The sequence below is a fragment of the Corvus moneduloides genome, chromosome 2, assembly GCF_009650955.1.
Source record: "Corvus moneduloides isolate bCorMon1 chromosome 2, bCorMon1.pri, whole genome shotgun sequence".
Taxonomy (NCBI): domain Eukaryota; kingdom Metazoa; phylum Chordata; class Aves; order Passeriformes; family Corvidae; genus Corvus; species Corvus moneduloides.
In genome coordinates this window covers 53,082,777-53,225,835 of record NC_045477.1, presented here as the reverse complement: position 1 = coordinate 53,225,835, position 143,059 = coordinate 53,082,777, and the positions used below count along the sequence as shown (strand labels likewise).

At 42.4% G+C, this 143,059-nt stretch overlaps 4 protein-coding genes and 1 long non-coding RNA gene across 10 annotated transcripts; 2 read left to right on the top strand and 3 right to left on the bottom strand.

Moving 5' to 3' along the window:
• Positions 1-2,790: 2,790 nt before the first annotated feature.
• On the bottom strand, positions 2,791-6,804 carry LOC116439719. 2 transcript variants are annotated; one of them, XR_004238249.1, is made up of 2 exons: positions 6,769-6,804; positions 2,791-3,845 (listed from the first exon to the last, which is right to left on the bottom strand). It is a non-coding gene; the product is annotated as an uncharacterized LOC116439719 (long non-coding RNA). The 2 variants fall into 2 exon arrangements; XR_004238248.1 differs by lacking the exon at positions 6,769-6,804 and adding an exon at positions 3,935-4,536.
• A 39,772-nt stretch (positions 6,805-46,576) lies between these two features.
• Positions 46,577-55,982, bottom strand: NHLRC3 (NHL repeat containing 3). Its single transcript, XM_032099656.1, has 7 exons — positions 55,877-55,982; positions 54,652-54,801; positions 53,613-53,760; positions 52,928-53,128; positions 51,697-51,788; positions 49,726-49,838; positions 46,577-49,247 (listed from the first exon to the last, which is right to left on the bottom strand). Exons 1-7 carry the CDS (start codon positions 55,922-55,924, stop codon positions 49,019-49,021), a joined length of 981 nt encoding a protein of 326 aa, XP_031955547.1. The 5' UTR covers positions 55,925-55,982; the 3' UTR covers positions 46,577-49,018.
• Positions 55,983-56,520: 538 nt separating this feature from the next.
• PROSER1 (proline and serine rich 1) lies at positions 56,521-75,981 on the top strand. 3 transcript variants are annotated; one of them, XM_032099652.1, is made up of 13 exons: positions 56,521-56,825; positions 59,928-59,993; positions 60,721-60,789; positions 61,244-61,338; positions 61,860-61,953; positions 62,426-62,536; positions 63,257-63,340; positions 64,247-64,325; positions 66,557-66,652; positions 66,778-66,822; positions 69,095-70,856; positions 71,509-71,656; positions 75,689-75,981. In XM_032099652.1, the coding sequence occupies exons 1-13, from the start codon at positions 56,781-56,783 to the stop codon at positions 75,719-75,721; spliced, it is 2,727 nt and encodes a 908-aa protein (XP_031955543.1). In that variant the 5' UTR covers positions 56,521-56,780; the 3' UTR covers positions 75,722-75,981. The 3 variants fall into 3 exon arrangements, with proteins under 3 accessions (XP_031955543.1, XP_031955544.1, XP_031955542.1); XM_032099653.1 differs by having other exon boundaries at positions 75,662-75,981; XM_032099651.1 differs by lacking the exon at positions 75,689-75,981 and adding an exon at positions 72,985-74,645.
• Positions 75,982-76,073: 92 nt separating this feature from the next.
• Positions 76,074-87,930, top strand: STOML3 (stomatin like 3). 2 transcript variants are annotated; one of them, XM_032099655.1, is made up of 7 exons: positions 76,074-79,079; positions 81,756-81,859; positions 82,483-82,555; positions 83,802-83,884; positions 84,959-85,162; positions 86,124-86,258; positions 86,655-87,930. In XM_032099655.1, exons 1-7 carry the CDS (start codon positions 79,028-79,030, stop codon positions 86,853-86,855), a joined length of 852 nt encoding a protein of 283 aa, XP_031955546.1. In that variant the 5' UTR covers positions 76,074-79,027; the 3' UTR covers positions 86,856-87,930. The 2 variants fall into 2 exon arrangements, with proteins under 2 accessions (XP_031955546.1, XP_031955545.1); XM_032099654.1 differs by having other exon boundaries at positions 86,124-86,325; positions 86,584-87,930.
• A 763-nt stretch (positions 87,931-88,693) lies between these two features.
• LOC116439715 (complement C4-like) lies at positions 88,694-142,003 on the bottom strand. Of its 2 annotated transcripts, XM_032099650.1 has the most exons (42): positions 141,925-142,003; positions 130,543-130,625; positions 128,905-129,097; positions 127,685-127,865; positions 126,967-127,037; positions 126,566-126,651; positions 125,819-125,901; positions 124,601-124,688; positions 122,532-122,637; positions 122,224-122,347; positions 121,414-121,529; positions 120,500-120,667; positions 119,562-119,759; positions 117,769-117,960; positions 116,309-116,458; positions 115,780-115,906; positions 115,339-115,410; positions 114,272-114,472; positions 113,253-113,364; positions 112,963-113,033; positions 111,890-112,029; positions 110,871-111,083; positions 109,959-110,010; positions 109,441-109,521; positions 108,186-108,389; positions 106,613-106,688; positions 106,035-106,191; positions 104,624-104,719; positions 104,138-104,306; positions 102,535-102,701; positions 101,932-102,090; positions 101,232-101,291; positions 100,669-100,762; positions 99,782-99,950; positions 98,058-98,145; positions 97,342-97,416; positions 96,622-96,730; positions 95,554-95,643; positions 95,094-95,186; positions 94,309-94,392; positions 90,211-90,343; positions 88,694-89,023 (listed from the first exon to the last, which is right to left on the bottom strand). In XM_032099650.1, exons 2-42 carry the CDS (start codon positions 130,605-130,607, stop codon positions 88,885-88,887), a joined length of 5,052 nt encoding a protein of 1,683 aa, XP_031955541.1. In that variant the 5' UTR covers positions 130,608-130,625; positions 141,925-142,003; the 3' UTR covers positions 88,694-88,884. The 2 variants fall into 2 exon arrangements, with proteins under 2 accessions (XP_031955541.1, XP_031955540.1); XM_032099649.1 differs by lacking the exon at positions 141,925-142,003 and having other exon boundaries at positions 130,543-130,685.
• Positions 142,004-143,059: the final 1,056 nt, after the last annotated feature.

Here is a 143,059-nt window from a genome sequence, read left to right as displayed (position 1 = left end):
AGATAGGAAGAGGTACACAATTTGATTCCATAATCATATGAAATCCTTTGTGAGCTCCCAAAACTAAATTGAAGGAGGAATCTTTCCCACCCACTGTGACAACCAGAGAAAAAAATACAAACATGTTAAAACATTGCTGGTGACAAACCAGCCATATATGAACATATAAGCCATATATGAACATAAATATAAAAACATGTAATCACTCAAAGCAGTGAAGAATGGCACCTTTTCAGTCCTGTTGTCACTTCACCCTCTCATGGAGCACTTCTAGAAGGAGAAAACTTGGTCCCACTTGGACCTACTTCAAAGGAGGAACTATCCACCTGCTATTCTTTTGTGTTCTCTGCCCTAGAAAGTTTCAGAGAATCTTTAATCAAACTAGCAAAAACAATCTGTGAAAACAAGCTTAGAAGACTTCAAAAATGCAACAATCACTAATAAAACTTATTTGGTAAAACTTATTTAAATTATTTACTACCTTAACAATACTGATGAGGATTTTTAGCACCATGTAGGCAAACTTGAGTTAGAGTAGCCAGCCATCTGTTTGAGAACTTTTGAATTTTAGATCAAATGGTTTTTGTCTGATCTATACATTCTGTCCTATTTTGCAAATTTGGACTCTATTCATGTAAAATTTATTCTTTGTGTGTGATGTTAGAGTGGTCCTCAAGGAAAAGGATACCACTCTCCTTTCTTGCTCACTTATCCCGCTGGCATTTGAAGCCATAGTTGCTATTACAATCGTTAGGTACAAGGTCCTGCTAGGATGGTTGACTAATCCAGGACCAAACGACCATGCTCCCATACTGGGGACGCTGTTCTGAAAATACAAAAAATATAAACCATTTAATACTTTTCATTTTGGAGTTTCATGTTTTGTTGCAGCTTCATCTGTGACGGATTTTCTGCTTACTGTATTGTCCAATAGTTCTCCATGTTCCTCTTTGTCCAGAGCTAATTTTATTCACATAATTTAGAAGTCTCTAGTAGTAGATCTCACACCTTTGTGAGTAGTCAAAAGTCCTTTCCACTTCTGCTTAAGGAGCTCTTTGTTCCACGTCCGGACATACACCCAGTCTTCTGGCTGGTGAGGATATACTTGAACATTCAGGTGATACTAATTAATACTCATTATTAGTGAGACTAAAACAACAAACCTGCCAGCCAACCCAAAGGGCTGGAAGGAGGATCCAGGAAACTACAGGCCTGGCAGCCTGACCTAAGTGCCCAGCAAGGTTATGGAATAGGTCATCTTAAGTGTGATCACATGGCACCTACAGGATGGCCAAGGGCTCAGGCCCAGCCAGCATGGATTTAAGAGGGGCAGGTCCGGCCTGGCCAACCTGATCTCCTTTTATGACCAGGTGACCTGTCTGGTGGATGCAGGAAAGGCTGTGGATGTAGTCCACCTGGACTTCAGCAAAGCCTTTGAGACTGTCTTAGGTTGCAATGTAAGATCTAACCAAAAGTATGTATTCTATCACCATCTGTTAAAACCAGGTGGGGCAGTGTTCTTTATCTCTTCCCTGACACATCCCTGATAACTCTCTCTGGAGAGGTATTTTTCTGTTAATGGGCTATCAAGCCTTACTGCATGACGCATAAAATTACATCATCCCGTTGTGAGATGCTTCACCGAGGGGAAGGAACCAAGCATTCCTACCTGGATATAAGCTGAGATTGTGAGGAACATCACACTCAGCCCTTACCTACTGGATTCCCAGAGGACAAGAGCTACATAACTACCAGTGGACCTTCAGAGGAAGATCAGACCCTTCTACAGGATCACTGCTTCAACAGAACCATATCTATCAGCTCGAGAGGACTGCAGCCACTATTTAATCAGACTGCTACCACCACCCTGACTGACAGGATGTCAGGTTGTATACTGACTCCGTCAGTGTTTTTGTACTATTGCATTTATTTTTAATTTTTCTATTAAATTGTGGTTCTTATTTCGAGCCTCTCACTTGTTTGCTCTCAAACTAGTATATCTTTTGGCGCCCATTGTGGGGCCAGTTCTGAGAGAAGTCAGAATTACAATTTTGTGTTACAGAAACCACCTATTCACCATGATGCTCAACATGCTCTCTATATTTTTCCACACGTGGGGAACTACCTTGTCTTGGGGCGACTTTATGATGTGTATCCCCTATTGCTGCTCTATGCCCAGAAATTAATTTTGTGCCTTTCTGTGCCTTTAAACTGAGCCTGAGAGAGGGAAGACAAAAAAACCAAGCGAACTTTTCAAAGCAGTTTGCTCAAGGGCACAGGTACACACTTCTCTGCTTCTAACAGCAGCAAGAGGGGAGGAAGCACCCTGCTTGCTTTTCAACCAGCTTTCGGCTCCTTTTCTCCAGAGGGAGATGGTGAGTTGAACTTTGTTTTCCTGGGACTTCGGGTTTTTTTCCTTCTTCTCTTCTGGACTGTTTCAACATCAGAACACATTGGGAGAATTTTCCACCAAGGCCCCGGAGGTGGGCCCACACCGACCCAGCTCTGAGGAGGAGGAGAGAGACTACACCTACAGAAGGACTCTGAAATCTTCCCAGGTTTCTCTCCACAGCAAGAGGTTTTATTATTTAGCATTATTACCCTTTTCCAGTGTGTTTGTTAAATAAATAGTTTTTATCTCTTTCACTTTCCTCCAAGGAAAATTTTTTTTTCCCAAACCTGGTGGGGGAGGGTTGGTTGTAATCTCCCTTCTATCAGAGGATATTTTCCTCCAAATTTGTCCAAATGGGCACAAACCGGCATGTTGTAATGCTTCTGTTGAGACCAAGATATGGTATAAAAATTGCTTTATTGATTTATTATGTCTATTGGATGATAACCTCCGAGGCAATGGACATCATTCTGAATATATACTCAACTTTATTTAACTGTCCTAGTCTGGGCTGCTATGTCTGTGGGCCTCCTCAACAATCACACCCAGCCCCTGGGGGTAAGAGTAGAGAATGGTTTTTCCCAGCCTTTCAGACCTGACACAGCAGTTTTTGAAAATATTGAATTCCCTCTGCATGTCAAGGATGGCATAATCTTCTTGTCAGTTCTGTTTTCTTTTTTCTCTATGACCTGCACCATGTATACCATGCTTAGAGTCAGAACAATGCTTGGTGTGGCACTGCATCCTCAGGATGAGAAGAAATGCAGCAAAGCAACAGGCACCATGTCTACACAAACTGTCACAGAGAGGAAAAAGAACCAAAAGAACAGTCAGTGTCTTCACACAAACCATAACCGAGCCATGACAGCCTAAGCTGGTAGCAGCTGCCCCCGTCTAGAAGAAGAAATCAAAAAGCAAATCAATCTGCATAGTGACTGATGACAAGACAGCTCAACCTTCGCACCCAGCAGAAGACACAGAGCCGGAGATCATCACCTGCTCTCTATCCCTGGGTGAGCTGCGTGACCTGCGGAGAGAGTTCACCCGCCAGACGAATGAGTCCATCCTGATCTGGCTGCTCCACATCTGGGACACTGCAGCCAATGACACCATTCTGGACAAAAGTGAGGCCAGGCAGCTGGGATCTCTGTCCTGGGATGTGGTCATTGACCAGGGGATCGGGAGAATCCAAGAAACTCTCAGCATCTAGCGGCAACTGCTGACAAGTGTAAGGGACAGGTACCTTTGTAAAGAAGACCTCCAGGTGCACCAAGGAAAATGGAGCACAATGGAACAAGGTATCCGGTGCCTGAGGGAATTGACTGTACTGGAGATAATTTTCTCAGAAGACGAGAGATTTCCTAGGAGCCCAGATGCTGCGCAGTGCACGTCACAGATGTGGTTGAGATTTGCACATCTTGGACCAGAGATATAATCCCATTACCTAGTGATGCTGCAATGGAGGGAAGGAGAAGACAAGGTGGGAATGTTGGTCAACAAACTAAAAATTTATGAGGACACTGTCACCACCCCATTACGTACCCATGTCTCATCTGTGGAAACAAAGCTGGCTGACCATGTCCGGAGCTTGGAAGAGAAAACTGAAGAGGGCCATCAGAAACTGAGAAAGGAGCTTAAGAAAGGAATTTACCACACCTCCCCAGAACCAACAAGAGACTCCGCCATTAGGAGTGGTCATCCCCCAGCCAGGGAGAGAGGATACACTCCATGAGGTAACCTGTTTTTTTCTTCAGGAGCATGGAGAAGACAACAAAGGACATTTGACCTATCAGGCTTATAGAATGGGTAGACTGGGTGAGGAATTCCATGCTTGTAAACCTCTTTTGGAATGTGTGCATGTGGCTATCTAACTATCACAGCCTAAGTTCATACCCTTGGGGTTTTACTAATAATGGTACCTATTGTAGGGGAGGAAAACAGGGGTGTGTTTTCTCCCAACCCTTCAGCCACTTCTTCAGGCCTACCACAACAGTTTTTGAAGGGTTTAAATTTCCCCTAGATGCTAAAGATACTGTACTCTTGCTGATGTTTTTGCTAAGTTTATTCAATGTCTTGGTTTTGAAAGACAGGTGTCTGCTAAGGAAGGCAGAAGCCTCCCTTGAAATGGCAGATGTAGCCCCTTTCCCTCCGAGTTATTATAATTTTGAAATCAAGGGCCTTTAGGCAAAGATGTGGGAAATAGGAATAACAGTTCTTTACTATTATATATCTATATGTGTATAACCAGTCAAACAAACAGCAATAACTATGGCAGTAAGAGCAAACAATCACAAACCCAGTCCCAGCCTTCTCGGCTGTCGGGCCCTTTCCCCTCAGGTGCAGTTCCGCTCGCAGCCGGCAGGGGCGCTGGCGGCTCCCGGTGAGCAGGGCAGGTGCGATGGTTCCCCCGCGGCTGCAGGGGGCGCTCCGGAGCGAGCTCGGGGAGCACGCAGCACTGGTGGCCTGGGATCCCGGGGAAGGATGGAACAAAGGCTTCACAAACCCCAGACGGCTGGCCCTGGTGTCCGGCTGGAGCGTCGGGAACAGCAGGCTGGAGCGGCAGGGATGAGCACAAATCCTGGAGGACAGACGAGATGTATCCAAACGGGGAACCCCCCAGAGGTCCAGGCAGGCAGGACGAGCACAGCTACAACGCAGCGAAAGCTCGAAGCAGCAGCGGGGCAGGGCAGCCACAGCCCGGCCCCCAGCAGGGCAGGGAAAGAGGCTTTGGGATCCCGGTGTTATTTCCAGCAGAAAGAAAAATGGCCGAAAAAAAAGAACCAGCAGCTCCTTTCTCTGCAGCTTCTCTCTCCGGACGCTGAGAGCGAACTGACCCCCCCACCCAGGTGAAACAAAGGAGTAGACAGGCCCACCCCACCCCCAATGGGCAGCTCTTTTGTCTTCCTGAAGTACAGCCATTTGTCCCCTGGCAACATGCATATGGGAAAAAATTCCTTTAACAGAAAAAAAACCCCCTAGGACTAAACTAAAACCCCAACATTATCCACCCCGAATTTTTCCCATACTAACATGTTACATGAAACTTAACCTTTTTAACCATATAAATACATGCATCACCCGAATTATATACATATATACATGCTGATACTGATACAAGTACAGAGCCATGGGTAGTTCACCCTAAAACAAGGTCCCCTTGAGGTAAGCATCGGGTCTCTCCATCCCTTTCGCCAGTACCCCCACCCAGTTCGGGTAGTCCATTTCTGAGGTGGGCTGTTGGGCGGTATCAGGCTGTGGGGCAGGGTCTCTAGTGTCTGGGGCCGTGTCAGGTTCTGGGGCAGGATCAGGCTCTGGGGTAGGAACTCTACTCTCTGGGGCCATGTCAGGTTCTGGGGCAGGATCAGGCTCTGGGGTAGGATCTCTAGTCTCTGGGGCTGGTGTCTGGGTAGTTATCCAAGCCAGTCTCAACTTATCCTTGAGTGCTAAATAGAGTAGGCCTACCAGCAGCAGTTGGTTAGTATTCAGAGGGAATCTAAACCCTTCGAAAATTGATGGGGTGGACCCAAAGAACTGGTTGAGGGGTTGGGGGGAAACTTCCCCTGGTGTCATTTCCTCACAGAAGGTACCATTTTTAACATAACACCAAAAACATGTGCTCAGTGTGTGATAGCCGTTTATCCATGTGCCCACATTCCAGAGGAAGTTAAAAACCCATGAATTCCTCACCTTCTCGACCCATAGCGCAAGCTGGATAACAGCAACGGTAGCCTTAGTCAGAGGACCCATATTCAAGTAAGGAGCTGCAAAGGGGAAGAATATAGCCATGGCCACATGCCACCCGAACCAGGGTAAAGTAGACCACATATTGCTGCCTAACAAGGTTCCTATATCCAGCACACAAAATGAAGTTATCCAGGAATTGTTATTCCCTTTTCACCTCTCTCTCTTAATGCCCTCAGGCCCCACATTGGGCGCCAAGATCTGTCTTGGTTTTGAAAGACAGGTGTCTGCTAAGGAAAGCGGAAGCCTCCCTTGAAATGGCAGATGTAGCCCCTTTCCCTCCGAGTTATTATAATTTTGAAATCAAGGGCCTTTAGGCAAAGATGTGGGAAATAGGAATAACAGTTCTTTACTATTATATATCTATATGTGTATAACCAGTCAAACAAACAGCAATAACTATGGCAGTAAGAGCAAACAATCACAAACCCAGTCCCAGCCTTCTCGGCTGTCGGGCCCTTTCCCCTCGGGTGCAGTTCCGCTCACAGCCGGCAGGGGCGCTGGCGGCTCCCGGTGAGCAGGGCAGGTGCGATGGTTCCCCCGCGGCTGCAGGGGGCACTCCGGAGCGAGCTCGGGGAGCACGCGGCACTGGTGCCCTGGGATCCCGGGGGGGATGGAACAAAGGCTTCACAAACCCCAGACGGCTGGCCCCGGTGTCCGGCTGGAGCGTCGGGAACAGCAGGCTGGAATGGCAGGCTGGAACGGCAGGCTGGAGCAGCAGGCTGGAGCGGCAGGGATGAGCACAAATCCCGGGTGGCAGACGAGATGTATCCAAACGGGAAACCCCCCGGAGGTCCAGGCAGGCAGGACGAGCACAGCTACAATGCAGCGAAGGCTTGAATCTGCGGTGGGGCAGGGCAGCCACAGCCCGGCCTCCAGCGGGGCAGGGAAGGTGGGCCGGGGATCCTGGGATCTTTCTCCGCAGAAAGAAATATGGCCGAAAAGAACCAGGCTCCTCTCCCCGAGAACGCCAAGAGCCAACTGACTCCACACCCACGTGAAACAAAGGCCCACCCCACCCCCAATGGGCAGCTCTTTTGTCTTTCGTAAGTACAGCCATTTGTCCCCTAGCAACATGCATATGGGAAAAAATTCCTTTAACAGGAAAAAAAACTAGGACTAAACTAAAACTCCAACAGCTCGTCAAGTAGAAGAGGCAATGAATCAAATGAAACAGCATTTTGATTGTGCTCTGTCTTCTATGGAAGAAAAGCTCCATCAGAAGCACAAGCCACAACAGGGTCCCACTGAGTCCCGAAAGGGTGTGGCCCAGACGGCCCTGCAACTACAGGAATGGGCTCGAGTCGAGCCCTCTGCTCCACCTCCCAACTGAGCCAGGACGTAGCACGTACAGTGGATGTTCCCAACCTTTGGGAAGTGAACCTTCACTTGGAGGCTGACGACCTCACATTTGGACAACCACTCGGATTCTGGGAACAGTCACCGAGTGTGCATGCTAATCGCCGCAGAAATTGTTTACGCTGTTATAATAGCTTGTGATTGCGCTTATGCTGTGGGGGCTGTGGGGAAGAGCTTACTAGGGGAACTTGGAATGTAGATGAGCGAGGTAGTTTATGCCGAGAATGTTATCAAGTGCCTGGGACAAGAAGTTTTAGGCAGTGTGCGTCTATCGTGCTCGGAATTCCACCACAACAGATTAGAGTTAGCTCATTTAGGGATCCACACAAGTTTTTACTAAGCTTGGAAGTGTGGGCAGGGAAGGAAGCCATCAGACGTCTGCAAGTGAGTAAAAAAGACCACTGCAACCCAGGCATGGTGCCCTACATGTGGCTCCTCCTCTCAAGTACTTTCACCCTGAGTAAAGCTGTGATAACTTCAGTGTCAGAAAGAGAAAACGTGTGGGTAACATGGGTTCACCAGGCGAACCAGACAGATTTCTGTCTGGCCATGGGGTCGGCAGCAGATCCATTTCGCACATGTCTAATTGGCGTGCCATGGATCTCACTCGAAGACACGTTTCAAAAATGGGTGACAGATATAGGGAAAATCAATGAGGAAGTGGAACAACAAATGCAAAGCAAAAGAAACCAGGGCGAGTGCTTAGGTTGTTGGTCTAGCTATCGGCACTCCTTGCAGCAAACCCGTATTGTTGCCAATTTAACAAAAAATGCAACCTTGCCTCTTCAAGAGCTACAGCTTTATGGGTCCCTCTTTCCCAGTACGCTTGTTAACGTAACGCCATGGACCAACTGTTCCAATGTGGTGCCTCCAATGCAATATGCCAGTGGGTCTGGGGTTTTCTTCTTTGGAGATCCTTGGGAGGACTATCAGGCAAGACAGGGCATGGCCTCCTTTCCATGGAAACAGAACGTATCAGGACACTCCATTGGAGGCTGGAACGTGCCGGCCACGTTGGGAGGAGCTGAGTCTATTGACACAACCGGAGGAAAGGTTTTACCTCCTGGAGTGTTTTTGATATGCAGAGATAGAGCATGGAATGGGATTCCGCATAGTCCAATTGGGGGTCCTTGCTACCTGGGAAAGCTAACTATGTTTGCCCCTTCTATACGAGCATGGAAAAACATTACGGCATCAGAAAGTTGGAAAAATAGGATGCGAAATAGATACCAGCGTAATGTTTCCACGTTTGATAAAGATTGTAATGATAAGGTAAACATTATGAGTTTGAGTGCATTTATACCATTGGCTATTTTTAACCCAGGGGGTGCTGCAGCTCATGGCTATAACAATATGAAAAAGTTGGCCCGTTGGTCAGAAAAGGAATTTAATAGGACTTCCCATATATTAAATGAGCTTTTAACTGATGTAGATAGCATTAGGCATGCTGTACTACAAAATCAAGCTGCGATTGATTTTTTATTGCTAGCTCATGGCCATGGTTGCAAAGTTTGAAGGTATGTGTTGTATGAACCTGTCAGACCATTCCCAGAGTATCCATCGACAGCTCTCAGAACTGCAAGATGCTTTTCAAAGGATACAGATCCATACAGACAGCTTCTCTGAGTGGCTGTCCTCACTTGGTCTGACAGGGTGGTTAGGAAACCTGGTTCAAGAAGGATTATGTCTGCTAGCTACACTAGTAATTGTAGCAGTAATAATTTGTTGTGTTTTTGGGTGCATACGGAAAGCTTTAGAGAAAGTTGTTCATCGGGCTTGGCTTGTGCAAGAAGAAAAAGGGGGAATTGTAGAGAAATGGCTGAGTGAACAGGGACATGTATACATGCACAATCCAAGCTATATTAGTGAACTGTCCTTGACTAGGGAAAAAAGAGAAGAGCAATGCTGATGTGGCAAGCAACATGATGTTGGGGAGGGGGATGCTGACCATAGAAAGAGAAAGACTTATGTTAGTTAGTCGCGTGCATATTAATCTGTAACCAATCGCTTGCTATTAAAGGCCGCGTGAACAGTAGCTGTAACCCAATAGTATGGAGCTTGCTTACGTGTGCTTGAGGAATTAGAGTATAACTATGGGTCTGACAATAGAATAAACGGAGTTCCATCATATCTCTATGAGAAGCGTGGTTCATCCCGGCAGATCTCTGGCTATTGAAACCTACCTGTGTCCTGGCAGCCTGAGTACAAGAACTGAAGGAGAAAGAAAAAGGGAAGTCGGTGAAAGTGAGTGCAGTTTCCCATAGGCAAGGATCTGACCCACTGGAAGGTACCTTCCATATGTATTCACAAGACCACTGTTAGAAGGGCCCTGCCTATAGTCAGGCAGAGGCACAGGACAACCGTGTCTACTGGACCATGTGGATTTGATGGCCTGTCATGTCAGACCCACAAGAATACAAGGCTTTGGTTGACACTGGTGCACAATGTACTCTAATGCCATCAGGATATGTGGGGCCAGAAACTGTCTCCATTTCTGGGGTTCTCAAGAACTGACAGTGTTAGAAGCTGAAATGAGCTTGACCTGGAAGGACTGGCAGAAAAAACCCATTGTAACTGGCCCAAATGCCCCGTGTATCCTGGGCATTAACTACCTTAGGAAAGTATACTTCAAAGACCCAAAGGGACAGTGATGGGCTGTTGGAATTGCTGCTGTAGAGACTGAAGGAATTAAGCAACCTTGGCTGAAAATCCTTTGTTGGGGTCACTGAGCCAGCAGCTGTGATGGCCAAGGGGCCAGGGAGCCCCAAAATAGCAAAGGCCTGCTGGTGGAAAAACTCAGAGGTTTGAAAACATCCTTCTTACCACGTGTAAAGAAAGGAAAAGCCCCTCCTACAATGCCTTGTGAATGAATTGTAACCCTACCCACCTCCTGACCTTCCCTATTAGTTCCCTTACCCTAGTCCTGCCTTTGTACCGCCCCCGTGCCCTCAGATCATTGGCTCTGTAACACTATGTAAGCCTGCTTCTGAGCAGGCCACTTCTCTCGTATCCGTTCACCCTTTGCGGTGAGACTGAAATAAACCTCATCCATGGAATTACCATGCGGGAGAGCCCTCCTGACTACTTATCTCTGGTAATATTGAGCTATCTGGCTTGAGTGTGTGTGTGTGTGAGATCTGCGTCTAAACAGCTGTGCAGGGATGAAGGAGTAAGGTCTCTAGGTGCTATATGGCATCATGCTAAGCGATCTCTTGCCAGGGATGCTTCAGGGGAAAACACAGTGAACTCCCCTCCACCCGAACACCACCACATGGCAAAGTGGCCACCCAAACTTGGACTTTTGCTAAAAAAGTCCCTGGAAATGTCCCTGGGGCCTCTGGCCTATCAGGAGTCATGTTTTGGTGCTGCTGCTCCCGAGGGGCAGATTTGAGTTTTATTAGACCTGCTTCGAAGGGTGGCTGCGACCCTTCCAGACACAAGAGGAACAGCCAAACACCAGAGGACCACGCTGTGAGTTTTATTTGACCCCCAGAGCACCAGGCTTGTGTAAGTGGTATTCTGTTTGGGTGCCTTTTTGCACTCTTTTGTTTTACCTTTTCCTCTCAGTGTTGGGAAGAGTGTTCTGGGGAAGGATAGGTGGGAAAGTAGCCCTTCCCCAAAAGGAGGTATATACCCAAGTTAAGATTTATCTTAAGGCGGGAAAATTCCCCTTTTCTAAGAGAAGCCTGAAAAGTATTGTCCGGTGGCTGTTTGAATATTTCCCAGGTGTGTCTAAGGTTTCTGTTCAGTCTCTGGGGTTCTGGGATAAAGTTGGGGAGAAGCTAACTCTACTCAGACAAAGCAGAGATACCTGAGTTGCAAGGTTTTTCCCTTTGTTAGTTGTTATTTTTAAATCAGTTAAAAATTCAGAGACTGAATCAGCAGCGCTGGGAAATCTGGGTCCCTTTGGTGGTGGTGCTCCTTTGTTCCTTCCCTCTTCCTGTGTTCCCCACACCCCTGACCCTCGGGGGACACCAGAAAATAAAAGCCACCACACGCTATAAGGGAGCCACCAGCCCCCTGATCTTTCCGGATCCCCCCTAGTCTCTCCTCAGGTCGGGATTGATCACCCCACCTTGGAGAAACCCCTAACCCTCCTTCTGACCCCCCAAAGTCCTACGGTGTCGACCTTAGTTAGTTCACAAGATGGCGGCTGCTGTGTGTTTGGCTCCGCCATGTTGCCTTCTTCTTCGAATTTGCTGCGGGAACCCCTGGCCCCTCCCTAACCCTGCCCACTGCATTGCTGTGTGCCCCTGCATTGGTCCACTGCTCTGGGATGGGGTGCGCCTTTGTGTCGGGCCCCTTTCCCGTGGCAGTGCGTGTGCCCATGGCGGCCCCTCCCCTCGCCACCAGGTGTCCCCTTCCGGCTGCGGGCCCCTCCCCCAGGGCCATGTGGGTGCCCATGGCAGCCCCTCCCCTCCTGGCTGTGAGTCCTGCCCATATTCACACCCCCTCCACCAGTGGTCCTGCCCCGCGCCAATCCATCCCCACTGCCACCCCTGGCTAGCTGCTCCCTGCTGTCTCCCTTGCTCCTGAATATAAACCTGGCCCTGCCATATTCTTTGTCTTTGTCCCTGGACCCCTTCACATGTGTGGCTGCATTAAACTCCTCCTGTGGAATGCCATACAAAGACCCTTCCCGTCTCTTTGTCATCAACCCATGTTCTGGAGCTATCCGTGCATGTGTGCTGTGTGTCTGCACCACCGAGCAGCTTCGTACTGAAGACGCTTCCAGAAGGTCGCGGCACCTCATCATCCGTCCAGCTGCTGTGACACTTAAGACCACCCTGACTAACAGGGTGTCAGGTTGTATCCTGACTCTGTCAGTGTTTTTGTACTATTGCATTTATTTTAGTTTTCCCGTTAAATTATAATTCTGACTTGTGATCTCCCACTGGTTTGTTTTCAAACTAATACACCCCGGTACTTGGCACTGGTGAAGCCATACCTTGAGTACTGTGTCCAGTTCTGGGCCCCTCAATTTAGGAAGGACATTGAGATGCTCGAATATCTCCAGAGGAGGGCAACAAGACTGGTGAACGGCCTGGAACACAAGCCATAATGAAGAATGGCTGAGGGAGCTGGGATTGTTTAGCCTGGAAAAAAGGAGGCTCAGGGGAGACCTTATCACTCTCTACAACTACCTGAAAGCAGGCTGTATTCAGGTGGGGGTCAGTCTCTTCTCCCAGGCAACAACTGACAGAACAAGAGGACACAGTCTTAAGCTGTGCCAAGGGAAGTTTAGGTTGGACATTAAGAAAAAATTCTTCACTGAAAGAGTGATTGGGCACTGGAATTGTCTGCCCAAGGAGGTGGTGGAGTCACCGTCCCTGGATGTGTTTAAAAAAAGACTGCATGTGGCACTCAGTGCCATGGTTTAGTTGATGAGGAAGTATTAGGTCATAGGATGGACTTGATGATCTTAAAGGTCTTTTCCAACCTAGTTCATTCTGTGATTCTTTACCATGACTCAACCATGATTACACCCTCTGGGTGAAGCAGCAGTACCACCCACCCTGAGGGTGTCATCTCTGCTAAAGGGCCATCATGAACTCAATGGCTCCAGCAGAATAGACCACTGGAACAACCATCAGGGACTCCAAAAATATCCTATGACTCATAGGATAACATCACTCCATTTTGAAACTCCCTGCCCTGGGGGAGATACTGAACATTCCTGCATGGACTTTGAGGGTATATGATCTTGAGGTGTAGGGAGTGAAACCACCACTGCAAGGATTCAGAGGGGGGCCAGAACTCTTCTGCAGGACCACCGCTTTCAGCCATCACTTCAACAGCATGGCTACCACTGCTTAACTGGACTGCGACTAACACCGTGACCAACAGGGTGTCAGGTTGTACTCTGTGATTTTAAGCCAGTCTTTCTGTATTCATTGCATTTATTGTAACCTTGCTAGTAAATTGTAACTGCGACTTAAAATCTCTCACAAGGTATTTGTACGGGGTTAATTTCTCCTGCTGGTTTACCTTCAAACTAGCACACATTTTGGTGCCCAATGTAGGGCTTGTACTCATGACCCTGAGATTAAGGGTCTCATGCTCTACTGACTGAGCCAGCTGGGGAGAACATTCCTTTCTGGAGCCTGCAGCAGAAGGGATCTGGGCAGGCCCTGACTACCAGTGCTGGACTGGATGTTCAAAGGAAGAGTTCCTGCTACAAATCATGACACCAATGCCATGTGGAGCAAGTGGATTGCTCTAATCACACAGTGAGCCTGGATAGGAAATCCTGATTGCCCTGGAATTCTGGAGATCATAACAAACTGGCCCAAAGGTGAGAGTTATGGACTACCTTCTGAAGAAGAAAAGGAGCAGGTGACACATGCCAAGGTAGCCCCACCATATAACCAACTACCAGAGAATGAGAAGCGGTATGTCTTCTTCACTGATGGTTCCTGCCAAATTGTAGGTGCTAACCTGAAATGGAAAGCTGCTGTATGGAGCCTCACATGGCGAGTTGTAGAAGCTACCAAGGGACAAAGCGGATCAAGTCAGTTTGCAGAGCCTAAAGCTGTCCAGCTGGCTTTGGATATCACTGAATGAGAGAAGTTGTCGAGACTCCATCTCTACAATGACTCGTGGATGGTAGCTAATGCTCTGTGGGGATGCCTGGATTGGTGGAGAAAGGCCAGCTGGCAGCACAGAGGGAAACCCATCTGGGCCGCTGAGATTTGGTAGGACATCGCTGCCTGGGCGGAGAGGCTGATTGTGAAGGTCTGACATGTAGATGCACATGTACCCAAGAGCTGGGCTAATGAAGAACGTCATAAACAAGCAGGTGGATCAAGCTGCCAAGGTGAAAGTATCACAGGTGGATCTGGAGTGGCAGCACAAGGGAACATTACTTCTAGCTGTGTTGGTTTTGCACGGCCTGTTTTTTGGTAGTGGGGGGGCCACAGAGGTGGCTTCTCTGAGAAGCTGCTAGAAGTTTCCACCATGTCTAGCAGAGCCAATTCCTGATGGCTCTGAAGACGGACATGCTGCTGGCCAATTAGAGAGGTTGGTAATGCCTCTGTGGTAACATATTTAAGAAGATCAAAATGAAGTGTGTACATGCAGTTTTTTCTACCCCTAGAGATTGCTGAGCAAGAAAAGTGGCCCATACTTTATACCGACTCCTGGATGGTAGCTAATGCCCTATGGGGGTGGCTGCAGCAGTGAAGGAAGAGCAATTGGAAATGCAGGGGTAAACCCATCTGGGCCGCTGCATTATGGCAGGACATTGCTGCATGGGTAGAGAACATGACTCTGAAAGTACGTCATGTAGATGCACACATGCCCAGAAGTTGTGCCACTGAGGAACATCAAAACAATGAATGGATAGATAAGGCCGCCAAAATTGGAATAGCTCAGGTGGACCTAGATCGTGAAAGAAAGAGTGAACTACTTATAGGCCAATGGGCCCATGAAACATCAGGGCATCTTGGAAGGGATGCAGCATACACATGGGCTCATGATCAAGGGGTGGACCTGACTATGGAGGCCATCACACAGGTTATCCATCAGTGTGAAACATAGGCCACCATCAAGTGAGCCACATGAGTGAAGTCTCTGTGGAATAGAGGGTGGTGGCTGGGTTTCCAGTATGGTGAAACCTGGCAGACTGATTACCTTGAGCCATTGCCACAAACGTGCCAAGGCAAGAGTTATATCCTCATCATGGTAGAGGGAACAACTGGCTGGCTGGAAACGTACCCAGTAAACCATGCCACTGCCCAGAACACAATTTCAGGTCTTGAAAGACACATTTTGTGGTGACATGGAATACCAGATAGAATTGAGTCAGACCATGGGACTCATTTTCGAAATAATCTTGTAAACTCCTGGGCAAAGAGACATGGCATTAAGTGGATGTATCACATTCCCTATTGTCCACAGGTCTCTGGGAAGATTGAAAGAGATAATGGGCTGCTGAAAACTATGTTAAGAGCACTAGGTAATGGGACATGGAAGCACTGGGATGCAAATGTGGCAGAAGCCACTTGGCTAGTCAGCACTAGGGGATCTGCTAACCGCCCAGGTCCTGCCCAAACTAAGACACTGTGGAAGGAGACAAGGTCCCTGCATTACACATAGGGAAGTGGCTGGGGAAGACAGTGTGGATTTCTTCCCCCGTGGGAAAAGACAAACCCATTTGTGGGATTGTCTTTGCCCAAGGACCAGGGTGTACTTGGTGGGTGATGCAGGAGGATGGGGAGACCTGGTGTGTACCTCAAGGAGATTCAACCTTGAGGTAAGAATAATCTATAGTGTAAGTTATATGTTGCAGGAGGTAAAGTAGCAGGGTGACATGAACTGAAGAATGAATTTTGCGAGGAGCAAGAAGGATGTGATGATGAACTGGGACAGTGTCGTTGCCCAACAATCAAGTTTACTGTTTCTCCTGTCCTGACCCCACATCCTGCTGGAATGGAGACTACCTGGAGGCATGTGAAAAGACAGGCGATAGCAGTTAATAAAAATGTATATTTGGTATAGAGATGGTTTAAGGACATAGTTTAAGCTGTATGTATGGGTAAGAAAGGATTCTAGTAATGAGAATATATAGATTATATGGGATCCGAGCATGACGCAAATGGTATGGAATAAGGGGTGGAGATTGTATTGGGTCTGACTGAGGTAAAGTTCACAGCCTTTACAGTGCTGTGCTTTACATTGGTAGCTGGAAGGGCGTTCATAACATACCAGTGCTTTGGCTACTGCCGAGCAGCGCTGTCCCTCTGACATTCCTTCCCCCCATCAAAGGGGATGGGAGGGGGCAAGATCCTGGGAGGGGACACAACCAGGCCAGCTGACCCAAATTAGCCAAAGGGATATTCCATACTATATGACATTAGCTCAGATATAAAGTTGGGATCCATCCTAGGGTGATGAGGGAGCTGGCAGATGAGCTTGTGAAGCTGCTCTCCATCATTTACCATCAGTCCTGGCTCATTGAGGAGGTCCCAGATGACTGGAAGCTGGCCCATGTGACACCCATCCACAAGAAAGGCCGGAAGGAGGATCTGGGAAACTACTGGCCTGGAAGCCTGATCTTGGTACCTGGCAAGGTTATGGAACAGATCATCTTGAGTGTAATCACATGGCACCTACAGGATGGCCAGGGTATCAGACCCAGTCAGCATGGGTTTAGAAGGAGCAGGTCATACTTGACTGTTGGAAAAGTTCGACGAACTCAGTGGGGGGAGACATTTGCAGACAACCAATATGATTGATAGAAGCAAGCTCCGTTTATTAGCAATCCAGAGGCACTTATATAGTATACAAGCTTGTTAACTCTTAGTCGGCTTAAACCTATCAAAGCGCAGTTCTGCTTCTACATAATTAGACTACATTGGCAAGCTTCTACTAGTTATGTTATGATTAAAGAATTCAGAGTTCACCCTCCCTTCTCCTGGTCAGTACATCTTATCTGCACAGCTGCACATCCTCAAAACACCCTTTTTCTTTTCAGGCTTGTTTCTCACACCGGTGCTTTCTCATGCAGGCAGTTTCTCTCACAAACCTTTGCTTGCAGGCCTTTTGCTTGTACAGTTCTTTTATTGATCCCATAATGCTATCAATGACCCATGCCCCTGATCCTCTAACCATTCTTCAACAATTCCCCCTATTTCTTTTTTTACAAGCAACACTTGATTGGTTACAGACGTAGTGACTTTGTATATCATCTTCTGCAAGCATTGGCATAGGCAAGGTAAGCACACTATTATTAATAAGATTACCAGTCCTACAGTAATCAAATGCTGCACGAGTGAGACTAGCCATGGTCCTAATCCAAGTGACTCTAGCCATCCTTCTAAGCCGAGACCGTTTTCTTTCTGCAATTGTGTGGTTAATCGATGTAACTCACTTATCTGCTTGTGAATCGATTGGGAGTGATCAGACAAATTCATACAACACATTCCATCAAAATCTTCTCAACCATGTCCGTGAGCTAGCAACAGAAAGTCGATCGCAGCTCGGTTTTGCAAGGTAGCATGCCTCACTGAATCTACATCTACTAAGAGCTCTGATAATGCTTTTGAAGTGGCATTAGTTTGCTTAGCAAGCCAGCAGCCTAGCTTGTTTAATAAGCCAAGGGCTTCGGCAGATGCAATTCCAGGGGCTAAAAAGGATGCACTTATTATGGCTGCGGGGGGACCAAAATTTTACATTACTTGACCAACCTGATCTCCTTTTATGACCAGGTGACCCACCCGGTGGATGCCGGAAAGGCTGTGGATGTTGTCTATCTGGACTTCAGCAAGGCCTTTGACACTGTCTCCCACAGTAAACTCCTGGAAAACCTGGTAGCCCACGGCTTGGACAGGTGCACTGTTTCCTGGGTTAAGAACTGGCTGGATGGCCGGGCCCAGAGAGTGATGGTGAACGGTGCTGCATCCGCTTGGTGGCCAGTCACTAGAGGTGTCCTCCAGGGATCTGTGCTGGGCCCTGTCCTGTTTAATATCTTTACTGATGATCTGGATGAGGAGATTGAGTCTACCATCAGTAAATTTGCAGATGACACTAAGCTGGCAGCATGTGTCGATCCGTTGGAAGGTAGGAGAACTCTGCAAAGGGACCTGGACAGGCTGGATAGATGGGCTGAGCCCAACAGGATGAAGTTTAACAAGTCCAAGTGCCGAGTCCTGCATTTTGGCCACAACAACCCCCTGCAGCGCTGCAGGCTGGGGACAGTGTGGCTGGACAGTGCCCAGGTAAAAAGGGAGCTGGGAGTGCTGGTCGACAGCCACCTGAACATGAGTCATTAGTGTGCCCAGGTGGCCAAGAAGGCCAATGGCATCCTGGACTGTATCAGGAGTAGTGTGGCCAGCAGGAGCAGGGAAGTCATTCTTCCCCTGTGCTCGGCACTGGTGAAGCCACACCTTGGGTACTGTGTCCAGTTCTGGGCCCCTCAATTTAGGAAGGACATTGAGATGCTCGAATGTGTCCAGAGGAGGGCAACAAGGGTGGAGAAGGGCTTGGAACACAAGCCATAATGAAGAACAGCTGAGAGAGCTGGGGTTGTTTAGCCTGGAAAAAAGGAAGACTTAGGGTGACCTTATCACTCTCTACAACTACCTGAAAGCAGGCTGTATTCAGGTGGGGGTCAGTCTCTTCTCCCAGGCAGCCAGTGACAGGACAAGAGGACACAGTCTTAAGCTGTACCAAGGGAAGTTTAGGTTGGACATTAAGAAAATGTTCTTCACAGAAAGAATGATTAGGCATCGGTATGGGCTGCCCAGGGAGATGGTGGAGTCACCATCCCTGGAGGTGTTTAAGAAAAGAGTGGATGTGGCACTCAGTGCCATGGTTTAGTTGATAAGGTGGTATTGGGTCATAGGTTGTCTCGATGATCTCAGAGGTCTTTTCCAGCCTAGTTAATTCTGTGATTGTGTGATTGTAATCTCTTTAATAAATCGTAACTCTCACCTGAAATCTCTCTTGAGGCAGTTGACGGATCACCACCTCTAACATTAAAAAGAAAAGAAGGGTAGTCATAGTAGGGGACTCGCTTCTGAGGGGAACAGAGAGTCCCATATGCTGACCAGACCCAACCCACAGGGAGGTCTGCTGCCTCCCTGGGGGCTGGATACGGGATATCACTGAGAGACTTCCTGGGCTGATTCAGCCCTCTGACTATTACCCATTGCTGGTATTCCAGGATGGCAGTGATGAGATTGAAAAGAGGCGTGTCAGAGCAATTAAAAGGGACTTTAGGGCACTGGGTCAGGTGATTGATAGGGCGGGGGCACAAGTAGTTTTTTCCTCAGTCCCTTTGGTGGTAGAAAAATACAGTAAAAGAAAGAGGAGAGCCCACATTATCAACAAGTAGCTCAAGGGTTGGTGTCACTGGCAGTAATTCAGGTTCTTTGACCATGAGGCAACCCTTACGGCACCTGGCCTGCTGGAACTGGATGGGCTGCATCTCTCTGTTAAGGGCAGAAGAATTTTAGCTCATGAACTGGCAGAACTCATTGAGAGGGCTTTAAACTAGGTTTGAAGGGGGAAGGGTGTGGGATATGCCCAGCCACTGCCCTGGAGGGATGTCTGCTGAGATAAAAGATTTCACAATCGCCCAGCAGGACTCCCTGGAAAGGAAACGACTTTTGGGTCATGGCGAGGAAAGGTAGACCCACAATCCTTTGGGATACCCTATGCAGATCATTCTGTAACCCATTGGTCTGTCCCAGACCCTCTGTAATCCATTGGTCCCCTTGCTGATCCCCTGTATCCCTATAAAGGCAAGCTCCCTCGAGAGAGAGCTCGTCCCTGGCCTCCCTTCGCCGGAGGGGACCCATAATAAAGCTACCTCTGTGCGGAACCAGCCACACGGGCCTTCTCGTCTCTCTCTCTGGTCTGGTTTGGCCTGGAGGCAGCCCTGCAGAGCTGAGCTGAAACCACGAGCTGATATCACTAAAGAGCTGACAGCTTCTGCAAGGGCTCCTCTGCCAGCAGCTGAGGGAAGACACCGGACCCCGGGAAGGCGATTCCTTTCGGGACCATCTCCCCAGACCGGTCATCTCTTCCTGGGTCACAGCCTCGGACCCCACCACCAGCTGTAATAGAAGGGGATGAAGCAGGGCTATCTGGAAGCAGGCCTAAGGGTGGCAAGCCTGAGTTAGGGTTGAAATCATAGATGCAGGAAAGGCTGTGGATGTTGTCTACTTGGACTTCAGCAAGGACTGACACTGTCTCCCACAGCATACTCCTGGAAAACCTGGTAGCCCATGGCTTGGACAGGAGCACTGTTTGCTGGGTTAAGAACTGGCTGGATGGCCGGGCCCAGAGAGTGATGGTGAACGGTGCCGCATCCAGCTGGCGACCAGTCACTAGAGGTGTCCTCCAGGGATCTGTGCTGGGCCCTGTCCTGTTTAATATCTTTACTGATGATCTGGATGAGGAGATTGAGTCTACCATCAGTAAATTTGCAGATGACACTAAGCTGGGAGCTTGTGTCGATCCGTTGGAAGGTAGGAGGGCTCTGCAGAGAGACTTGGATTGGTTGGATGGATGGGCAGAGTCCAACAGGATGAAGTTTAATAAGTCCAAGTGCCGAGTTCTACATTTTGGCCACAAAAATCCCCAACAACATTACAATCTGGGGACAGTGTGGCTGGACAGTGCCCAGGCGGAAAGGGACATGGGGGTACTGGTCGATAGCCGGCTGAGCATGAGCCAGCAGTGTGCCTTGGTGGCCAAGAAGGCCAATGGCATCGTGGCCTGTATTAGGAATTGTGTGGCCAGCAGGAGCAGGGAGGTCATTCTTCCCCTGTACTCGGCACTGGTAAGGACACATCTTGAGTACTGTGTCCAGTTCTGAGCCCCTCAGTTAAGGAAGGACGTTGAGATGCTTGAGTGTATCCAGAGGAGGGCAACAAGGTTGGTGAGGGGCTTGGAACACAAGCCCTATGAGGAACGATTGAGGGAACTGGGATTGTTTAGCATGGAGAAAAGGAGACTTAGAGATGACCTTATCGCTCTCTACAACTTCCTGAAAGGAGATTGTAGACAGGCGGGGGTTGGTCTCTTCCACTAGGCAGCAACTGACAGAACAAGAGGACACTGTCTCAAGCTGCATCAAGGAAGGTATAGACTGGATATTAGGAAAAAGTTTTTCACAGAAAGAATAATAAAGTACTGGAATGGTCTACCCAGGGAGGTGGTAGAGTCACCATCTCTGGATGTGTTTAAAAAAAGACTGGACATGGCACTTGGTGCCACAGTCTAGTTGAGGTGTTAAGACATGGGTTGGACTTGATGATCTTGGTCTCTTCCAACCGTCTTATTCTGTGATTCTGAGTGGGGTTTATTTTTCCCACTGGTTTACTTTTAAACCAGCACATCTTTTGGTGTCCAATGTAGGGCACAAGAGAGTAGTTGGAATTATAATTTTGTTCTAAACTTTTGTGTATTGGGGTACAGAAGCTCCCTGATAGTCATGTTTCTTGGTGTATTTATATGGATGTTTTACCTAACCCTGTATATATATTTCCGCATATGGGGAACTATTTGCCCATCATGACATTCTTTTTAAGATCAGGGAGAAAAGTATAAATTGCTTTGTTGTGTCAGAAGAGATGGGATGGAATTGAGCTGTGGGCTGTGGGACGCACCTGCAGAAGCACATGGCAGCGCAAAGGAGCACATGGCAGCACACAGAGGCTTGTCTCCACTGGACCCTGGGGGGAGGAGGTGTCACACGGCAGAGCCCTAGAGAGGGGAGCCTGCCAGGAGCTGACAGACGGGTGAACAGCGAGTGATCATCCCATAGAGGGACATTTAGAAAGTGTGCTGCTGACGTGGCAACACGGGTCACGTAGTGAGAAATACTGTGCCTTGAAAAAGTGTATAAAACCAGCTTGTTTCTTTGAATAAATGATTCAGATTCCCTGCTGGTCTGGGTCTGTATCTTGGTCACTCACATTGCTGATACACTGTGTTTAAGGGACGGTAACATCACAGCCAATGAGTTTCATTTGGAAGGTATATTCAGTCTTGTTTGCCTGTCCTGGTCTGAGCTGTCACCTCTGGGGCCTCACTAATAATTGCACCCATCCTGTGGGGGGAAGAGGAGAGAGTTTTCTTCCATCCCTTCAGGCCTGATACAGCAGTTTTTGAAAATACTTAGTTTCCTCTAGATGTTAAGGACAGCATAATCTTGTTGTTAGTTCTGCTGTGTTTTCTCTGTACGGCCTGCACTGTCTACACCATGCTTGGAGTCAGGACAGAGGCTTCCAGGGAAGTTCTCTGGAGGCCTGCTCTGGAAGTGGATAATCCTGAGTGGCACAGTATGTGGAAGGATATGGGGCAGTACTTGGAAAAATTTTCTCCTCCAGTGATCTGGAAGTTCACCCCTGAACAACTGCAGGACCCTGCTAAAGTAATAAGGTACGTGAAGTGTAGGAGAACAAGGCAGCAGGTAGGCAGCCTCGACCTTGAAGAGTTACAGCTGTGCTGAACCAGGTGTTTCTGCTAAAGACCAGAGACCAGCTGACCCTCTGGCAGGTAACTCATGAGAGAGAGGAGAGGATTCCAGATGAGGACTACTAAGAAAGCAAGCAGGACTGAAGCACCTTTAGGTGATAGCAGCCTCCTTTGTAGCTCTGGACTGAGAGTTGGGTTTTTTTGTTTACCACCAGTGAAGGGAAAATGTTCTGACAGGTCCAGAGATGGACAGCTCACTGCAACTGCTGGGCCCTGGCCACTACCTACTGGACACTGATATGGTACAGCACCTTCAGGAGGAGGAGAAAAGAAACAAATCAATGAGCACTATGTCAACACAAACCGTCACTGGGCCAGGGGGAAAAGGAACCAAAACAACAGTCACTGTGTCCACACAAATTGTCACTGAGCCATGACAGCCTAAGCTGGTAGCAGTTGCCCCCATTCAGAAAAAGAAATCTAAGAGCAAATCAGTCCACGTAGTGACTGATGAAGAGGTAGCTGGACCTTCACACTCAGCAGAAGAGACAGAGCCGGAGATCATCACCCACTCTCTATCCCTGAGTGAGCTGTGTGATCTGCGGAGAGACAGACAAGTCCATCCTGACCTGGCTGCTCCGCATCTGGGACACTGCAGCCAGTGACACCATTCTGGACAAAAGTGAGGTCAAGCAAATGGTATCCCTGTCCTGGGATGTAGTCATTGACCAGGGGATCAGGAAAAAATGGGAAACTCTCAGCCTCTGGCAGTAACTGCTGGCAAGTGTGAGAGAAAGATGCCTTTGTAAGGAGGACTTCCATGTGCAGCAAGGACACTGGAACACTATGGAGCAAGGTATCCGATGCCTGAGGGAATTAGCTATGCTAGAGATCATTTTTTCAGAGGATAAGAGATTCCCTGAAAGTCCAGACAGTGTCCAGTGCACATCACAGGTATGGCTGAAATTTGCACAGCTAGGGCCAGAAACATATTCCCATTATTTAGCAACTGAAGTACTAAGGCCTGAATAACAGGCCCTGAGCCAAAGCTGACCTATAGATGAACCTTCCAACCAAATGTTGTATATATATTCATTCATTAACAAAGTCATTTTATAGGTGTCCATTTATTGGCAAAATATGTATTTACCTTTCCATATCTAGGAAATAACCAGATAAGGCCACTTCTGGCCTAATTAGGGGGGTATAGGATCAAAGACAACTCCCTTAGTTTCTCCTTGAGCCCTGGCCAGGCTTTGGGAGAAAGCCAGCAGGAGAATGATATTAGAAATTTAGTCAGCCTGTTTGTTTAACAGTATAAAAGCTGGGCTACTGTCACAGCAAAGTTGGGGGAGCCTCATGGCCTGCAAAGGTGGATGCACGTCTTGAGTTTCCAGTTACGCATCCAGTTGTTGGCCAGTCATTGGTGTTTCCCAGGGATCAGTGTTGGGCCATGTCCTGTTCAATATCTTTATTGATGATCTAGATGAGGGGATTGAGTCCACCATTAGCAAATTTGCTGATGACACCAAGCTAGGGGGGAGTGATGATCTACTGGAGGGTAGGAGGGATCTGCAGAGAGACCTGGACAGGATGGATCGATGGGATGAATCCAAGGATATAATTATGCCTTAGGTTTTAACTTTTATATTTTTCAGATTCTGTACTGCTTAGTGTGTAACTGAAGTTTCTTGTAGCCTGTTTATTTCTGCTCTCTCAGGCTAGGTAGACATAACAAAGCCTCTCCAGGCCTGCTCTCCAAGGACACTCAGATCATCCTAGGCCCAAAAAGTATAAACCAAAGAGCCTCTAAGGGGGGCAAGCAGAGGGGAATTACATCATTAACTGAAGCTTTAATTGGAGAATTAACCCTGATATGCAAATGAACCAAACCTATAAAAGTGTGAAGAACTCGTGACCTGTCGTCCATCTTGGGGTCCATCTTGGCAATAGCCTCTGGCTCCCCAGGGGGTATCTTTGAAGGCTTTTCAAATAAATACCTACTTTTATTGCCTTACTCCTCTCTAGTCTCTGTTTCTAGGAGGCCTCTTAGGCCATCAATAAGGTTCAGCAAGACCGGGTGCCAGGTCCTGCACTTTGGCCACAACAACCCCATGAAGCACTACAGGTTGGGGACAGAGTGGCTGGACAGTGGCCAGGCAGAAAGGGACCTGGGGGTGCTGATTGACATCAGGCTGAACATGAGCCAGCAGTGTGCCAATAGGCCATGCTTCATGGGCAGAAAACATGATTCTGAAGGTACCCCATGTAAATGCTCACGTGCCTAAAGGCATGCCACTGAAAAACATCAGAACAAGGAATGGGTAGATAAGGCTGCCAAAACTGAATTAACTCAGGTAGACTTAGACTGGGAAGGAAAGGGTGAGCTATTTATAGCCCATGAAACATCAGGGCATCTAGGAAAGGATACAACAGACAGATGGACTCATGATCAATGGGTGGACCTGACCACAGAGGCCATCACACAGGTGTTTCACAAATGTGAAACCTGTGCTGCAATCAAGGGAGCCACATGAGGGAAACCTCCTTGGAATAGAGGGCTGCGTCTGGGTTTCCAGTATGGTGATGCCTGGCAAACTGACTGCACTGGATCACTGCCATGGGCACACCAAGACAAGCATTACATACCCACCATGGTAGAGGCAGCAACTGGCTGGCTGGCAACATACCCTGTAAACCATTGCCACTGCTTGAGACACCATCTCAGGTCTTGGAGACACATTTTGTGGCAACAGGGTACCCCAGAGAGAATGGAGTCAGACAATGGGACTAATTTTTGAAACAACCTTATAAACCCTTGGGTGAAGAAACATGGCACTGAGTGGATACATCACATCCCTTATCACCCATAAGCCTCTGGAAAGACTGAGAGGTATAATGGACTGCTGAAGACTATGTTAAGTGTTTGGTAATGGGGCATGGAAGGATTGGGATGCAAATTGAGCAGAAGCCACTAGGCTGGTTAACACTAGGGGATCTGTGAACCTCCCTGGTCCTGCCCAAATAAAACCCCTACATACAGGGGGAGGAGATAAGGTCATATGGAAAGCATCTGGGGAAGTCAGTGTGTATCAGCACATAGTGTGGCCAGTAGGACTAGGGAAGTGATTCTTCCCCTGTACTTGGCAATGGTGAAGCTGCACCTTGAGTATCGTGTCCAGTTCTGGGCCCCCAATTTAGGAAGGATGTTGAGATGCTGGAGTGTGTCCAGAGAAGGGCAACAGAGCTGGTGAAGGGTTTGGAGCACAAGTCCTATGAAGAGTGGCTAAGGGAGTGGGGGTTATTTAGCCTGGAGAGGAGAGAGCTCAGGGGAGACGCTTATCACTCTACAACTGCCTGAAAGGAGGGTGGAGCCAGGAGGGGGTTGGTCTTTTCTCCCAAGCAACCAGTGACCGGACAAGAGGACACAGTCTTAAGCTGTGCCAGGGGAGGCGGTTTAGGCTGGACTTTAGGAAGAAGTTCTTCACAGAAAGGGGGCATTGGAATATGCTGCCTAGAGAGGTGTTGGAGTCACTGTCCCTGGAGGTGTTTAAGAAATTACTGGATGTGGCACTTAGTGCCGTGGTCTGGTTGAGAAGGCAGTGTTAGGTCATGGGTTGAACGTGGTGTTCTCAGAGGTCTTTGCCAGCCTCGTTGATTCTGTGATTCTGAATGAAGTCACACCATCACTGAGTGCTGCCATGACAGACATGCTGGAACTTCAGCATGAACTGGAGTCCAAGGCAGCAAAATGGGACTCCACTCTTGACAGTGCAAATGTGTTTTTCGCTATTCTAGCAGCAGAATGCGGGCCACAGTTTGCTGTCACCTGGATGGACGTGCACTATACTTGGAATTGACTGCATCGGGGTGGAAGTACAGTCCCACCATTTTCTGCATTTTCTGTGGACTGATCCCGACTGCACTGAAAAGGGCGAGGTTCCAGAACACTTGCAGTTTATCAATGACTCATTGTATGGGGCAACACAACAGAAGATGTTTTTGAGAAAGGGGAGAAAATAATTGAGATTCTCCTGAAAGCTGTTTTTGTCATTAAACAAAATAGCGTCAAGGGACCTGCCCAGGAAATTCAGTTCCTAGGAGTAAAGTGGCAAGACAGCTGTCAACAGATTCCAACAGAGGTGATTAATAAGATAGCTACCATGTCCTCACTGACCAGCAAGAAAAAAACACAGGCTTTCCTAGGCACCATGGGTTTTTGGAGGATGCACATCTCAGAATACAACAAGACTGTAAGCCCTCTCTACCTTGTGACATGGAAGAAAAACAGCAAGCCTTTGAACAGATCAAACAAGAAACTGCTCATCAGTAGCCCTAGGGCCAGGCAGGACAGGATGTGAATAACGTGCTGTGCACCACAACTTGGAGCCTCTGGCAGAAGGTACCTGGAGAGACTCAAGGATGACCTCTTTGGTTTTGGAGTCAGGTATACAGAGTGATGCCTTAGGTTTTAACTTTTATATTTTTCAAATCCTGTACTGCCTAGTGTGTAACTCCGAAGTTTCTTGTAGCCTGTTTATTTCTGCTCTCTCAGGCTAGGTAGACATAACAAAGCCTCTCCAGGCCTGCTCTCCAAGGACACCCAGACCATCCTAGACCCAAAAAGTATAAACCAAAGAGCCTCTGAGAGGGGGGCAAGCTGAGGGGAAATGACATCATTAAACTGAAGCTTTAATTGGAGAATTAACCCTGATATGCAAATGAACCAAACCTATAAAAGTGTGAAGAACTCGTGACCTGTCGTCCATCTTGGGGTCCATCTTGGCAATAGCCTATGGCTCCCCAGGGGGTATCTTTGAATAAATATCTTTCAAATAAATACCTACTTTTATTGCCTTACTCCTATCTAGTCTCTGTGTCTAGGAGGCCTCTTAAGGTATCAAGAGGATCTGAGGCCAGCTACACTCCAACTGCGAAAGAGAGTCTTGCAGCCTATGAAGGGGTTCAAGCTGCCTCAGAGGTGATTGGCACTGAAGCACAGCTGCTTCTGGCACCCTGACTACCAGTGCTGGGCTGGATGTTTAAAGGAAAGGTCCCTGCAACCCATCATGCCACCAATGCTACCTAGAGTACATGGATTGCCCCCATTACACAAAGAGCTCGAATAGGAAATGCAAATTGCCCTGGGATCTTGGAAGTCATCACCAACTAGCCTGAAGGTGACAACAACCAGCCCACCTTTCCCACAGGTGAATGCAATTCAGATATGTTTATATATATTCTGCTATGAAGAGAGACAATTCATTACAGAGGGTGCTCGTTTAAATTGTCTGAAACCAAGACACCAATGACTGGGAAAAGGGAAATAGACCCCCATTTTTAAAATGGGAAAGCCGAAGACCCAGGGAACTACAGACCAGTCAGTCTCACCTCTGTGCCAGGCAAGATCATAGAGCAGATTCTCCTGGAAATGATCCTAGGGCACATGGAAAACAAAGAGGCGATTGGTAACAGCGGCCATGGCTTTACTAGGGTCAAATCATGCCTCTCAGATTTGGTGACCCTCTGTGCCGGGGCTGCAGCGTTGGCGGGCGGGGCAGAGAAAATTACATCGTCTGCCCGGATTTATGCAAATCGTTTGACAGTGTCCCGCATGACATCCTTGCCTACGACTCTCCCACCCTGCCCGCCCCAACAAGTTCGTATTTGTCCGCTCATTCTTGGGGTAGTGGGGTGGGGTTCCACGAACTGGGGTTCCCTTTGCCCCGCCGCCTGGCACAGCAATAACCCGTCGCATATCCTGCCATCCCCAGCGTACCACGAGCGGAGCGGAGCCCGTGAGCGCCGGTGCCTTCGCCGCGCCCCTCCCGTGCACCGAGCGGGCGGGGGTCGCCCCGGCCCGACCCGGCCGGGGGCAGAGGCGGTGCCGGGGCAGGAGCATCTTCCCGGCGTGACCAGCGGCTGCACGCCCCCGCCTCCTCCTCACCCCCCAGAGCCGCCGCCGTGCCCGGGCCGGCCCGGACCGCCCCGCTTGCTGCCCGCCGGCAAACGCAGGGCAAGCGTCCCCCGGCTCTCCCTTCCCCTGCCCCTTCCGTACTGGGGCACCCCAGCACTTCCGCCGCGGGAGGCGTCCAGACAGCCCCTCCGTGCTCTCCCTGGCCACCGCGGGAGCCACCGGGGCGACTCGCCTTGCAGCCCGCCCGCTGCTGCACCCTGGGCAGTCACCCATGCACCCTCCCGGGCTCCCCTTTCCTCAGGATCCTTTCTCCAGAGAGGCTTTTCTAAGTGGGACCTGCCGGCTGCAACAAGGGGTTTGCACACGGCGGTTACGATCCCAGTAAGAAAAGCATCTGCATTCTGTAAAGCATCGTTTAAAATAAAACTTACAAAAGTTAACAGTATAAAGAAGGAGAACAGTAGAGTTAAACTTACGTCCCTTTAGATGCTGGAAACCCCGTGTTGTGCAGCACTGGAGAGTAGCAGCATGCTCTGCAGACCCCATCAGAAGGAAGGATTAGTCCATTCTGGTGATTCAAGCTTTTATAAGATTTTCTTAGAAGAAAACAACTCCATTCATCATTCCTATTGTCAAACAGAGAGATGTTCACATGAGAACTTCTTGGTGCACTGTGAGATAAAGGCAAGGCCACGCAGGTGTGTAATCACTGGTATGAAGTGGGAGCTCCTCTGTTACCATCACACGACTGAATCTGCCCTGCACCGAGGCAGAAGTGCAACATGGCCCAGGCCTGAAGGTGATGCTGTTGGTGCACAGCACAGCACGGCCTTGTGCCTTCTCAGATGCACTGTTACATGGATCACTAATCCTCACTGTGCAATGGTCTTTAAGTCAGAATCACTGCAGGAGCCCACAGAAGTAGTTTGATATCTCCATCAGTCTAGATACAGTTTGGAAGGTCCTGAATTTAAAATCAATTGTTCTCTGTACCAGGGGATTTAGGATATTGGTGTGGAGTGTGTTGCTTATGCTGATAAGGTAGCAGTCTGTACAGAGTCCCTACACTGACGTTTTGACAGTATAATTTGTTATTTAAGAAAAAAGGATTGTACAGAGATAGGCTGAGTAAAAACCAGACAGCAAGTTTTGATATTCAGAATGTTAGCTGGAGTTCAGCTGGAACATGATCAATAGTTTTCATGAAGAAGACTTTGGCCTAGCAGGCTGCATCCAGCTTCAAAATGAAAGAACCAGAGAGATTTATCTGTCACACATGGTATCTTCTCCCAGAGGTTTTTAGTTACAAGACATCCTTTGATTTGATTGCTGTAGTCTGACTACTAATTCCACTAAAGTCTGTTATAAACTCCAGAATGATACTGAAATTTATTGAAATTCTCCGCTGGCTACATAATAATTTTCTTTATATTTTGACAGCAAATATGTCTCCATCTCTGTCTTTTAGTTTCTCTTCCATGGATATTCCTCATTTTATTTTCCTTGCCATTTCACTAGTTGCTTTGTAAAAGTTAATTTCTCTAATGAATGGAACTACAGCAAAGAGTCACTTGTGTAATGTTTGGACTAACTTAAAGCTCCACTGATGTGGCTAGGGGTCATCTCACAGGCCTTGCTGCAGAGCAGACCTCTCTGAGCAGCACTCAATATCCTCCACCTCCTCCTGTTCCACAGTACCTTGGGATTGGTGCTTATTTGTCTTACACAAAGTTCTTCTGCAAACACAGCAAGCAAGCTAATGTCTTTACCAAATAGCAGAAGCAAATGAGGAAAGCCAAGCAAACTTTCCATGTGAAGTTCCTGAACCATCCTTACTTCACATAGCAACACTTAAAGCCATTTCTTTCTGAGGACAGCAAACATAACCTTTTACATCATCAGTGTTGTAGTCTGAGAAGGATCTTTTTGGCTGTTCTGCTGCCCTTGAAGTAAACATGACAGAGATTGTCATTCCCCTTGTAAGTCAGAAGGACCATCTGGTACTATATTAGAACAGTATTCTATTAAATTCATCAGCATGCTAATTATAGGATACCTAGTGAATGGTTAAACTGCCAGATGCTATGAAGATATATCACTGTCTGTTTCCGTAGTTAGGCAAACGTTTAATTAATCCTCCAGCTGCTGTGTCTGCTTTACCTATGAACATATCTAAATTGCATTCACCTGTGGAAAAGGCGGGCCAGTCATTGCCTTTCAATAAGAAAAGAAGCTTAAACAACTTCGGTGAAACATACAGCATGTACGTGTATGATTTAACTGTGCATGCTGGTAATTGCATCAAAACCAGTTACAGACTCTTCCACTTCAGTTCCTGGATTGTGCTTTCTGATCCTTGAATAATCTTTTAGTGGTCTTGCAAGTTTTGAAAGCTGTTTTAGAAACTTCAGCAATGCCATGTTAGAAATCTCAAGATAACAGCCTCAGTTAATAGGATGTCTACAAGTGATCCTACAGCCTTTTACTCTTCCCCATTCTAAGGAGTCTTTCATTCAGAAAATACTGAAGAGGGTAAGTGACCTTCCATTATCACACAATATTTAATATTGGTCCCAGGGTGTTTAGCCTTCCCATGAGGCTGCTTCTTTACTGAAACACTGAAAAACAGAACCCATTTGGGGTGTGGCCTTGGCTAAGGATGATTTGCAGAGTATTACTCTTTTGCAATTGAAAATGTTTCTACTTGGCTTGTGCTTGGCTCTATTTGGTATTCTAAGGTCTAGAGATGAGATCTGGAAAAATTGGACTTAGTGATCTAGCTAAAGTCTAGCCTCCATTCACTCAAGTTTCCATTACACTTCCCTTTTTTGTGTTTAGGAACCAGATTTCAGAAAAGGTGCTTTATTTCCACTTAGTATTGGGCCCACAGTCAGCCTGAACTTTTCTTAGAATCCATTCCAAGGCACAGGCATTGTGCAGACCAGAGATACATATGGACAACAGGCTGAGACTCAGCTGCAGATCTCGAGTCCCCTGAGTCAAGAGCTTTTTTTGGATGGGCAGCATCCTTGGCTGCACACAGTTTGTTGACCTCTGTTGATTGCCAAAGGTGCATCATGCAACCGAAATTGCCAGAATTGTTTTTCATTTTTGCAAAAAGTCATTGGCATGGTTTTGGAACGGGCCCACAAGCATTTTTCCAGACAATTCATGAGCACAGGAGTTACTGCATAACAAAGAGCAGTGCCAACAGGCAGACGAGACGCAGCCAAGCGTTTTGAAGGCTAAAGGAATTTAATAGCATTTTGTGACCTTTTTTGCCACAGTACTGACAAGAGTAGGAAGAAATAGGATATACTGGGAAGTTATTCAGGAGATACCAGGGACATAGGCTTTAGGGGAAAAAAAGTGCAGAGTTTAGAGCTTCTACACTGAAAGTAATAGTTTAAATAATTTCACTATTTTAAGCCTACTTTATTTATCATTTTCTTCTTCCTTTGCTAGCATTCTTCTTAGCCAGTTTTCGTAATATGTGTCTCATGAGACACACACAGCCTTCCCTCTTGGGCACAAACACTGACAACATGATCCACGTGATGGCTACCTCAGGGTTAGATGCTGGTAAACATGCCTCATGCAGCTCAACAATAGAAATCCAGGCAGAATATTTGGGAGTATATGGTGGGCTAACCCTGGCTGGGTGCCAGGTGCCCACCAAAACTGCTCAGTCACTCCCCTACTGAGCTGGGCAGGGGAGAGAAACTAAAAAAAAAAGGCTTGTGGGTCGAGATAAGGGCAGAGAGAGTTACCAATTACCATAGTGGGCGAAAACGACTCGACTTGGGGGAATTCGTTCAGTTTATTGACAATTAAATCCAGGTATGACAATGAGAAATAGAACCAAATCTTACAACAACTTCCCCCCACCCCTCCCTTCTTTCTGGGTTTAATTTCCCTCCTGAATTCTCTACCGTCTCCCCCCCAGCAGTGCAGGAAGACAGGGAATGGTGGTTGCAGACAGTTCATCACACATCTCTATGGGCTGCAGGGGGATACCTGCTCCACTATGGACCTCTGTGGGTTGCAGGGCCACAGCTACCTCACCATGGTCTTCATCACAGGCTGCAGGGGAATCTGCTCTGGCACCTGGAGCACCTTTTCCCCCTCCTTCTCCACTGACCTTGGTGTCTGCAGGGCTGTTTCTCTCCCATATTCTCACTCCTCTCTCCGGCCGCAGTTGCCGTGTTTTTTCCTCCTTCTTAACTCTGTTTTTCCAGAGGCACTATCTGATGGCCTTGGCCTTGGCCAGCAGCGGGTCTGCCTTGGAGCCAGCTGGCATCGGCTCTGTTGAATATGGGGAAGCTTCTGGCAGCTTCTCACAGTTGCCACCTGTGTAGCACCCCCCACCACCAAAACCTTGCCACACAGACCCAGTACAGAGATAAGATATTGATGTCTCAGGAGCTATGTTCAGTGCTTCAGAGCTGTGTTTAGTGCTTCTTGGAGTTTATGGTGTTTTCCTGGGAAAGCAGAAATAATATATCTCTGTTCATCCCTTGCAGTTTTCCTTACTCTCTGTGTTTGGATTAAGAGTGTCTTGTCCTGTCACACACTCAGTTTTTTTGTGCTCTGTAAAGTCCTCTGTGGATTGGGCCTGCAGCACCAAGAAATGGCCTTTCCTCAGAAGCTCCCAGTAACTGGAAAAAGCACAGCACTTTCAAAGTGTTACATTTGATGGTTCTGGAGGTTTTTCCACTGTTTCTTTTAAAGATACCAAAGTTGCTGACTTTCCAGGCACACTGCAAAAGACATTTATGTAAGAGGGTTTTCAGAGGAGGCAGAGATGTGCATTCCAGCTGACAGTGGAGGTAGATAGTTGGCTGAACTGCTGAGGCTTAACTTGACAGTATTTTTGCATAATTTATTATGGCAATTCCATAGGGCCTTGGGAACCGATCTTGATTTTTTAGATTTAAATAAATAAATGATGGATCGTGGGACAAACTGGCACTCCATTCCAGGAGATGAACCTGAGACACATCAAAGGCAGGCTCCCAGTGCCAGACTCAACTGCAGTTTTACAACTATGCTAAGCTATGCAATTATCTTAAACCACAATGATCCTGTTGGATTTGCAGGGGGAAATTTAGCATCAATCTCCGTACACAAAACAAATAAACAAAATCAGCACTGCCTTTTCATATTAACACAGCACAGCACAGTGCCAGAATGAATTATCATCTACGTTCAGAAGCGCTGCTGCTGTGCTGGTTGCCTCACAGATAAATTAAAATTTATAACTCTTTGTCTGAGAAGCTTGTGACTACAGAGCACAGCAATGACCTGTAGAGATTGTGACCAGTAAGGTAACTGGGAAGAAACTGTGATTGTCCAAAGCACTGCTGGTTAAGTCAGCATTTTACCCTGCTGGGGTATGCAGCCGTGCTGCTTTCATTCATTGTTGTCTCCATTTCTGTCCATTCCCTCACCTCGCGAAAAAGGACTGCAAGAGTTAACCCTAAGACAGATAAAGGATGATTATGGCAGAAAAGTATCCCCAGGGCTAGAAGAGAGGAGACAACTGCCACCAAGAGATTGGGTGGCTAAAGTACTGTGAGGGAAAAAACAACCCAGGGTGCAATGCTCATTTTAAACCAATGGGGAGAGACAGCAGGCAGCAAGGCAACAGAGATTAACTATGGCAAGTCAGTAAGCAAGCAAATAAATAAATAAATAACTAACCATTACACATCACTTAACAGCATGATCACTGTCAGAGAGAACAGAAATTCTCTGGAGTTTCCTTCTCTGTCAACTGGGCTGGAATCCAGCAGGAGAACAAACTCAGAGGCAGCTTTCATTTAAAAGACAATTTGCTTATTAGCCAGGCAGAAAATCCCATTAAAAAGAGAGGAATTTCCATGACTGTGCTGCAGTATTAATTTTCAAATATTCTGCCAAAAACTTTGGGTATTTTGCATAAGATGAAACCATAATTCTGGATGGGACCTTGAGTGGGAGGTGGGGCATGAGCTGACTTTCTCAGGAGAAGTCCCAGGAGGCAGTTTGACTTGAGAGACTTAAGATTCCTTCTCTGCCAGATGTATATATATATATATTTCTAATCTGGATTAAACTGTTTGATGGGAATGTTTGCTTCCTGGCAGGGAGTGGGTATGTGCAATGTTGAATTTGACTCATGTCATTCCTTTTCTGCTCATTTGGTAATACTGTTTTGGCAAAAATAAGGTGCTGACTCCTGGTATGTTAGTACTGCTAAACAAATGTGGGGCAGGGGGTGGGGCTGAGCACTGGTCCCAACTCATCTCTGCTGAATTTTTAGTTTGCTCAAGGGCTGACCTGACCACTCCAATGAATGTTTTCCAAGAGAGAGCCCAGGAGTGCTTCTGGGGAGAGTCTTTTCTCAGCAGCTCCTGCCAGAAGGCACCATGAATGAACCTGACCCTCCATCATTGGTGTATGTGCTCGTGCCACACACTGGTGTGAATAAAACATCCACTTACAGGTTCTTGAAGTTCAGAGTTGCAGAGCAAACCCTGGATTATTTCAGAAAAAGAAAACAAGGTAAAGTTCCCCAGCCCTCTAAATCATAATTTTGTTGCTGAAGGGGCACCAACTGGGTACCAGAGGACATCCAGAGAGAGGATAGGGTGGGAGTGCTACACGAGGAGCGTGTCCTGGGCTGTGTGGATGTGAGAGAGTCCATGTCACTTAGGGATAGGAACCAAACTCTCTGTTTTGTTAGTTTTAATAGAATGGACATAGTCTTTGCCATCCAACCTTTCAACCTGAGATACTGGAGTTCAGACCCTCCTCCAGCTGCCCAGGGAAAAGAACAAACACTTTTTCCCATCGAGAGGATCAGGCAGGTGTAAATCAGGGCTGTGGCCAGAAGCTGCACATCTCATCTCAGCACCAGCTCACAGGTGGGTTTTGCAAGGAAAACACAGCTAATAGATCTAATTAGACCCTTGCCTTCACAACGTGGTGGATGAGAGATCTCATCTGGAAACTCTCCCGCAGAGAAGTTTTTTCTATGTTGTCAGATTCAACATTCACCCTAGCTGAAGGAGGGATCAGTTTTGCAACGTTAATGGATCAAAACTTTTTCCCCTTTAGCACCATGCATGGTGCCACAGCACGGCAGAACCCCTAAAAATGCATACCTACACAAGCTTTTAGCATCTCCAGTTAAAATTTGTCCCTTCCTTTGCTCCAGGCATATTGTCAGTTACTGCATCTCAGCTGCAGGGTGGAAAATTCTAGCCAAAGGGAATCTTCTATAAATTGCTGAATTAAATCATAAAGCACTCATATGACCATTTCACAAGATACTTTAACTGGAACAAACCCAGCAAGAATAGTCATGTGGAGATGATGAGGCTTTAACTCTGCAGTGCCATGACCTTTTGCTGATGGGAAAGTGCCCAGAAGGATTTTCTTGGGAATTGATTTTCCTCTTTAATGCTGCTAATAAGAGATGTTGATAATAAAGATTAACCTAGGTATCTCTAAATAAAAATGGCATGCCTCTGCTGTGGTTCACCTGCAGGAAAATGGGTCCAAATCCCTTTCTAGATCTAAGGACTAAAAGAGAAGTACAATATGCAAAACAATTATTATAATCCATCATTTTCACTGAAACAAAGCAGAACAACAAACAATTATGATAGTAGACTGAATCATAAAATGGCAGTATGGCAAGGTGTATCAGCTGAGTCTTCTTACTTGGCAAAATAAAGAGGATTAGGGGAATGACTCATGTGTTGATTGGAAAATCTACTTTAAAGTTGCAAAGAAATTCAAGCAACAACATTTAATAAGCAATAACTTGCTGAGCAAAAAGCTTCTGTTCACTTACAGCTGCACTCCCCAGCTTGTAAACTGTGGATGCTCTGGAGCAGCAGAACCAACCCAACTCTGATGTCAGTCCCTCATCACGAGTTTGCATCTTCTTGTGTTTGCTATGGTCCTAGTGAGTGGGGTCATATTAGCAACAACAAAATATGTGATGTATTTGCATAGGGGGAAATGCTGTTTTTGCTGTAGCTGTCAGTGACAATTTTATTCCTGGTTGCAGTGCAGTCAGTGTTTTAACCTTTCCTACAAGTTTTGTCTCCTCCTATATAAAGTCTGGATTCCTCCTACACCAAGCTTAGATTCATAATGCAACTGAAGTTGTGAGTTTAAAACTATTTGTGGCCACCAAAGCGATGCCTGAGCTGTTGTAAAATAGAAAAAACCATGCTGTTCAAGCTCAGACTTCAACCCTCCCCTCATGCCCTGTTATCAGAGCAGCCAGCAGCTCCCTGCCCTGCAGGCGCTGGTGGGGGTTCCAAACAGTGCAGCAGCTCTGGGCAAAGCCACCCCTGCTGGGGAGGTCCTGGCGAACTGCCCGTCCATCATCTTGTGTGAAGCCTGGGCTCATTCAGCCCAAGCTGCTGCTTTGTCTTCATCTCACAAAACCCCGATGTCACCAGACACCTCAGCAAAACTCAGGCTTCACTCTGCTCAGCAGCCTGGTGAGGATCTAGGTAACAGGTTTGTGTAAGTGCTATGTGGCTGTGCCTCCACTATGCATAACTGCACTGTGTTGGTGTTTGGCAAGTGCCATCTGGTTTTCATTTTCTTTCACAGTGTAATTCATCACCTCCACCCCCACAGATTCACAGTGCAACTGCCTTTCTGCTTTCAAGACAATTTCAGCTACATTGAGTATGTTTTGATTTACTTTAGCTAAAACCCAGCAGACACTACCATCAAATCATTATCCTTTAAGTTAAGTTGATTTGCAAATTTTAGCAAGATAGGACTACTCATAAAATCTTAATTGATAAGGTAATAAGATGCTCAGAAGATGAAAGGACCAACCATATAATAACTCTGCTCACTATAATATAGGAAAATACTTTGGAGAAGCATCTTAAGCATATTAAAACCCATCAGGATATATAAGCAGTAAGAATAATAGTGAATAATTAGAAGAGGTGTAGAGATGAAAACACCTATTGTAGCTCAGTACAGGAAATTGTCTAATAGTCCTTGTTGTGACTCAAATTACTATTTCTTTTAAAAAGACTGGAAGCATCTTTCATTAAAAACTAATTTTTGAATCTTACACTGTGAGAGGGGAGACTGGCTTGTTCTATTTGTGGATCTGTGTACAGGCAAGGTCAGCTAAATAAAATTAAAAGCTAGAAAGGAGTAAAAGAGCTGATTACAGAATTACAAAAACAAGTAACTGACAAACCAAGAAGAATGTTTTTGTTGTGGATTCTTGAGGCTTCTGGTGAGCAGTTTTCTCCCCTCCACTTAAACAGATACATTGTAAACACCATTGGACATAGCTGTAAGGAAAACTGTAAAGAGAGAATAAGCTCCAAAGCAGCAGCCCACCTCTGGTGACATGGATTATTTTCTTTCTCAGTAACTCTGGAAGCCCACTTTGCACTGTAATTTTACTTTCTCCTCAGCTGTGTCTTAGGGATCACTTTACACAACAGTTATTTTCATTGAGTGGCATTGCGTGTCAAGGTATTGTGAATTGCAAACTGGTTTTTCAGGTTAAAGGGACATTGTCAGAAAACAATACTGTACATGCACATATGCACATTTAATACCTTATAAAATCTATTAACTTAAGCAGGCAAAAGCCTAGGAAGTGTCAGAGTTAATGCCATCTGTGCAACTCTAAATCTGCTCTTTCCCCACATGCATCATGGCTGCAATCTTTAATGACATGATCACCAATTTATTTTCTCCCCAGGGGCTCCTGTCTCATTTAGTGTCCTCTGCTGGGTGGTCCTCCTTCAGCTTCCTGTTCCTTGGAGATCTCCAGGCTCACTGCACAGCCAAACATCCACATATTTTCCACAGGAATAACAAGTGGAAATTATCTCATGCAGAGTACGTGACCTTTGCTGAATTTAAAGCCATATTTAGTAGGAAGGCATTAGAGCTTCTGCCTGTTTTAAAATTCTTCGAAATAAGTGGAAAACGATATACTTTCTTAGGAGTCACTGATTTAAGCAGAAGATAAAGCAAATCCATTGCATGGATGACTTCAGCCTGGATAGTTAACTTCAGAGGTGAAAAGTAAACAAACCCAATGTCTAATAAAGGTGAATGTTGGAAGGTTCTGGCTGGGTGACATGACTGGCTTTATCGATCACTCAGTTTGTATTTTGATAAGCCCACTGCAGTCCTGGGAGTTTCCTCAAGAGCCTTGTTGAAGAAGAGGAATAGGACACCAGAGGCTGGGGTCTAGGTCTGGGCTCCAAGTAAAACAGCTGCAAAAAAAATGGGAGGAGAAGTGTCCAGGGCTGGTTCTGTTCTCTTGTCCCTTCTATCCCCTCAGCGTGGTCTGTGGGTGAGGGTGTTGCTGCAAAGCAAAAGCCACCATTGTTGGGCACCTGGAGACCTGGAGGAGGAGTAGTCAGCTTCCCTTTTGGTTTCATTCCCTTCCTTTGTGGAGCAAGCAAGACAGCAAAAAATAAGTGACCAACACAAGGCTCCAGGTTTGCTTTCACCCACTTAAAAAACTAAGGCCAGGCAATTAAACCAACTACAGCAGCTAAAATAGTCTTACCCCAGAACAGGAATGAAGCCACCCAATCCCATTTGTCCCACCGTTTCTGGGTTGCCAGTATTGCTTCAATTTTGCCGTTCATCCCTCCCCCACTGCATCTGATTATCTGTATAAAAGGCTAATAAATTCTCTGCTGAATTTTAAAAAGTAGCATTATTTGCATTTTGAACACCCAGCTGTGCAGGATTCAGCCCATTTAATTATTACGCTTCAGAGGATGTACCCGGTTTTGTCACTCACCCTCACCAAGGAGGCACAGGCTAGCAAGGGATGAGCAGTGGGATTATCAGTCACTTGGCCTGCTGGTGTTTATTTAGATGTTACCAATTGCCACTCCTGATTTGGAGCCTAATTTAAACTTCAGATTCAAGACTGCTATCCTAGGGATGGATCCATGCTGGTACTAGCTCTTTAAGTGTGTGCACCAGGAACCACATTCAATTTGACTAGGCTTGCATAAATCTTTGCCGAATGAAAAGGATGAATTTCCAGCCTGTGTCATGGACTTGTACTTCCATTAAATGCCACTGTGTTCCGCTTAATTTTTGAATGTTTTGTTTACTTGGATTCACCTCTAACCACATTGCAGTGAAAAAGAAATTCTTCCAAGGGCTAACAAGTATGTTTATAGTAAAACTTTTTAGAAGGTGCTCATAATTTCCTCTCTATTAATTTTCCCACTGTTTCATTATCTGCAATGTGCTTATGTCAAGCTCTCTTGGCAACGCGCAGGCTTTTATCTCATGTATTGTGTAGTGCCAAGTGCTGTTTTTTTTTCTTTTGAAATAACATAGGGTTTGAAATTTTAGATCAAGATGCAAGTGTTTCTTCTCTGATAAAGATTTTGGGTCAAGCAACTATTATTCCTTTATTATCTCAGCTGAAATTTCTCCCAAGCAGAAGAGTGAGAACTAAGGATGTCATAAAATCCATTAAAACTCATACGGTGTAATTATTGCAGTGAGTTACACTGGTGAAATAGCATTCCTTGGGACACCTGAGCTGATCTAATGGATCCCTCACACCAAACCAGACCTCCTTTTGCAAGCATGGAGGTTTCAGATTGTCTTACTGAATTATATATTGCTTTTCTTTAACACCAGCCCATTTCCTTGGGGAAGGCCTCCAGGGCTGTCTCTGTACAGAGCAAACACAGCAGGGAGCTATTGCTGATGCTGGGTGGCTTAGGCAGTTTCATTATAGAAGCATTTGCTACTATTCTCCTCTCCCAGCATGCCTTAGACCCAGACTAGATCAATAAAAATTAAATTAAAATAACATACATATGTATGAATGTTAGATTATATATATATATACTGCATCTGCTGCACACCTCTCCTGATATATTATATGTAGACCTGAGTGTGTGTGTCTTTGTGTTTAGGATACATACAATATGCAATCCATACAATCTGAAATTTGTTACATCATCTTGAGCAAGTTGAAATTTGCTGGGGAAGGTGATATCCTTTATTATACCTAATGAGAAAGTTGATCTAAAAAAAAAAAAATTACATAAGGCTTTGCGTACCCAAATATTTGCCCCCTGCTTTAAACTGCCTCAGATGGGCTAACAAGAGATAATATTTCTCCTTGCAAAAGTTGTGTCTGCAGATCATGATAGGTTTTACATCAGGAGCATGATTGCTTTCTCTATTGGAGAAGGAAGGTGCTGCTCAGAGAGCAGCCATCATGACAGAAGGACCCTCTGGTTCCACGTGGAGCAGGAGGGGCACAGGGAGAAGCCTATGTGACACACCATGCCTTGCATGACTGACTGCTCTGCAGAGGTGCATGGGTTTCACAGCACCTGGCAACCTTCCTAGGACTGCCTGGTGGCCAGCTGTGCTTTAGAGGTGGCCTCTCCTAGACTGCCAGCAAATCTGCCTCTTTAGATAAGCTGTGTCTTTCTTTGCAATGCTTGGTTAAAAAAAAACCCCAACTTTTTTAACATAAGCCCCTCCAGTGCTGTCAGGGCTTCCTGATGTGCAGTCTGTCCTCCTCTCCTGTGCACTGCTGGGGAGCTGTGTGCAAGGAAGAAGACTTGTGCACTGCCAAAGCCTGTGTGAGGATGGAGAAACTGTGACTGAAAGCAGCAGGCCAGAGAGAAGGTAAGTACATGGTGGGAGCTGTCTGTGGCAGCCCTTTGCCGCTGGGTGAGCTCTGGAGGTAGATCAACATGGGTCAGCTGGGGAAACACCATCAGACATAACTATAAGGAAAATATTAACGTGACTCTATTAATATCAACAGTTTAATTCATAAAAGATATTTGATAAATATTGTTTTGTGGCCTATATTTCCTCCTGACTCACCTGTCTGTGAGAAAGAAGGACATTTATGACAAGGAGATTGGGCAAAATGAAAATCAGGAGCTCTCTGCTGCCCCGTGCATCCCTGTTAGAACACTGGCAAGCATTTTCAAATCAATTGAAAGGTACCACCTTTAAAGTCATCCCAAATATTTTTACCTTTTCCTGCTCATTATCTGTCTTACAGGTGATTCAAACGTACTTTCTTTCTGTTTTCATCCAGTAGCATCATCCATCACAAAGCCCTGTTAAAGCAACAGCTTGGAGGCACATCATGGCAATCTTTACTTATAGTAAAATCTCCTGCTCTTGTAACAACTTTCTAGTTTTCATTACTAAAAGCTCTGAAATTAGAGTGGGCATTAAGTAAGATGGGGCAAGCCTTATTACAGAGCTGGTGTGGATTCTGCTAGGTACAATCACTCCTCTCTCCTCCCCTCTGCTAAGTAGAATCCCTCCCCTTTCCTCCCCCCTGACCTCCAGGTCTCCTCCTTAATTGATTAAAGGCATATTTCCACTATAAGATTTATAGACATGTTGAAGCACATGCCTCTGATTCCTTTCTCTTTTACAGCATCCCTGTAGTGACAATTATGGGTATTTGCTTGTAGACCAGTTACCCACTGCCATGAACATTGCAGTGGGAGACCCCATTTGGGAGGCAAGAGTCATCTTCTGCCTGCTTCTTCCAGCTACACCAATGCACATGAGATAAACCAGCACAACCATCAGCATTGTGTCTTGGCTGGAAACCATTAAAACATTTAAAGAGCACCTTCATTTGAATTCAAACATTTTTCAAGGGCTCCAGTCTTTGAACGAAAATTAGCTTGTGCTACTTTGTGTTTGTATCAGACCATGGGTAATGATGTGTTACCAAAAAATTTATTATTTTTTTATATTTTAGTACCTGATGCAGAGAGTATAATGCTTTTCATCTTTGGGACAGTGGACAGGTGGCACAGGCAGTGAGAGCATGACCCTTGGGAGGAACATCAAAGGTGATCAGACTGGAATGAGGGCAACTCTGGTCTCTTTGCTGCAACTTTTGATTTTCAGTAAGAGAAATGAACTGAGTTTGTGACTGTATGTCCTCTTCATAAAGTACCTTCACCACTAAAATCTTAGATATTTGCAAACTCTTACCTTCCTTTCAAGGTAAGAGTACCTACCTAGGTACCTACTTCTCCTGCATAACAGACACCACGTGTCTCTGCCCATCTGTATCCTCCACCCCACTGTGGCATGCCAGGAGTCTGTACATCCTCACTGAGTTCTGAAGCCAAACCAGTTTACAGCAGCAGATATAGGGAAAAGGCAAGTTCACACAGAGGCCTTACGTGGTGAAATGCCAACGATGCCCCACACAGTAACTGCATCCAGCCAAGGATTTTTAACAGACTTTTCTACCCCTGCTCTACTATTTCTAATTCTGCTTTAGCCTTCCTGAGATTAGAAGGGGGAAGAAGAGGCAGAATTGCCTGTACTATTCCAAATGAGCATGCACTAGGAATTCACATTGCATTGCAAAGCTTTCTGTTTGATCAGCTGGTACTTTCCTAGTACCGTCCATTATTCTCTTTGTTTCCTGACTGCTGCTAAGTCCAGAAGCTGATATTTTCATAGAATCATCTTTTATGAGCTGGAATAATTTCCTGAATGGCAGTATATATTAAAGCTATCACAATGTATAAAATTGGACTTCTTTTTACTAATTGTACCTGATTTTATATTTATCAGTGTTACATTTCTTTTGCTATTTTATTGCCCAGTCATTCAATCTCATGATATCCTTCTGCAACTCTTTGCAGCTTTTGTCTTTACTCTCAAGTCTGAGTAGCTTAGTATTGTCAGTAAATTCTGTCCCTGACTTCCCAAATTCATTTCCAGAACATTAATCAATACATTGACCAGCACAGAACTAGTTTTTAACTTCATTTATAATATTTTAATTAGTCTTCCATAATTATCCCTTCTTTCTCATTTCACACAATTGGACACTAGGCATGAGATGTTGCTAAAAGCCCTTTTAAGATTTAAGCAAACTTTATTAGCCAGATCATTCTGACATACATGCTCAGAGATTCTTCCAAAGACCTGTAATAGATTTCATGGTTGTGTATCCAATACATCTACTCTTTCATTATGGTTTATGTCAATTGGCAAGGTACAGTCATCAATTCTTTTGAACCTCTACAGAAATCTCACACACAGGTGTGGTGGGGTTTTTTTTGTTTGTTTGTGTGTGTGTGGTAGAATTTTTTTCTTTCCTTGAACCATATTTGCCATTTTTTTCCCTCCTCTGATACTTATGCACTTCTAAGCACAAGTTAGTATTTCAGAAATCTCATGAAAATACTTAATGACGTTAATGAACTGACCACCTGCTAGTAACTTATCAGAGTGTTTCAATAAGCCATTTACTAACACTTAAATTCAGCCAGATCTTCTGATTAAGATCCTGTCAAAAATTGTTAACAGCATGAAAAGTTTGCTAAGCATGTCAACAGCAAATAGAGATAAAAATCTCTGTATCCATTCTGGTCTATTCTTCCACATTTACACCTTGACCACACAGTCACCCAAATTCTTTGACAACTGTCAGGGACAGTACTATACTGAGAGCTAGTAGCAGGAACAAATTCAGCCTCATCAAATCATGGGGAGATAGTATTACTCCCATACAGCACACAGATAGGTTTAGTGCTGGCAGTTCTAATATCCAGACTTCCTGTCGCACAGGAAACATTCTTCTGGATTGGTTTTTTTCATTAAAAAGTGCTATGAAAACATTTTGAAATTAAAGTATTATCAGTTTTCCATTGCAAGTCAAGTTTTCCAATCTACACAGTTTAGATAAGGAGCAGAGCAAGAGATGACTCTGTCATCATCTGTAAATGACTCTACGGGTGATAAGAAAAAAAACCTGCCATATTAAATCTCTAAGCTACCTGAAAACAGAACACAGGATGTTGAAGACAAATTAATCCAGAATAAAGCCTCCCCTTCATAATGATGTTTATTGACTACTAAGAAGAATTTAAATACGTAGACTTTAGTTATTCAGGAGATTTCCCATGTCTTAATTTGTTTGTAAGAGATCCCACCATAGCTGAGAGTGAATTACCAGGCTTGTTCTTGCTGTAACTGGGCAGTATTCTTCACCTCTGTTTTGCAGATCCAGTGACACAATTACATGTAGTTTCCTCAGACTCAAAATGTGATACTATGATAAAGTATGTCTATCCCATATCTCATTTGTATCAGTGTTACTTTGGCTTTAATGTAGTAACAAATCATCCTGTGTGCATAAATTAATATGTTCCTACTTTAAAATTTCATATAAGCAACATGACTTTGATGTTTTATGAACACTGAAGGACTCAAATATATTGAATCATTTACCTGAAGAAAAGTCTTTGTTCTAACCTTTTTATGGCAACTGCTGGAAAACACAAGTTTTGCAGATGCAATCTCCCAAAGGAGTAGAATAAAATAGTAATACAAAACCAGAGCAAGATTTTTTTTAAACATAGGCTGAGAAAGGAGGGGTAGAATAAAATTGGTGAATGAGATTAAGTAAGCTTAGCTCTAATCTTGCTCAGGGTCACCTCTGCAGGGAAATATACTGGCATTGCTCTCATGGTGTAATTATGCTGCTACAATTATACTATTATAAATTATTATGTTTCCAAAGCAACATATCAGTAGTAATTCCACTGAAACCAAGGATGTAAGGACTACAAGAATCAATTCACGATATCCAGTTGTCTCTGGACTGTGAATTACTGATTTTTTTTTTCCTATGAAAAACATGGAAATAAAAGATGGACATAAATCCAGCAATAATAAGCCAAAATTACTATGATTCTGTGATCAGCTTATGCTTAAAGCAGTCTATTTTGAAAAGAGAAAGGAAGTCTGGAGCAATTCATTATCTTTGTTGACTTATTAAAGCATTTAGGAAGCACCAACTGTTAGGTCTGTCTGTCTTCACACGGAGTCCCCCCAGCATCAGCAGGGGTTTGGTGCCCTCTTACGTTGGATACAGGCAACTTGAGTGATTGCAAACACTGCTGGGTGATGGATGGCTTGAGAAGGCTTCTCAGGATACAAATTGTTAAGAAACTAAGTGCCAGCTAAGATAACTGACTACTTAATGCTTCAAAAAGGTTAATAACCACTGTAAGGAAGCGAACTTACAGAGGCAGTGAACTTCAAGCAACGAACAGAGCCACGGACATACTTTTGTACCATTCCCTTCAGGTTTTACTGAGGTGTTCAGCCTCACTAAACTGATCTTGCACAGCACAAACCTGACTCAGGCTTTTTTTGGTTTGGCCAAATATTGTTTCTGATGATAATGAGAGCACAAACACACACACAAAAAAAGGCTGTTGAGCATCACAAAAAAATCATGAATAATGAGGTACTGGCACAAGTTCCCCAATGAAGTTGTGGATGCCCCATCCCTGGAAGTGCTCAAGGTGTGGTTGGATGATCTGAGCAACGTGATCCAGTGGCAAGTTCCCTGCCCATGGCAGGGGGGTTGAAGCCAGATGATCTTAAAGGTCTTTTCCAACCCAAATCATTCTATGGTTCTGTGAAGAGAGAGGACTGTGTGATCTGGTCTTACATCCTGGAAACATCATCCAGTTAACATCTAGGTACTTACTCAGAGAAAAGTATCATTAAAAAAAAAGGCCTGCAGAATTGGAGACAACAAAATAGAGGGTAATTCTATTTCCATTACTTGAATACTCCAGTGATTACTGCTCACACTTTAAAGCTGGCACTTAATACCTAAAATTACATTTCTGGGCACTTCTAGCAATCACCTTAGATTTCTCTCTTGTCTAGTTAACACTGCAGTATGTTTTTTCTTGCGCAAGTATTTCTAATCCATAGAGAACCCTTCTTGGTCTTCTAAAAACTAGATGAATTGCTCAGTAAATCCTTTCTGAAAGTAAAACTTGATTTGGTATAAGGAGTGTTTTGTTAGTTTCTTTTTAATTTCCCTACTAGCATCATAAGGGTATATACAGTTTAAATATTTTTTTTAAACTTGGCACTTATGTAACTCATTATTCCATTTTACTAATTACTCAGAGGGAAACATATGAGAGATATTTAAGTGTCTGTGTTGATACATAAATTAGAATGCAAAAGAGACTGGCCACAGAAATAGTGATGCATAAAGATAACATGGAATTTTAGATTACATTTAAATGTAATTTAAATTATCAGAAATTAATTAATACCTTATTTAAGTGCCTAGGGCCCTGTATTTAGAAGAGTAATCCATTACAGTGGAATGTAATTATATTAGAACAGAAATAAAGCACCCAAGACTTTAATAATGGGAAATTCTCAATTTATTTTAACAAATTCTCCTACTATGCATTTTTTCAGAGATCAGTATCAAGGTGATACATAAGAAAACATTCAGAGAAATAGCAAATTAGTGCACAAAATCATTTTCTCAGTCTGGTCATAGATACAGAGATAAACCAGAGTCTAAGCATCTTATAATTATTAATAATAAGCATCCCTTGTCCCTTGTTATCACGGACACCCTAATGCCTGGTGGCAAGGCACATTTTGGCACCTTGGCCTATTTCAGTAAAGCCAGACAAAACTGGATGGATGCTCCCAATTTCTTGAGGCTACACAGGCTCATGAAAAAGAGTTGAGAGCAGATCCATGCAGCAAACGGAAACTTGTACATGTAAGTTATTTGTCAACATCCAAAAGTGCACTATATTGCTTTACTGAACACAAAAACATATTCCCAGAGAGCTTGTAGTTCTACTTTCAAATGGATGTGACAAAGGGAGAATAAATAAGGAGAGGATGTAGTGAAGAGAGATGGGTATGCCTGGACCCCCTATACCATCAAGATATGTTCAAATATCATATCATCACAGTAAAATTTTATAAAATAAATCCACCTTGTGTAGACAAGAAATAGCTAAATTGCACAGAGAGCAGGGATCCCTGAGCTGGTCAAAAACTAGTTAGAAGAGCCAGACAACACACTGTGTGGACATATCCACATGGTCTAGAGGAAGTACTGCTACTTTTTCAGCAAATAAATATTGCTTACTAGCTCCCATTCAAGACCACACAAGTGATGGACCATATTTGCTAGTGGATAACCTTGAAGTTCTGCTTCTAAGGCTTGAGTGAGGACAGCTCCAGGTGGGATCTGGTTTTATTGTTGTGGATGTAGCCAACAACAAAGCATTCACATTTAGTGCATTAATCTCAAATAGCACTGAAATCAGGCAGTCAGGTTCCACAGCTGAGTTACTTTCCAGAGAAGGTATGAATCTGACTTTTCTGGACAGATTTTCCATCTACTGACTCACAAACTGTGATCATAGGTTGGCACCTACCAAATTAAGTAGCATTTGCTTTTGATAACATTCACTGAAATGGGTATTTCCCATCAGTAAAATTCTATTTCCCATATTCCCTTTCTAAGAAAGTAGAAAAAAAATTGCCTCTCTTAGCTGGCAATTAGCATTAAAATAATCCACACAGCAGAATAAGTGTGTGGAAACAGCAAAAATCATCTCAAGTGTTTTGAAGAGCTAGAAAATATGGAATGTGGATTGGAATGTGGATCCACAGTTTTACCATGGTGATCAGTTATCCACTGTCTCATTTCTGCCATGCCATCTTCCCCATCCCATTTTCCCATACTTGGCTCCCTCTATGCTATAAAGTGAACTTAAAATCTTGTAGCAACATGTAAAGAAAGCAGAATCCTTCTGGTCTGGGAATGGAGAAGCAGGATTTTTTAGGACAGAGCTTAGAGACATCTGCTATAATATAGTGTAAGAAACTTAACTCTAGACATTAGTGGAGTTGATGAAGTCTGAGTTCTGGAAATAAATTAAAACAGATGCTTTGCTGTTAACTGACAGAGCTTCAATTAAGCCAGAAGAAAATCATATGTCTCCCAGTCCCTACTGCTTATTAAGACTTTCCTAGCAAATTGCAATTTGTTTTTCTTGAGGAACTTACATGACTTGAACCTCAGTATGTTCCCCTATGAAATCTTATGGAACAGAAAACTCATGCTGATATAAATCAAATAAAGTTAAGAATTGATTTAGTTAAGAATCAGTACTTGGCTGCTGTGCACATACTTTTAGTTTAGTTTGAAGTGTCTAATATCAATTTAGCTCAAGCTTATTACAGACTTTATGGCTTTAGCTAGAGCTGAAAACAGATTTCAATACTTATGTCATTAACCACCTAAGGCAGATGCCAGTATCAGTACTGACACCAATATCCAGCAGCATCTAATTTAACATTGTGACACATCCTTATATTCTGTGTTGAACAGTAAAAAAAGAAAAGTGAAGAAACATTGAAATGAAGTGCTCTTCTCCCAGGAAATAATTTATGAAACTTCTTTCAGACATTTCTGACCATTTAACAACACAGTCTATGCAGAGGAGCCCCAAGTTGACTCCATGCATTTAAGATCAACAGTTGTGTTTGTAAAAATAATAAATGTTTGTAAAAATAATAATAAAATGAAAATGCTTATCATTTTACAGTTGCAACAAAAGTAAAAGCCACCATATCATTACTTAAACAAGTAACAACTCAAGATGAAGTATTTCTCCAGAACAGCTAGGACAGAGTCTTAGCTCTAGAGTTCTGGGAGCACTTGTGTAGTTCTGTGCTTGTCTAAGGAAACACCAGCTATAAAGAACTCATGGAAATGTGGTCATAGGTTTTGTATGACGCACAGCTTGTGCCATGGCAGTTGTGGGAAACCATCAGCTTAAGGGCACGTATTTTTGTACTTGCTGGGCTCCAATCTCTGCAACATAGACTGCTCCAGACCTCATGTCTACATCCACAAGGTGTGGTTTGGTTTCATCAGCCAGCTGGACACTGTGGACCATGACACAGTCCCCAATGGAGCCAACTGGAGGTGCTGCCAAGATTGCCAACCGGTTGATGTTCAGCTGAGCTACAATCAGGTATTTGTAATCAGCAGTAAACCTGTGAAAGACAGACATATTTTTGAACAATGAACTCCGTATGACATCTCATTTTAACACAAAAAAAACCTCTTTAAAGTCAGTTTTGAGGACTGAGTGAAAAATGCAATGTGACATTGAGAATTAACTTGTAAGCCTTGCTCTTCATATGGCTGCTAATTGAGACACATTATGCTACAGAAAACTCGTTCAAGAAAATCTTTATTCCTGTAGAAGGTGTAACAGTAAGGTTAATATCATAACAACTTTGAAGTGAAGCTCCCAAGCCTGCACTCGAATCCACAGGGCTTGTTAAAAGCCAGAATTTCCTGGTCAAGGTGCAATTGTGCAGATCTTTGCATATGTTAGGACACCCAGCACCTTACTACACTGGTTAGTTAACTCCTTGCCAGCAGGCATTAAATATCAACATTTTCATTCATCAGTAAGAGTACACCTTATTTATGCAACTGCATGCTTCTAGAACTGTTCAACAATACCTGACAGAATAGGGTCCATCTTCTGAAAAACAGCCACTCCAAGACCCAAGCCATTCTCCTGTGACTTTATCAAAAACTTGGATTCTCTTGTTGTCTCTGTCTGCAACCCATACCTGTTAAAAAGAAAAATCATGGCTGTCAACAAATAGAACAAATTAAATGCATTTGTTTCTTACAAGAGCAAAGTTCCCTGTAGTAAAAATGGAAGAATGTACCTGGAAGAATGTATACCTTCCCACTCAAAACTAAATTAGAAAATCTGACTTCCAGATATAAACCAAAACTGGCCTGTAGCTAACATACACAAATTATTTTATACTACTTTAACAGAGAAATCAGTGCCTTCTCTTCATTTTTGTGGCTATATGGATATATTTTATAGGATTTTTATCCCCACAATGAAGACATATTTCCACCTATAAAATTCTGAAGATCTGTCTAAAGGTCTGTCACCTGCATTTGTTTTTCCAGTGGTAGTCTCATTTCATGATCATGATCTGCAAACACTCTTGATATGCCTAATACTACTGCAAACACTGAGCAATTTAAACACTTAGAGCATGTTTAGCTGGTTTTGTCTAACCAGTTTTGTCTCTGTCCCACCCTGTGTTAACTGGGTTCACAAACTTTGCAAGCTAGGAATACCACTAGACAGTTCTAGTGAAGGCATTTTTTGTACAACAATCACTGAAGTTTTAGTTGTTGACAACTCATCAGTCTGGTATGTAAACTTCATAACTTTTCTGGGGTATCACCAAAAAGGGAGCAATAAACATAACCTTAGATCTTTCATCACTATTGTTAAATGAAACACTACTACAGCATTCTCTTAGCTTTCTTATGAATTAACAATTATTTCTCAACCTGAACTGATGATCAACACTACGTTGGCAGTAAAATCACAGCTCATCCCAGTCGCTGTCTTTGAATGAATAAACTCACAGTTACCCTGCAGCAGAAAGTGACCATATTCCTCCTATTTTTTCTCCCACTCTGCCAGTTTTGGCAGAGAATTGATTTTGATATACACTTCTTATTCTGATTCAGACAGCATCAGCAGAATTAGCTTCAACCAGTGGAGTTCTAGTGAAGCAATCTTATTTGCCCTGAAACAGATTAAGAAGCAACTGCATAATTCTTCTCTAGAACTGCCAGAGCAAAAGCCAGGCTACAATTAACACCTGGCAAAAGCAGACTCTTGGAATGCCTTGAGCTGCATGTAAAAGACAGTAATGTTCATAACCTAGCTAGAGCCTTACTATCACCTAAAGGTTACTTGGAATTTCCAAGTATGAAAATAAAGCCCCCTGAAGTGTAGCGATTGAGGATAACAGACCACCACTTTGTCATCTAGCAGGATCGTCTTTATATGTTTCTTCTGTGTACAGGTTTTAGGATCAACTACACAGGCAGCCAGTAGGAGAGAGAAAGTAACCACACAAAAACAAGAAGAGTAGAGCCAATGTTTCTAGCTCTTATCATTCATCCCACACACATTCACAGCCCAGTTTTCTGGGCTGTACGTCAAAGCATAGGTATTTACAGCTGGACTTGATCCTTTGGTATGCTCTTTCCCATGGCAGAAGAGCTGTTAGTCAAGGTAAGAATGGCCCAAGCAGGCTGCTGCTTCTACATGAAGAAACAGAAGTGCTTTTATTTATTAGAGAACACAGTTCTCCTGTAGTCTCACAATGGCAACCTGTTACAAACTGCAGGAGAAGCAGTCTGTTGTTGCATGGACATTGACAGTGTAAGTGGTCAGGATCCTTGTGTTAACCTTGGAGTCAGCTGCTTCCATAGAACCTGCAGTTATGAAACTTCAGCTCATGACTATCACACCAAAAACTGTAACCCCATAAAGCAACACAGATCCCAACAGCTTAAATAAAAAAGAAATACATTTTGTTTTGTCCAAGTACATATAAATAAGTCTGTTGAAAGATGAAATAAAAAAATTCCTTTACTCTTTACCCGTCCAAATGCATCCAGTGTTACACTGTGAGGAATCTTGAACTGACCAATGCCGCTCCCATTTGTTCCAGTCAGCCATATCTCTTTGTAGTCTAAATAGTGAGCACCATGAAAAATAAATGTAAAAAAAAAACCAAACTGTGAGAAAACAACAAATAAACCAGCTTTTAAGTCATTCTCTTGCAAAGTTACTTTGTGTAATTTGTAAAAGGGGAAATTTCCAAACTGTTTAAACACAGTACTCCCAATACATAAATCTGAGAAAAGACATGACTATTACAGTGACTACTGGATTGTTATTAGTGGTTTCAGGATTATGGTTACAGAAATGTAGCAACTAATACACAAGGGCCATAACCCAAGGTTTTGTTAAGCACTGAATTTAAAATAAAAAAAAAAGGAAAAAAATAGGATGGCTGATTATGCTATTGTTTCCTAAATTGATTTTTAACATTTGTTACCTGAAGTTTTTACTTTTAACAATTTACCATTTTGCAAACTATGTATTAGGAAACTATCTGCTTTATGATAGCACAACAGAGAAACAGGAGCTCCTCCACTTATTCCAGCTGTGACATGTGCAGACTCCTTAGTCACTGCCCTAAATGAGGAGTATGAGCGAGCTAATTAGAATCACAGAACTATTTAAGTATAAAAGTCCTCCAGACACTGCCTAGTCCAACCTGCTCCTCAAAGCAGGACTAGCCTCGATAAAAATATCCAACTCTGAAGTTAGATCAGGTTGCTCATAACTCATCACCTTTTCACCACATCTAAAGGAATGGAGAGTGCAAACCATCTTTGGGCCACCCTGTCATTAACTGTCTGACCACTCTTACTCTGAATGTTTTCTAACAAAAATTAAATTGAAATTCACCCCTCTTGAATCTTTTGCTCAGTGTTCCTCATTCTTCACTGTGTATCTCCAAGAAACATGTGGTTCTGTGTTCTCTATAGCCTCCTTTTACTGACTTGAAGACAGCAATAAGAATCCCCCTTAGCTTTCTTTCTTGGAGACTGAACAAAGTCACACTCTCAGCCTCTTCTCACAAATGACTAGAAGATTTCTTCTGAAGTGACAAGCAATAAAACAGGATTTGATTCATTAAGGTCTTGAAACTAAAGTTAAATTACAGTTCTGCCTAGTATTTGCTTAAAAGTTTTCCCAAGCCGTGTTATTTCAAATGCAGTTTTCAGTGGTCAACTACTGCAACAGTTCATTTTTCCATACCATCTGATAGTTTGAGCAATCTGTTGTTCATTCCTCCATCTCCATCAACAACATAGATTTCTCCAGTTTCCTCCACAAAGATCTCTGCTGGCTGATCAAATTGCAGGGGAATCAAACTTGAACCAGCATTACCCGGTGTGCCCAAGACCTGCATAAGTTTACCCAAAGGACTGTACTGTTTCACTGTGTGTCCGTATTTCCCTGAATCAAGGAAAAAAAAAAAATGCAACAATGTCTCAACAAAACAAAATGTAAGTATTAAAACTGACTGGAGAGATTGAAAAAGAAAATATGATACTCAGAAGTGGTATTAATACATCTAACAGACAAAACTCTATAATGAGATTACAACAGTGGGTTAGTAAATCCACAGGCTACAACAATATTCATCCATTGTATCAGGACCACTAAACCTAGGTCTAGCCAGAAGGCTTTTTTCCCTGATACTTCTGGGCAGCAGAGAGAGTGCTGACTGAGCTCAGCAGCTGTAAGCAAACACACAGCACAACTCAAGAAACTTCAGACTATTTTGTGCAGCACCCAAGAAGTTTGTTCCTGGCAAGAAAAGCACAAATCTGTCCCAGAATTGTGTGAAAGACCTAAATAAGTGAGTTGTTTAAAGCAAAATCTGCAGTACTACATTTTCTTCCCCACCTAATATTTCTCATATCACCACCATGCATACCTGTTCCAACATCTGTGATCCATACTGAACTTCCAGTTGCAGTGTTCCATACAAAGATACCATGAGGCATTTCAACTGTATCATTCCAGGCGTGAAGAAAATAGCCTTCTTCTGAGAATACAAGTACCTTAGGCACATTGTCTCCCCGCTGAAAAGGCAAAAAAAGTTCTAAAGAAAACACATTAAGTAAGTAATCTTATAATTTAAAATTCCTCTTTGTGAAGTTTTTGCAATGTTTCCTGAACCGTAAGAATCTCCTGATGTCATTGTCCACCAGAACTCTTTTTCCAGCTAGAAAAGGAAAAAGAGTTAAGAGTCTAAATTTAGCATTAGAAAACCTTCCAGTCAGTCTAGACTTTAACCTTACATCACAGAGTCCAGCTTTCAGAGCAGCCGGGTGCCTGCAGCTATCTTGGTCTTCGGTTTGAACTGTGATTTTGTGCTCCTGCTGAAAAGCATGCCCAGTGGAACATGGACATGAAAAACCGCAACAGTGCTTATTAGCTGCATGGCACTCAAGTACTCATACTGTACTGTACAAGAAATTCCTACCACGTCCCATGGAGAGAATGTCTTATCCATGGCCTAGAGATAGTCACACAGGGAACTGGGTAGAGGAAATAATTTGCCTCCAGTTACTCTATCTGGTTGAAAGAGCTGTGTGGTTTTGATTTCATGGGACAAGGCCTCAAAGAATGGAAGATTCAGTTGCCCCAGAATCACATTTTATCTTACAGCTAAGGGAAGAAGCTGCTGTAACTCAGTTAAGTTGGATCATGCATTCATACCACAGAAATTTAATGCTTTAAAAAAAAAAACCCCATGAACAAATGTACCAGAACTCCTTTTAAAAACAGATGTAGCAGAGACATCTCTGCTTATATTTTCTCTGAGTTTGATACAATAATTATTCACACATGTATATAAAAATGTAAATATATAAAAATAAATGTACACATATATATCCTAATCTTAACCAGATGCTTTGAAGGCAGAAATACACAAGAACAACAGAAAGAAATACAGTATTCCCACTCACTTGTCCTACATAGACCAAACCATGCAGAGAGTCAACAGCAACACAAAATGTTTGGCCAGTGAAGTGTTCTGGAGTTTTAGGCCAGCCTATGTCCAGCTTGTACATCTGTTGCTCTCCCCTCCAAGGAGAGAAGTACTCTGCTTTTAAAACCTGAAAATACAAAATAAATATATAGTAGTCAAATTCCATGAGGGTGGGATCAAAGGAAACAACAGTTGAAAGTAACTGTGTGCTGAAGCATCATAAATTCATTTATTCAATTTAAATTAACAAGACAGATTAACAGAAGCAGGCTTGTAGCCAGGGGTTTGGACTGCAAGTGGGAAAACTTCAACAAACTGATCAAGCTAATCAAGTCCTTTGGATTGGGCAGCTCTGGAATTAGAAGGCAAAACACACACCCCGAAATTTCTTACACTAGAGTTGCTGTTGCTATCTGTAAGTCCCACTCCAGAAGAAGGGAAATAGTAGAGAAGGTTCCAAATGCACCAGATTCAGTAGCCACTTCAAGATGTGGAAAATAGGAAAATGAAAAAAAGTAGAGGTCAAGAAAGAAAACTACACCTTGGAAATGAGGAAGTGTAAAATGCCACAAACAGTCAGACTCGGGTCAACGTATACATTTTAAACGAAAATGGAGAAAAATAATCTTCCACTTTCTTGTTCTGTTTTTCCAGCAAAAGAGTGGAAGCTAAGCAATGCTGTAAGGTAAGCATTGAAAAGAGCACTCAGCACAGAGCTAAGAAGTAACGCGGTGACTCTGACGGCCCACGGCCACCTGACACTTCCGCTCCTCGCCCTGCCGGGACCAGGGGACACAGAGCTGCGGAGAGACAGGCTGGGCTATCATGAAGGAAAACCGAGAGCAATCAAGCAAGGAGAAAACCTGTCAGTATCAAGTGGGAAGTTATTCACCCACAGACTCCTTTTTCCTCGCTTGGGCGCAGCACACCGCCTGGAGCCCCCTGGCAGGGGCCGCCCCGCGCAGGCATTATCTCAGCGGGGCTGCGAAGCCGCGCAGTGCCGCAGCCTCCGCCTGGAACCCCATCAGCCACAAGCGGCGCGGGAGGCACCGAGCGCCACCGGGTCCCGGGGCGCCGCCCGCACCCCCCGCCCAGCCGGCTCCGGTCCCGCCGCCCCGGGCGCGCCCTTCGCAGCCGAGCCCTCCCCGCTGTCCGCCCTAACCGGAGGCCCTGGCACGAAGCCCCGGCCGGCCGGCGCGCACCTGGGAGCCGCCGAGCAGGGCCAGCAGGGCCAGAAGCGTCCCGGCCATGGCAGCCCCGGGCCCCCGGCCGCTCCCACCTCCCGGGGGCGGGGCCGGTTGCCACGGCAGCCACGTGGCCACCGCCCCTCCCACGTCGCCCCGGTGGCCGCTGCTCCCCGCGCCGTGCCGGGCCCGGGACTAGGGGCGGCAGCGCGGGCACGGCGCGGGGCGGGCGCGGTGGTGCTCCGAGGGAGCGCTCAGCGCTTCGGCGCGGCGCCGGGAGCTGGGTGAGGGGCGAGTCCGCCCGGAGTTCCCGCCGCTTCTGCACAGGCATCGCTGTCGTCGCGCAGCGTAGTAAAGGGCCTTCTCTCGGCGCTGTGATGCCATAGGGGCGCGACGGCGGGGAGGCGGGACCGGCGGAGGGGGTGCGCTGTCTTGGGGTTCACGCCGCTCCCGGGCCGCCTTCCTCACCTGCCCCGCCTGCCCCGGGGTCCGCCCGGGCTCTGCCCGCTGGGATCGCGGGGCGGCGGCGCCGCGAACGATGCGCTGCGGGGGCGCCCCGGGCCGGCCGGGCCTCGGTGCCGCGTGCTGAGCGGGGCGGCCGCCGCTGCCGCCCTTCCTGCCGCTGCCGCGGCCCCTGCGCCCCGCGCCGCCCTCTCCCGCCGGAGCGCCCGCGGGACGCGCGGGGAGCGGGCGCGCCGGGCGGCTCCCGGCGGGCGCCTTTGTCTCTGTGTCCGGCACTGCAGAAGCGGCAGCGCTCCATCCCCGGGGCCGGCGACAGCCCGGGCCGCCTTCCGTGCCCGGCATTTTTATTTTTTTTTTAAATCCTTTTTTCCTGTATGCTTAAAGACACTTAGGATTTTTTTTTTATTACTAGTATTATTTCCTCCACGTTTAAGTGTCGACATTGAATGAAATAATCGAGATGGATAAGAAATCATTTGAAACCGTGCTGGATGAAATTAGGAAGGTAAACTCTCGTTTTGTGTGTTAGTTTAATCATTTGGTGATGGACTATCGGACAAGGACTATAGCTACAAATTGAAAGGGGGAAACATTTCGATCAGATATTAAGAAGAAATTCTGTACTATGAGGGTGGTGAGACACTGAAACAGGTTGCCCAGGAAGGTGGTGGATGCTCCAATCCTGGCAATGTTCAAGGCCAGGTTGGACAAGGCCTTGGGCAACCCGGTCTAGTGGGAGGTGTCGCTGCCCATGGCAGAGGGTGTCGGGACTGGATGATCTTGAGTCGTCATTTGAAATTAGCACTTGGATAAGATTACTGCAGCATTTTCTCTTCCAAGGAAGATGAGAAATGAAAACAAAGTAGCCAAGCACCTCTTATTTGCGAGGGAGGGGCTGCGTTTGCTTGGCCCGAGCGGTGTCAGTGTGAAGTATCCACCTCTTATACACTGATTTAGGAGGTAGAGCGCACAAATAGGACGTGAGAATGCTGATTTCTAAGCTGCACTCTTTTGTCCTTGTGGAAGTCACTTCTCCCACAGCTCAGGAGTGTGTGCCCACCTTCTTCCTCTGGGATGTTAAGTCTGCATTTTGATATGAGCTCTAAGCTGTGTTTCTGCATCTCCTGTTTAAAACCTCACCGAGCCAAGTACTGCTAGTTGTGGGGAGCAGAGATACAAACCTGGGCTTCCTCGTGTCTGGCGGGGCTCTGGTTTCTCTCTGCACAAGAGGCCTGCTTTTAACAGGAAAGCTCGAAGTTAGTGGTTGGCACACTTCCCCAAATTGGTAGAAGAAGAAAAGGAGAGATTAAAAATCAGAACCTTTGAGATTAATGTTTCTTGTTTTGCCTAGGAAGCAGAAACCTGTGAGGATGTATTTTGTTGCAGTTAAGCAGAGGTTTTTTAAGAGTCACAGTAGAGCAGTTAACCTGCTGAAACTGTCTTGGTGTAACGATGAGGGGCTTGTTTTAGATGAGATTACTCGTGGCAGAACAGCGATCCATAGCTTTTTCGTAATAAGTGGGGTTTTTTGTTATGTTGGTTTCTCTAGGAGAGGTAAATTTCCTTTATTTGGACTCGGGTACTGGAGCGGAGATTCAGTTCAGTTTCTCTTCGGCATGAGGCAGTGACAGCTGCAATTGCAGTATTATTGTTTTGCAACATATTGAGGTATAAAACCATATTGTGGTATAGAACTGTTCAACAGAAGCCCCAGGGGTGAGTCTTTGTTGTCACAACTACATTTTTGCATAAGGTCATGGTTATAAAGTCTCCTTTATAAAACAGCTGAAAACATGACAGTCTAAGATATTTCAGGATGAGGACTTCCCTCCCAACTTATGAATTTGAGTGCAAAATCTGGGAACAAAAAAAAAATCAAGGAACGACTTGCACATGAATGCTTTCTCTGATAATTGATGGTGGGAGGGAGTAGTGCTTCAATTATATGACTGCAGTGCAGTCCTTCAGAATACGCTCTGTGATTACTAAAGACTTCAGACAAAAGGGTTTAGACATGTGATTTTAGGCAATTATGTTTCCTCTATGTTATCTGCCTCTATTCCTGTATTCCACCTTGCTGTTGATCTAAGGGTCAGTGCTGTGCTGTGTTAATAATAGTTGTGCTGTTGCAGTGTAACATTCATGGTACAAATGCTGATTTTGTGTCTTTGTTGCTATGTTTTTGTTTAAGCTTCATTTCTACCTCTGTGGTAGAACCTTCTTTATCATGTGATTTGCAAGTTTGTTGTGTTGGCATGTTCCATTTTCAGTCCCACATTTAGCAGGAACAATTATTTAAATGTCTTCATGCTTAGCTTACTTCTGTTTTTCACTATATGTATTTACAATTACTAGCAAAATAAACTTTGGGGGTTTTGTTTGTTTGTTCCTTCCATAAATATGCATAGCAGTGCTTTCTGTTTGTGCTCTTGTTACAAAGTCATTCAGTTGTTGATTTAAGAAGGAAAAGTAACATTTGTTTTGGTAAAAAATATGACATACCCTGCTTTTTTTTCAAAATACATGAAGAGGAGGAAAGGACAGAAGAAAAAATGAGCATGAAGGGAGAAATTCTTTCTCCCCTGTGACTGCAGTGTGTCTGTGTTTGTCTGTTAATGAGGTATGGAAGGGAAGAAGGTTGCCTCAAACAGTATCTAAGTGGATTTCTGTGCACCTTTGCTACTCACTCACAGTCAGTCAAGCTGCAGTGCTGGAGACCATGTCTGTCAATGTGGAGGGACAGGAACAAAAAAGCAAGGGTGACGGTAGATTTTAGGGCTATTGGGAGAAGGATAGAAGTGGGTGTGGGGATAAAGCTAAAGGTGGTTTGAGAATACACAAGATCTAGCATCAGAGGGGGAACTTGGAAACTGTGGAAGAAAGGTGTTTTCAGCAGCCTGGGGCAGGAATTCAGCTGTTAGCAGTCTTCTTTACATCTTGTACCTGTCACAGAGAGCTGGGTACAGGAGAGGGAGGAAGTCCTGGCTATTAGACAGCTCACGTGGTTATCAACAAAACTGTCTTGCCACAAAGTCAAAAGGCCAGTGCTGCATTAAAGTACTGTGCCTTGTTTGTTTTGTATGACTGCATGTTAAAATTTGAAATGTGTAAGGATGATGGTAAGACAGCATCCATCTCTGGTGCAAGCTTTGTTGTATATTTAATTCTGTCTGTATACACTCATTATCCCAATTTCTTCATAAATTCGCTGAGGTAAAATACTTTGCTACTTAGTTTACAGGGGCCGTGCAAAAAGATTGCCTGAATAATCAACTGTGTTATCTTGTTTAACTGAAAGTTGATGTAAATCATTGGAGCAAAAAGAGAGTGATGATGTTCTCTCAGTTATAAGCAACAACAAAAAAGCAAAATCAAGTAAATTAAAAAATGAGTATTTTTTTAACAGAAGAATTTAATCAAGTGTTTCTGCTCTTCCCTGTTCTCAATTACCTAAGGAATGTACTTTTACTTCAAAGTGCTGCAGTGCAGTTGATACAAGTGTCACTTTGTAGGGGCAGATTTTAGATTAATAGATTAGCAGATGGTTGTGCTAAAATTATAATTTTGAGTCACTAATCATGCATCTTTTTTATTCTATATCTTTTAGGCTGTATTGACTGAGTACAAATTAAAAGCTATTGAATATGTTCATGGATACTTTTCCAGTGAACAGGTAAAGTCAACACTGTCATGGGTTTAATGGGAGCTTTTGTTTTTGGGTATTCAGTAATACAAACAGATTGTTGCCAGTCATACTGAGGCTGATCATATTAGCTTTTCATATTGATTAACTGAGGAGATTTAATTCCTTACTATTATATCAGCATGACACTATTAAAAAGAGCTCCAAGTTGCTTTGTCATCAAAATCACTACATTTTTATTTTTATTGTGTCAGGAAAATGGTGGAAATTTATCTTAATGGAATTTAGGATTATTTTTCATGTATTGTCTAAATAGAGATGTAGTAATAATGTATAATATGATAATACATAGATTTTCTTTTTCCTGTTTCTTTTCCTGCTGGCTTTTTTTGGTGTATGTTTGGGAATATGCTGTTTGGGATACTGATTGTTGATAAGCTTTTTCAGAGATACTTGATTTTTTTTTTTACTTATTCTAAAACAGTGGCATTGTTATGCATATATGCAAATATATGTAGAAAAGTAAGTATTTGAAATATTTCCATAGAAAATCTTCATCTCATAAAACAGAATTTTAGGTGCCTACTTAGAAATAAAAAGGTTAGATGCTGGTAGGCACCAACAATCAAACACACAGACATACAGATATTTTTTAGCAGTATACCACTGTGCTAGAAAAGTGGAAAGGTCATGTTGATGCTATTAGCATACATTTTTAATATATCTAAAAGATTAATTGAAGGCCTTACTGTTGCAGGTTGTTGAATTACTGAGATACTTCTCCTGGGCAGAACCACAGCTCAAGGCAATAAAGGCTTTACAACATGTAAGTTCTTGTGACATAATCTTTTGGAATAAATTTGCTCTCCTAATGTCATTTTAATTTTATGACACCTCCTTTTCAACTGATGAGTCAATCTACCCTTTAAAATCTTCAAAGTTTCTTCTTCATCTTCTTCAGTGGTTTCAAGCTATGAAACTTCATACTTAAAATTAGGGTATCTTTTCTGACTAAAGTGACTTTTACTTTCCTGTGTATCTCAGTAATAGATGTAACCCTTTGTAACTATTGTTAACTCTCCTGATTTCTTTGCTTTGGGTGAGTGCTTTTTGGAGCCGCTTGTTTGTAATTTAGCCTGTAGAGTCTCCTTCCCAATGGGAGGGAGAGGCTATTAAAATTTCACTGAAATACACCATATGAATATGTTACTGAGTTGTATTCTGAGTTTAAAATAGTTGTACTGCCTTATTTTATACACACATTTTTTCTTTCTTATCAGAAAATAGTGGCAGTTCCAGCATCAAAAATAGTTAATATTCTCAACTGCTTCACATTCAGTAAAGATAAACTTATTGCCCTTGAAATCTTAGCTTCGTAAGTATCTCTTGTGCTTTATTTCCTTAACTTATATTGGTTTATCTCGTGTTTGGGGATATAAAACTTCAGATACTCCTAGAAGGAAGCACTGTGTCTGGTTAAGGTAAAGCACATGTCCATTACTGATGGGGCTGTTCAATAGAGTAATTAGAAGTAGACATTGTAGAAGTAGACATAAGGCTGAGAGAATTTGGTTTGTTCGGCCTGGAACAAGTTGGGGTGACCTAATTGCAGCCTTCCAGTACCTGAAGGAGGCCTGCAAGAGAGCTGGAGTGTTGTGACAGGACAAGGGGAATGGCTTCACACTGAGAGTAGGTTTAGACTGGATATCAGAAAAAAAATTACCATATTTAAGCCAGGGGTTTTTACTTCAATAGTAATATTATAATTTGAACTAATTATGTTTTTTTAATGTACTGTTGGGTAGTGGCTCAGTAAGTGTGGGCCACTTTGCAGTGGTGCATTGTTTCAGCTTATGCAAAGGCAATGGCAGTAATTGTCTGTCAATACCTTTACAGCAACATCGTTGATGCTCAGAATTATCGCCTTATTGAAGATCTGTTCAGAATTAATATGTCAGAGAAGAAAAGATGCAGAAGAATTCTCGAACAGGTAATCAAGATAAACTACTATCCTTGGTTCTATTAGGGTTCTGTTTACATCCTTATGGTCACTGAGGGGCCAGGGCTTAGCATGAGGACTTCTGGGAGCTATTGGTGGGAGACAAACTGAAACAAGCAACTGCAAAAAGATAAGAGCTGTGTGACGCACGTGCAACAAAAGGGGAAGTTTCTGTCAGGCATTAGGAACATATGGAAAAAGGGGCACAGAATTGCAACCAGTGCTGGAGGAAACTGTTTGTTTGAGAGAACACCAAGTGCTTAAGCCCAAGTTCAGTATGAGCAGAGGTGGACTTTGGTAGAAGTTTATGCTATTTGGATTATTTGGAATAAGACTTGAGACACAGACTCCAATTGTTCCATGTATGTTGATTCATGCAGTCTAAATGTCATAAAGTAGTAACTAGTTTCTTTAGAACATTGAATTTGATAGCAAATGATGTTCTTTCTTGATTATTTTGCAGGCTTCAAAAACAGGTTGTAAGGCTCCTCATGCTATGATATCATCCTGTGGCATGATTCCTGGCAATCCTTATCCCAAGGGCAAACCAAGCCGCATAAATGGAATTTTTCCAGTAAGCACAATCCTATGCTTTTGCTTTTCACAAATGAACCCTTGATTTAAGGTTCATTGTAGTATAACCAAACCCAGAATTCATATACATGGAAGGAGGACTGGAATCAAAACCAAAGTGCGTTTGTTGGGTTTGTTTTACCCCGTTCCACATTTATAGGGAACTTGCATTATTTTTATTTGCCTATTGTTTCTATGCTGCTTCAGGTAAAGATTACTTCATAAATAAAACATTATTCATATCAGGAAAACATTGTAAACTCTAGCAATGTTTGGCAGAATCAGGAGAGGTGTCAAGAGCTTTACTGGTATGTTGATAAGGTGACCTAGTAGGGTCACTGCTATACTACTGCTAATCCTAGTGTGGCTCCTAAACAAGCATGTTAAGCATTTCATGTGAACACTTAAGGGACAGCAAAATTAGTGTTATCATGTCCACAAGTCAAAATGCAGAATTTCATCATCAACATGGACTGTTTAAAATGCCTCTCTTTAAAAAAGCTCAGTGTTACAAACCAAGCTATTGGAATGCTCTTACTCATTACTTTACAAGCCTAAAACAGTTGGTTGTTGGTTTTTTTTTTTTTTTTCCTGACAAACATGGTTACTTTCAGAATGTTCAAAAACTCAGATGTAGTTCAGGAAAAAAAAAATATGGCAGAAATTGTACGGCAAGATTTGGTTCTAAATTAATGCTTGGCTTAATTTTCTTTTGTTTCAGGGAACCCCTATCAAAAAGGACACAGAAGAGTGTACTAATGAAGGAAAGGGAATAGCAGCTCGTATACTTGGACCATCCAAACCAGTATGTCTAATAAATTCATAAATAAATGAAACTTTGAAAAAACCCCAAAACAACCACCAGCCAATTGACCGAGGCTTTGTTATAAAATTCTGTTATGTTGCCAGAAGACTGTAGAGCAGCAATTTAATTGAAGCTAAACTTCTATAATGAATATGACCTAGTATTTTTTTATTTAGCTTGAAAATGAGCTCTAGTTTTTATCTGTAGGGGGGGAGGATCCTCTACTGGATGCAATCTATGTGCGTTTGAAGACAGACTTTAAATTGCGGTAGCAGAAGAGAAAACTAAAAGCATTTTTGGTAGTCCATCATGAGCTCCTCTCTGAGGATTTCTCACATGAACACAGAAAATGTTTCCATCTTTAAAACTTGAATTACAGCAGTGCCTTAGAGGTTCATGTTTCTTGACAACACAGCTGATGTGTATTTCAAAATTTTTAAGCATGTGGGACAAACTTTCAGTTGCACCTGTTACTACTTTGAAGTATTGTCCAAATGTTTTATTACCACTTTTATTATGAGATGTTTCCCACAAAGCTATATTATTTTAAAGGCATAGGTACTTTCAGAAATATTTGGTAGTTTTAAATGTGCTAAACATTTAAAATGAGAAGTCAGTCCAAGACTGCAGAGTGTGAGAATTGCAAGGCAGAAAGGAGTTCCCTTTCCCTCCTGTGCTCAGTTTTATATTAAAATCCAAAGGTATACTAGTGATGTTTGCTTCACTCTTTTCAGAAAGAGCGAAATAGTTGCAGTCACTATGGATATTATGACGAAATTTTGTGTCACATATATTTGTAGTGAAGAATGCCTGTCTGTAGTAGTATCTGAAAGTTAGCTTTTTGTCTGAGAAACATTAGGTAATGCTTTCACTATTGCTTTTCCCATTTGTTTTTTGTTTATGTAGGCTCCATCAACGTACAATCCACACAAACCAGTTCCATACCCCATCCCACCATGTCGGCCACATGCAACTATTGCACCAAGTAAGGTTTCTGTGTTCTAGCTTGATGCTATTGTTTCATGCATTTGCCTTTTAAGTAATGTGTCAAGTGTCAGTTTCTCTGACCATGGTCATCTCTGAAATTGGCTTCTGCTCTCCAAGCATGCTCTGGGTACTGGTTTCTACCTTTTCTTATCATGACAGCAGAATTGATTAAAAGAGGACTATATTGACTTATTTTTCCAACATCCATAAGAAAAATTCACAATCCTTTTCTGATGACAGAGTATTTAATTTATGGGAGGCATTGTGCGTGTTAGACAAGACTAGGGCTTTGGCTTTGTTGTAACGTTTGACCAAGGTTTGGGCTTTGGCTTGACAAGTCTGGCTTGTTGCTGTAGAACCCAACTTGGGATATGGCCAGCCACAGCCCTGAATTGGGTGGAACTGTGTAGGAACTTGCTGAAGGGCTATAATCTGCTTCTCAGTTGCCTTCAGCTTTACCTTCTCTCCATCATAATGGAGAGCAAACAGTTTCCTAAAAGAAAAGTAGATTTCAGTCTCAGAAGGGAAATAGTGATTGCCTTTTCCTGCTATTGGTCTGTTTCTGGCCTTGTGCCTTAGGTAAGATTGAGCCTTTATTCGTAAGCTCCTCTCTCTTTGCTCTGCTGCATCAATTGTTTGATTCCAGACATCTTTGGAAGGGAGCAAGGCAATTGCCCTTTCTTTGGAAGAAAGCTTAGAATACGTAAAGTAGTCAAATTTGGATCTGGCAGCTGAAAGGCTTTTCTAATCTTGAGATTCTGTACTGCAAAACAAGGAGTGCTCTGGTTAGGATGCTTGCTTTTCACTGATGTTGGGGATTTCAGGGAGTTTTTCAGGTAGTTGATAAGAAAGTGAAGCAGAACTCCTAGCGTGCTGAAGGCTGAGTCATCTAATCAACTTGATGTCTGCAAGACTTTTTATAGCCATTTTAGAAAAATGGGCACTACTAGTGGCTAAACTAAGACTGATTGATTATTTATGCCCAGGAAATTACTTGTTGCCAAGAAACTGTACAGCAAACTTGCAGACTAGCTCAAATTTATATTAAATAAATCCTGTCCAAAGTATCTTGAAGCACAAAATTTGGCTTGTGAAAGGATATAAATATTAGTACAGGTTTAGGATATGAAACAGCTTTTGAGGTTTCTGGGCCTTATTAGGCTGCAACATATTTTGTAAGAAAGCTCTTGTGACAGCAGAACTCATAACTGGTAAAATGATATACATGTGTGTGTGTGTTTAATGAGATTGCAGATGCTGACCTGAAACTATTGAATGTGATTGTTTTCAGTCAGTGGTCAGAACGATGAATTGTTTTCTGCCTCTTGAACATTTCATTCCTGGGTGATGAAGTGATTGTTAGTGGCTTTTCTGATTTTCAGGTCATGCAAGAAATCTTAACATCAGGTGGAATTGCTGTGAAAGTGTGAAATCAGAAAGGAGTTGTATATGACAAATTGCTGCACTTTCAGTATTGTTCAAGTGCTACCTTTGCCCATGAAGACTAAGTTCTTATGCTCTTAAACTATTAATTCAGGGCCACTATGAAGTGTGTTTGTGTTCCTGCAATTTAAATTCATATGTGTTTCATCAGAACTGTATACCACAGCAATACAACAGTTTAAGTTGCTCAAAAAAATAAGGGAGGAAAAAAGGTATTTTTAATACATGAATTGCTGTAAAAATTTTATATTGAAATAGTTTGTTAACCCACTTGAATTTCTTAGCATTTAAAGGATTATTGAAGAATACTAGATTAAGTATTTGAGATGGGACATTTTTCTCTGTATTTTCTGGCTAGTGTTAAAGGGTCATGGTTACTGATCTGTGATTGGCTCCTTTGTTTGTCCAGCTTTAATGTTGAAGAAGAAGTTGCAACAGCCTTTAAATTAGGAATAGGAATGGAACCAGTGATGCTGCAGACACTCTGTATCACTCCTCTCCTTTGAGTTTTTTAAGGCAAAATGGAACTGAAAGGAATTGAAACCTGACTTTTTCAGGCTCTCTCAAGAGAATTGCCCTTAGTAAAATTTGGATCACAATGCATGCCATTCAGGCAGACATTGGCAAAAGCCAACATCCAGCCTGAATAATTAACTGGTCTAGCTTTTTGATGAAGGAATGTCTTACAGTCTTGAAAATGTTCTTTTAAAGGAGACGATTCTTACTGGTTCATCTAGATACAGATTCTTCTGACAATGGGGATGTGTATTGCCTTTGTTATTTTAGGTGCTTACAACAATGCTGGCTTAGTTCCAATGGCCAATGTCATAGCTCCAGGCTTACCAGCTCCTCCACCATACACTACTAATCAAGTGGCATCAGGTAAAGCATGCATATCTTTAAAAATATTCATGCTGATTTTCCTGATTCGTTGTTGGGAGTGGATCATTCATTCACTGCTGGAGTGTCATTTGCTTTTCAATAACAAGTTTCGGTTCTCTGTTTAGAAAATGAAGACCTTTCCAGCCAGGCAAAACCTTCACAAAATCAAGGTAAATTGCAAATCCACAGGGGGGTTTTTGTGTTGATTGTATCTTTGTTATTTGTTCAGAAAATGTTAACAATTTGTTTAGTGAGATCTTCATAAGCTTCTAAGTATGTAGCTGCTAAGTATGTGGAATAGGATCTCTTGAGAGTGGAGAAAAAAAATCGTCAGAAATTTGTCACTTAGAAGCATGGAAACATTACAATTCTTTTGTGTTAGCTTATCAAAGTTTTTTATATTCTTCATTATATAAGTATGTGAGAAATCATGTTAAAAACGAAATCAAAATACCCTTTGCAATGTCATGCACTTAAATACTTAAGTAAATCTTTGCAATTTTTAGAACTCTGGACGTCTGTTGGAAAAGCCATTGACATTTTAATTTCATAGATCAGTTGCAATAAGAAGGTAGTAATACAAGAGAGATTTAGATATTTTTGAATGTCTTATCCCAGAGTGTTAGATCCAACTATGTCTACCTGCACTTTTGTCTTACCCTGTAAGATCCTCTGTTCCCTTTACAAAGACAGTTGTGCATTTTTTATTGTTTTTATTTGTGTGGTGCTTTGTACAATTAGTACAAAGCATAATAATAAATCCCATTAGGAACTACTTATAAACAGGCTTTGATAATACTTTGTTAGATTTGACAAATCCAAACAGAGAATTTACTGGCCATTAAGTCAGACATATTAACAAATACTGCAAATAGATAAAATGACTGTGATAAGTTTATCTACTGTAAATATTCCTAGGGGCCAAAAAAAAAAAGTTATGTTTTGTCTTTCCTTCTCTATGTCCAGGGATGGTTCTACAGAAATGTTTTGAGAATCACTTCATTCTTATGTACCCCTCTTTAAGTGTGCATGTATTTTACAAAGTAGTTAATGCAGCTAAATGAATACAGTGTAAGGAATGAAATATTCTCTTAGGAGCACAAATTCAGCAACAACTCTGAGTTCTATTGCAGCTGTATTTCATTGGTGATTATCTTGGCTGTCAGGATTAAATAACTGTGATCTTTAGGAGAGTCTTCAGCTTGGAAACAGAAAGAGGAAAGAACAGAGTCCAGAGTTGGGCAGTCTGGGTTTTTTTGAAAAAAATATGTCAAAGGAAATAGTTTGTTTGCAGACTTGCTAGTTTTAGAGTTTCAACATACACAGAATGGGAGTTTGTCATACCAGCTTAGGTCCAAGATTTTAGAGATTACTTTTTTGGATTTATGTGTAGAATTATATGTAGAATTCAGGCAAGAGAGGCATTTAGGCTGTTAGAGAGTTATGGGTGATGAGTTTGACTGGTTGGATCAGTGTCTTGCTTACAGTTGAACAGAATATTCTGAAAGTAAAATAAAGCACAAGGTTTGCTTGAGAGGGATGATTTATTAACATATTCATGTTCCACAGGAAACTAGAGGCAGGCATATCGGGACTCTTGACATGCCCATGTTCATAAATGCAGCTCCTTTCCATTAATCTCCACCTCCCCATTCACAGCGTGCCTGCCTGTTTTCCTGCAGCTTGACTGATGTCTCTAACTTACTTTGTAGGATTGACATAAGCTGATACTTTTAGTGGCAGGTGATTGCCTTTATTACAGACACCTGACTAAAGACTCCTAGAAATACTTGTTGATAAAGTCAAGTGCCAATGTTAGTTTAATACTGTAGTGTGATACATGAATTTGAAAGTGTACCTTCTTAGAATCAAAATCTGAAGGAAGCACAGTGAAGAGAATGACCTGATTTTGAAGGAAAGAAAACTACCAGCACCTGAAATCAGCTTTCTTCAGTTGTTGACTAAACTTCTCTGAAATCATGATACATTGAATTAACTGGTTCTGAAGGAAATTCTGACCTTCAGTGAGAATGGATGCAGAGGAGCCCAGGTGATCTGATGCTGATGGAATATTAGATCTGGTTTGGGTACTGCCAAATGTTAGGGACCAGAGGGAGGGTGTTCACCTGTAACACTTAGATGTTGTTACAGAGTATATTTGAGTTTCTAACTGTTTTGCATGAGATCATGAAGAGGTAGGAGATGTCACAGAGTGTTTTATAAAGGGTGTTAGCCCACATGGTGTACGATTTGTGTGATGTGTTTGTGTGTACCTTTCTGGTTTGTTTTCATAGGCCCTGCTGTTCATTGTTTATATGTAAACATTGTGTGTTAGCTATTGCCTGTATGTCATATTTTGAAATGCTGTATAAAATGTTTTTGTGTTGATTTCAAACATTTCTGACAGTTTCAAGTATTCTTACTGGTTTTGTTTCTTTGCAGCTTTCTCTGCACAAGCGAATCAGCTCTTTACTCCTCATGGTTCTAATCCTTCAACACCTGCTGCTACTCCAGTCCCTACCCCATCACCTGTCAAGGCAATAAGCCATCCATTAGCACCTGCAACTCCACTCATCTCTGGGATGAACATGTCTACCCCTGTCCTTCCTGTTTTCCCAGGACAGGTCTCCTCTTCCATCCATACATCTCAGCCATCCACCCCAACCCCTACTGTCATCAAATCCCTTTCATTGCCTGGTGTTCCTGTCACATCTGTTCAGAGTGCAACCTCTACCCCTATCCCCGCAGTTTTCTCTGGGCTGGCTTCTATCCCCGCTGCTATGCCCGCTCCGCAAGGTTCCTCCACCCCATGTGCCACACCTGCGCCTACTGAAGTTTTCGCATCTGCTGCTACACCATTTGCTGGCCTCCCGTTCTCTGCAACCTCCTCAGTTGCTTCTGCTAATAATCCTGCTCCATTGTCATCAGTTTTTGCTGGCCTCCCTTTGTCCTTGCCGCCCAATGCCCAAGGGATTTCTAGTCCTGTTCCATCTACAATTGCTAATTCTCCTGCCACTACCATTCCTGGCTCACTAAGCTTGCCTAACCCAATTTTGTCTGTCTTAAAGGGATTTCTGACATCAAATGACACTTCATTAATCAATTCATCTGCTTTACCTTCTGCTGTGACAAGTGAGCTTGCTTCTTTATCTGCTCTTGCTAATCAAAGCTCTGACCCACCCACTTCCTCTGTCAACAAATCTTACACTCCATCAGCCACCCCCAACCCACAGCGCTCCTCCACACCTGGGCTGGCTATTTTTCCAGGTCTTCCATCCCCATCTGTAGCCAATTCTAGTTCCACTCCTCCAACATTGCCTGCACAGTCACCTTTAACCACTTCACCATCAATTATGCCAGTCAACTGTGGCTCATCAGCCTCCCTCTTGCATGGCACAAGTCCTACTAATCCTGACCAGCAGCTTTCATCAGCCCCAGCTGCCACCAGTATCCCAGTTCTGGTCAAAACAGAACCCATGAGTCCTACCCTGTCAGCCTTCAAAGGTCCTTCTCATTCAGCCAGCCCTTCTCATGGCACTCTAGGACTGTCAGGGCTTGGGCGTGCTTACACCTCAGCAGCTTCAGTGCCAGTCAGCTTACCCAGTTCCCTGAACCCAGCGCTGTCAGGGCTCTCCTCTTTGAGTGCTCCTCTGAACAACTCCAGTTCTCTGGCTTCCATTTCCCTTGCCCCACATGGCTCCTCTGCTCCCATTGCCCCTGTGTTCAATGGCCTCCCTCCTTTCACGTCTCTAACCAGTAACTTTGCTTTTACTGGTAACCCAGCACTGACCCCACCCGTCACTCTCCCAGGGTCTCTGTTGGCCACTCCGGCTACAACTGCTTCAGCCGTGTCCGCCCCCCATGTGAGTTCCACCGCCGCCGTACTCTCAGGACTCGCCGCCTCCGCAGCAGTCTCCGCTCCACCCTTCTCGCTTAACTTGTCCAGTGCTGTCCCTTCCCTTTTTTCCGTTGCCCAGGGACCTCTGGGATCATCAAACCCATCCTTCCCTGGTTTTCCTGTCTCTAACACACCCTCTGTCACTCCTGCTCTCCCTTCTTTCCCTGGCCTCCAGGCATCTTCTGCAGTAGCAGCAGTTGCACCGTTGCCAGCAGCTGCCACAGCCCCATCTCCAGCTCCGGTCCTGCCAGGGTTTGCCTCGGCCTTTAGCTCAAACTTCAACTCTGCACTTGTTGCGCAGGCTGGGTATGTTACTGTTTCTGAAGGAGGCCAGAACTATTTCTTTTTCTCTTGAGCAAAGCTGATTTTACTTTAGGTGTGTAGACAATGTTTTCACTCATAGTTACTAATTGCAGATAATTTTTAAAGTTAGTTCACTACTAGATTTCCACTTGTCTTTAGAAGCTGATAGGGTAGTGACTAAATAGGTTGGCCTCAATAGTCCTTGTTACAACAGTCTAATCCAGTGAGATGCTCAGTGATTTTATTTCCCAGATGAGGATACTTGGCACCTCCTAGGCTTTTACAAGAGTAGATTCCACGTGGGCATCCATTAACACATACAAGTAACAGCAGACAATATCTCAGATGTTTTAAGGAAGTACTCAGCATAAATTCTTGTCTGTAAGGTTATTTTTGCGTGTGAACTGTAGGCACAGTTTAGGTACAAAACAGAAATTCTGATTCCCCTTAGGTGTGTTCCAGACAATCTTGTGTGTTTATGAATAATTTTTAGGTGGGTAAAGACTGTACTTCGGTTTAGAAATTCTGGCCTTCATGAGATTTAGAAAAAGAAGTGCTTTTGTATTTTATGCAGACATAAGCTTATAGAGAGTGAAACAGAATAAGACATGGTGAAGATGTTCCTAATAATAGCCTCATTTTGACATTCTTTCAGGTTGACTTCTGGACTACAGACACCAGGAAATGCAGTTTTTCCTGGTCTTTTATCTCTCCCTGGTATCCCTGGCTTTCCCCAAAGTGCCGCACAATCTTCCTTACAGGAATTGCAGCACAGTGCAGCTGCACAGTCAGCACTACTACAGGTAGCGTGCCTATTTGTTAATACTGTTCTTCTTCCAGTGACCTCTTGAGCATGTATTTGCCTGTTAACTCCTTGGGATTAGTTTAAGTCAGTAAATGACGAAAAACCCCTAACCTATGTGAGAACTGATTGTAAGGATGATGATAAAAACCTACTTGTATTACCTTCTTACTCAAGGCCAGTGTACAATGCTTCATAAATGAGACTAAACCTTATCTAAAACTCTTTGTTAACTGGGGAGAAGTAAAAGAAAAGGTAGTGGAAATTATTTTTTTTTCCTGGGCTTGTGTTAAATCTAATGAGCTGACCATACCATTGCAAAATTTGTGCTCAGTTCCAGTCTTACATTTGAGTAACTTAGAGATTTCTGTGGACCCTTTGTTGTGAGTTACGTGCCTCTTCACATGTAATCAGATTGTCTTGAATTTGTGTCTGTTGTGGTTTTGCCTTTCTCTTGATAGTTCCCACAAATAGAATTGTAATATAAGCTTGAAGTGGCTTTGGGTAATGCGTAGTTTCATTGTCAATTGTCCATGAAACAGCTTGTTTCACCCATCAACCTATATAAGTTAACTGAGACTATAATCAGACTTTGTGTTTATGTGTATAGTTTGTCCTTTGTTAAAAGCAGCCTCTGTACAGATTAAGGATTCTTGTAAAAAACTTTTCCTTCTCTACAAAATGCTAAAGGAGAGAGCTGAGTGTCTTGACTTAATGTTTTCTTTCTTCTGTGACACATCAGTTGTTGAAATGGAGCACGTGTCTAAGTACTGTTCAGAGTGCAGCATATTGTCAGATGTCTTTTAAATATCAGGGGATTGGAAGAAGTAAGTTACTTTGTCTAGGCCATGCTGCTTTTGCAGCTCAGGAATCTATTTGTTCTGTAGAAATGTATGCAGATTGCATTCAGGGAATACAATTTTTCTTATTTATAAGATCCAGTCACTAAAATTAACACTTACTTGCTTGAGCAATGAGGAGTAGGAAAGTTCAAAGTCACTAAAATATTATAGCTCCTGATTAAGCTATGCCTTCCAAATCAGCTGGTGCTTACTCCACTGGAAAGTAAATGCCATTAACACTTCTTTGTTTTCCCCCTTAATCCAACTGCTTTTTTCATTCTCTGGTATTTCAGAGCAATAGTTGCACTAGAGTTTAACATCTGTGTATAGATGCATTGCTCATCTCTATTCTTTGCACACTTCAGATTATAATCCATTTGTTATGGCTTGAGTAGGACTGGTATTGTGGCTGAAATTTTGCTTAATTTAGATTTTTGTTTCCTTGTTTTTATCAGTGCTGTTTCCTAACTTCTTATCTTCCTTTAAGGCGCATTCTGCTTCTGCTCTGGAGAACTATACAGCTCAGCCTGAAGGTTTTGCTAACTATCCATCAACACCAGGAACACCATTTTCATTGCAGACAAGTCTGCCCCAGAGTGGATGGCAGTAAATACCAGGCATTTCTAAAGACTGCAGTGTTTTCTTGACAGAGCCTGATCCTATTCACTTTGAAGGCTGTCTCTGCGATAGTGGGAGCATGGTCTGAGTTGAGGAAAGAAAGGGAAAACATGAGGGTAAAATGTTTCCAGGAAGGTGTGTCAGATGTCAAACTTAATTTGTGATTGCATTCAATTTGATTCAGGGTCTGATCCTGTGAATTGCTGAGCATCCTTGACTCTCCTTTAATTTTAAAAGTTCAATGTTTGGTGTCTTACAGGATCAGGAACATTCAAACAGATATTTATGTAAATAGGGCAATTGACTGTCAAACTGAATAGGGAGACCAAGTATACTTAATAGTGTGTATAAGCACCTATGCTTCTGTTATGTTTTGTATGGTATACGTGGTTAATATAGACTGAGATCTAGACTGAAACTAGACAAATAAAGCTGTAGATGACCTTTTGTGTAGACACACTTCTTGTGTGTGCACAAATCAAGGTCAGTTCATGGCTTTTCAGATGTTTTCTTCCTATGTATGAGGATCTCCTGTTAGCATCAGCAGTATGTTGAGGGGAGGGTAGGTCAGAGGTGTGTGGGGATTTTCTTATGCTTTGAAATATTGTCATGGGCTTGCTGCTGAATTGAGTACTCCTTTGTCTGAACATGAAAGCTAGGAAATGATGCTGTACTGTATTTGGGTAGAAGTGGATTATGTTTTATTGGAGTATGGTTTAGCTAGCTGAGAATATGTCTTTCCAAAGTACATAAAAACATTTTAACTTGCCTCTAAAATAACGTTCTGTAATATTCTCCTTGCCCCCAGCACCCCTCTGAATGAAATATCTGTACTGCGGATAGGCTGCCTATCTGGCACTTTTGACTGCAGACTTACGTGAATGTTTACAGACATGGGGCAAGTTCCTCTCTCCCTTATACTCACAAACAAACTGGTTCTCTAAATGCTTTTCAGCTATAAACTACAACCTGATGGTGCTTACGTTATCCTGTGAGTATAAGTGGGAGCAGAATTTGGACCATGGATTTTTTTAGTATTTTTCCTTGGAAAACGTACATGATTTTAAAGGCATATAGCTAAATTAACTGTTACGATGCAGCATATAGAAAGGTCTTGCTCTGTTAGTGAAACTGAGTTGTGCACTCTTCTAATAATGTTAGTACCTGTGGGAATGTGTAACACATCATTGAATATCGTCTATTTAAGATATGCTCTTGATCATGGTTTAGAGACAATAGAGATGAATGATATTCAATCATGTGATTAAATTAAAATGTAGAGGATACTACACTGTAGAAATGTTCTGCACCTAGAGTTTTACTTTTTTAAAGATTGATTCTGCTGGGAGATGTTGCTAATGTATTTTCTTTCAAGATGTGAACAAACTTTTTTAGAACATTAATGGAAATTACTGTATTGGTTTTTAACATAATTTTTTTAAATAAAAAGTTTACAGTCATGGCAAAAAGTCTTTGCTGACTATTTGCATATTTACCTAAAATACAAATGAATAAACTTGTTTTTACTAAGATACTTCTACTGCTTGATCTTGCTTATGCTGTTTCTTTATGATGCAGAATTCTGTCCAAAATTATAAAATTGACTTCCTAAAGAGTGACATTAGAAATATCCTTTTAAGTTTTTAGATGAAAAATTTAAATCTTTTGACGTTTTAATAATCAAACTTACATATTATGTTACAGCTAAAAAATATAGTGTCCTTACATTTTTTTAGTTTGTGAAACCTGTTAAATTCTGATGATTCTCCACTCTGAACTGCTCTTAAAATTGGTGCCTTCTATCTTGACTTAAGAAATCTGTGGAAGAGATCTCTACCATCTTTCATTTTACTCTGCTTCTCATTCTATCCATAACATGTTCTTTGTAGATCTATTGGAGAAAATAAAGATACAGGTATCTTATCAAGAGCAAATTGGCTTTTCTCCCCTAGATGTGAATGTAAAGTAGTTCCAAGTCAGTAAGTTTTCTAACCTTACTGAGATGCTGAGTTTGACATCCTATTTTAATCCTAGTTTCCCCATCAAGCAATCAAAGTTTGAACTAATTCACGTCACCCTGTAGTCAAAAGCAAGTAGTACTGTTTTGTCAGAAAGTAAGCATTTCATACCTCTGTTTCTAAAAATACCTGTTGAATAGCCATGGGGTATGGGGGTTCCTGTCTGAGCATTGGACACCTCAGACGCCAAAGAGACTCAAACTTTGTTTCTCCAAATGAAAACAGGTGAGAAGTAGTGAAATCCACTATATTAAATGCTCTTCTCCTGAAACAGTGTAGTTACAGGGTGGTGTCCACACACTTTACCAGAGAAGAGTATTTGATGCTCCCATCAGTGTTAGGCAAGTGAATAGGTTAAGAAGTGTTCATTTGTGAAGTTTTTATGTCTGGAATGGGTTTTCTGGTTTCTATTGAATCATATTGAAGGATTTTGTAAATGGAACTCTCCAGTGGTTAGGATTAAAGTTCAGTTTTTTAAATATTTCTCCTGATGTAAAATTGTTTTTTATTAATGTTTTCCCTCTTCAGGAATAAAGTCTGTGTTCTGCATTGCAGCAAACTGCTGTGACCCAGCCTTGGAATTTCTGAAGGAAACGATTTGTCCTGAGCTCTTTCATGCTTACTTGAGCACCATTTTTAGACAGCCAAGGAAACATCTGCTCCTGAGGCAAACCACCTTAAACTGAGCCTGTTCCGGGAAAGGACTCTTGCTGAATGACTTTAATTTTGGACTAACTATGACTTTTTTCACTGTTCCAGTTGCCTATTACTGCTCTATTTCATATGTATTGACAGACTGCAAAAGCTAAGGTGAAGTGTTCCGAAATAAAATCTCTTTTGCAACAACTTAGAACATACGGGGATTGTGTTTGCAAACACAAGTTTCAATGTTTCTTTCAAGTGCTTTAACTGCAGATGCAGTGAATAGGAGAGAAACAGAGTAATTTTCTATCCTTTTCCTGTGGTTTGCAAATGAGTGCCCAGTTTAGCTGGGCCTGAAAACTTGTCATGGTATGAATGTTCTTACTTTCTTGCGAATTGCCTTCCTTTCTGTATTGAGAGAGGAGCAATACCTTTGGCTCTTTCATATTTACTCGTGCTCTAGTGGCCAAAGGGGGCTTTCTGTCATCTCCAGATCTGCAGCTATTGAAAGCTGATGCCATTTTCATGAGGAGCAGCAATATGGGGATGTTCCTACAAGCAACAGGACAGTACTGTTAATCTGCTCTCTGTCCTGTCCTGTCTTCTTAACGTTGACCTGGGCGAAAGGAATGCTGAGCCTGAAGCAAGTAGGCAGAACTCAGGGCCAGGAAAGGACTAAGATGAGAAATCTATAGAGACTGGCCAAAGCCCAGTGCATGGGAAGGAAAGTAGTATAGGCCTAAAAAGGTCAGAAAAAGACAAACCTACAACTTTGTTTGCAAATCTCATGTGGGGACTGCCTGATGATTCTTTTTCACACCTTTGGGATTAGCACTGTTTAGAAATGGCTGTGGATTAAGTCTCTACAACTGGATCATGAGGTAAGTGGGAGCAAGTGGATGTTTTAGAGACACTGCAAAGGACTGGTGCCATTTGTAAATGTAGCAGTTGGTGCAGAGAAATGTTGGAGAATGGTGTGCTTACAGGTAAGCGCCTGGTCATGTCTCACCTGAGCCCTCATGCTGCTGTTGGAATAGAAGTTGAAGGCTTTAGCTATATCACATATATAAAACTGCAGAAATAGCAGAACCGTGAGCAGTCTGAACCACAGTCATCTGATGTTACTTCTAAGTCAGTAGGTTCTGCTGAAGCAGCTTTGAACTCAGTCTTTGTGGCTGTGCCGTGTGTCACAGGAGTGCCCCGGTGTTCAGCACCAGCGAACCTGCAGCTTGTAAACTGCTCTGCCCCAGAGCTTTCATGTGTTTTGTTCTCTGAGTGTTTTACAGTACTCTGGGACCCATGCCCCAGTATAGGCCCAAGGAGAAAGTGTTAGCAACTCCCTGACTTTGATTTCAAAATTTTGAGAAGGGAATAAAAGTGCAACTGAAGTTAAAATGAAGGAACTAATACTGTGATGTTCCTGAACACAAACAAAAAGCATCATCTGCTTTATTCACCTATATTTACAGTCACCTCAGGGAGTTGTCAATAAACAGGGAGCAATTATGTCTGTTAACTTTTAGTACATGTTGCTCATTTATCTGATGCTATAAACAGCAGTGTAAACTGTGGCATTCAAATGGCTCAGAATTAAGCTATTTTCAATAACTTTTTTTTGCTCTAAAATGAAAAAAAATTTGTTGGGATAGTTTTGCATACTATGCTTTTGCTTCTGAAATAATTAAACCACATTTCTCTTGTCACTGTTCATGCTTCCTACCCTGCAAGTAAGCATCTGTCCTGAAGAGGTTTGATCAGCTCAGTGTACAGAAGTCAAATAGTGAGGAAAATTCTACAAATGGCTTAAAATGAATATTGTCACACTTAGGGAGCATATTGCAATAAACATGTAAATCCTGATTTTTCAAGCTATGCTTATGGCTTTCAGTGGGATTTAAAATGTCAGTTCAGAGTAGTAGTTTCCTCTCTGTGAGACTGAAAAAGGATTCTCTGGGGAGCAATCAGCTTTGAATGACCCATCTGGGGCTAGTGTGATTACTGGCAGGGAGGAAGACTTGGGCAAAATGAAGCTGAAGCCAGATCTTCAGGTATTCTAGACAACAAATTCCCACTGAAAACAGCCCTGTAATGAATGCAGCTTTATGTCGAACCTCTCATATGAATTTTATTCACATAACAAGCAACAGCCTTGTCCTTTGAGAGGGTTGCCCTCTGCTGCTAAAGCCTTCAGAAATGGCTTAGTCTGAAATGCTGTGCTTAGTTTGATTGTCAAAATATTTTGTGAAAAATACTCTTATTTGAGGGACAATTTTAAGACTTGGGAGCTGAAATGTTCTGCTGTGGCTTTGAGGTTACCCAGCTGAACAGGGCTTAGCCTATATTGATGGACAGTATGAAGGAGGGTGTGGTGAGCTATTCTACACAGCTTGGAGACCTCATCTGGAGGTTTGTTTATTTATTATGCTGGTGTTTGAGTAATTTGAAAAATTACTGAGCCCCAAAACAGCAGAGGAGCAGTACTCAATCTCTACCTTCTGGCTTTATAGCACCATAGGTTGGAAAAACCTCTTAAGATCGAGTCCAACCATTAACCCAACACTGCGAAGTCCACCACTAAACCACATCCTTAAGTGCCACATCTACATGTTCTTCAAATACCACCAGGGAGGGCAACTCTACCACTTCTCTGGGTAGACTGTTCCAGTGTTTGATGACTCTTTTTGTGAAGTTATTCCTAATATCTAATCTAAGCCTCCCCTAGCACAACATGAGGCCGTTTATTCTTATACTATTGCTTGTTTATTGATAGAAGAGACCAATCCTCACTTTGCTACAACCTCTTTTCAGGCAGGTGTAGAGTGTTAAGGTCTCCCCTGAGCCTCGTTTTCTTCAGGCCAAACCTGTGCTGCTCCTCACAGGACTTGTTTTCTTTTTATCTTCTCTTTCTGTCTTTTTCGTGGTTTGTTGGTTTTTTTTTTTAATCTCTGGTGATGGATTCATAGAAATTATTTCCAGCTTGTATTTTGCTTATATTGTATAAGACCAGCTGGGCCAAGTGCACCTCAGACAGAGGAAGGCCACAGAATACCATCAAGTTACATCCGAGACACAAGACTTTGTGTTTGTAAACATTCTGTCCTCACCAGGGTAACTAATTCCCAGAAGACTCTCGTACAGGGGATTTCTCCTTCTTTCATCCTGCCTCCCTCTTCAGCATTTTGGACGAGCACTGCAGTTTCAAGGTACACTGCTGTCTCATCTGTGAGGGGATCAGAGCTTGCCTCTAAGGGGATGGATCCCCAGAGAGAGAGACCCAAGAAAGTGAACACAGAACATCTAATTGGTAAGCATTGTTTTGTGTGTGTGAGTGGGTTTTTTCTCAATAATATTAAAAAGGAGCAGAACTAACCAAACAAAAAAAGTACATTTGATGTCTAACAGAGTGGAGATGAAAACTCAGAATCTGCCACTGTGAGTGACAGAGCAAATTGCCTCATGCTGCCCTACCAGCATGCATCAGCATCTACCTTCTGCCAACATGACCCCATGGATGAAAAAGACTGATTCAGCTATTGATTCACTTGTGTACGGAGGGATGGGCTGGAGAGAGGAAAATAGGATCTAGTTAGGGAAGACAGAATTTTTCAGCTCCTAGTAGAAAGCAGGAAGGTACATGGTGATTAAAGTCTACTCCATGAGTCTACTCCATCTTTTTGTTGCGGTAGGAGACTTCTGCGGTAGGAGATTTCTGCCCACACTGAGTTTTTCATTTGCTTTCCAATTGTGAAACCCACATCATGAGTTTGTTTGCCAAGTGTGTTCGTGATGTTCCCTAATGAGTGTATCAAGAAAAAATAAAGTGAATCTTATTCCAGCATCCTGGAGTTTTTCCACAACTGCTGAGTAATGAGCTCTCACAGTTTGTGGTGAATTACAGCTCCTGTTTTGGTCTGGACTAAAGACCCAAGGGAAGCTTTTTTGGTGGTTATGACTATTATAATCCATATACAGGGATGGCAACCCCAGGTCAATGATATATTGGGTTGTGACTGGCTCTTCACTATTGATTTTTTTCTAGAGTCTTTCATTTGTTGTGTGGTTAAATGGTTTGAAACTTTGGAGTAATCAGAGAAGATCTGTGGTGGTTTTGGGGAGCTACGAGTTTCATTCAAAGGCATATTTTCATGTTCTCCTTTTCCAACTGGAACCTACAGTATTAGCTGGCATCAAGATCTCTAGGACATTCAGTTTCAGAAGGATTCAATTGTACTTTGCCAAGATTTGGATGCATGCTTTTTGCCCACGGTGGTGAAGGCTGGTATCTTGACCCCTAACTCTTCTCAGCTGCTTGGGTATAAATGTGCTGAGTGCTGGCGTTTTTTCCCAGCTATTTCCCCTGTCTGTGGGTTGTGTCATTCCCACCAGGTGTCTTCACAGAGGGCTCAGGTGGATGGTGGTAGATGATGCTACAATCTAAAATTGCTTTTGAGGAGGTTCTTCATAACCAATTTTGTCACTGGAGAAGAAGATCTTCAGACATTTTCTGTAAGGTGGTCATTTAGGTGAAATGAAGAGTTAAAGTAAAAATGTTGAGTTCTGCTGAAAAAAACATCCCTTCATGATTAATTTCCCCCAGTTTCAGATTAAGAAATATGAATGATGCCTATTCCATGAGTTTCCTTGATCTCTTTCCACTGATTAAAAGACACTTGACTGCTGGTACTTTATGTAGCCTGACACACCAGTGGTGTAATGTGAAGTAGCACTAACAAACAGCAGTGAAAGGGTTAAAGCTATTCACACTAAATCCTAAAAATTCTGGTTTTATCTACATGGCCTTATGGTTTGCACAATAATTTGCTTAGGGAAGCTCCTCAAATTTACCATTGATTGCAGAGTGCCTCATCATACCTCATGAAACAACCAGGATTTTGGGAAGGGTGAGGAGGAAAGCTGGGCTCCCAGTGCACCAATTCTGTGCCCAGCTCTCGGGGAGACCTGAAACCAGGCCCTCCTGAATGCAAATGTGTTTCCATGTGAGTAATTAAATCTGCCTCAGAATAGGATGGGCAAAGCTGTGAGCAGCAAAGGGCTGGATGTAACCCTCAGGTATGCAGGCACAGCCCAGCCAGGCACAGGGACCCAGGAGGGGCAGGGGTTTCAGGAGAGCTGTGCTGTTTCCTCCTACCCCAGGGTTGCTGGGAGTGTTCTGACAAACCTGTCAGTCCTGCTCTGCTGGTCTGCCAGCTTGTGCCTTACAGATCAGGGAGTCTCATGCTGTTTCACGATGGTGACAAGTCTCTTTTTTCTGACACAGTATAAAATGAACTGTTTCCTATTTATCAGTTTCTGTCTGCATGTGAATTTTGTTTGATGTCAGAAATTCCCAGTGCTTCCCCACACCTTTGAAACAACTTACCTTACTACTGCCTTCCCTTCAGGCACTAAACCAATGAAATTAGTTTTATATATTTTTTATTAAATTAGAATGGAATTTTGGGATGAGCTCAACGCTCCAAGACAACTGCATGAGCATGCATTTTGACAAGCCCTAATTTTGAAGTTTATGGTCCAGTGGAAGGACTGGTCGACCATGATTCCTCAAAATGTTCATCTGAAGAAAGCAGGAGCTCCTCTCATTTACCTTGTTACCTGTTTCACACAAACTAAACCCTTTGCTCCAGCCATAGCACCCTGACAGATTCATACTCGTGGATACTCCACCCAATGATTTATCTCTCCTTCACAGCCCCCAGCTTTGGTAATATCTAATTTTTCTCTTTTTTCCTGTTGCAAAATGTATTTTCTGAACCCTTTTAAACCTTCTGATCAGAAGGCCAATAAGGTTGTATGTTTGGTTAGGTCTTTTACGGCTTTCTTTGAATGATGGGAGGGAGGAAGAGGGAGTGAGTCTCTGTGGACTTTGTGGTCCAGTATGATTGCCCTGGGCTAGGTGTACATCCCTGGGATAACTCCTCAAAGTTTGCATTCACTGCTTTCTTCCTTATATTTTTTATAGCTGACAGGCAGGAAGGAATTGGTGTCTGTGGCTGGATCCTGGTTTCCCTTTCATTCCTCATGGTGCTTATTACCTTTCCTATTTCCATCTGGGCATGTATAAAGGTAAGCCAGCAGGATATGAGGTACACAAAGAATGCTCCATTATCACTGCTGGTACTTTTTTACTGATTCAATTAAGACAAGGCACTTCATATTCACATTTTGGGAATCATGAGGGCTTGTAGCGAAGATGTGCTCTGGAAACAAGATCCACACAGATTCTTTCACAAATTTTCTGTATCGCCATAATTTCCTCACTTAATTTCTTCCAGTCTCAACTTCCATCACCAGTTAAACTTCCAGTTAAACATCTGTAGAATCCCAGGCCTTCAGTAGTTGTGATGCACTAAGTGAATTAGTTTAGGATTACCTGGGGTGAGACCCCCTTTGCCTGCAGCTCCTCTGAGCGTAGTGCTGATACTAGGAGAGCTCTGGGGTACCCTCTGTTGATAGGTGCTAATTCTTTCCTATGTGATCTGTTTTGTAACCTGTTTCCAAGGACAGGGGCTGAGTTTTTCCAGCAAATCATGAGTCAGGTAGAAGATGGAAAGAAAGTGATTTCAAGCTTTGTTGCTCCCTATATTATTTGTACTTTCTTCACATTTAATATGGGTGCCAAAGATTAGGGCACCAGGGAGTGAGAATAGAATTAGTTATACAATTCTAAATATAAAATATTTTCCTAGGTTGTCAGAGAATATGAACGTGCTGTTGTATTTCGTCTGGGACGAATACTGTCTAAGAAAGCAAAGGGACCAGGTGAATACATGCAGTTTTATTCTGTTAAAGTCCTCTGGGTTTATTTATGTTATTGCAATGCAGTCTAACCACACAGAGAATTGCAGAGGTTCCATGAAATCCTTCATAGCATAGAGGGGAATGAGAAGGTCCCCTCTACTGCAGTTCCTTTACCTGCAGATTGTTTACTCTTCTGAAGAGAAGATAAAGACACCCTCCTGTCACAGCACAGAAGTTTGAATACCTTGATATCAGGTATGACTTTGCTGCTGAGTGATTTGGACAACAGAAGGATGAGTTCATACTGCAGACACTGTCAGGGGACTGCAGGCAGATTTAAATGCAGTGTTCAGGTCTGCCATGGTCTTTTTTGAGCGACTGTGGCCTCTTTCCCTGTACTCGCTTCCGACAGTGCTGCTGTGCCAGCTCCTTAGCTGTTCTCTGCTCTGAAAATGGTAAATGTGTCGGGGCAGGGACACTCAGCAGCTACACCAAGTTTGTTACAGTCCCCTAGGTCCAGGTTACAAATCAGAAACCAAACCCATCTACATCCGGTGTTTGCATTGGTGCAGTTACCACCTCTGGGCAATGAAATGGGCAAACTGGAAGTTGAAATAACAGGAAATAAGAGGAAAAAGTCCTTTTCAGGTACTATCCTCCCTCTTGAATAATAGTCAAGTGGTCCAAAGAGCAGCCAGGCCTGGTACAGTGCTCTTCTGTGTTGCTCTGGGCACCAAAGCAAGGTGCTGAGATTACAAGAATAGAAGATTAGAAGTTGTGTCCAGTCTCCCTTTCCAGTGAAGGAGAGTGGGGACTCCTTCACAGGGTTTGTCACATCTTGGGACAATGTTCCTCATGTGGTGCAGGAATCTGGACCTGGGTGATGTCTTTCCTGAGGACACATACTGAACCATACATGGCTTGTGATTTAAACATGGAAAATTAAAGGCATGGAAGGAATTTTTGCCAGAAGTCTCATGGCAGACTTCAGACCAGAGCTTCAAGTTTCCCATTTCCAGACCAGAGTCCTAGGTCATTAAGCTCTAGTGAGTTCACATTATTTGCAGATATCTGCATTTCCCTCTGTTATTTGAAAATGCAAAACATCACTCTTGTCATGTCTTGTAAGCAGAAAGGACAGCTGCAGTGATAAGGTAGGGTGTCATTCCCCATCCTTTGGGTATATCCATCTGTTTATTTCTTCTAGGATACCTGTTTCTGGACTTCAGTTTCAGAGGTGTTTCATCTAATTATTTTTATTTTTCAGGAATGATCCTTGTACTTCCATGTACAGATATATTTATCAAGGTTGATCTTAGGACGGTTACCTGTAAGATTCCTCCACAAGAGGTAACTTTTCTAGCAGCCATCTAAGACAGGAACAAAAGATGCAGTGGATTCATGGCATGATCAAAAATAATGCATGTTTTATAATTTTTTCATGCTGAGCTGCCATATAGAATTTAGCTTCTTTGCTGTATCTTCTGGATTTCAAGCTGCTTACAAAACAGCTCCTTGCCCAAAGAAGTTCTGGATGCCCCATCCCTGGAAGTGTTCAAGGCCAGGCTGGATGGGGCTCTGAGCAATCTGGTCTAAGGGAAGGTGTCCCTGTGTGTGGGAGGGGGGTTGGACCTGAGTGATCTTTAAGGTCCCTTCCAACCCAAACCATTCTGTGATTCTCCTAATGAAAATCTGCAGATGCATCATTGCAGGTCAGGCTGGTGTTCAGAACTTTGATGTCAAAAATAAGGGAAGGGAGTTACAAGTATGAATGAGAGACAGAGGACAAGAGAGGAGTGGCTACAAAATTCCCAATTCTAAATTAATGTCCTAATAAAACTGGATCTGACATGGAGCTCACCATTCAAAAAACCCTTCTACATGTGTCTGAAAAGGCAAACTACCCATGGATAGCAAATCTCATTAAATTAACAGGAATTAGCAGATAACCAACTACAAAACTCAGGTCCAAGCAGGAATAGATGGAAGAAGCAAGATACCTCCAAGCAGGATGTAATTTGCTGGTGTTTCTTACAAATACATTGTTTAGGGGAAGTAGCACAGATCTTCCAAGCTGTATGAAATTTATAAAATCATTAATGGACCTTTTTACACAAAAGGAAGAGGATAGTCATAATTTATTATTGCAAAAGAAATTAATTCAAATTATGAGATTCACTTACTATTGAAGAAGTTATTTAAAGGATATGTAAAGCATTTCCCCCCAGTTTAAACTTTGTTGCTGCTAGACAGCTCTCTTGAAGTAATTTCTTGGGAGAATGACAAAGAAATCAAAAGAAATTCTTAGTTTCTTTGAATTATCAGTGCCTTTTACTCACTAAGGGGTAAAAAAGAATATTCCCCTTTCTAGGCAAAGGATGTGTTGTTGGATCTTTCTGTGACTGTGTGCATTTCTCAATGCAGCTTCTCACGAGAGATGCTGTTACTGCCCAGGTGGATGGGGTGGTGCACTACAAGATCCACAGTGCTGTCAGTGCTGTTGCCAATGTCACTGATGTCCATTCTGCGACCTTGCTTCTGGCACAGACAACCCTGAGAAATGTCCTGGGTACACAGAGCTTGGCTCAGCTGCTGGCAGGTCGTGAGGAGATTGCACACAATATCCAGGTAAATCTGGCTCTCAAAATTCACTGACAAGCATGGAGATGTCACCTGGGGAGTAGCAAATTAGTAATAACCTCTCTTTCTTTCTTCAACAATGATAAAAAAATCTCCCTTTATGGTTTTTTTTCAATTATACATCTCATTGCTTGGAGTCAGAAAGAGTTATTCTATAGGTATTTCCCCAGGTTCTTGTAGCAGAGTTATCTGTATCAAAAAGCAATTAAAATTCTGAAATTATCCAGTGACTTAAATAAATCAGTTTAGTCCTTGCAGAGAGGCAGCTGCAAACATGGAGAAGGAGGTTTGCTGCTTGTGGGAAGCTCTATCTTGGGCACACCCTTGACTTATATCTCCTGTCATTACAACTAAGAGTACAAAATGGAGTTGTTGTATGCTCTAAAACACCATCTGGTTTATTTTTTGATTTGGCAGGCAAGCACCTGATTTATTAATTTCAGTCAGAGATGAGGCATAGTCAGACCAAAGAGAGACTGTACCCCCTGGAGCCAGGAGAGTGGCCACGGGCAGAGCCAGGGTTACAGGGGTGGTGTGGATTGCAGGAGCATCCGGGAGCCAGAGCACAGACGAGTGTGCCAGTGCTGCAGGGCTGTGCTGTGTCTCACCCACAGTGTACTTTTACAGTGTTGTGCTGCTTAAGGAAGTTGCTGTAGTATTTCTTTGTAAAAGGGAGAAGTTTACTAAGTACCACATAAGGAAAGGATGAGGATCATAACTTAGGAGGCAGGAAAGAATCTGCACAGGAGACACTGGTGTTGACCAGCAAGTGTTTCATGAGGCTGTGGTACCCACTGTGCACACACCATGCTGGGTGCCGGTGCCCCTGGCGCGTCCCTCTTTCTGCTGTGCGGGTTTGCCCTGTCCTTCTGTCCAAGCGGGTCCATCCTGTGGCTTTGTCTCAGCCAGCACTGTGCCCTTCCTGGCGTGTTGTGTGTTTGTCCCTAAGGCTGCCCTCAGCAGTGCCACGGAGCAGTGGGGAGTCAAAGTGACCCGTGTGGAGATCAAAGACATCCGGATTCCCATGGCCATGCAGAGGGCAATGGCAGCTGAAGCAGAGGCTGCTCGAGAGATAGGAGCTAAGGTGAGACCCATGACAGCGTCAACCACCAGCTCTCATTTCCTTCTCATAGAACCACAGAATCTTCTGTGTTGGAAAAGATCTCTCAGATCACCAAGTCCAACCATTAACTCTGCACTGCCAGGTCCACCACTAAACCATGTCCCTAAGCACCACATCTACCTACCCTGTAAATGACCTCCACCGTTAGTGACTCCACCGCATCCCTGGGCATCCTCTTCCAATGCTTGACAACCTAATTTTTTTCCTAATATCCAATCTAAACTTCCCCTGGGGCAACTTAAAAGGCCATTTCCTCTTGTCCTATGGTTCCAGGAATCCAAGCTAGTTTGTTTTCTCCTCATTGTAAAGCTGGATGGGCAGCATTTCCATGCCCTTTCCATTTCTGTTCCTTTGCAGGTTGTGGCAGCAGAAGGAGAAATGAATGCTTCCAAAGCTCTCCAGCAGGCCTCCATGGTGCTGGCCGAGTCTCCAGCAGGTCTGCAGCTGCGTTACCTGCAAATACTAACAACTGTGGCAGCACAGAATAATTCCACCATTGTCTTCCCTCTCCCTATAAATATGTTTGGGAGTTTGGGGCAGAAAAGTACAGGGGGATAGAGGCTGTTCTAGCTAGCTCCTAGGCCAGAGATATTTGAAGGTTTTCCCAGGAAGCAAGGGAGTCCCGATTGGTAGAATTAAAGTAGAAGCATGTTTGGGTCCTCTGTCCCAAAAATAAGAGCAAAATTAGTTTAATAATCACACACAGCTCCCACATTGAGACTGCATTTGCAAAGTTCAGACACTAAGCAGTTCCAGCTTAGACTCACCTCCAAGTAAAATGGAAGAAAATATGTAAAATGTATGTTAGACCTAATATAAAATTTTGATGATGATTTCACCACACTTTACAGAGTCTTGAGTGTTGCAATTATTTGGTGATTTGTCTGCTAGGCAAGAACCTCTGAGGTGCTGATGCACTCCACACAGCAGAAGGGTCAGACATTGGTATTTAACTCAATTCCTGTGGAGTGGAAAGGAAGGATTTGGCTCTTAACCTTAGAGGTATTCTTTCATAAATATTGGCAGAATTACTGTATAATTGGTATGTCAGTGGAACAGCCTATTCTTTATCTTATATTAATAGAAATTAATACTTGCTTTACTGACCTCAGCCGTATTTTGCCTCATCACTGACATTTGTATGAGCTCTGTAATAAAATAAAGGGAATATATGACCAGGCATTACAATCACATTTCCTGAATGTGAAAGCTGGGGCAAACCTCGAGGTCCTCTGTCAATTTAAGTGTCTGTCTTACACCTTCAGTAGGTTTCTTATCTTCCTTTGCATATGTCATGAAGCAGTCATGCAGGTTTTCCTAAAATGAGCCTTCCCTACCCTCCATCCATGCAATGCTTGGCAACTGAGAAGATGTTGCTGATATCCAGGTTCAGCTGATGCTAAATTTGAATTTGCAGCCTTTAAAAATAGCTGGTCAGTTCACAGTTCAGGCACACAGCAATGAACTGTCTTCTGTGAATCTGAAATTTCTTGTGATGGAGCTGTTCTGGTAGGTGCTGCTGCAGTGCCATGTCTTGTTCACATGAGCATCACTGCTGCCCCTTCTATCAGTAGGGTCATTTGACTCCAAATTAACCACCTCAGGATGGACCTAGTAATTATCATATCACTGAAGCTGGTCCTTCTATTTTTACTGCAATGTATCACAAGCAGTCCAGGTGGCAAATGTTTGTGCTCAGTAGCTGCTGGCACAGAGTGATATGAGCATCTGTGGATGGTGACCTACCCAACTCTTCTCTGCTTCAGACATGACTACCAAATCGTATTTTGCTGGCAAACTAAAGAAGCAAAACCTGTACTTGAAAGTCATCTGCTTATCAGTGATACCAAAACATTTTCTACAGACTTTTTCTTATCCTAAAAAAAGAGCAGTTTTGAGTTGAACTCTAAAAAAAGAAAAGCTTGAAACACATGTGGCTAGAGAGTGCAGTTAAAAGCAGTTCTGTGCCCTCAGTGAGCTACCACCCTAGCAAGCCTGTGCAAGACTTCCGAGTCCAACACAGGACATGTCCAGTGTGCCACTTTCAGTTCCAGTTTCAGAAGTATATGGAATCCAGCCATGGAGTCAGCAGGACTCACAGCCAGAAACTAGCTGCTGTGTTGAAGCATGAGTGCTGGTATCTCTTGTCTTTCAGCAGCAGTGTAACACAGGTAAGCCCATGAATGCCCAGTTTTATTTTTGACCCCTGAAAACGTCTTGGCCTTTTTTGAATTATTTTTTTCTTGCCTAGGACTGCAGGAATTAATCAGCTCCGCAAGCACGAGTTTTTCTTTTGACTCTTTGCAGGGCAATTGCACTGCTGTATAATGGCTCAAGGAGACAGAAACTCCTGCTCTCTCTTCCCCAATGTCAGGTACAATGAACACAATAACCAGTAGAGTAGCTGCATTTTTTGTTGTATTACCCATACACACATCCACAAGAGGATACCACAATCAGCAAAACAGCAATGGAAGCAGCCCTGCAATGTTTCAGGTGCCACTGGGACGCACAGGCTTTGCAGGAAGAATTCTGGCAGAAGGTGAGCTGCAGTGCCACAGAGAGATGTGGGGGTCTGAGCCATCGTTCAGATTTGGCACAGGCTGTCAGTGGTGCTCAGGAATTCCTGCAGGTGAGCACAGCTCTGCCGGCGCAAGGTGCTGCGGCACTCACTGGCCTCTGGAATTTTCTCCACCCAGGCTTGTGCATCAAGTAAGTACTGCATCCTGAGTGAAGATGGGACAGGTAAGCAAGGTTGGTCATTATTTCTGACATGGAGCAATGGGAGAGCATGATCACTGAGCTCCTGCATCCCTCCACAGAGGCACCTCTGAGATCAAGAGTTACACTAGCCAAGGAACTTTCCTGAAACTTACTTTCACCATCAGGTTAACTGAGCATTGAATAAAGTCTGGGAAGTCTCAGTGCCAAGCTGGGACAGACCTTGCTGTACTTGTGTTTTGAGTGTGTCAGGTAAGCTTGGGCTAAGATTTTGTTAGAGCTTTCCAGAATGGCACAAAAGGCCCAAGTGCACACCAGAGGGACAGTGAGGGGGAGTTTAGTTCTAACAGAGTATTCCAGAATGTTTCCTAATTTTCTGTGATGAGAAGCCATGTAACTTCCAGTATTTCATGACTGAACTGGAGAAGACTTTAGAGGTTAAACCTCTGCTAGGAGACCCCAGTCTCTATCAGGCTTCTTTTGAAAAAGGCCACTGACTTAGGCACTCACTTTAGTGTCATAAAGAGACAGGGATGGGACTTTTCAAGGTTTTAGGAAGTAGTGCTCACAGCTTGATGGAGATGTCCTCCCTAGAAGCTTTCAGAGGCACTACCTTTGTCCAGTTCTGTGCAGGGAAATGAAACATTTAAGATGTCTTCCTTCCTGAATATTTGATAGTGTCATACTAAATTCCTACTCAGATAAATTCCCTTTTTTTGTTGAAGTGTGACCGTGAGAAATGAGAAGAATATGCTACTTGCATGCATGATGTAGCAGCAACCTTGGGAGCTGCTCTTAAATCACAGTCCCACATATTTCTTCTGCAAACACAGGAGCTGTTTAAGGCATCTGCAGTAGATGGACTGGGTAGCTTTTCCCATTCTCCTTTCCTAGCTGTGAGTTTTTAACTCAGTGGAACCAGGGCCAGATTTGATTCTGAGAAGTCTGGGAATCAGAAGTCTGGGAACCACAGGTCCATGACCCAATAGATCTGGGTGGTTCAGCTCTCCCTACAGTGCCCCTTTTGCTTATGGAGTGGAACTATTTGCATTTTAGTAAATTCAGCAGAATCAGTCCCTGAGAAATTTGGTGCTGCCTTAGCTTTCTGGAGGTATTCTAAAACCCAGAGTACCCTCTGCGTTTATGGTCCACAATAGCAGCTGCTGCTGCCCAGAGACCATTTTGCACTTACTTGTTGTTGCAATCAACCGTTTCTCCATCTCTCCCCATGAGGAGGTAGCGTTTGCCGGGCACAATGTTTAACTTGCACATGGAGCGTGTTAGGAACTGTCGGTGGTCACCCACTTGAATGCTTTCATCAGCAGCTGTGGGGCAAGAAGAGAAAACCACATGAACTTTTCTATTAAAGAGAAGAACTGTAACCCACAGAACACGACCCCCTGTGGTCATTTGCCCCACTGCTAAGCCAAGGTGATGTTTCCCTTGGTAATTGCGGACATGGGAATAAATGGCCATGCTATGGTAGGATACATTTCCCTTACGACCTGACAAAAAGGTCACTTTTGCCTTAGCTGGCTGTCTTGGCCTTTGCAGTAGTTATTGAAGAAGCTGTTTTCCTATAGACCTTAGGACTTTTCAGACTTTATGGAGTTTGCTTAAATCTCAGACACTGAAGGAAAAGCCAAGGAAAACAGAAAACGTGTCTTGGGGTGACTTTATGATGCTGTATCCCTTATTGTCTGCCCTATGCTAGACATGAGTTCTGAGCTTTTAAAGCTAGGTCCAGGAGAGATGGGGAAAAGCTGGTGGAATTCTTTTAGCAGCCTGTGTTCAAAAACATGGACTCCTCTGCACTCTCACTGCTGCAGAGCCGAGGAAGCACCTTCCTGCTTTTCCCCAGCTCTTGGCTCCTTTTTCTCAGGACAGAGACAGAGAGTCAGAGTTCATTCTTGCCTGCTGGCCGAGGCAAGAACTTTTCCTGGGACTGTGGCTTCTTCTCCTGAAACCGTTCAGCTCAGGTCTGGAACACCATTACTGGGAGGCCCCATGCTGCAGCCTGGAGAGGCCCAGGCCTCACCCCAGCTCTGGAGAGAGCGGAGCTGCACCCACAGAAAGGACTCTGAATCTACCCAGGTCTTCTCCACAGCAAGAGGTTTTATTATTTAATATTATTCATTCTCTCTTGCCTGCGTGCACCCTGCTTGTTAAATAAACAGCATTTTTTCACTTTCCTCCAAGAAATCTCTTTCCAAACCTGGTGGGGGAGGCACTGCTGAAACCTGCCTTCTATTAGAGGACCCGTTAATTTTGGACGTTTCCTCATAATTTGTCTCAAGCCGGGACAACATGCTATCATCTATTTCAGAATGCTCAGGTTCAGGGTGGTCTTAAAAGCTAGCAAACTAAATTCAAATATTTTGAGCGTCAACAATGCAGCAAACAGTATTAAAATCTCACTCTCCTTCATACACCTGACCTGAAGCTTACTGATGCAGTCTTTATGCTAGTCCCTCAGAATCTGATACACAGGACACGGTCCTACTGATCTCCACATTAAAATAACTTAGAAGCTTCTGCTCTGGATTCTGGCTCAGAAGATTATTTATTCAGAATAATCTGCCCACTACAGAAGAGGGCATCCAAAGCAGATGAGATGGCTGCTCAGATACTGCAATGACATGAGAGCTGACAAGATGCTTATTCATTGGACCAATCTCAGGTCATGAGGACATTATGTTGCTTAACTAAAACAGTTATCAAAGTCCATTTGAGGGTAGAAAGCAAATAACAGCAATATTCTAGTTTCTTACTCTAACTATAATTTGAAATTTCCTGCACAAATTCAATATTAAACCAGTTTAAATTATAGGTAAATTACACCACAGTCTTCTTATCAGTTAACAGAAACTTGTGCAGCTTCTGCTGTAATAGAGAATATTATACTACAAGTAACCAAAACCCTAAAGGTAGAATAAAAACCTGAAGTAGAATATTCTAACTTTAATCAGATTTCAGAGAATTTTGCATAGACTGTGATCTGTGAAACCTAGCTTTAAGAACCTTATCTCCCACCTAGTTAAAACTTACATTGGTTTTATGTACTGTACTTATACATCTGCATTTTTAGAGAGAATAGTAAGTCCTGTAGGTTTTCTCATATAACCCAAGACCTTTTTGCTGTTCCTCTGCTATATTGTGCCCTGAATTTTCATTTTGTTCATGGAATGCAGAGATGGATCAGGACTACTTGAGAAAATGATGATGTTATGCCTCATTGGGCTTAAATTACCAAGGTGTTTCTCGGTTCATATGCTTCATAATACAGTTTAGACAGTGGGATCATAAACATTTGAGTTGCTACCTTAAGTGGTTATTATGTAGTTTTTAATTTTAAATTTCCAATTTAAAAAGAAGTTGAAATTTAATGTTTCAAAGCATCCAAGCAGAATTTAAGGAAAACAATTATTTCAAGTTTTAGAATCTATAGTGGGAAATACTTTTTAAAAATGGGGGGAAAAAAAGAAGCAGAAAAAAAAGATTCAACTTTGTATGGGCTATACTCTTCCCCTAAAGGACTCCTGAAGGACTCTTAGGACAACATAAGTATTAGCTATCTAAAACATATACATTAATCCCAGCAGTAATCAAAGTAATCTGAGAAGCATACACCTGCAAAATTCTCTTTTGCTGACTCCCAAACACAAATATGTGTTTCCATCTGTCTTCTGAACCAACCCTTTACTTCAAAGACTGTAAAGGAAATAGTGCCAGGGTCCAGAGAGTGAGATTTTACCCTACTAATTCTCACCTACACTTGGTGATAGCAACAGAGGCCAACCTCACTCAAAAGAGCCACAGAGAGTACAAGAGATAACAACTCTAGTTCAGTCACAGGCTGATTTGGGTGCAACACCTAGCTTTTTCTTCATCCTCATATGGCTTCATGCCTCCTGCCAGCCTTTCTCACGCCTGCTGAAAACTTACTGATGCTCAGAAGCTACATCTGACGGCACAAACCAAGAAGAATTTTCAAGTATATGGGAATAGATGACATCTTTTCCCTCCAACTTCACATTTAAAGGATGTTTCTCTCAGCTACCAAAACCCAAAATCTTTCCAGTGCTTGCCTGCAAGTTGTGAGTACAAATGCATTTGGATCCAGAGCCCTAAAGCCTTTAACTCTTGTACGTATTCTGAAGGGATTAATAAAACTTTCCATCAGGATACCATAATCTTCTAGTCAGTATTTTGATCACTAGGTACATTATCATTTCCCTCCATATGGAAAGCCCTGGGTATGTCAGATGCTCTCTCTGGGCTCAGGAAGCATGGACCTTATTTTCCTACAGGAACTGAACATCGGGCACAGATCACAAGTTGTGTGCCATGAAGTGCTGTGTGACATTGCCAGTCCCCTGGGCAAAGACTGATGAAGTGAGTTAATTATTCTGTTCCTAAGAGGGAAGATTTCAAAGCCTTTGAAGTTGCTTTTTAAATGCAATCTCTGGCTGCCAAACTCAAAACTGGTGACCAACATGATACTCCAGCAGCTGAGGTCTAGCACAACATCTGACAGCTTCCCCAGAAAGTACTTTGATGAGTATCAGTGCTCTCTGATGCTGCTGATTATGTTCACATGGGGGCAGCTGGGATGGCAGACCTGCAAAAGGACGTTGTTTAAGAGCTGTGCAAATCTTTACACTGCACCTAACAACAAATAAACCTATTTCTTTATCACAGTTATTAAATTGAAGTTCCAGAAGATTTCCTGTCTTCATTGACCTCAGGCAAGTCACTGTGGACAACTCTCCACAAGGGTTGCAATTGCTTAATAATTAGTTGAGCAATAAGCACTTCAAATCTTCATCCTGTATCAGAACAGATATCAGTGGATATATCTACACTAGAAAAAATAAGGATCTGTCAACAGTCTATAAAATGAACTAGCTGATGCAGAAGACATAATATACACACTATGCATGTTTTTTGAAGGGTTTATCTTAGACTAGCTCCAGTTTATAGCCAGGGACTCAATGCAGCTGGAGCGTGTCCTCTGGTTTAGTTTCATCTGAAATGATTGAAGTTTGTGTGCTCTGGGATTGCACAATGTGAACAAAAATCTACCCCTGGGCTGAACTGAACAGTGAGGCAGCTGCACCAAGTAAGCCCTGCAATAAATATACCTTCTTGCAAGCCTTGTGTAGAAATATATCTGACCCTACTTTTCCACAGCAGAAGAAGGCATCTGGCGTGGCTCATGCTGGGTAATATTTAGTCAGCCTAGATTTCCTACAGGTGAATGAAAGGAGCCAAACTTTTCAATACTTACCTGCTTTAAGGATTTTGTGGATTTTGGCCTCATAATAATCAAAGACATTCTTCTTTGTACTGTTGAGGATCTCCACCTCATATGCTGCAACAGACAACAACTCTGTGATGCCACATGGCAATACGAAATTGCATCCAAAGACTGATTAATAGGTGTGCTTTTACCAAGTGTCTGAACAGAGACCAGTGTAGCTTCTATTCACAAACCATGGAGTTATTAATCAAGAAACTCTAGATTTGTATTCCTTTCTCTGTTTTTTTTCAAGGAAGCTCCTCTGTGGTGAGGTTTTCATTGTTTTTCCTGTCCTTCTGTTAGCATCAAACTTACCAATAGTGACCAACCAGTTTTCCTTCAGTAGTTTATCCAATTTTTTATTCAAAGAAGAGCCCAGAAAGGCAAATTAACAAAGGGAAAAATGTTAATCTAGCTCTGCAGAAGAAGCTACTGCACCGTGGCATGACATGGAAAACCTACTCTCTATTTACATCCTGTAACATGAGGGATGTACGGGATTGGGGTACTGCACCATGGGTTTTTTCCAAACCCTGTAACATAATGCCATCCTTCCTTCCCCCAGCATCCTGCTGCATCTTTCCAAGGCCTTTACTTCCCAATTCACTGCCCTGATGACTAGGACTGCACATGCCTTCGTTTCATCTCCTCAGCAGCTCGGTCACATACAGAAACCCTACTCAATTCAGGAGTGGTCTGGGCATGTAAACCCACAAGTTTATACTTATTAAAATGAACAATGCTGAAATTGACAGTTGTCTTTCATGCCTTACCATAATCTGCAGTAGGTTGGTAGCAGACAAAACTAACACGTGTGGTTTGTGTTAATGCTTTGCTGAAAGTTGATTTTTGTTTCGGGCAGGGACCTGGGGGGGAGACAACAAGTGATACACCTCCATAGGCATGGGTATGTAGACAGATGTAGTTCGCACACATTCACACATCAATATAACAGAGAATGTAATGGCAGAACAACTTTCTTAGTGGTGTCATACAGGGTTTTTACATACACACGCACTGTGTATATATATTGCATTTAGCTATCAAAAGATCCTGGCTGTCTTAGAAAAAAAACAATTTGATACTGAACATCCTAGAGGATGAATGTGTCCTGTATTAAACATCAGGATAATTCTAATGGTCCTGGTCCTTTGTGGGCTTAACAATTCCCATGTTAAATGTTCCTAGAAGTAACTATCTTCTTTTAGACCAGCCTGTGTAGTCATTCCTTACCTTCTGCACACTGGCACACGTTGGCGTGGCACAGCTTTGAAAGCATGGCACTGTGCTTTGGAGCACTGTAGAACACACTGCACTTCCTGTCTGTGGAAAAGGAACAAAACAGCTTGTCTGGGAGAGCTCAGGTGGAAAAGCCTGTACAGTACAAACATTTGCATTTGCAGTACATACATTTGCAGCCCAGCTTTTCCCTGGTCCAGAGAAAGCAGAGCACTGAGGGACCAGATGCACATCAGCAGTTCACAAAGACCTATAGCTTAGGCACCTAGAGTACAGCATTTCCTTTCAGCTGGGCAACAGTTTGGGGTCATTTTTGTTCAGTTTGGAAAATTTTTGTTTGGGCATTCTGTTGTTATTGTTGTTGTGGTGTTTTGTTTCTTTTGGTTTGTTTTTTTAAGTTGTAGTCTTCGCTCCCCCCACCCTGTTTTTTTTGTTCACTCTGGAAACTATTCATCTTGAAAACATCTTTAGCCCATAGATCAACAGTGAACAGTACACTGTTTCACAAGAAGATAGGATCAACCAATAGTTAATGGGTTAAACCCAGTGTGAACTGTCTTGAATTCCTCAGTTAAGGCAAAGTAGAGATTTGACCTAATTTCGAATATTGTTTACATAACTTTGGCAAAAGGGGATGATTTGCATTTAACATTCTTTGAATGAGGAACAAGACTGGTTTCCCTGGCAAGCACACTACAAAAGTCAAACCTCTAAGATTGCCTATCTTAGATGTATAAAGACACAGCCTGACAAAACAAAATGTGAGTGAAACATGCTTAAAAGCACCTTGAGAAACAGGAAGTCAGGAAATCTGATTTAAAAATCCATGAGTGCAAAAATTCATATTTTCAGTCCATTTGCAATACTGGACCATTCCTGAGAAGATCTCTGTTTAGATAATCTGAAGTAAGTGGAAGACAGTTATGCAAAGCAGGTTATTTTATCACTTGACAAAATTACATGGTTTTACACACCACATCAAAATCAACTTTCTATAGACTGGAGGGGTTTTTTGAGGGTCTCTCCTTTAAGCAGTTATGCATCATTTTTCTGTGTCCTTACCAGGGTTGTAAAAATCATAAAGGATGGCATTTGCTGGCTGAACCAAGCCCATGGGATTGATTTGCTTTGCCCCAAATGATATACAGTCTGGGTCCGGTCCACTTGGGAGCTGGAGGAAAAAGGAGCAACAGTTTTGATGAGAAAACTCTCTCTCCTCAATCAATTCCTTAATGTTTGTGCCTGTGCTAGTTGTTGAACACTTGTTTCTGACGGCATAGCTGAGCTAATACTGATACCTGCTTTGCTGTGGAGGGGAAGCAACAAGTGAGCGTAGGGTGGAGTCATTATCCAAAATATTGGGAAATAGACACAGAAACTAGGGATCCTGATGTTTACATTTGTTTGTCACTATATGGATCTTTGTCTTGACATGCAAGATGTCCATGTGGAGTTTACAGGACTGCCAGTTAACACTTTTGTTACTGTGGATGGTAAGCATCCCTTCTGGCTAGAGAGGGAGAGGATTTCTCTTTATTCTTGAGTCAAAGGCCAAATCTTGAATATGAACTACATTGCCTGGGACATAGAAAGGTGAAAGATGAAGGTGTGTGTTTCCCTTCTTCCCTTCCTCATTGTTCTTTCCAATGAGCCGTTCAATAATAATAAATGACAAAAATTACAGAAAGGTAATGGAGAGTGAAAAACACAATGATTAGATTTTTAAGAAGTCTATAAGCTATCTGAAATGGCAGGGATTAGAAAATCATTGGGTTTGCTTACCTCACCAAAGTAGAGCAAAACCTTCCCTTCCTTGTACTCGTAGTGCTGAATGTACCTGTCTGAAGCTGTCACCAGCTGCAGGAAAAGAAAGAAACAAACAAATCAGAACAAACCCCTGGCAGAACAGGAACACCTTTGCTACCATCCTCCATATTCTAGTTTGCTTTGTTCAGCTGCTTGATTTGTTCAGCCCTCTTTCTTCCTCCCTAAAGGAGACAGTCCCTGAGAGCATGAAACTGAGCAAAGCTCCCTCAACCAAGCAGGCTCCAGAACCCAAAACTCCCTAGCCACATTTTCAGAGCACTGTGCCCCATCTCCTTGTCACTGTGCCCTGCCACCAATCACCTCTAAAAGACTACTTGCCTTCTGCTCTGCAAGCACAGGATGCACTGTCCTGGTGTGTCACAGGACAGCAATATGTGATAAGGAGAGGCACATTAGTGCCCTGCTGAGCCCTGCTCCAATTTCTTCTACAAGGGACTAAGAAGGCTGAACTCTGTTCACCACAAGCTTTGCATTTCTTGTATAAATTCAGAAAATATTTGTATTAGAATGAGAATAGTGAAAACCAATCAATCAATCAATCTATCCATCTATCCATCCATCCATCATCTGTTTGTTTTCCCATGTTTATTCTATGGATTTTTTGGAATATTTTGAAAGAAAAATTTTCTAAAGGGTCTATAAAAGGTTGCACAGAAAAATGTGTTTCTAACCTGTTCGAGTTCCTTCGTGTCCGGCTCCAACCCACTCAGCAGAGTGAGATCAACCAGGGACATCTTTGGTGCTTTGGAACCTGTGGACCTTTATAAGGGAGATGGTCAGCAGTGAACACTTGCACTGAACAGCCAGGTTGCTTTGAAGAGTTTGGATCTTCAGGCTTGCTAAAGGTGAAGCAAAACATTCCGCTCCATTTAACTTTCCTAAGTGGATTTTAATTTGAAAATTAGCTGCCTAATTCACTAAGAGTCACGAGGTAAAATGAGTCATCTAAACTAGTCAAATGGGCATCAAAAACCCAGGTGCCTTGCCTGAGCTTCTCATAAAGACTTTCCTTAGAGCTGAGAGGCAGAAAAAAATCACCTGTAAACAACAGTTCATTCCACCTTAAAAGCATTGTTGAAGACAGGGAAATAAACAATATTGACAAAGTCTCTGTTCTCTATTGCCTACAAAGTGGAGATAGGAAATAAATTTATCCAAATTTTTCACAGACTAAGTCAAATTTACATGACCTTTGCTGTCTGAGGCAAAAATCCTCATTGCTGTAATTATCCACTAAATACATGTATTGGATTCCCAATCTTTCTGCTTTCACCTTCTCTAATATTGGGTAGTTGCGTCATTGCTGGAAAGCGAAGTTGTTCTGTGCTCACACAGGGTGCCTTGACATGAGATATTTTACATACACTTAGTGGTACCTCAGAACTTTTTATTTTGGCACTGTCCCTTTCCCATAAGGGGTGCACCACAGTGTGGGGAAGAAGAATGGTGATGTAACTCATGCCTTCAGTTTTTCTCCCAGTCTTAACTACAAGGAGTTTCACACTATTGTCTAAGCCTCGGCATAACACTCAGCAGAACAGTGGATGTGGGAGTGATAAATGGTGCATAGCAATTTACGGGGAAGATGATGCTTTGGCCAGTACATGATTCACTGGATATGTGCTTAATGAGGGAGAGTGAAACTTGGGAATGAGGATAACTTCAGTTCTCCCCTGCCATTGTTCATGACACTGTCTGGAAGGGGGGATAAAACCACTGTCTTCAGGGCTTTGCCAAAGCCAGTAGAAAACCAGAATTCTACTGGGGAGCAAAACCTGCTTCTGTCATCCTGCTCCTTTCTAGAAGAGGAACCCAGGATAGCCACAAATTTGTGCTTCTGAGACCAATGCCAGACTGTAAATGGGAACAAAGACAGGTGTTTCAGTATTATGCTGCATGGGAGGGTTTCTTTTTTTACTACCTCTGCCCTTGCCAACTTCTTGTCACAACAGAAACCCCGTCTACCCCTCTCTGCTCTCCTAGATAGTATTAGACATACTTTCTTTTTTTATGAGGCCAGAGTGTGACCACAAAGGTAGCAACAGTATCTCTCCAGAAAGCGATGAAACTCTGTAAATGTGTTACTACTGCATTCTAGCTGTATTTACCTTTTTTAATAAAATATTTCTTTCAAATTATTAGCCTGCCAGGTGCTTTAGAGTCTCCCCAGAGTCTGACGGGACAGAATCTGCAGTGGACATTTGAAATCTATGTAAGCCCTGTAAATAAACCTCATCCATTGTGTGGAAACCTTTTCTCCTGCCATGGGAAGGAGGACACACATTCACAGTGTATGCACACTCACAGAAGGTCACTAGGTTGGATGCTGAGCTTGTGGTTATGAAGAACGTGACAAAGGAGAAAAACAAAAGGAGAGCTGATCTTGCAGACCTACCTGACACAGACTTTGTATTGCAAGGATTCTGTTTTGCTGGGAGTAGTCACATCCCTTTTTCTTCTGCTGCGGATATCAAACCAATCAATTTTAGACAGCGTCTCGGATGTGTTGTTTCCTGACGTAGTCAAGTCCTCATAATCATCGTCTTCATCAGAGTATTCAGCTTCTGGAGGTGAGAGACATGGTCAGCCATGCACAAATTTGCCTGCAACTTGGCTCCTTTTGGTATAATGATAAATATCATTGGGCAGTCATGCCATCACTGTGAGTTTTATAACAGTTCACTGTGTCAGTGTTTCCAATTCATTCAGAGTTAGAATTTCAGGGGTAACTATAGTAAGAAAAACTAACAAATCTAGCTAAGAATGGGGTTTAGGCTATGCATAAATATGTAAAGGACAATCCCCCCCTCCAAAAGTTAACAATTCAAACAGAAAAAAATGCAGACATAGACAGAGATGATGATGAATACGCACTTCAGGGGATGGAAAGCACATCCTTGCTCATATGAAAGACCTATGACAGATCAGCCTCAAAGAGTTTAAGCCCACACGGTAGGTCCCTTATTAGGCAGGGAACTGAGCTGGGCTTTTCCCTCTGTGAAGGGAGCTCACCTCCTGTTTCTTGAGAGTGTCTGACTGTAACTGTGTAATTGTTAAGTACCTGCTGCACCTACAGTCACTCAGATAGTTATTATACTATTTAAAATAAGAATAAGAATAATAAGGTACATGCAGCAATAGCTAGGCAGAGTTCAGGGGCTTCTCCTTTTCCTTGTTTCATTCATTTGTTCCCACTTTCCAAGGCTGGAAAGCTATGAAATATTATTAGCAGCTGGCCAAATGTGTCACCTTTGAGACCCAACCCCTGCACCTTTCGCTCACCAGAGTACTTCAGGCTCCCTTCCACTTCCACTGTCAAAATCAAATCATTGCAGGTGTTGTTCTTCAGCTCAGGCGACCAGTACATTTTTAATATCTAAGATGAACACATAAACAGCAAGCCACTAAAAATATCATTTAAATGACATGGAATTTACTCATCCAGGGCTTCTACACATGGTGATGGGACATGGGAGTGTGGAGAGAAAGACCAGTCCCCCAGTAGCACAAACTGGTCACAGAGGACTCTCATGGATATAAGCAGGTCCCATGTGCAATTCGCAAATGATGTGGGACTCTTTTGAGATAACCACTCTCCATTCCCAACCACAAAGAGGTCTTTCAAACTCCAGCCCCCTCTATCACCCCTGACATTTTATACATTTAATAAAGTTAAAGACAGGAAAAATTGACTGTTCATAAGGCCAGGCTTTAGGCCACAAATTTTAGAATTCTGGAGGTAGGAACACAAAGGTTGAGGCCATGACAAGTAAGTTTTCACTTTGTTTTCAAAAAGGGATTAAAAGAAGTCCAGTTGGACTCTGGATTGTGAATTTACAGCTTACACTCATTGTCCCATTTCCTTTGCCGTTTACAGATACTTCAAGTTTTCTCCCAAGTTCAAACTGCAAACCAAGGGGAAAAAAAAGATTATTAGTCTGTGCTCAGCATTTGATCTATTGTTTTCCTGACATCTTGACAGTCTTCTATGCCTTTACCCTCCAAATCTGGGTGGGGAAAACTTTTAGCTATGGAAGGAATTATACCTCAAGTCTCATGAGATTTTAAGTGTGCTGTGTTACTGCATCTTACTGTGCTGTTTTAGGGCCCAGTAGATATATTTTAGCAACTTCACTCTCTCCTTTGTATCCTGGATTTCCCATTTTCACAATTCTCAGCACACTGAAGATCAGAATATTCCCCTTCTTCCTCATTCCCTTGAAAAAGGGAATCCTGGCTCCCTTGGATTCCTGGCTGCTCTTCACTTTTGGGAAAGATTCACATCACCAAAGTCCTCAAAGAGGTAGGAAAGCACCTCTCAAGTGTGCTGCTAAGCACCTGCTTGGTGGTGTTTTTTGGTTTTTTTTTGCTTTTTTTTTTTTTTTTTTTTAAACTTAAAAAAGATTCTGTTGTTTTAGAGATTAAATTATTTCAAGGTGTTATAAACCAGCTACTTCATGGTTGCTTAACATGACAAAACTCAGGCCAGATGATCCAATTTTCCTGTTTGAGGCAAAAATGTTAAAAAAAATGGTGGTTCTGTACCTCTAGCTGCTTCTGAAATTCTTCATGGGCATCAGTCAGAACAATGCTGTAGTAATTTTGCCTTCCAGGTGTTCCCAGTCTGACAGTCAGGTCAGTGGAAACAGTGTTCAGTGTCTGTATGCTGTATGCTGACAGAGCTTCTAAGGCTACCACTGTGTCCTAGGAGAGAAAGAAAAGCAAAAAGACCTAGCAGTTATGCCAGGTTATTTCAACAACATGTGAGATGACATTATCAGCCACCTTGAATTCAGTTTTATGCTTTTTGCTGCTTTGAAGTGCTCCTGTATTTGTCTGTTCCTACCTGCACAGACTATTCATTTAATTTCCCAGCTTCTTCTTATAGCACTAAAATTGTAAACAAATTGGAGTCCTGACCTTAGATTGTCATATGTCTTCATGAAGACAAAGAATTTTCTTTGCTGGCTTTTAACTATTTTACTTGGGCCATTGCTAATTAACGATTCAAAATCTTAAGTGCTTCATACACCAAAGAAGTTGAAAATTAACTGTTATGATGCTTTCAAATATAAATGAAAAAGTTTTTATGGGACTTTTATTTCCTTCCCTCCCCTTAAGACTCCCCCTGAACTGGTGGTCAGGCACCTGTGTAGAGCAGTACCCTCCACCGTAGTTCCTTCTTTCTGTCAGCCATGCAGCAATAGGCCTGGCATATTCCATGTCTTCCAGGAGCAAGGTTTGAAGCAGGGCATAGGCAGTGGTTTCCACCGAGACTGCGTTGTTGCCATTTCCCCAGTAGCGCTGCTGCTTTGCTGCAAGAATAATTCAGTCTTGAATGCCACTGGCAGAGACATTTGCCAAAAATCGCTATTGTTCTACACAGTGGATATTTCATGTCATGGCACTGCGGAACCACTGATGCCATGAAGATTTTTTGCCTTTTCTTTTATATCCCTGTTATACCTTTTTTACAACTTCTGTATTCTTAGTGCTTTTTACCTGCATTCTTGGACTTGTTTGTCAAGCTGAGAGACTAAACATTGTAGAAGCTTTGTAGGCAGAGGATAGTGTGCCCCAGACCCCAAGGTCCTCTCCAGAACACATGCTGTAAACCAAGATAGAACCATGCAGGGGAAGGCTCCTTGGGGAGGGGGGCTCATTCAAGCCTCTCATTGGGGAATTTTTGATAGATATGCTAATCAGTAAAACCTATAATGTTATACCAGATCTTCTGGGGGAATTGCGGGGTGCATTTTGGTGCATTTGACCTGGACGTATGCACCTAAGGATCCTTAAAATAAATACCAAGGTAAAAACCCTTTTTCCCTTCTAACCGTGTTTGACTCTTGATTTTAAGACCAGGATAAGGCATCACCACAAGACATGGGTGCTGTTGTGAGAGCAACAAATCACTTGGCAAGCAAAGAAAATGGAAAAGGAAACCCACAACTTTTGATTTTGACTTCTCCAACCATCACAGTCTAATGATCCCATTGTACAGAGATGTCCATCTGATGGAGAGGTAGCATTGTGTCTGGTGGTCCCTCAGGCATAATTATTAATATCAGTATTAATTATGGCCACAAATCCAGCCTTGATTAAGGAGAACCATATTCCCTATTCTTAAACTGGGGCTGTTAAACTGCAGTGTATTTACCAAACGCATTGGGAGGAATTACCAGGACGGCCGTGCAGCCGACTGACTCAGCAGTCACCCTGTGGGGTAAGTGGTGACATCCATGGGGAGCTGGGACAAAGCAGTCAGAACTCATGGGGGGCTTTGAAGGCAGGTGGGCTGGAAGAGACACCTCCCTCTTGACCACAAATCCGGTCTGGACTACTCCTGTATGTTACTATTTTCTCATATGAAGTTTCTTCTTTCTCATTTGGCTTGGACTTTTTTTTCTTCCCAGGGGAAGCAGAAAATATAAATGAATAGTTACTGTTGTTTTGTTCCAATTCCAGAATCAGAGAAGGTCATGATCCAAACTTCATTATGCTGTCACTTTATAGTGCTATTAATTACAAAAATTACGTATTAAAATTTCAAACATTGAAATATTTAATTATACAATTTAAATAATTAAGTACACATGTACATACGGTTGTCTGTATGTACATACATACAGTTGTATAAAATTAATTGTTCTTAATTTACTTCAATTTGTTTTGTTCATGTAAGTGTGCTCAGTGTTTCAATTAAGAAAAGTGCTTTCCAAAAGTTATTGTTAAGAATGGTTACCAGTACCTCCATCAAAAGAAGAACAGTCCCTTAATTTTTCTTTCACAAACTGAGCATCTTCACTATCAGACTGCACAAGTGTCAGAGCATAAGCAGTGATTACTGTAGAATAGCAGTCAGTATTTCTTGAAAATTGATTTTTCATGTAAGCCACTGTTCCTGTAATCACTCGTGCCTGTGGAAACAGAATGGATCCATTTGTAAAGATCACTGAGACCTACTGTAACTTGTGGCAAGAATACCAGGAAATTGGAATACTTCACTGTAGTAATTTTTAAGACAATTATAATAATATTTGCTTAGTGATTAAAGCCACTGATGATGGAGCGTGTAGCTCAAAACACCTTGTTGTATATTAGGCCGTGGCATCTTTTCCTATCCACCACAGATGTGAGCAGATTTTAAACTCCTCATTTGCAGTTCTCCAAGAGACAGTAGGGTGGATATGCCCCCGTGCAAGAGCCTGCAGACTTAAAGAGTCAGGCTTCCTACCACATCAGGTGACTGGTAGACATGCAGGGTCTGTTGCAATGCTATGGTTACAAAGGCTGTCATTGCCAAATCCTCTTCTGCTGACTTAATGCCACCCTGAAAGATGAAACATGGAAAGGAAAAGTTAGAAGTGCATGGACATGCTTGTGATTAAATCTAGAAAGTCACTTTCCATGAAGGTAAGAATCTTCTATGCAAACCCTCTGATCATGTACCATGTATCTGTAGCCTTAAATTTTTCTCAATAATATGTGTCCCTCTAAGGTATGTCTTCTACGGTGGCAGCCAGTTTGCATTAAACAGTGTAAGAGATAAGGAAACTGCCACGTTCTTCAGTTGATAATCAAAAATTTAGTTATTTATCTTACAGCTAACAATTTACAATTCCTCATTGAAACATTCATGGTTTCAATTTCCAATCACTAGGGAGGTGAGGTCTTTTTTCATTTCTGTGCTACTCTACACACTAAAGAGCCCTCTACCTTGCAGACAGAACTTTTCTCCTATAGAGGTATTTATACACCAATATCAGATCATTTCTTATCCCTCTTCTTGGTAAAGTAAGCACAGCGCCCTCATTAGCTTTTTTCCCCTGAAAGTTCTTGAAGTATATGTAAGATTATCTCAGCTTGAACACAGGTCAAAAAAACCCTTTGACCAATCCTTGAGCTACTTGTTTCTTTTTCCCCAATAGTGTTACATCAGCTGTGAAACTGGCTTTGAGTGTGAAAGCCTCACTAGCTATTTGACACAGATCATTAATAATATTAATGCATGATCTTTTTATATATGGTCACTACACTGCATTTCCAATGAGTTTTGGAAGATGCACATTACTTTCCTAGACTAAGTTCACGGGCAGTATAAAAAGTTTGTGTTTCTATACAGTTATAGAGGACGTGTAGACCAAGATATGCAATTAGAAATTCTGACTAAGTGTTATCATTTTCTTTTTTCACCATGGGAGTGGTGAAATACTGAAGCTGTTTACCCAGACAGACTGGGAGGTACTTGAGACCCATCTGGACATGGTCCTGTACAATCTGATCTTCTGGACACCCCTTCAAAATGAAGTTACAATTCTACACTCTATTTCCTTTGGCAATAAAAGACATACTTTTTCACCAAACATGACCCTCAAAATTAATTTTCTAAGTGCTCTATAGGCATAGGTGAAACAAGTAGCTAAGACTGGATAAAAAGATAAAGGTGATGAAGTGCTAGCTATGCATCTGACATAACAGACCTGCAGACCTGTTAACAAATTAATTTTACATTAAAGATTTTGTACTTACATTACAGATTTATTTTCTTTAGATACATTTCTTGTTACTCAACAACTCAGAATATTCCTTTCAATACCTCATAGCCCTAAATGCACAACAAATTCTTCTAAATATGGATAACCTACCTGCATCGACCTGTCCATTACAGGGTGGTGGTCATGGAATGAACCATCTGCCTGCTGTTGATTAATCAAGTAGGAAATGGAGTTGATTATGTGACTGTCTTGGATACTGAAGTATTCTCTGCTCCTTGTGAGTACTTTAACAATGAATGCAGTTAACCTGCACAAAGGAAAATTTTCCAAACTTGTGATGACAGGTATTTATATGTGCTGACTATATTGACAGAAAGATAAACATACTAATTTTATGCACAGACTCATATTCAGTATAGTGCACTCATTGGAACCTAGTGAGTTATTGCTCAACATCAGCATGAATATTTCTACTCTGTGGCAAATGCAAAATAATCAGTGGCTCAGTAGAAATCTCTTTCACCAAGGGCTGAACATGCTCAGAGAATTTTGTGGCTGATTATTCATGACAAAAGTACCTAGGCAACCACCAGATTTTCAAAGTCCATCGCCAAAGAAAAGCTTCTGATGCATCAAATGATACTAGAGGTAAATTGAAAAAAAACCAACCAAATAAACAAAAATAAAATCCCAAAAATAAAACCCCAGGGAAAAAAAAAATCTCTTACCATACACTACTGGGGGTTTCTTTAAATGCTCCATAGGAGCCATCCTCCTTCTGAAACTCAAGCAGTCTAGTGTAACCTGCATGAACAGGAGAGCACATAACTGTTCAGAGAACACCCATATTTACTGGGCATTTTCTTACATCACTTGCATTATAATGGATACATTCTGTATTGACTGGTCGAAGAGTTCATGGAGGTGTTCACTGGTGTGTAAGGAGGAAATGACTGGGTCAGCAGAAATTCACAGAAAAATGATCAGGCTTAGAAGGTCCTCTGTCTTGTTTGACTTAACTGAGCCTTGAAAATAACCTGAAAACTGCAGATACCTATGGTTACAAAACATTTTATGTGTTGTGAATAAAGGGAAATTATTTCCCATTATTGACAACTTTTCAAGCTGTTGATTTTATAGTACATTGAATCAAAAAGTACACAAAACATCATCTATTGGGTCAGACACAGGCTTAGAAATCATAATTTGTGGCCTCTGATCTTGACTGCTGTTATCTTGATGAAGTTTGTATCATAGCCACACAATTCATTTTCTACTGTGATGAACTTCAATAAGAATCCATAATATAGGGACTAAATGATGATGATAATACCAAATACTTAATTAGCAGGATCTCACGTCACATTTGGCAGTCTTGGATAAATAGGCAAAGATCTCCACGCAGCAACTGCTAGCATGCTTTTAATCTCTATTTATACACTTATTTATCACATATAAAATGTGTGCCTCACATCTGAAGATCATAATGACAGGTGCATTGTATTGCTTTATGCCATAAGCACATCACTACAGTTAGACAGATCAGCTGTACCTGCTCCAATACTGACAACTCTGTGTTAGTGACATTTCCACATGTGGTCCTGGCTTTGCTGTATGTTTAATACCAGCTTTGGATCTCATCTTGGAGTGGAGTCTTCCAGAAGCAGACTTACAGGTGTCCTCTCCCTAAGGAAACTCCCTCCCTGGCTCGGTCCAAGGCTGCTGAATTCATTCTAGCTTATGTAATGATGAATACAGGCGTGGGGAAGGGAAGGCATCAATATCGTGATTAGCACTGGGAATTTCTTTTGTCATATTCCTCTTGATAGCCACTGGCAGAGATGTCTACATCCCAGCTGGCTATCCTAAGCAGTGTCTGTGATCCATGGGGAGAAATAAGCATTTTTTAGGATGTGGTTTACCTTGGTTGATTTTGAACATTGGGAGGCAAAGAATAACTGGCCTTTGTTCATTTACTCTGAGAAGAGTTTTCATTGATCAGCTCAGATTTTATGTTCTACTTCTAAATTAGGCAAGAGAGAGGATGGGCTGTCAATGTCAATACCACCCAGTGTCAGATTCTGGCAATTAGTCTCCCAAGCCCTCTTCACAAGTTCTGTTTCTCATGTCTGTCTGCAGACAGTCAGGGGCATTTCTGTGTGGCTGGGGTAAGACATTGGGCATTCCTTCAGGAAGCAGCCTCAGCCAGTGCACAGTGCAAACAGATAACAAAGATCCCATCCTTTGGCTTCTGGTTGGTTTGGGTTTTTTTGTTTTGTTTCTGTTTTTATTTCTGCCTACCTTTTTCAATCATACCAATGGCTTCCTGCTTCCGTTCAGGGTTAAAGTTCACCCACTGCTCGCTGGCATCCAGGTACTCTATAGCATAGACTGCAGGGGCCATTTTCACCATCGTTTGCTCTGCACAGCCTGTGGGCACCTGAATCAGCTTCTCAACTCCACTGAGACTCAGACAGTTTTCAACAGACTCGTCCATAATGTTCCCTGTTGTAAAAAACACAAGCTGTAATAGTTACCTTATGTAAAACTGATCGGTGTAATATGAATAAAGGTTATAATAACTGTAGGCTGACATTCCAGCATGGCCTGATACTCCTCACTATTAAACACTGTTTTTAGCTACTTCATAAAGCTCTTTGAAGAAGGGCAAGGATGAGGTGCCAGGCCCTGGGAAAGCTGGAGAAAGGAGGCTGGCCCAGTGAAGGAATATGAAGGAGAAAAAGCCCTGAGGCTACTGGAGGCAGGGAAGCAAGGGAAGGGGGAAAGACTGGTGTATCAGGTTTGGAAAAGTCTTGTCAAACCAGCCCTGATCCTCCCACAGAGGGATAAAAAGATTGTGCATTAATTGTGCCAAACATTTTGTGTTTGTCTTTTTTTTCTCTGCAAGTTTATAACTTGATGAATTCAAAGATCCCTTTACTTTAGAACAGGGATTTGAAATGGAAATTAATACCTTTTGTGTCACAAATGCATTCTTTTACATTTCCTGGGGGGGAAAAAAGTACTTATCACTAATAAAAGTGCTTGCTAATAGATGTTTTTAAAATACGTATGCATGAGTGTATATATATGCATACAGTTATATTTCATTAAATGAATATATGGTTGCACATATCTCCTCTTCAGAAAAACAGAACTCTTCAGAACCTATACATCAGAGTCTGGCATCCTTATTTCTGAAATCTAAAGCAGATTTCTACAGCCCTACATGCAGCGTGGGGTTATTAGAGAAGATGAATTCTTCCCTTCACCTCTGGCCTTCCCATAATGTTGACCCGAGCACAGTGAGGAAGGATGGATCTCATAAAGCTATTACATCCACTACAAGTAAGAAGGAGTAATTAGAAAGAGGAAAAGGTACTGGATCAACCTTGGGAATGTTTTATTTTATGACCTGGTCATGTAGCACAGACCACTTGAGTCGTAACAGGAAAACTAGGAGAGAATGGAGACTTGCCATGCAGGAATGAGCAGCACAGAGGGGCCTGTGCCTTGTCACCTATGGAGAAGCTGTTGATGAAAAAATGACATTTACCTTTCAGGCTAACTAACACGTGGCTATCAGAACCCGGTACCCTGTTAGATGGTCTGTTCAGGTCCACAGTATGGGACTTCACTGTAAATAAATAATAAATAGATATCTACATCCAGACTTTAAAAAAATAAACAGCATACTATGTAATTTTAGAAAAAATATACTTATCTTTCTTAAATTGATTTAATTTTCAGTCTTTAGCAATATTTTATACTTGAAACAAAACTTGTTTTTAACACCTTTTAAGACCCATTAGTGAATTAAATAGATGCCCAGTTAATATATAAAGAATGATACCTTGAAAAACAAAAGTAAAATAAGTCAACTCTAAAAATTTAGAATTTTTTTACTTTTTTCTTTCATGAGTCTTTTGCTATTTATTGGATGGAGAGATTTCTGACAAGTTCTGGTTAACCAAAGGAACGTCTGTGCATTAAGAAATATTTCACTGCGCCCATCATTCACCCCTCATTCCTACACCAAACCACATCTGTGTCTAACCCTTTTGGGTAACTTACAGCCACTGTTAATGCAAATGGTCTCTTCTTCTCTCTGTAAAACACCTTCAGCCTGCACAATTAAGGAAAGAAAAGTCAAAACATTTGCAAGCGCTCATGGCTGAAATTAAGCTGCAGGAAACCCGTGAGCTCCATACAAGCACTAGGCCAGCAGGTGGCACAAATAAGTGATTTTGAAGGGAGATTTCTCTCTAGGTAAAACTCAACCTTCAAATCAGAATTTCAGTTTCCTAGTAGAAATACTAATAAACTTTCCTGAATGTTTTGTGCTACTATTGAAACATTTCCCTGGATGAAATTCCTTTAACCAAATCGAACCCCCCAAAATTAAACTTCAAAGTTTATTCTCAGCTTTGTGACCCATCGAGTCACGTTCACAGAGGGACTCGTGTTTGTAAACCCCTCGTGTATGAAATCCATGAAATTCTGAGTATGTCTTTGGTGTAAGACTTAAACTTTTTTCCTTCTGATTGCTCACATTTGTCTTCCTACACTTCCAGTTTTAATAAAGCTAATTTTACAGTTACTTTTCATGTTTTGGTGTAGCATTGAACTCTGAGGCTGTGTTTATACCTACAAAAGTTATGGCCTTTAACAACAGCAGGTTCCCAGCATCCCATGCCTTATATCCTTACCTACATGGCTATCCCCTGATATCAGGGGTGTAAGGATTCATATTTTGCACTTTTTGTGTGGATGGAAAAAAGCCCTCAATGGATGGCTTGGATACTGTAATGAGTCTGTGTTGGTGCTTGAAACACCATTTTTTTCTTAAAGGCTCCTCCTTTTTATAATTTTGAAAGAGAGCTAAGGTATTAAATAATAATGCAACATCTTTGTTTGCCTGTGAATGTTGTATCTGAGGACAAGCACACATTTGTGAAGTGCCTGCCCTCAATTAGTTATACCTACCACAACTTTGAGATTCTTCCTAATGCTATCACTGTGCCCAGAATCCTGGTCAAAAGCAATAATGGTAATTGGAATTTCTCCCACAGTCAGAGGGACAACTGAGAAGAAGGCTGGTGTTGCTGAGTTCCCCTTAGCCAGCAGTGGCAGCTGCACAGCCTTCTCCGTCGTCTCTGCGGTGCACAGCCCCTTCACTGCATCCATCTTCACTACCACCTGCGGGGACAAGGCAACACCCAAGATCAGTCTTAGTGCATCACTGCACAGGGAAAATACCTCTGGAGGTCCCTTCCAATGTAAATTGTTCTGTGACCCTATGGTCTGTTAACATTCACCCACATTGATTAGCGCTCTGAAGTTGAATCAACTATTGTTTCTTCTTTACACTGAATTTGCAACAGAGTTTTGGCCTACACCCAAACCACAGTGAAGAAAGGATAGTGCATTTTCATACATCCCAGCTCTACACAATTCAGTGCAGTTCAGAAGATGCTGGTCAAACAGCTGGCTGGGAGATGGGAAGAAGTGAAAAAAGGAGTATCAGCCTTAGGACAATGGAGGCCTTGAGCCCAGTGACAGCTGTGACCGTATGCAGGACTGCATAGGAGTCGCACGAAGACAAAAAGTGGCTTCACGTTGCAGGCACAATGAGTTTTGTGGCTAACATATTGGATGGTGTGCTCATAATATACCTCTGTGCTTGTGAAGTGTCAGCAAGTATCAGTGTCAGGAGCTGGGTGCTGCCCAGACAAGCAGGCATCAAGAAAGGAACTGACTGCTTCAATGGAGGGGAAGAAGACGTACCAAAAGACAAAGGATATGGCTATATAGCATGATCTGCTTTATGCAAGTAAGTTTGATTAGCAAGTAGAATTGGATCCTGGCCTTGGGATAGCTTTCAAGATGGGAGCATTATGTCTGGGCTGTAGGAGGGCACTGAAGGGTCATTCACGTCAAATTTTACAAAACTATAGAACTAGCTAGCTAGGCATGCACGGCACAGCAGCTGTTGATAACGCTACCTGGAGATCATTGGGCAGGTAGTTGTAAACCACTGCTTTTATTTCCAGTTGCTCATTTCGTCTGACTGAGTACGGTAATCTCAGGGACACAAAAAAGTCTTTGAAAACTGCAAAGGTGTGGGGGTCAGCTACACAGAACCCTGGGGTGAGAAAAAGAAAAAAACAACTAGAATTGGGAATTCCGTACTTAACATCAGCTGATAGGAAGTTCAATGTCTAATCAAAACTCAGCACCTGGGCTCCCCTGAAGTCATGAGCAGGAGAGGAAAACAGGCATACTCAGAGCTAATTTAAACTCATCTGCTCTAGAGACCTGTCTCTTGTTTGCCCCCTGAAGTCACTGCCATGGTTTTTTGGCAGGAGTGTTTGCATGTTTCATGAGTGAAATGTGGCCCAGTTTTCCTTTTTTTTTTTTTGTTTCATGTTTAAAACACAATGACCTTTCCTTGCTTTCTGAAAATAAACTCCGTGCCCATCCCTGCACCCCTGGATGAGCCTCCCCTTCCAAAGGGGAGTGGGCAGTACAAGATAGACTCTTTGTCCATCCTGCATGATCCTCATCATCTAGAAGCTCCCAGAGAGCAGCACCTGAGAACCTGGGCTCTCTGGTGTCCAGACCTTGCTGGTCTTTTGCTGGTTTCCTGGTGCTCTTCTCTGCCTTAGAGGCCACAGACTTTCATGCTTTGAGATGGCCAGAATTTGGTCCCAGAATTATTCAAAGAAAAGCGACGTTACTACTGCTACCTTTCTTGTGGCTTCCTGGCCATGTGGAAGCTAAAATGGGGTGTTTTATAGAGTGGAAAGAATAAGAGACAGTTTTGATTGTACAATCCATCGTCTTCAAGACCCTCCTTCATGTTGCTTTTATAAATATAAATCTATACCTTAACTTATAGTTGGGCTTTAACATGGCATAAAAGAGAGAAGTAAATATCATGATCAAATCACTTTGTGTTTTTTCAGTACAGACTTTTTTATACTATCAACATAACTTATCTCTCTTTTAAAGGATACACCTTCTCTCTTTATCCATACAAAGAAACAAACAAACAAAAAATACCCAATACTTATACCTTTTTCAGGAGATATACTTATTGCCTGAACTTCCCAGGTGGTTATAGAGTCAGGAGCAAAGTTTTTTACACTAAAAAACACAAAATAAGACTTATTAGAAGGCATATATAAAATGTAAACGTTGTCATTGGATGAAGTTTGAGTATTGTAAGGGAAAAACATATTCCCTCAGTTGTGGAGACAAAGTACTTGCAAATATTATGAAGTCCTCTGCATCAGATACTACATAAAACTGATATTTTTATACATTTGACAGTACAAATTTAAACATATTCAGGCAACACAGTACCTGTGCTTTCCAGGGCTTTCCACTTCTTCAAAACTCCACCACCAACTCTCAGGAAAATAACTGCGCAAGGTGACAGAGGTTTCATCAAACAATTCTTCATGTTCGTTGTATTCTGCAAAACAGGAGCGAGGTTTCTTTTTGGAAGTCTTTGGTTGCTGACCTTACACTGTCTTGCAGAGAGTCAGCTTGTCAGAGCACAAAAAATGCTCTGAATGAAAAGATTTCATCTGTGTTCCATCTTGTACATTAAAGAAAATGTTGCAAAAAGAGAAGCAATGACCATAGCTTGTCACCAAAAAGATAGTGCCTCTTGACAGCTTCAAAACTACATGGTACCAAACGAGAAATCAGTTCCCTGTAGTAAGGCTAGCAAAGATGTTCCTACTGTCCCACACTTGTGACAGACAGAGGATGAAAGGGAAAATCTGTGAGAAATTGTAGCAGAAATTACACTCCGAATAGGATTATTTTAGATGCAAAGTAATTTTTTCTTTTGGTAACATGAGGGGACATGTAATGTGTGGTCAGTGATAGACTTCGGGGAGAAGAAAAGAAGAAAGAGAAAAAATTATTCCTGGCTAAAGTGGACTTTTCTCAAGACATCATTTTGAAGGTGAAGGTGTTATAACAGTAGTACCACTAAAAAAAGAGTCGTAAATCTGAGACCACTTACAGCCCTGAATGCAAACAACCACCCCCTCCCCTGCTCTGCTGTCTGTGGCCTCTCTGGGGTGTGGGCAGAGCCATCAGATCCTCTGTAAGACTGTAGGGGCCACCACTGGCTAAAGTGATTCCTGCCTTTTCTCACCCCAAGACGTTATCCCATCCCACTCCCACCTTCCCAGTGTCCAGGTGTGAAGATGCAATGCTGCATGGCTGCTGCATACTGTACCGGGGCTCTCTGACATGCTGATGTGAAAACTTCTTCCCCAGCCCCACAGCACTAAAATGCCCCTTGACCCTCCCCTGCCACCACAAGAAGGGTAAAAATGGCAGAGTTCTATGCCACTGCTCTTTACGTCGTGCCAAGCCCACTCTGTTCCTCTGCTTCGCCTGCTTCCTGAGGGCTGTGGCTTTGTCACAGCAGTCCTGGAATGCCTTCCTACATTCGTGGGAGCCAGACACCTTTGTCAGCCTTTTCACACAAGAAAACCTCATGGGATTTAATTTCATTCCATCTTGGCAGCATTTTCGTAGATCAGGGTTTTGGTATGTGTTGGCTGCAATAGAATTAAAGCCCAGAATTAGTGCTGTGTAAGTAGAAATCAGTGTAAAGGTGTTTATTGTGCTCACTTCTGTCATTCCTTGCCATTAACATTAGTTTTTATTGCAACAGTCAATCTTCAGCCTGGGACCCTGAAAAGAGTCCATCCTAAGAACAGTCCACAAACACAGGAGGAAAGCATAGGCTCTATGGCATCCTAGACATTCTGTTCTAAGCCCTCTCTTCACAGTCAGACTGAATTAAAAATGCCGCCTTGCAGGCTGGAATTCTTAATAGAAGTAGCAATATCAGTGTTCTCCTTGAATAAAGAGTGTGGTTTCAAAAGTAAGGAAGAGTCCAGCTTCAAGCCTTCATGTCTTCTGGGAAGGAAATGTCAATTTGCATAAAATTTTTCTTTTTTCCAATTTATACCAAATACTACACTAACTCTTCTTTTAATTGAAGCCCAAAGTACTAAAGTTGGCATAGCTTCAAAGCAGAATGTAAAAAAAAAAGGTTTTAAAACATTTTCTAAACATACAAATAATTTTGAAAAGCCTCTTAGTCATGACTGATGACATGACGTTATCCAGTAGAAGTGCTCCACATTTGGGATTATAAAGTGGTGAACTACTTTCCATTTACAGACATCATTTGGTTTTGTTTTTTGAGCTGTTTTGATGAATGATGTGTCAGGTCACACAGCATAGTACACACACTTGTGCTGGGTTATGTCACTTAATGCAAGAACTGGGACTAAGAATATCATGGCATCTCTCACTATGCCATCACTGCTTGCTCCCTAGATCTCAGACAGATCCCTTTGCCTAGGGATCCCTCCCCCTGTTTAGACCTTCAGGCCATCCAGATGAGCAGACATACCAATTCCTGACATTTTTTTCTGAAAATCCAAAGATCTCTTCTGCCTTCTGGTACCCTGGAGGCATTTATATCCTGGGAAGGCAGAACAGAGGCACTTGGTCATGATGATACAACAGGAACAGCCTGATCATTCACATCATTCATGAAGACCTGTCTTAGGACCCATCTCATTGACAAAAGGCCCACAATTTGAAAGAGAGACCCACAAATCTTCCAGCCCTAGCCAACTGCTGCCTGCCCCAGCTGAGGTGGTCACCAAAGGACCAGCACCAACCATCTGGGATATCTGAGCTGCCAGCATCCAGTGGAAGAGCAGAAGAAAAATCCAAAGGCAAAGAAGATTTTACAACATGGTAGTAAAAATGTCTGATTATTAAGCAATTAGCCTCCCCAGATCTACTGCGGTCTTACACAAACTCCTAAAGGGCAGATTGCACTTACCTTCCCGAATGCTGGATTGAATTGTGTCTGATATAAAAGCCAGACCAACATCAGTAAAAACTTGAATGCTATTTGCACCACCACCTGCAGAACATCCGAGATCATATGAATTCATGGCATTAAATACCTGCCAAATAAAATAGCACAGATGGCTGCACATGCTCGAAAAGGGTTTATACACATATCAGAAAAATTCTTGTAGCCTTTAATTTGCAGAAGCAAGACAAACTGGTGGTGCAAGCTGCATTTAGAAGCAGATTAAAGCTGAGGGATGTTCTAGTTAGGGAGTGCTTTCAAGCAACGCTTTATTTAATTTACAAACTTGTCTGCCATAGAATGGGAATCCCCATCTTAAATATACCACTCATCTGAAATAGATCCTAAACTGCAAAATAAAAAACATTTTCAAGTTTAGCAAAGCGCTGTTTAAGCAATTAATAGCCATTAATTACATTTTGATCCTCTCATTAGTCATGGAAAATTTTGTTTGACTAGTAGATGTGGTATTTTCTTCTTACAAATATCTTACTTTTTTGGCTGTAAGCTTATTTTTCTTATTCAGAATAAAAACTGCTTTATCAACCACAGCTAAGGCAACTTTTCCTGCGTGGTCCATTTCAATCTCTAAGTTGACGTGGTCTGTTGGTTCATATATCTCTTGTTCTGTTTTCACTTTAATCTAAATAGAAAAGATTGAAACAAAAATTACATATTTGTTAATAAAAAGTGAAAATTCTTTGGGCCAGGAATACTGTCAGCTGCGACTTTCAGCAGTCAGAGGCTGGGAGAAGTTCCTGTTTTGTGGAGTTTCTGCCTGTGATCCTGTGTTTCGGAACACGTAGGTGCAGATATTTCACACTGAAGGAAATCACAGGGAACTGAAAGGTGTGTCTACCAGAATACTGGAGGCTGGCTTTCAACGACATTTAAGCACCAAAGGAAATTAAAAGTATGTGTGAGGGTTTGTGGAACTGGGGTCTTCAATATAATTTTGTCATTTTCCAGTGGAAACAAAATTACCATGAAAGACAGCAGAAGATCTAATTAATGTACAAAACTAACCGAATTAAACCAGTCTGTAATAATATTGCCTGCTTTCTATAACACACTTGAATTTTTTAGCATGACTGAGTAAACACAGATTTGGTTCTGATGCACAGACTTCTGTGGTTTAAGAGGAAGTAGCCCAGCTGATTATGAAATTATAGGGAATTATTGCTCGAAATGCCTGCGAACATAACTGAGTTTTGTCTTCGTATAAATTGGTTTGTGTGATAGAGATGGAAAATTTTTTCTTTAATTTTTTTTTTTGCCTAATGTGCTATGCCATTATTTTTTCAAAACAAACACTTTCAGTGGAAAAAGTAATTTTAGACAGCTGATACTTTTCAGCAGTTGTGTTTCATGCTATTGGAAAAATTTCCTGTGTCTTATTTTTTTCATTTTACCTTATGGTCCCAAAAAGTAGGAGGAAGAAGAGGAGGAGGAAGATGAAAGAAAGGCTTAGAGGGCCTCCTATTTTATCCACACTTTATTTTCTAACTTAAACTATTATTTTAAAATGCTTTTAAAATGCTAACAAATCTCAGAAAATTACTTTTAACAGAAATTGAAAAGATTAAAAAATTACTTCAAATTCATATTTTTTCCCCAATAATTGGCTTCACTTTCTTTCATATGATATAAATCACTACCAAAAGACAGTTATAAAGAGATTCTGCCCCCTCAACAATTCTATCAGCATTTTTTTGATGGATTTCTAATATATAGACGGTCACAGGGGGAGATGTTTTCTGTACAAAACTGTAGTTCTCATCTCTTTGAGGCACAACCTGGGAGCCTTTTGGCATGACTCCTGATGACTCCTTTTCAATAAAAATGACGTCTTTCACTTTATAATCCCAGGCCTGCACTTGCTCTGCCAGTACCCCATGCTTTTTCCCTTTAATTTTGGAATGCAACAGCAGAAGCCATGAGCTTCGAAAGCACCTTTCCTTCGCAGACATCCATGACATCCACCCACACAGAATCGGCGACGATCTCTTGCTGGCCCTCGTTCCCAATGAAGTAGTAGGCTAAAAAGCGAAAGGCAGGCACCATCTTCTCAGTGATTCTAAGGTTTATTACTTTGCTTGAGGCTGGGACCCTTCCCAAAACCTCAGCTTGTCCCTTTGCCACAACCTGCAAGGCAGAGACAAAAGAAATCAAATGTTGTGACTATGCTCCAGAAAGGGCATTATGTTGCATAATTTTTCTTTTTTTTTCCTGAGGCAATTTCTGTTCTCTTCTAATGGCACTAACAGTTTTGATTCCCAAGCTGTATACCAGTAGCCTGGAGGAGACCTGGGTACTGTGGTGGTGAATCTCTGCTACACTGGTCTTGTTGCCCAGGTTTGAACACAAATCTGTCACCCTTCACTCAACCTTACAGCTTGAGAAGGGGTACCCAGATAGTAGTCATCTACATTTTGTCTTCTACAATGTCTGGTCATCACACCCAGGATGATAGCAGCATTACTTAACATATAATCAGTACTGAATCTTTCAGATGGTGTGAAAGGGTTGGAGCAGGAGGTTTCAGGATGAAGTATCACAGACTGGTCTTTAATTTATTTCAGCCCATCTTTCACTATTTAACTCCTTCCTTCCTACATTATGTTATCTGTATTCATGGGTTGTCAGAGGAATGAAAAACAGACCCAGTGGCAGGACTGATAGGGCTCTTCCCTGAACAAAATGCATGAAGCTTTCCTAAACACATCATGAACAGGTTTCAGGAAGAAACAAAGGCATGCTACAGCCTGGCCTGAAATCCTCACTGCTTTGTTTAGGTGACCAAAGTTTGGGAGAGATACTCACTGCTGAGCTCCAGCAGTGTCTGCTACCATCCCTCCCACACATCCTGCCTGCCCAGCGCTATGCCTTCCCAGAGCCTGGCAGCACGAACTCCAACGCTGTGAGAAATCATCCAATGAAAACAAATCCCCAAGCCTAAACTTAACTCCTAAGGATACAATTATTCCAAGATATCAGAGTCCTATTAAAAATAAATGGGAACTGATATCTTTGCACTTATCATCCTGTGAAATTTAGGCTGCCAAGGGAAATTGGGACAGAGCGGGAGAAGGAGATTAAATATTTTTCACACACAACAGAGTCACTCCTGGAATGTACCCATGAACACCTTTGTCTCATTCAGAAGGATAAATACTGTGCACTTTACATGCCTTAAAAATATATGCAAATGTATAAAAAATAACAGAATCATAGAAATAAATTCTGGGAGGGACCTATAGAGATTTTTAGCCCAGCTGCTTGCTCTGAGACATCACCAGAGTAAGATTAGGTGAGATGTGGTTCTCTCTTGTTGATTGTTGAATTTTTCTGAGGCTGGAAAATCCCACAACTCTCTGGGCAACCTCTTCCAATATTGCATTCATCACTAATGAATATTTTTCCAAAATTAATCTTCCAGGCCATAATTTTTGACCTCGGTCCCTTGTTATATTGCATGGCACCACACAGGAAATCTTGTCTCCATTATATCTTAAATCCTATTCAAGTACTTTTAGGTTGTTACCAACTCACTCTTGGGCTCTTCACCAAACTGAACAAGCCCAGTTCCCTCAGCCTGTCTTGGTGGGTTGGGTGTGGCAGAACACTGATCATCCCACTTGCCCTTTGCTGGGCCCCTCTGTTTTCCCTTGTATTAATAACTAGGTAAATGTTCCAGGTTGTATAATTTCTAAACTAAATTACTGATATGATACTATTCTGTTTACCATGTAATAGAAATAGCCAATGTTTCCACTGCCAGACTGATGAATATCATTCAAGGTGATGGGTAAGGTATCTCCAGGTGCCACAACCGTGTGCGGGATGCTGATGCTGAGGTAGTTTGGGGAAGCAGACTGGTACCTTTCAGCTCTGATACTGGCTTCAGGTGATTCCAACCTTTCTTTACCCTCTTCAGCCTTTACCTGTCAGGGAAGAAAAGGACAGAGTGAGTAAAGTGTCCACAGGAGACAGTGTATAGTGTCACCAATAATTCGTAGTGTGCCAGGTTATTTGGAAAATGCTGTGAAGTGAGAGGAATCATTGCTAACACCTCATTAGCAGAACCTGGCACCGAACTCCAGGATTTTAATTATTTTATTCTCTCACCCTATTTTGCCTCTTGCTGTGTTTGCATTTGGTATTTTTCACCCTTGGCTCTTTCTAAATGAGAATCAATGGGTCAAAAATCACAAAGTGTTTTGTACTCAGACAAGTTTTTTCCCACTTTATATTGTGCACATAATTGAACCCTCTGAGTGGGCAGATGTAGCCTACTCTCTGCATTGCTCAGGACATTTTCCCTCGCTTTCTTCCCATAATTTTCTGTCACTTTGCATGGTGATATTCCTTACAGTTCCATTTCTTTCCTTATGCCAGGTAAATGCACACCCAAAACACAAAAATTCACCACTATGACCATTGCATGTACTCCCAAGGCTCTGATGTACCAGAGTGTCCTTCACTTGAAACATCCCTCAGGCCCCTGGTCTCTCTAACATATCTTACACAATCTGGACAAAGCTCTTCAGGTGGTGTAAGAAATCATGTTCCACACTTGGTGCTAATTTGATGAAAAGTGATCATCTTCACAGTCATTTATAATTGTTTTACGAGCAATTCTCAGTGGGATAATTTAAAACATGGATGTTTGCATTTTCTTTACCTTTATTTCAAGCTTTTGAGCATCTTTGGGGATATCAAATGTAATGGAGGCCAAACCCTCTCTATTACAGAAGGCAGTCTTCTTCATTGGGGGTTTTCCAGGCAAGGTAACAGTGGCAGTGATAAATAGGAAGGCAGCAGGAGTGCCATCAACCAATGTGGCAGATGCCTATTAGAAAGAAAAAGAAAAAAGTTCTGTTATTTAAAGGAAATCCTATTTTTAAAAAATGCCCACAAAAAAGAAGCAATGATAATTTATAATTTTTATAAATTGAGAAGAAATATAAAACTGTACACACCAGCATTCAAAAATTTGAGCTTTGAGAAAAGGGGATAGCAACTGACTCAGTCTGGACTTCAGTGAAGGTAAAAATCTGTGAGTACAGATTACAAGATGCCCCAGACTTTCAGTAAACCTCTGTTTGGTGTAAGCAGATCCCAGAGATATTTGTCATTAACTATAATAAGGTGAATTTATGACTTTAACTCTTCTTAGAAAACTAGAAAAACTTCAAGGTGTGAAGTTTCAAGCCACAAAAACTCAAATGCATTTTTTAAAAAGACAATACCCTGTTTTAGATTCCAGAATTTTAATTTGATGTGGGATTAATTTATTACAATATTCTTCTTTCAATCTTTTGATGTGGAAGTGAGGAAGAGATTGTTGTGTTTTATAAAACCTTGTAGGGCAACAGTGCACATCGGCTTCTAGAGCAGGAAACCAGCATTCTCTGGCTGTTCAGGCTCTGAGTATACAGAAATGAGACAAACCAGACACACAAACAGTAGCTCTGTGTTGGACCTGTTCTTGAAGGTCTCTGTCCCAGAGAGCTGCCACTGGACCAGAGAAGGAAAGAGGGCAGATATGAATGCATTGCTATGGAGGCAGACACATACAGCCAGAACACTACATACCACAACAGAGAAGGGGGCTCCAGGCACAAAATACTTTTTGGTGTTAGACAGATCAACAGCATAAGGGGATCTCACAAACTTCACACTGCTGAGTTCGTCTTCTCTCATTTCACCACCTGTTAATATCAAACAGTGTGTGTTGCTATGGGGGCACTAACTATGGACTTGTATACCTTAGATATCTAATTTTATGAAAGATTTTGTTTACATTTTCGGCTACTGGTGAAAGTTAATGTTACCTAATGTCATCTTCTGCAACTTGGAGCTTGAGCAGCTGCTTTCCATCTAAGATTCTTCTAGTTAAAATAATCATTTCTCTAGTTAATATCTAGTCACACCACTACACATAACTACATCTAAAGAAACTTGTTACATGGCTTGCTTTAAATTAAATGCACTTAGAAATATATTTTAACATCCTGATTTTCCACTTTAACACTCCAAGGTTGAGAGGTAGGCCCACCCCCTTTGCCCTGTCATGCGTATAATTAGTACCAAGCCCAGCAAGTGCACCATTGGGAAGGCAGCCTGCCTGAGCACTTCTGGAGCAGCACTGGAAGATCACACAGGATCACATAAGGCATTTAAAGCAGTACTGGACATTTGGGTTCAGAAAAGTGTAACCCACTCGAGGTGAAGTTTTTGTACTGAAGGAGGTCAGATGAGAGAGACTGTCATGCCCTACAGCATGAGCAAGCTTTGCAGCAAAGATGGATCCAGTGAGACCAGATTCCCCACATAACAGATTACATCAGAGAAAGATCAGTGTGAATCTTACAGACCGTATCAGCTAAGCCATACTGGACTCACTTGCAGTTTCTACGGTGGTAACAGCAACATATAAATGAAACCCTTCTAGTGTGGAAATACTTTTTCTCAATTTCTCTTCCAAAAGAGGTGTATTTAAAGAAACTCTTCCTTTTCCATTTTGGATCTAAAACAAAAGTGGTGGGAAAAAAAAAAGGATAGAGACAGTGCTTACTGGTTTGTTGCCATTAGAAATAAAGTGTTGTTTATGTCATGACTACAGTATGATGGACTTCCAAGTTTCCAGAATTTCTGACAATAACCTGAAAGCTTTGGTAGAAGAAATCAGAGTTGTTCTACTGAATACTTACTGATAGCTGTTGCTCCAGGCCTGGAATAAATATTTTGTTCTCATTTTCATCGATTATGCCAAATCGCACATATGCAGCACCTTGAATCTCTTTCCCATAAGAGTGTCTTTGGAAGGAAGGAAAGTGAGGAGAGGAATCATTATCTTAAGAAAAAGCAAACATAATTCAGACTAATCATTTTGTGCTGAAAAAGTATCCCATTTGTAACTAGCAGCTTGAAAACAAAAATTAGTCCCACTCACCTGTAATGCAAACATGAAAACTTTTACTGATCTGTGTAGCAAGTGGTGATATCAAATGCAAAGATATATACAGAGTAAATCACATTGGCAGAATCACATGGGGAGATGTTATCTGATAAAATTTGCACTAGAGTAATTTTTTTTTTAACAAATGAATGAGAACTTGAGTTGCACAGGGAGGTCTTACACAACTCATCCCGTTCAGAGGGAGCAAGGGAGGTGTCCACTTTATTTAGCTTGGATGAACAGCTAATTCCTTTGTATGAGACACCTCATGAGCAGAGCATAAAAAATAAGGGATGGGAAAATAATTTCAGGGACTGATATGAAATATTTGGTACATCTAAAGACCTGCTGATATTCTCACACCTGCATGGGGTAGAGTGGACACCCTCTGCCCCACGCACTCCTACAGATTTAGGCAGTATAGCATAGAGTCTTCTTGTGAGTGAAATATTTTCCAGAGCAGCATATGGCCAGAACACCCCTGAACATTCCATACAGGTCATGGGGAGAGAGGATAGGGCACATTGTTGCACCTGGTTCCTTACTCAAGGAAGCCCTGGCAGTCATCCTCCAGCAGCACAGTGTGCAATGTGATACATGGGACCTGTCACGGCCATGCTCTTTTCTTTTGCTTGTGGAAATCCTGCTCCACCGCAGTCCTGTAATGGCTTTTTTTTCTGTAAACAAAGCCTCTTTCAAATTGACCTGGTCAGCAGCACTGATCTATACCAATAAAGCCAACGGAGAGGCGGCTCTTATGAAAACTGCATTAAATGCCAGAGCTAATAAATGGGGAACAATTGTCAATACACCAAGTAACTTCATTACATGCATGGCCAGTTCAGAGAAATAAGTTCATTTATCAGGAATTCCATATACTGATTTTGATGAAAGTCACACAGGCCCATGTAGCATTATTTTCCAATAGAGGAAGGAATGGTATCCATTTATAGAACCTCAATTTTTCTTCTTAAATAATGATGATGTTAATGAGGAATCAAATACATATGAAATTCATGCCCTTGAAATAGAGTGCTGCAATAGCACAGAGAAAACTTTAGAAAGGATTAAAATACAAAAGCCAGTGATTTGAAATCACTTCATATCACAATATCAAGTGATCATGACTAAAGCTAGCAATTATTCAATAGAACCAAATAAAGAATTGAAGGTGATCAAGAGGAGATTAGAAGAGTTGAGTTTGTTCAGCCAAGCAAAAGGAGGTGGATACCAGTTCTGTTTGCTCTCTCAGGTGTGCTGGGGAGCAGAAGGACCAACACAATCAAGGACAGCAGGCAGAAGTCCAACAGCCCTCACTCCTCCGAAAAAGAATAGATTTCTCCCAATTATGAAAGAAGGCCAGCTGTTTCCACCTGCCTGTTCTCATTTCATAACATTTATTCCTCTTTAGGAAAAGAAAAAAACACAAAGGTATCATGTTCTGATTTAGTCATTCTCCTAACAGGCAGTTTCTTAGCATTTCCACTCTTCTGAAACTTGAACATTCAACAGCCAAAAAATTATTTATATTAAAAATATTTTGATGGGTTACATTTTCGTTGTCTGCCTTCCTAAGTTACTCTGTGTTTGATGCCATTCTAACTTGGTATGGGACCACGTGTAATTAATTTTCCGTTGAGCCCAGGTAGCACTTGGCACTAATGGCTCAAGTCAGTGGTGGAAACAGAGGGTGTATAAGATTAGTCAGATCCAAGTCAAGCCAGAACTAGTTAACTATTAATGACAAGGAAAAGGAAGAAGTTACAAAACTCATATCTGCTTATCTGCCTCCTAAAACAGCATGCCTCTGAGCACACCTACTTTGCCTCGATATCAAACACAAAGCTTTCATTCCAGATGTGGTAGTATGGATGAAGTGGGATGAGTTTGACTTCAAAACTTGGAAGTTCTGCAGGAAAAGAAAGAAGACAAAAGGTCGTGACATTCGAGTTTCAAACATACCTTAAACTCCTGAAATGTGGGAACGCACACTGAGATGATGCAGTTGCACCGGGGGGATGTTCTAGTTTGAATCAGCAGTGCACTTCTGAAGCAAATCTCCTGATCATTTTCCCTTATTCTGCATTGCTTCACATACTGGAGCAATCTTCAAGCACACAAAATTTATTTATTTACAGTGAAAATAAGCCAGAAGATAAACTCTAACTGCTCATAGGCATGAAGTGCCCTGGACTAGGAGCAGGCTGAATCAAGCCCAGCCTGAAATAGGTTGAGTGTGGATACGAGCTCCTCAGCATCAGCTGTGTCACACTGAATTTGCTCCTGTAAAGCCAAACTATTTGCTCCTGAAGATATATCAGGGTGATTTGCCCCTGCTTGCAGGTGTTTGGAGAGGAGGCAGTAATCTCCACTATTCTGCTGCCTCCACTGGCTAAACTGTTAAACTGAGATTTTGATACAATCTCAACATTTTCTTTTGTCTTTAGGGAAAAAAAAAGGTATGAAACAACAAACCAATGTTAATTTTACAAGAAGCAACAATTTCAGTGTAAATAAATCAAGCCACTTCTTATGCCAAATTGTTAAATTTTTACATTTTTACTTTATCCACAGGGCCCTTATTTTCCTTAAAGAAACATTCTTTGAGTATAGGAATAACTCTAATAAGCTGAATTCTCTAATAGACTGATTTCTACTGAGAGAAAATGAGCAGCTTTTTTTTTGTCATCCCAGTCTTCACTGCAAACTTTAGCCAGAATTGCAATGGCTTCAAAATGGAGCTCATTTATTTGTTTTTCTACAGTAGGAAAGCTCTTCCAATGTTTTGTGACAAAATGTTAAAAAAGTGCTTAAAAAAGTTACTAAATCTGTATAAAAACAAAGGTGTTTCTTTTTTTAAATATACATGGAAGCCACAAAAACCCAGAGTTTTTCTTCTGTGCATCAAAGATAATGATGATGTGCTGAAATACCATGAAAGTTGTCCTTAGTGCCTAACTACAGCCAGATTTAATCACTTCAGTATATCTTTTAACACATAGCATTTGTATTTATAATACAAATTTAATAATATCTTACCATATCTTTTAACTTCAAATTCAGCGGAAACATTAGACATTTCATGTTGATGAAACCAGGCTTTGATTTTCCAAGTTCCAGGCCTAAAGTCCAGATTCAGCAGAAAATAGTTAATCACAATTCCTCAGATATTTTATGATGCCAATGTATAAATTATCACTAAATTATAATATTTTCCTTGCTTTGATGTCATCCCAAACTAATTAATTAATGGATTTCTCTTTGCTGGGAGGAGCCAGCAACATATTTCCAAATGTCCTAGGAAACACTCTATGAGGAAGTGCAAGATAACATATTTGCAAACCACTACCTTTGAAAAGTCCTCGGAAATAGAGAGCTCATGAAATATTTCCTATGCCTTGTCTTCACTGAGATATCAAAATCAACCTAGCATGCCAGAAGACATGGAATATTAAGTAAAAGCTTGACTGTTTGAAATCAGAGATAATTAATGACACTTTGCAAACTAGCCCTTTCTTGAAGGCAGCCATATGTTTGAGCAGATATTTAAGCAGTTTGTTAAATTGTTCTTTACCAGGATACATGTTGCTAATTGCAGCATATTAACAGTAAATTCTGGACTCATCTCTCCAAGATGATGTGCTTAAAGGTAAAAAGATATTAGTCATAGGCTCAGTATCTGCCCCATGGTGAAAGAAAGACAATTTTGAAAGGTAATTCAAGAAACTCAGCAGGTAAAAATCTTAATCTACAGGTTTTAATGCAGAAGGCACAACAGTTACATACTCAGCAATGTCAGGTATATCAAAGTGATCACCAACCACTGTGTTTATTTTCCGGTCCAACTTTTTGACGACCATTCCTTTGGAATTCTGTTAAGACAGAGAAAGCAAACATCAAAATAATGCACCAGGTGTCAAACATTTACATCCAAAAGCTCAAGTTTATATACTAGTCCTATGGAAGAGAAAATGCTTTGCTTACTTTCCTGCTTTAATATTCCCACATCACATTTTCCTCCACATTCCTGATATGGGCCAAAAACAACTACAGATATCTCACTATGTACAAATACAGATTTCTGGAGAGGAGTCATAGCTTTAGTTCTGCTCTTGGATGTTTTGTGCAAGTTTTCCGTGGCTCCTGTGCTGAAGAAGCACTCATCAGCAGTGTTTCTGCATACTTACCAGCACAGCAACTGTAAGTGTGTCATGTGCCGGCCTCATAGCATTGTCCAGAATGAAGATCCTGTATCTGACTGTTTAACAGAAGAATAAACATGTTCACGTTTATTTTTCTGTCCTTTTTAGATACTAATCATTGCAATCTGTAAATTGAGTTACTGAATTTAAGATAAAACATTTTCTTTTAGTGAAAATAAGTCTGAGGAATTAAAAAAATAATTGCATTCTTCCTCAGGCTTTGAATGTTACATGACTTTTTGAAGCAAATTCTGAAAATTACTCAGGGAAATTATTCACTTTTGTATTCTTTCTGCATTTGAGGCCTGAAACCAAACTCAAAACCTCTTTTTACTTTCCTCTTTTGTTAATTAATTAAATTAATGAGTAACAAAGCAGTAGTGGTCTTAAAGAGCAAAGGTTACGTATTGCTAGTGTTGCAAGCAGAAGCAATAGGGGTTCGTTTTTTGGCAGATTTCTCATGAATTTTTTTTCCAAAGGTAAGTTGTCATTAACCTTTTTGAACAAAAAGGAGCAGATTTTGTCTGTCTCCCTTTAAAATGACTCTGGCTCTGGAGGCATTTCCGCAGGAGTTGCTGCAATGTGCAGAGCAGACCCTGCAGAAGCTCTGGCTGCAGAAATAACTGGGTCATTATTACTTTTTCTAATCCTGCCCTTGTAACATCCATATTCAACACCTGAAGAGCAGCATTTGTATTTTAACCTTGGGAACTTGGTGTGTATATGGGCTTATCTGTCTGGATAAAAATGTAGCCTTTCTTGGAGGACAGGAGGATGCGAGTGCTCTTGACAGTCGTATAAAGCTCCTTGCTCTCAGTGACCAGCAGAACATGGGGCACATTACTCTTCTTGAACAGGTTCTGTTGCAGAGCCCCTGGCTTGACCTGAGAACAAAAGGGAAACCCCACAGAGTCAGAGATGAGCCTGGTAACTTTGGGACCACATAGCTGAGGCCTCACAACAGCTGAAACACTTAAATAATCTCATTAGCACCGTTCAACAGAAAATTCTCAATTATATCTTTCTTATTGGGTGTTATATCTTTCTTGCTAGGTGAATATTTCTTTTAAAGTAGAAATACTATCTAATTCTCCATTTTCCACCACAGAAATACACTTTCTTCTGTCCAATGTCAATAATTCAAGGTGGGAGACTTCAGTCTACATGCCTGTTGATTTCCATTTACCATGTATCCTGTAATCCCTATTTATGCTAAAATCTTGGTTATGAGATTGCTGCTTTACTTCATGCAGTCTATATGCTTCTAAACATATATACAATATGATGCTTCTAAACATCACCCTCAAAAGGAACCCGATTTGAAAGCTCAGCTGTTAGCTTTGGGAGTGACCAACCGGAGCTAAACTGAATCTTGCTGTGTGCTTTTTTCCAACCAAATAGCCCAAACTAGTGCTACTGGACTAAATCCTGCCAGACTTCAAAGAATTGTACCAGGAGCTAATGATGCAACACAGGATGTAAAGAATCAATCAGCTTAAGAATATGCAGAAAAAACTCAGGCTTTGGTCTGAGAGACTGCACATATTTAAAGGTTTATCCTGTACTGTAAAATGGCCAGTAGTAAGCCAAAGGCATGAATGCAGTTGTAGTTTAAATGAGGCAGAAAACCCAACAGTGATAAAACAAGAAAATGTGTTTAAATTAAATTTCCTTTATCACCATGTGACAAAATCTTGGTCTTGTTATATGGGCACAAAAGAATATTCACAATTACCACTGAAATTACATTAGGCATTGTTTTATTAGCTGGCTGGGTGAATAGGGTGCTGCTGTCACTGGAATTGGTTTTGTCATGTGTCTCTCGAGATCAGTGTTGTCTCGGTTCCAGCCTATTCCAAGTTGAGATTATGTGCTTTTTATCACCAAACGAAAAAATTTTAATCACTATGATGACAGACTCACCATTATTTTTTTCATCTCTTGGTAGCCATTATTTTGATTAAGGTTAAAGTAGATCCTCTCTGATACGAGCTGATTTTTCGTCTCATCTTTGAAGTATGCAGTAACTTGCACGGGGCTCTGTGCCCCGTGGACTTGAACTGTTATTGTCTCATATGTGCCCAAATGCACCACATTTGGGGCAGTAATAAGAAATCTAAAACAACAGAGAAATAGATTGTCCAGTATGTTCAATGAATGTCCAAGCAATATGAATTTTAAAGGTAAAACAGACTCTCACAGAATAGCTGAGTTTGGGACTTGTGGAGATCGCCCTTGTTAGCAAGAGTAGAGGTTAAAAGAAAATAATTTTCTCTGATCTCCAGATTCTGAACTGTCCAATTTAAGTTCTACAAAGCATCAGTCCCTATACACAGGAGAGAAAAAACCCTGTAATATGTTCCAGAGACTACCAATGCAATACTTAGAGAAAACTCTATAAACTCAATTTTGTGAAACAAAACAAAAGACATTGGAAGACAATGAATACATATTCATAAATATGGTATTAATGCTACAAAGTTATGTATCTTCATGTAGTAGCACCCACATTATGCCAGTTTATGCTTTAGTACGTCAGGAGATCTCAATTCTCTATGTAACCATATGTATGGGGCTACAAGGAGCTGATCTTCATTGCAATATCACTGTGCAATGTTGGAAATGGGAGACCACGGAAGGTAAGACCACAGACCTGGGAAGGGCTGTGTTGGAGGCTAAACTGGTTGGGATTTTCTTTTTTTTCCTCTTTATTACTTTCCTTCATTTAACTCTACACTGGTGCTTCTTAGTAATTGATTTCATGACCTTTAAAATGTAGATCATTATCCTCGCTCTCATTTATTTCCAAGTATATTTTATACACAAGAATCAGAGAACTGTGTGAAGAGCCAAGTATCATCGTGTATGATGTCACATAGACAAAGAACAGTTCTGAGCTCAAGACAGGTTCTTTTGGAAAATAATTATTCCACAGAAGACTTCTAAAATGAAAGGTAAATGATTTTGCTATTACCAGAATGGGTTGGCTGAACTCTTTTTTACTTTTTGAAATAAAAAAAGTTTCTTCTTTCTTAAATGCATAAAATGAAAGGTGTGGTATAGAAATCAGGGAATAAAGCTGATAGTTAATTCCATACACTCAGAGTCTGTTGGTCCTAGCAAAAGGTGATACAAGGCCTGACTTACATGTAAATCTCCACTAAAATAGAGGATAAGTACAGAAGAATACTGAAGGTCTCCCAAAAGTTAAGCGTTTGCTTTCTGCAATGTATAAATCAATTAAAGAGGTTTCTTTCCCCCAAGATTTTTCAATCCAGTGAATGTCACAAACAATAGATGAGAAAACAGTGATAACAGAGTGAACAACATGCTTTAGTAGGACATTTTTAATTATTTGTTCCTAAGAGATTTCTCCCTTAAAACTGCCTTAAAAGGGTGGTTTTAAGCTTTTTACTTCTTACACAAATGAAGGTTACACAAATTTTCAGTGGTCCAAGAAACTGGCTTTGTTGATTCTCTGTCGAGAGAGAGAGAATATTTCTGACCTTCTCTTTCAAGGGATTTGTTAGGATTGAAGAATTTGTAATAAAATATACTTACGATGGTGCTTGTTGCGTATTTGACAGCAGCAAACAAAAGCTCACCAACAATACCAGCCTTTCCATTGGAAAACTCTACAACATCTGCAGAACAGAAGCACCAAAGAGCCACCATCAATGCAGGTGCTGGCTGTAGGAAATGGGCTGACAGCACATTGCAGCAAATAATGTTGCCTAGCCTGGTTATTTATTAATAACTTGCAAAACTGTGCAAGCGATAGTGATGGACATGCTGGTGGTGCACATATTAATACCCTTGTCAAACAAGACACTGTGGCTAAAGGAGTGCCTGTAGAGTATTTCTAAATGAGGACAAATGGAGGTGACTGATACCTTCTCTATGCCTTTATTTAACCCCAAACATCTCTGCAGTCCAGCAAAGATGAGAGAAAGTTCCTTCTGGTTTAGACAGTACCAAAGGAACTGTGCTGGAAATCTACCTGCACAACTCAGTCTTAGTCTGTGGTGCTTGGAGGCATTAATCTGCTTTAACGTCATCGAAAATTAAATTGATGCTTCTCCTTGAGCTACTCAGCTCAATTTTCCTTTATGCTCAAGACACTGGGCTTTTCCAGAGGCTAATTAGTGTCAGCATAAACATGTAAGATAAATCATCAGCTGAAGGCATTCCAGACTGCATGGGACACAATGTCTTAAAATGTAGGATACTGATAAACAGAGGGAAAAAGCCCATCCAAGGAATAATTGTACAGGAACCAGTTTTGATCAAAGGTAAATGAAAGAACTGAAACCCTCATCAGGTCTCATTTTTGCAAACTTTTACTGGATTGCTGTCTTCCAAACATAATTTTGTTGACCCATGAAAATGGAAACATGCCCATCTGATTTACAGGCAGGTCAAATCCCAGAAATGATCACATGGCTAATCCCAGGCTCTGGTGATAAAGTGCCCTTTAATACACCATGGATAAGTCTGTGTCTTTAATTATTAGCAATGGATGCCTTAAATCAGCACTCCCTTATTTGCAAGGTGAATTCATACTCACAGCATGGGCTCATTGCCCACAGTCATGAGACCTTCCCCTCACTCCACCATTTGCTTAGGCAGGTGGTGACATCTCTTGCCTTGCTTTTCAAGGCAAGGAGGTAGGGAAAGAGAAGAAGCTGACTACAAACCGGTTCACTATTTTACACTTAGTGTGTTACAAGTGTGGTAGCTGCCTCTGAGACCAGAGGTCTGACAACAGACAGAAAGTACTCTCTGTCCATTGGTAGTCACAGAAAGGGTAGGCAGCAGTAGCTGACTTCAAACTCATGTCAGGAAAAGCTACATTTTGCCTGCCCTAGGCATAGTTGTTTGTGTCTTTTGGTTGGTTGGTTTTTTTTTGTTCTCCAAGAGACAGTCAGTTTCCTTCACCTCTTCTGGTTTTCACTCTCATTTCAGCCATCAGGAACGAGGAAAAACTTGAGGAAAGGTATCTGTGGATCCTCAGGGTCCAAACCCATGCTCTTTGAAAGACGTTTACAGAAATCCAGACTCAGGAACCATTAAGAGCAAAGTTATTTTCTCTCTTCCCTCCCTCCCCACCTGCTAATTCCCTCTGCAGTTATACATACACTCACAAAACTGATTTATTTCCATGCCAGAATAATTTTCCTCAGGGCTTCTGGCCTCTCAAACCCAAGAGAAGTGGTGAGGAAGAGTAGAGATTTCCACCATAAAGCTGGTCTGTGTTCAGGACAATGATGTGGAAGAAAAAGTCCTCTTGGGAACAGGGCTCATGCTCTCCCTTGGGTGCAGAAGAGTCTTGTTAAACCTGCAGCTGGTAAAATAAGGATTCTGACTCTTGCAGAGATAATGGGGAGAGTTAACTGAGAGCAGCAGTGGCTGCAGAGCATGCTAAGGCTCCTGCCCTCTTCAGAGACAGTTCTGCTGCTCCATCTTGCACTGCTGCCATCCAGAGCTGGAGCTGATTCAACCACTGAACAATCCTAGTCACTAAAACAGGACAAGAAACAACTGTGAGTGGGTCCTTTGCTTTTCTCCAGACAAATATAGAATAGGAAAAGAAATAACATCTGCAAGGTCAGTGTCTATTCCTTGAGAAAGACATAAGGGAGTTCTCCCAACTGAAAAGTCAACAGTTTCCAGAAGACCACAACACAACCAGCAGGGATTTCCTACTCCTGAAGTCACAGGAAAGGCACCTCTGCAGTGTGAAGTCACATCAAAATCTTGCTCTGTGCCCATCTTTATCAGAGGGGAGGAGATGGGATTTCCATTGTCCAGGCTGGCTTGTTTGTCAGGGACTGAGGTCTGTTTGCACAGCTATACAAATAGCCATGTAGGCACTCACAGCTAGACATTTGCACAGATCACTTTCCAAAGGGGACCTTAGAAAAGCTATTATTTTGCTTTCACTTGATTTTAATTGGATTTGTACACTTTTTTTCCTTAACTGAAGTAATAATAAATATATGTGAATGCATAACAGCTAGCCATAGCAATATGCTGCATAACTATTTTATACTTGAATTTAAAGAGGCATTCTGACTCTTATAAAGGTATTTTTTTCACTAAAATATAAACCAGTGACTTCAATTGAATAGAATTTTTTCTCACTGTCTCTTGCAAACACAAAAGAGCACGTTTACAGAGCAGTCATATAATGAGAATTAAAATTCCTTATGCTTAATTGTTCTGTCTCTGGGCTGGTATAAAATAACCATTGCATCAGTTTTCTAGTATCACAAATTCTTCACACTGTGATTTGTAGTATAATGTAGAACATTCCAGCCCAAAGCCACTCTAAAATATGACAAAATGAAACAAAATAAAATAAAACAAAACAATCTTGGTTGAAGGTCTCCAGCATATGCATGCAAGAGAGAACACAGAAAATTCCCTCTAAAATAACTTATATGCCTGTTCTTTTTCTAAAAGCAAAGTCCTTTCCTATTTACTCATCAGCCACTTTTCACCTATTGATCCTTCAGCTGGCCCACAGTCCAGCTGTGGAAAGCACAGCCTGGGATTGATGTGTGAGTGAACCCCAGGCTTGGGGAGACAGAATTGCTTTATTTTGAGTATATGCTGTCTCTCCTTTCAGTTCCTTCGTTTGAACTTTGTGGGATTTCACAGTGTTTTGAGCACCAGCAGCAGTTTTTGTTCTTTGGCTTGAAGAGCTTCCCAAAGCCTTTTTCCCCTTAATCAGCCTAAATATTAACGAGACCAAACTCTTCTTTCACTTTCGTCCTGCGCTCTTTCACCTCTGCCTGGCAGAATGGTACAAAGGACAGCTTCACAAAGACCATTTCACGAATAAGCACTGCAGTGACATCCTCTTTGCCAAGTTACAGGGAGTTGTGACAAACACAAAAGGCAGTATTTCACTTCTGACATTTCAGAAAATTAGGTTTTGAAATCCTTTTTTCAACAGCAGACAATGAAGTGTGGGTCTAATTTGAAAAGTTCCTCTTAACAGCAGGATAGCTGCTCTTTAGTGTCAATATAAATTGGAATTGTAAATTAAAACTATACTTTTTTTCTTACCATAATTGAGGTAATGAAATGAAAATGCTGTAGATGCTTTTGCCATAAAAAAAAAATTCTTTAAATGTTCTGCATTTAGTGCTTCTAAGTGTATCTACTGAAAAAAAAAAAATCATATTTTTAAAGGAGGAAAACCAATTTAAAGGAGGAAACCCAGGCATTTTCTGCTCTCGCTGAGGAGTCTGGATTTCAGTGGGATTAAGCAACCAGCCTTAGATTTTTCTCATGGGTTTCTCCCTTCTTTCTCCCTCATTCTCTAAATTCTGTGATTTTCTGAATGCCATGTTAAAAAATTAAAAAAAAAAAAAAAAAAAGGGATTTGTGAAAAAACACACAAAACCAGCACTGCTTCTGTAAAATTAATATGTTGCAAGATGGAGGGATTCTTTTAGGTCAATAATTGCATAACACTACTGACATAATATTTCACCATATTGTAATCATGCACCTTGTTTTTTTGGTAAACTATGTTTTTCAGAATCTCAGTGCTTTTGGCACCTTTGAGAAGTCATTGAACTGGTCATGGCCAGGAGGAGAGGAGATACCTGAGCATGCAAGTGACCCTCTCACCCCAGGTGAAAGCACAGAGCTGTTGGAAATGAGGAATAAAACAACTTGGCCTAAATAAGATAGGATATTTGGAATACTGACCTTGTACTCAAATATCCTGATATTCATCTAGAGGCTTGTTCTTTTGTTCTCAAATCCTTTGTGGTTTTCTTTTTTTTTTTTTTTCTTTCAATTTCATGACAAACCCCAAAGAAACCCCAATTCTTCCTTGTTACCAGCTGTAACAAATAAAAATTACCTATAAAAATTAATGTATTTCAAATAATTTGATCTTTCCCAACTTCTCCATTCTTCTGGACTGTAATGAGTACAATTGTCTCCTTAGGAAATTCTTTTCTTCTCCTTTTCTTGGGAGTAAAAGGTAAGAATAAGTTTAAAAAAGCAAAAGGCTTCTTGAACTTATCAGTGGCAAAGGGTAAAATTTTAAGCAGCTGAGTAAGAACAAAGGTGACATATCCAGTTCTGTGGATTTGGAGGCATATTGTGAAATCAAGTAAAACCAGTCTTTTGCAGGAAAATTTTAGAGAAGTAAATTATAACTATTACTGACCCTCATTCCTAGGATTTCCTGACTTGCTGCATGGGGGCACTCTAAAGTTTCAGACGATTGCACAACTGTACTAGAAAATGTTTTACAGGCAGAGCAAAGGAGAAAAGAAATCTCATACCATGTACAACCACAGCTAACCTTGTGCCTACCTGCCACTGGCAGCCTGCCCTGCTCTGATCTGCAGATTAAATCTAAAGCATCCACTTCACCCGGTAACTCAGAGGAACACGGGACACCAGAAAGCATCTCCTCTCCCAAGCTGGGAAAAGGCTCAGCTCCCACATCCATCACACTCAAGCAAGTTTAGGTCAGCTCCACTGACAGATCAGAAGCTGTCCCACTTTTTTCATGCCTTGGTTTTAATTTTCAAGGAAGAACTACGAAGAGAAAGGAGGAAAGGAGACAGGATATAAGGCTCAGGAGAATTTTATTTTTATTATAAAGGAGAAGCTGCTCAGTCACAACAGTTTCAGTGTCAAGAAGTGCAGCACCTTCCCATGTGGCAGGCAGGGCATCTGCTATCCTGGTAAAGAGGGAAAAGTCTGGATGGCTTTTGTAGCAGCTCAGTGGGACAGTTGTTCAGGTAATGTATGCTGATCTCTTCTTTCTGCAGAAATTTAGCCATGAAGCTCTGGCTCTTTGTAACACTCAGCTTTTTAGGCAGCTCTTTGGATAAACAATGTGCCTCTGTCCTGTGAGGCACAGGTACTGTACCCTGCCAGGACATGGCAATCATAGGAGGATTCTTCCCTCGCTAACCCAGTTTTACAGAAAATCGCCTCCAGCAAAACAATGCAGAAGAAGTCAGCTCAGCTGCCCCCTCAGTGGCTTAGATGCAGAGGGGAATATTGATGCCTTCAAAAGGGGACTGACTGGATGTCCCCAAAGCCCTGCTGATGGTACTTGGGTCAGACACGCCCTGCCCAGATTATACAGCTAGCATTACATTGCACCTACAGAAAAAAAGGTGAAGCTATAAAAGATGTGAACAAAAAATATTTTTTCATGTACTTAGTCCACACATCTTGGAAGGCACATGGACCTGCCTTTTCTAATATGTGACTATGTCTTGCTACTTTGTGCTGGTTTTGGCTGGGGTAGAGTTAATTTTTTCAGAGTAGCTGGTGTGGGGCTGTGTTTTGGACTTGAGCTGAATGCAGGGTTGATAACAGGGGTGTTTTCGTTCCTGCTGAGCAGTGCTGACACAGAGCCAAGGCCTTTTCTGGTTCTCACGCACAGGGGGCTGTGGGTGCACAAGGAGTTGGGAGGGGACACACCAGGACAGCTGACTCCAAGTGAGCAGAGGGATATTCCATACCATACCATATGGTGTCATGCCCAGCATATAAAGCTGAGGGAAGAAGGAAGGAAGGGGGGGGACATATGGAATGATGGCCTTTGTCTTCCCACTGTCCCATTTTTACTCTTCCAATTCCTTCCCCATCCTGATGCAAGGGGAATGAGTGAGCAGTTTTCTGGTGCTTGGTTGTTACCTGGGTTTAAAACACACATAAATACTTTTGTGACCTGGGACATATTTCCAGACCATTCATCCTTGATTTTGACCTGACTTCTGAATGAGGAAGATGAATTTTCAGCCACATCAGGATGTGGTCTAAAAACATATCGGCACTGTTCTGGTCAGCTTGTGGTCCCAGCAAGATCCCACTGCTGCTACCTCTGACATCAGGGCAGCCTGCAGCCCTGCTGTGAAAGCAAGGCTGGGGCTGTACCTCTGCTCACCCCTCTTTGGGTGGGGTGGGACAGAGAGGTTTGGCAGCTGTTGCCATCCACATCTGGCATCTCTCTTTGCTTTCCTTCTTCTCCCTGCACTGGGTGTGATTGTGGGCTCTGTCTTTGGATCGGTGGGGTAGAAGAAATAAAGGGCAGGTTTGAGAGAGCCGGTGCCTGTGGTGCTCTAGGACTCAGGTAGAAGCCCAGATCTGTGATCTAATTCCCTTGCTGCTTATGCTGTTCCTGGGCTTGGACACCATCTAGCCCTGCACCTGGAGCCCACTGGCCTCTATCACCTAAATGGTGAAGTAGGTTCCTCCTCAAGGTTACACACAGCCTGGGGCTGCCAAGGCTGGCCCTTACCGAGCACCTCAGCCTCGGGGTGCAGTGTTCTGCCTTGCAGGCTTTTCTCATTCCTTGCTGCCACCAGTGATGCCTTTTTCATCCATTCCCCCTTCTGGTTCAACCCTTTTCTGGAGGCCCCCCTTGGTACCAGCTGTTCTTTGTTGATGAAAATGTGCCTTGAAGAGTTGTTTTTTGGCCTTGGTTCCCAGGGAGAACCTAGATAGGATGGGGCCCTTGGAATGTGTTTTGTCTTTCTGCCTAGGGAAAGGGGATTGAAAACTACTGGGAAAACCAGCCACTAATACAATAGGCTACAAATATATGTGTAAAGAATACAGAGAATACACAAAAGAAAAAGGAAAAAATCAGCAGAGCATCACCAGCAGCAGCAGCTTCTTTATATCTGGGGCTAGCTCCTATTTCATGGGCTTTTACACTTCTGCCTGAGCAGTGATAAATAAATAAAGACACAGTCATCAGAGATCATTAAGAATTACAACATAATGTAATGGATTGCTAAATTTCCAAACAGCTCCCTGTTCTTTGATGACTTCTGTAAAGGTTCTTGGCTTCAGTAAGTACACTGCAGATGTACATTTAGGCAGCAATCCCAGCTGCAGTAGCTGTGGAGAAGAGCATTAACTTGCACATTATTCTATAAATATATGCCATAAGTTTGCTGCATGCATTCTCCACTGAGGGATCAAAAAGTGTTGACTCACTGTGGCAGCATTAATGCCTCTGACCTGGGTCACATGTGGGATGTTAATATACTTTAGGACATGGAATCTTGCAGCCACAATCTGCACAGTCTGCAGCATTTATATACTGCTGTTATTGTAGCCTGGAGCAGCAAGAAGGAAGATTTGTAACATCACAGTTAAAAAAATGATGCTTTTCCCTCTATCCTATGGTTAGAGGTGTATTCCACACCTGTTATTATTCTCCATGTGATTATTTGGAAATAGCAGCTTGTATGGACAGGAATGTAAAGCACTCTGCAGAACATTGCCATCTCAGTAACACACCATAAAAGATTATTTCCCCCTTTAAAAATATTAGCCATGACAGCATCCTGCACAGCTTTCACATCTGTAATTTCCCCCTATCATTTTGCTTCCAGAATCTTGCTGTGCCTGTCTGCAAAGCATCAGTTTTGCCAGTGACGGATGGGATGGCTCAGGGAGGCTCAGGAGGGGAGGCTCAAGAGGGGAGCACGCAAACACGAACGGAGTCCTGGTGCCATCCAGAGGGCAGCTGTGCTCTGCACCGTGGAGCAGCTTTCGTGAAGGACTGTGCAATTGCCAGCCCTGCTTTCTGAGACCCCAGGCTTCCGCCTCCCAGACTGGTACATGGAGCAACAGGGAGTCAGCTCCGGATTCCCACGCCTTCAGGTGGTTCTCCAAAGCGCGGGATGCTTTTACATGACCTGTGGGTCCGATCTCTGTGACAGTCAATACATATAGGTAGGTTTTAAAAAGCAGTTTGGGTTACTGAAAGGAGGCCCTCCATCCTGGTTTGTTCCAAGAAGTGCTTAAACACTTGCATGTAACAAAAAGAAAGGAAGAAATAAATAGAATAATACTCCTCAAACAAGTCCGAGGGAACCCACTGGCAGTTCAGAATAAAATGTTGTCTTTTGAGAGACCTCTGGTAAGACTCGCTTTGGAATACTGAGAATTGCCTACCTCTTGGCATCACAGCCTTTACTCACCTGTCTCCAAAACCAGCTTGTCTAGCTACAAGTCCAGGATTTTATCCAGCTTCCCTATTTTATCATTTTGCAAGAAAATGAACCAGCAAAAGCAGTGCTGTTCAAAACAAATTTTCACGGCAAGTTTTTTATAAAATCAGTGCCCTGAGTTGGCAGCACAATTCAGGGCCAGCCATGAACTCTCCCCTCTGCCCAGGTGCATCAGCCTCATGGCATGAGACCCTGCAAGGCAAGATGAAAAGGTTTGTGCTGACCACCACACCTTACTGCCAAGTACAAGGTTTATCTCATTTCAGTCCCTTCTGGGGTGATTATTGCACTCAGAACTTTGACCCCACTGCACGTCTTATGGACTTTCTGATTTACTGCAACACACTCTTCCCACTCCCCAAGAGTCAAGAGCTTATCTGGGAAAACAGATGCCTTGAAAATGTGGGGCCTCTATTCTCTGTTCCAGCTAAATTCCACTTATAACTGGAAGGGAGGGTAAAAGATTACTTTAAGCCATCTTTAAGCTCCCTCTATTTCGCAGTAGGCAGAGGACTAACTTTACTTCTAATAGGAATTAAAGTGCCTTAAGGGAAAAGGCCAGCTGTTTAGGAATGCTAGCACATTTCTGGCAAAGAGGAAAAGGCAGAGAGGGTCTTTGGCTTCTCTGTCATAGCATGTATCTCTGAGGTTAAGAAAACAGAGAAAAGATGTACTTTCTGAGGATATTTATTTTACTACTTATTCCTCTTTACAGTCTGCAGATAGCCCTTCTGATGTGGGAGTTACAGTAGAAATAAAGACAGTGTTAGTTATATTTACCATGCTCTTAAAGAGTAAATAACCCTATCTGTAACTGAGATATCTGAAAGTGCCCTCTCTAAGGAGTCCAACAGGCAGAATCCACGACACAGAGCAGTGCAACACCATCCAAAAGCAAGATAATTATGTATAAGGTAGGTACAGAAGAATGCAGCTATGCACTTAAGAAAAAACCCCTCATGCAAATTTAGATAAAGCAAAAGACATTCCTCCCTTTTCTGCAGCCTTGAGAGAGGTAGCCTGACTACCTCTGCATCTGCCTGCAAAGGAGACCCACAAACACCATTTACATGATGCTGTACATCCCCCGCCCTCACCCATGGGGGCTACTCTTCACCTCTGTCACCTAACACAGAACTATCTCCTGCTTATCAAAGTCCTCAGTGAAAAGAATCTAAGGACCTCAGAACACAGCCCCAGCTGCTTAGAAAGAGGCATGCTCCTTGTTAGTGGTTAGAGAAAAGAAAATAAAGCATTTCTCATACCTTGGAGTTTGGAGAGCCAGCCTGGCCTTGCCAAAGTCCAAGTTTATCTTTAGTTATGGAGATTCCTTAAATGGCAATAGAGAAAACATGCGTAGAAAAATCTCTGCAGAGGAATCTGCTCATACCCATAATGCTGAGCTGTATTTGGAATAACAGAAGACTAAGATACTGGGATAAACTTGTGGGAGAGTTGTGGCATAAGGAATTCCCTTGTGGTGTTTTTTGTTGGGGTTTTCTTGATGGGTTGGTTTTTTTTGGGTTTTTTTTTTGGAAAAGGAATAATCAACCATACAAAAATTCGTGTTAAAAGTCAAGAAGAGCTAAAGCAAAACTGTGGGGCTGGAGCTGTGTTTCCATCTCCCCACAACACTGTTTTCTGTTGTGGTGTGCAAGTGAGGATACCCAGGATCTGCCCTAGCAGAAGCTCCTCAGCATTCCTGCATCAGTGAAATGAGAGGAGGGAGATTTTCCCAGAGCAGCTCTGAGGGCAAATGCATATACGTGGGTGTATACCCAGAGGTAAAGGAGATAAGAATTTAAAAGAGCACACACAGATCTTCATTCAGTGCAGTCATTAAAGAGAGACTGGATGAAGTACTACCTTCCTCATTTCCCTTTACTTTCCAGTGACAGTGGTCAGAATTGGCCTAATTTCTGGTTTCCTTGAAAACCCAGTAGTGAGCACATTTATTCTAACAGCTGGAGTGCAAATCTTGTAACTAAAGAAAAGCCTGTGAGCAAAGAGATTTAGCTAGTTTGGAGGGATTTAGGAGGTGTGTGCATATGTAGGTTTACATGCATGCGTGTGTGGCTGCCTGTATCTGTGCACGGACATGCACACATTTTACGCGTTTCCAGAGGATGTATATTTTCTTTGGGCTGTGCAGTAGCTGGAAAAGACAGAAGGTGGCATGTTTGAAACATTTTCATCCAGAGAAAGTGCAGTAAAGGAAATGAAAGCAGGAGTTACAGTAAAGGGGAAAAGGATACAGAAGGAGAAAGAAGACTGCTAAGCTCAGACCACATCCACTTTGACAAATCTCTGCTGTTAATTATTTCACTGATGCTGGAGACTATTTATTTTCCTCATTTTTTCAGTGTAAGGGCTGATTTTACTAGACTTTTGAAAATATAGTAATTTTCTAATAAAAATTGTAAAATGCATGTGTGAGTTTTTTTTCTGGGGCGTTCTTGTATTTGTTTGTTTTTTTGCTTGGCTTGGGGTTTTTTTAATGATAAAATTCACACAGTATGACCAGTTAATCAAGAACCATATAAAGAAGATAAAAGTAGCCCTGACAGTTCCCCTTTAAAGTGCAGACACATGAGAGACAGCACCAGGCAAAAAGGAGAATTAATTTACATTTGCCAAAACGTTATGGAGCAAAACCCCAAAAGAAATAACCTAGAAATTACAGAACTGTGTGTTCTCAGGTCATTAACTTAAGATCTTTACGAACATTTAATCAGGCTTTGTGGAACTGTTACCATAAGCAGGTGCTTTTTAGTGCTCAGGGGCACCCTCTTGGCCTGCTTTCTTTAAGGCACGCATTTAACTCCTTTTCTGGCCCACCAATCTGTGATAAGCAGCAGGTTCCCACTCACACCCTGAGTGACAGCAGCAGAAAAAGCCCCGCTTGCAGCCAGTCTTGGTGACTCACCAGGTAGGAAGCTCCTCTCCTTGAGCTTTGCTTTTCACTTTCTTCTAGGACTTACTGCCACAGCTCATTTAACAAGAAGCAGACTGCTCCAGAGGGGTGGAGAGGGCTGGTCTGAGCAGGACCAAAACCACCTCTCCTGCCCCAGCTGGGGTTGCCAGGAGCCACCAAAGAGCTGAGGTTCACATCCTGTGGGAATAAAATGGCACTTCTGTTGCCCCATTGAGAAATCTTGGACAGTGTCTGACAGCAGACAGCCTTTCTTTGTTTAGCAGCCAAACACCCTCATTCCCTGGGCAGTTGATTAGCTTTTAACTTCATACCTTCACCAGATGAAAAAGACTCCCTCAGAATGTCTGGAGAGCAGGGAGAGACGTCTCAGGTGGCCCAGAGGCTGGCAGCATCCCCTGCCACGGGCCCCTGGAGACACATGCTCACCAAGGGAGCCTGCTGCCTTCCCCCTCTTTGGGAGCACTTCCAGGCCACTCTGCTAATAGGGGACCAAAACCAGCTCACAGCAGTTGCAGAAGGGGAGCCAACAGCCCACAGCTCAGCAGAGGGGCACAAGGAGAAGCTGCTGCCATGGCTTATAGGTTTCCAGCCCCAGGCTGCAGGTTCTTGGGATGGGGAAATCCTGGTGCTGCAGCATTTTGACATAAAGTAAATAGAGGAAGGATGGACTTTGGACAACTTCTATCATTTGACTTCTCTTTTTCTCAATGCATTTACTTGCTGATCTCCAAACATGAGGTATTTTGAAGAAATGGTTGTGCTTCTTGGCATCCTGCAGCAGACCAAAAGAAGAAGCTCAGAGCTGCAGGTACTGATTGCAGCTGCTGGTCTCAGGAGCTACAACTGCTGGTCCCCATCTGGGAGACAGTCCTGAATGCCATCTGTTTGCTTATTTTGGACTACAGCAGAGCGTATCAAATCAGTCTCCCTGACCCCAAAGCTCTGGGAGTTGCATTCCCAGGTTTTGACAGTGGGTCTGGCTGCTGTGATTCCTTCCAGGCAAATACACCCTGAATTCTGCTTCCCACTTTGTAATACTTCATTGTTGTGATCTTATCTGAGGAATTTTATATAAATAAAAATCTGTGTATAGTATAATACAAAAATATAGACATACACATAAAAT

Coding starts and splice junctions, on each gene's coding strand:
- NHLRC3 (XM_032099656.1), bottom strand. CDS start 55,924: ATGGCCGGGACGCTTCTGGCCCTGCTGGCCCTGCTCGGCGGCTCCCAG. Junction 53,129..53,612: donor GATCACAGATGTTGGAACAG/GTATGCATGGTG, acceptor TCCTTGATTCAG/GGAAATACGGACACACAGTG. Junction 51,789..52,927: donor ATTGCTCAAACTATCAGATG/GTATGGAAAAAT, acceptor CTCACTATTTAG/ACTACAAAGAGATATGGCTG.
- PROSER1 (XM_032099651.1), top strand. CDS start 56,781: ATGGATAAGAAATCATTTGAAACCGTGCTGGATGAAATTAGGAAG. Junction 63,341..64,246: donor TACTTGGACCATCCAAACCA/GTATGTCTAATA, acceptor TTGTTTATGTAG/GCTCCATCAACGTACAATCC. Junction 64,326..66,556: donor ACATGCAACTATTGCACCAA/GTAAGGTTTCTG, acceptor TTGTTATTTTAG/GTGCTTACAACAATGCTGGC.
- STOML3 (XM_032099654.1), top strand. CDS start 79,028: ATGGATCCCCAGAGAGAGAGACCCAAGAAAGTGAACACAGAACATCTA. Junction 81,860..82,482: donor CCATCTGGGCATGTATAAAG/GTAAGCCAGCAG, acceptor ATATTTTCCTAG/GTTGTCAGAGAATATGAACG. Junction 86,326..86,583: donor AGAACCACAGAATCTTCTGT/GTTGGAAAAGAT, acceptor AATCCAAGCTAG/TTTGTTTTCTCCTCATTGTA.
- LOC116439715 (XM_032099650.1), bottom strand. CDS start 130,607: ATGGAAAGGCTGGTATTGTTGGTGAGCTTTTGTTTGCTGCTGTCAAAT. Junction 104,307..104,623: donor TCTACCAGTCACCTGATGTG/GTAGGAAGCCTG, acceptor CTGTTTCCACAG/GCACGAGTGATTACAGGAAC. Junction 102,091..102,534: donor GAGGGTACTGCTCTACACAG/GTGCCTGACCAC, acceptor TTTCTCTCCTAG/GACACAGTGGTAGCCTTAGA.